The sequence below is a fragment of the Gasterosteus aculeatus genome, chromosome 18 (genome assembly GCF_964276395.1).
Source record: "Gasterosteus aculeatus chromosome 18, fGasAcu3.hap1.1, whole genome shotgun sequence".
NCBI classification, from domain to species: domain Eukaryota; kingdom Metazoa; phylum Chordata; class Actinopteri; order Perciformes; family Gasterosteidae; genus Gasterosteus; species Gasterosteus aculeatus.
Genome location: NC_135706.1, coordinates 5,129,369 through 5,255,116, shown reverse-complemented (window position 1 = coordinate 5,255,116; position 125,748 = coordinate 5,129,369). Strand labels below are relative to the sequence as shown.

Here is a 125,748-nt window from a genome sequence, read left to right as displayed (position 1 = left end):
TGGGTTGGAATAACCTGGGGAGGATGTGAATGAAAAACAAACATGGAGAAGATGGCAAGTTAGAAATGCAAGTCTTCATGTTGACCTTCATATTTGAGGAGCTTGACTGATTTGGGACCAGTTTGGGCAGAGAACGTTTTGACCGACTTTCAATGTTTTAATTCATTTCCAAATGCTCAGTTGTCTGATTTCAAATGTGAAATTGAAAAATGTGTCATCGCATGATCATACCAAGGCCTTTTTAGTACCAAGAATCAAGCTTAATTTTGTAGCAAAACAACTTCCAACATTAACAAATACATGATTGAACAGTCAAGCTGTATGAATGTACCGCATTATGTATAATTATATTATTATGAAGAAAAACACAATAAACATAGAAAATAATCAACAGGACGGATCCACAGATGCTGTAAAGGCCCTGTAGCACATCAGCATACTGTACACACAGCAGCTCTGTATCCGTGCATGTGGAAATAGCCTCAAAGGCTCAGTAAGGGTCTGTGCTTTATGAAGCATTCAATTATTTAAGCTACATAACACATTCATCCTGTAAAAGCCTCATATCCTTTTCCTTGCATACAGACAAATAATGGAACAATTTAAAATTCACATTTTTTGGTTGATATGCTGTTCTAATGTTGTCTTGAGCGTTCTTTTTTTTTTAAATTGTTACTTGTGTTTTTGTGTGGTGAACGTGTGATATTTGATCTGATTTAGCTTTGCCAATGGACAATGTTGTGGAATTGGATGTCAACAACATTGAACAGCTTCACGGTTAAAAATGAAATGTTAATTCTATATATAGTAAATGAGTTTCGGTCTGAGAGAATGTGAGTTTCTCAGTGAGACGTTGGTCAAAGGAGCAAAAAAAGCTGATGTTTTATAGCCGACGGTGCAGGATATGCTCATGGGAATGAGTGGGTGTGAGGAGAAGAAGAAGGGTCACAGTGTAAATGTATGTGTTTCGGTAGAATGCATGTCAGTCTGCATGCAGAAGTCAACCTGTCTGTTCACGTGTTTGTGTTGGGTTGGCAAAGTTCATCTATTGATTGGTTTAATAATGCAGAGGGAGCACCACGAGGACTGCTGAGTCAGACGAAAGACATAAGACTGATGTAAACACAGTTTACAATAATACAATGACTTAACGTTAATAATATTTGTTTCTCTAGTTTTCCTCATAGGAAATCTACTGTCCTGTAAAATCACGTTTTTAGTTGGTTGAACTTAACCAAAACCATATCATCTTTTTTTCCTGTAAAACCAAAATATGTGAGCCCACGTGAGCCAGTGCCGAACAAATTCAACCGAAAAGATTCATCAATCAATCTGCAACCTTTAGGTATTTCACTTAAATCCATCTTCCAACTGTACATTGCTCAAAAATCCCTCAAACTACAGCGGCTAAACATGATCTTACTTCTGTCCCACCGGGACCTTAAGAGAACTGGAAGTGTCTCACTGATGCTGAGATGAATATGAATCACGACCATGATCATGAGATACACTACACAGCAGGCCTGAGCCCATCACCTGTTGCAGAAATAAGCAGATAACAGTTCATAAATGTTTAGGGCCACTGTACTATAATGTGTTATTTCTGTTGTAAGAGTGTGAAACAATTTGTTCACACCTTTTAAATTCCTGCAATACTCTCTTCGCCTCTGTATGTATCCTGTATGGCTGCATTTCTCACTCCAGCAGATGTTTCCTGTTGCACTGTGTGGGAGAAATACGTGTTTTTCTTGGAATATGAGCAACAGATGGAGAGAGCAGAGAAAGCTAAAAGAAAGGTGTGTTGAGAAATAACACAATGAATCATGCCGCCATGTAGAGAGGAGGAGGCATTTTCTAGCTGCCTGTCTGATCCCATGTCCTTATTACTGAAGATACAAAAAGAGCCCATGGTCTCATCACAGAGCTGAGACTTTGAGTGGAAATGGAGTTTTGGTAAGGTTATTCTGAGATTTGGGATAAGAACTACTGTAATGTTAATACTTTTACTTTATTTAGGCTTCAGTATCTTACATTAGGATAAACATACAATAAGAGTAATTACATTATATCAATTAAGTACAAAAACAAAGAAAGTCTGTTACGGTGACGAATAGAATAGAAACTGTTTTTGTGTTTTGAACAGTTAGTGAGAGCAGGTTCTGGGCTTAAGCTGCAAGTCAACCATACAGTCATTCACAAAAAAGAGACTTCACATACGGTCTCTGATGAGCTTTTACATCTCAATTTCAGTTGTTCTCCATCTTGACCAAACATTGAACCCCCTTAAAACGACACTGCACTGCGGAAAATGTGTTTTTGCTCTTCTCCCAACAGTTGTATTGACAGATGGTTCATCCATTCACATGTCTTTTACTTTGAATGGACCATCTTCTCAAATGGTTCTTCGGTAACTGGTAACAAAACAGTTGGTATGGCAGGTAAGTACAGTGGTGCGTTGGGCACATCTGTTCATGTTGTTATGCTAACATGGTGATGTGTGGAGGCCATGATGTCTGCTGTTTGCCATTAGAAATGATCCTCCGGGGAACATGACTGTTTACAAAATTGAATGGCAATCCATTTGACAGTCATTCAGTTGTCAAAATGATGTCAGTCGGCTGCCTCTTAGCAGCATGGTTAGATAACTTATGCCTTTCTTAATTTTGCTTAATGACCCTAGTGCATTGAGACTCAATCCACCTGTTGTTAATTCTTAACCCAGTTTAGACAATATTGACCTCACTTTACCACAGGTCAGATATTATTGAGGAATTATCAAGTTTGCCTGAACAAATCCTTTCCCTCCCCGTATTTTCAGCCTAACAAAGTGCTTTAAGATCACCTTGCTGTCCCTCGTTTTCACCTGTTCGCTGCGCAGCCAGTTTCCCCTTTTCCAATCACATTGTTTGGTTCCGTTTCGGTTTGCTCGTACTAAAGCTGTGGCTCATGAGCATATTGTACACTATCACTGTGTTGAAATGCCAACTCGATTCCATTATCAAATGTTTTAGTGCGCTGAAAGTTCTTACTGTTTGGTCTTTAGACTTTGTTTATATCAACTACAATCTAAGTGTTGGGCTTTTCTCTACCAGAAATATTTGGTTGAAACTGTTAATGTAAGTAAGATTAGGAGTGGACTGCATTGCATTCCTAAATGTTGATATCATTTACTCGGAAAACTAACAGATAGGACAGGGTTGTTATGCTCAAAGTAGGAGATAAGATATTTGATAAGTAGCACATTCAGGCAGGCGAGGACATCAGACCAGCGTGGGATTCTCTGCTCCGAGTGTGGGAAATTCAAAGAAACCAAATGATGGTAACTGTGGCTGCGTGTCAGAACTCAACTCCATTCATCAAGGATGACCAGGTCATGAAATGTCTAAATCTAAAAAAATAATTTTCTCAGAAATCTGTGACTGAGTTCGTAAGCGGAACTTTCAGATTTTTGTGTGTGTGTGTGTGTGTGTGTGTGTGTGTGTGTGTGTGGTGAAGCAGTGACAACATCACAGATACAGGAAGTGGCAGGGCTATCTGGTGATGTTGGTTTCCTTTTGTGGTTTCTCACTTCAACTTCAACTTTTTCATCTTCTCTCTGGTAGAAGAAGATATTTCACCGTTAAAATAAAAAATACGCCAAGGTAATCATTCTTATGCACGGGTTCAGAAGTGTCAGCCACTAAATTAATTCAAGGGATCAAAAGTGTAGTATAATAACTACAACTTGCAGATTAATGAAGATGTGTCACACGCACAATATTTGCCTTTGAAATTTTGTGGGGTAAAGACATAAAGCAGCCAGTAAAGTACTTTCCACCACTACTTCTCTAAATGGAGTTTCCTTTTATGTTTTAAAGGAATCCAATATTGCAAGAAACATGTGTAACATATGTGGTTAATTTTGTGGTGAGTTAAAAGGTGTTTCAGTTTGGTTTTGCAATAAATAAATAAAAATGTTTTTAAAACACCAGTTATCAGCTGTTCTTTCATTACTCACACACTACAATTTCAGTCCTGGTGACTAATGTGTTTATAAGAAGCTACTGTTCTTCACCCTGTCTGCCTACATGACTAACCAAACCACAGCTATTTCTGCAGATGCCATCACCACAGTATTCCTGACATTTCACATTGCGGCCTGATATTTTGTGACCTTTCAGTGTCACTGACACATGTGTGTTAATAAAGAGTTAGTGTTTAAATAGATGGAGCCCTCATTTACACACACACACCATTAACCCTTAGCAACCCACAAAGGAAACCAGCATTGACTGGTTCCTCGTGTCCACAGAAAGGCAGGAACCCTGTAGTGACCCATGTTATCAGTTGGGTAGGATTGCAGACAATGGCTCTAACATCCCCCACATACATATAGGATGTGTGTGTCTTTGGTTACTGCCTTAAAAGGTCATCACTGTATTTTAGTATATTGCCTTATTTTTCTTGGGAAAAAGAAAAAAGAATCTGTCACTGGGCTGAGAAACTTCCTGTTGCTCATTGCAGTTTCCTGTGTTTTAAAATGCAGACTCTTGAATTTGTGTCTTGAAAACTGAACTCTTTGTCAAAGTTGATTTGTATTGGTAAAAAAGTTTTGTCTAATGCCGATGGCTCATTTATAGATCACTGATACGGCCATATTACAGACAAACTACCTCCTTATCTATGCTCTCTGCCGACTTCAAAAAGTAATTTGTGTATGGATGACTGTGTTTGCTTCATGAACCTATCAGGATACAGTGCCGATGTGTGTGTGTGTGTGTGTTGTTGGATAGTGGGACTCGGCAATAACGTGTGGCATTCAGCACTTGCAGGCTAGGACTGAATATGGAGATGGTTTGACAGCACAGAGAATCCTCCTCTCCCACAGTTTGAGGAAGACACATTTGTGATAAATGGATAACTGAAATAACCTGTATTATATTGGGGATTGTTTTATATAAAATAACATGTTTAATCTAAAACGTTTTTTTGTTCAATATTAATTGTAATGTACCACTATTTATACACTGATTGCAGATGCTAGAATGCAAGGTTCCACCTGACCGTATATCTGAACTAATTCAAAAACAGGTACATATTGCTATTTTTAAGGTATTTCTATGCATTATTATTTTACATATATAATTTCATATTGATTGTATCGTTAATATGCAAACAAATGCGTTTAGGTAATCATTTTCTTAAAATACAATAATTGGTTTGTTGAGCATTAATGTGGTAAAAATAAATAATTAATTGACACATATTGACGTAATCCTGCTTACTGCACTAAGTACTTTTCGTTAACCCGACATCCCATCCTCATTTAGTACAGCAGCGTCATGAATCACATTTACTGGGCCTCAAACAGTTAAGCGTTTTGCGCGTGCCCGGCCATGCATCCAGTGTATCGGGAGCGCGCAGAGGCGCACCGGGAACGCAGAATCAGATCAGCCGGTCGGTCGGTGAGCAGAGACACAGGCCGCCGAGAGCACCGGCATTGAACGGCACAACTGAGCCTTTTGCTTCCAGCGACGGTTGCTTCTCTCGCGGACTAACGTTACTGGAAGTTGTATGCAACAGTTCAGACGCACGGAGAGAGGGTCAGACAAGCTGTCCACCATGTCGGGGAGCAGGGAGGAGGAGAGGAGGAAACTGGCCGACATCATCAACCACTGGAACGCCAACCGGCTCGACCTGTTCGAGATCAGCCGGCCCACAGAGGTAGGGGACCACCCCGGAGTAGCAAGAGACACCGCGGACCAACAGGCCCTCTCGTGGGGGGAGGGGGGGGGGATGGGAGACCGTAAAGCTACCACTGGACAAGACTTGGCTTCAGCATGTTGAAAGCTGTTGTGGGCAGTGTGGTTTCCCCGTACGTGCATGGAGAGAATGAACGCCAAACTCCATTGAAATATCTGGTGATTTACTAAATCGACATGTGTAAAGCATACGGCCTTTGTCATTAAATACATATTTGAGCGTCCGTGGCGATTCGACTTGCACATTAAATATTTGTCTGTCGATCAGCACAATGTTAAGGTAAATTCAATAAACAAAAACAATCAATTAACACTAACTTAACGTTAGGTAATTAGCTACTAGCTTCCGCCCACAACTGTGTTTAGCTTGAAACTTAGCCACAGCAGGCTAACGTTTAGAGAAATAACTCCCAAAGTTGACAGTTTACACAACCAGTTGGGGCTTTGTGCATAGTGTATTTACCAAACGGGAAGGGAATTCCAACGATTTATAGAACATCTCCCAGTATATTCTCTGTTATGTGCCAGTGTGCCATCAGACTGCCAGGTTTTGAATGGAGTTTGGTATGTTGTTATCTCCAGCGTAAGAGGGAACGGCACGTATCGGGGCTAGCTAACGTTAGCTCGTTAGCGAGACCCCGCCACTGTGTCGAATTGAAGGAACGAGTCGGCGGTGTTATGTCCAACACGTACAATTTCTATTTGACTAAAACACAAACCAAACCTGTGTTGAATGCGTGTGTACTGTAAACTATGCCGGTGTCAAGGCTCGCGTGTAGCGGGCTCGCGTGTAGCGGGCTCGCGTGTAGCGGGCTCGCAGCAGTGCCCGCAATGGCTGACAAAACCCCACCAACACGGCGAGGCGGTTTGATACGCACGGTGAAACGATACAGGTTGACGTCGTAGCAACACACCGGGCGTCAATGCTTATAGCAGGCAGAGCACCCAAAGAGCGGATGCTAACCAGCCTTACAAACCACAACACAATGTCCGTGAGCGTGTCACGTTGCCCTGCATTGTCTGGACACCAGCTAGCACGCTGCGAGCTGCTCGGCTTGTCCGGCAATACCCCCCCCCCCATGCAACGTAGTGGGGAGCAGTGCTTAAATTGAAAGGCCGATCTAGGCTAGGTGGGAGTTGTTTACTAATAACGTGACAGGAAACTCCTCCCTAAAAGGATTCAAGTAGCGAACTGCGAGGGCTCGGTGATTTCCCCGGTCTGTAAGGAGTTCGTCAATACTAATCCTTACTCATCAACCGGTGCATCTCACGCCTAACTAGTTTTGATGTTGCGTCAGCTGCTGCTGCTTTTTTTTTTGAGGCGGACAGTCGACACACCCCCCCTCCCCCCTTCACCCCAGACCATCCTCTCCTTGAATAGGGGTGCAGTGGGGGTTGGGGGCACACGGTCCCCTCTCCTCGTCTTGAGCCGATTAATTTGATCAGGATTGAAGCTGGTCAGCCGTTGGCCAGGGTTGAGCATTGCCCGCGCGCGGCAATGCGCGCGCACACACACACACACACACACACACACACACACACACACACACACACACACAGACAGAGTTCCCCAGGCTGTAAATCTCTCACTGGACAAGCAGCGTTGCTGCTCCAGAGTAGAGTCCAGTGATTAAATGTAAGCAGATGCACCAGCCACACCCTGCCCCCTATGTCAGCTGCAGGAGCGCCCCCCCAGCTGCACAAGTGTCCTTCACCCTATCTCTACACCTCTGAAGAGAAGCTGGGCACCGGTCACGAAGCATTTGTAAAACATTCATACAGATCCGTGGTTGACATTGATTTTTTGATTTGATCTACCACACAATTTATTATTATTCATTTATTATCTGATAATTGACAACGTTTCACTTCTGTATTTCAGGCAAAACTGTCTTTCAGAGCGGTGAGATCATTCGTGTGATTAGATTAGTCATGGATGAGTGATTAGTCTGGAGCAAAGGTTCTCTAACTTTTTAATCTTGCTGCCCAAACTGAAGAAGTCCTGCTGTGGGGTTTGTGGTGGGACCGTGGGGCTCGTTATAACGTAACAGGTACTTGTGTCACGTGGGGGACTAACCACAAGCAGACACATGGGGCCTATTGTTGTAGAATTAAATAAACAAAAGGCTTGAAACATGCAGTACAATGGATGTGCTGGAATTCCAATGCAATCACACTAACCGTTTGTTTTGTTTGGATTAAAAGATTGTGGCAATATTTACTTCACGGCATTTTTGTGTTTTCATATATTTAATCACTATTGCAGTCTCTGGTTCAATGCTACTATTAGGGGTGGGAATCTCTTGGCACCTCACGATTCGATTCGATTCCGATTCAGAGGTCAACGATTCGATTCTAAACCGATTATCGATTCTAAACTGATCAAACAATTATCCATGCATCTCGATTTTCTAAATTTTCTCAAATCTGAGTCCGCTACTCAGAGGTTGCTAATCACTTCCTACTTTATTTGATAATCAAAGAAAATCAACATCTCTAATTTTTTATAAGAGAAAAAAAAATCTTTGTCACAAATATGATTTTCTATCAACAATGCAAGAACCAATGCAGCTTGCATTTCAACACAATATGGAAGTAGCCTATGTTAAAAAAAAATTAAACAGATTAATTTTTCCTTTAAATTAAGAAAAAGCTGCTCTTAGTCTCAGACCGGTCCGTATTTGTAAAATACCGGAAAAAAGTCAAAATCTGTGAATATCTTACCAACTTTCAATACGGATCGACTTTTTGGAAAATTGAAATAATGAAGAAAGATATGCGCAGGCTCCTTCATAGTTCGGTAAAGTTGGCAAGATATTCAGACTGACTGATCGGTCTGCGAGCTGGACGCATTGCTCTTAATGTGCCGGAAATGATGGTTGTAGCTGGTTGTCATCTACGGTCCACTACGATTACCGAAGAGGGGCGTTTGTTTTTTGACAACGTTTTATCTCATAATTTTGACTTTCTATCCCCTTTCTGTAGTGCGGAAATGGGCTTCTATAGTTGTGTGAATGCATCACTCCAGCCAATCCAAAGACGGGGTTTGTAACCAATCAGGTGTGAAACAAGTACTCTATTTCCAAACCCTACTTGTGCGCGTGTTCATTCTAACATACACACTGCCTCTGCACCAACCTGCTCCTCAGAAAGCCTTAATGTTTGTATATAAGTCCATAATAAATCAAATTGTACAGGACAAGCAGACCGTGTCCATAGAAAAGTACTACCTGCATTGACTCACCGTGCAGTCTGGCAGCATGTAATCAGGGAGAGCACGTTATGAAGTGTCTGGCACAGTGCTGTGATGAGCAGGCCCATTTTTGGTCCCATATTACATGCAACTTTCTACTTATCAGGCACGTCTATATTATAATATGTGGATATTATAAGACTATATTCAAGCTCCTGGACTTGTCCGGAGTGCTGACCTAAGAAATTCCAACCCCCTCTCCCCGCCTTTTTTTCTTGAGCAACTCAAGAGAGGCTTATGGTTTTAAAACGAGAACAGCAGCTTTTTCCCCGTCTAGAGCTGGATTGATTGTGCCTGAAAATAAAGCCTTTGTCACCATTAACTCAACTCCGCTGAACACTGAGCCCTCAAAATCTCTCCAGGCTGCTAAATATAATCTATATTGTATTCTTTTAGTTACTAACTTTGTCTACACCTACACTGTGGCTTGATTGTGTGTCAGCATGTAGTTTACAGATTAAGAAAAAGTATTGGTTTAAAATGTAAGACTTTTAAGCAACTAAAAGCCTGAAAGAGACTTTATATAACTTTTAGGTTTTTGCAAACCTGGAAATCTGTCTGCACGTTCTTTCTCTCGGTACGTGAATGCGACATGCGGGCAGACTCGGCGTGACATCAGTGGCCACTCCCTCCTTTCCCCTGTTGCATAGGAAGCAGGAAGCCGACAGGAAGTGTGTGCTGCATGGAGATTGTGGGTTTCCTGTGGTCGGATTAGAATGACTGGGTTGATTTCAAAGGGATGTGTGCATTTTATTTGATCAGCTATTTCCAGATTTCAGTGCTCCACAACAACTCTTCAGACGGCTATGTTTTGGTGCAGCAACCCATGTCAAGTTTCTAGCTATTCATTCACATTGTTGGTCTATATTTAGTTCTTGTTTAGGTTTATTGGCATTGTCCAGGACTATAATACCTCAGCTTAGGTTATTTCACCAAAGTCAAAGCAATGCATAATGTTTATAGAGCCAAAATTGATTTGCAACATTGCCCACACGTGCAATGGGATAGACACTTCTATATAAACACTGTCCAGTGTATTTTGCCACAATCATTACTGGCCTCACCATTCGTCTAGGGTTCCCTTGACTTCGATTGAACGCACAGCGATTTTTGATGTACTATCAGTATCTGTGACCCACTAAGTCCTTTCGCCAGTATCCTTAATACAAAAGGGTTATAATAAGGGTTTCACTCGGCAGCTGCAGACAGAGCACTTGTGGAATGCCTAAGGCATGTCACACTACATAAATGACTCTAGCGGCTAGTGGACTTTTCCTTTTAACGGATAGCTCTCCTACTCTTGGATTATATTATAATATTATATATTATATCTCCGGATAGGTACAACACCTTGACAATGGGTGTTTGACTTTGACTGAAAGGTCAGCGTCGGCCCGGCCTGTACCTGTTTGTGGAAGCAGCTGCTGGTGATAGTAGCTGCATGTTTGGCAGCAGCACAGTGGAGGCCTGGACAGATATGCTGGCCTCAGCCACAACCACAAGCACACGGGCACACACAAAAGCTGGCTGCTCTGTGCATTTATCTGTTTGCATTGTCCCTCTGTGTGTTCATCAGCAATGCCCTCCCTCCTTTTCTTCCCTCCCTTCTCCCCCTCTCATCATGTCATGCAGCCGTTAGCTGACTGTCGCTATGGTAACGCAGTGGCTGTGATGAACTCACCAAAAGAGGCCTTTCTCTCTGCCATGAACAGATATTCTGTAGTTGACAGCCTTATAAAAGGTGTGTGTGTGTGTGTCTTATTTTTAGTTGTATTTGAAGGTATTCGTGATGCAGGTCAAAGAGGCTCTCATCAGTCAGTGGCCCAGTTAGATGTACCAGGCCTGAGGTGGACGCGCAGTAATCTGCTCAGTTTGCTGCTGTTTGAGTTGCAGGTGGGTGTAGAATGTGAGTTTCAGTCTACCGTTGTCCACCCATTTCAGCCACCATCGTCCTCCCCGTTGTGCTATCTGCACCATCTACTTTGCAAGTGCACCGTCGCTGTATCCTGTGGTCCGGCGCTTGGACCTTTCTTTAACGCTGACACAGCTCTATGGAGATATGTCTGGCTATCTGAGAAAATCTATAAACAAACACATGGGTGACTAACATGTTTGCACAAAGGCCGAGGCAATCGTCTTCACAGGCTCTTTTCCCGTCACTCCCTCGGCCATCCAGATCACTCTTCTTGAACTGATATGTAATCAGATAAACGCTGCAACAGCGCTGTGCAGGAAAGATGGCTAATTTCAGTGAGTGGCTATTAACACGGGGGGACTCTCTGATGTAGTTCCACTTGGGAGCAGTAAAGATTGTTTGCTTCTTGGTGACATTTTGCCAGAATACTTTACGACTGAGATGAAGCGCAAATGCGGACGATTCTCCTAAAAGGGGCTTTTATGGAGACTACAAACATTGTTTTTTCTCTTGTCATGTTGCCTGGTTTGCTGGTAGTTTGTTCACGGGTAGAACGACGGGGGAACAGAATCTCTGAACCTATAAATGTATTGGGCAAAGGGGACGGAATAATAAACCTGCTGTGTGAAGTGAAAGTGGGACGCTAATGGTAAGGAGCATCGGCCCTTATCAGCTCTAAATAAAAGTAAAGGCACACAGTGGAAGGTGGGAAAGCTAACTATTTCCCTTCTTCAGTGAACCTTTCCCTCTTTATAATAATATTGTTCTTAACTTGTTTGGCCAGACCTTCACTATTGTACTGTGGTGCTTTGATTTTCTAATCAGGAATCGGCTCAGTGCTCTTGAGAAGAAAGGACTGGGGGGTATTCGCTGGATTTTTAGTTTAGTTTATCAGGTGTTTAATTCCTTATTATTCCATACCGATTGACCAGGACCTCCCCGTTCTTTTTGGGATTCACGTTACAACCTCTATTAAATTCATAGGACCTGTGTTAGAAGTGATCTTTTGACATAAAATGATTGCACGTTAAAATGTAATAGAGAGGGATCGAGTGCACATACAAATACACTCGCAGGCGTCAATGATTGGATGAGTAACAGCGCACTTTGATTTCGGTTGTGTTTGTTTCTCACTGGTCACACCGGTTTACGGTTTAATCATTTAATCGTTAATTCAATCAAGTTCTTAAATCTACACAATCTGCACAAGTTTGCGAGTTTTCATATTCACTTATTCTAGATTGCTACTGTGTTTTGCACTTCTGTTAGAATGTTGCCTTTCTTTATATATAAATTCACTTTTTTCAAAGATGGAAATCCCTGCTGTTGGGTGGAAATTCTCAGGCACATCGCTCACGGGCTATTGGCTGCTGCCTGTTTAAAAGAAAGATGGGTGTCATGCTGGACAGACAGGATATTTATCACCGCTGTTTATTTTCAGCCAGTTACAGTCTACCTCATCCTAAGTGATTAAGGCTATGTGAGGGTTATGGGCCATATCAAGACTTGTTCATCCAAGTGTAATGCAATCGATGAGTAGAGTGTTGTAGAGAAATTGATCGCACTGGAACATTTTGGCAACTAATTGCTGCTACTACTACTGCCATTTTCCATTTTCTGCGTGTTGGATCAAGCTCAACTGTGGCTGCTTTGTTACTTTGTATTCAGGCAGAGATAAAGGAGAATCACGACCCAAGATTTTTAAAGTCAACTGAACTATATGTATTTGCATAAATGTACGATGTACAAATGTATTTGCTTCTTCAAAACCCTCAAATCGCCCAATGGAAGAATCTGAGTTAAAGGCTCAAAAAGATGAAACATTTTTATTGTCTTGCAGAGTTTCCAATTAAAAGTTGTCCCAGTTATGTTTCTTTTACTACTTACTACTTTAATTTGCAGGTTCTTTATGCCTTAATTTACACCTGGTCAGTCATGCAGAAACCAGTCTCTGCTTTGGAGGCACTTAATTTTCCCAGATGGGCCTCTGAACTCGGATCAATAAAAGAGAAGCGCCCCTTGAAGAGGCCTCCCTAGGCAGCCCAGAATAACTCATCAGCCTGGCCTCTCCGTCTTTAAGGAGTTCTGTGGGGATCCAAGCGGTTAATATGTCATAGTTTTCAGGTGTCCTACTGCTGCTGGAATTCCTGGAATGCAAATAGTGTTTTTTTTTTTAGTGTTGAATTCCAGAAGAGGAAGGTCAGGTAAGAAGAAGATAAACTCTCTGTGAAAGTCCCCTTGGATTCTCCAATTTCAACAAAGTGAAATCATTTCTCAGCTAGTTTCAAACATGCACAGCTCCTGGTGAAACTTGGGTCCAGTCCAGACATTTCCCTCCTTATCAAATCGGAGGGGAAGGATCACTGGGAAAGTCATGGAAGAGTCAGGGAATGTGAGGGAGTTCCTCTCTGAGGAATCACCTGTGGTTCAGATGCTTCGCCCTAGCTCCCTCTGTCAAACACACATTCCTTCTCTCTGATTTGGCCTCTCTTATCTGTCTTTTCTCTCTTGTTCTAAAACAAGCAGTGTATTGTGTGTGCTCAGCAGAGCAGCCCGCCCTAAAAGCCGTGTGTGTGTGTTTGTCCCAGCCAGCCTGTCAGACCGTGTTAATCCCCACTGAGGCCTGGCTCACCTCCTCCCGCCTTGCCCCCACCCCTTTTTCCCCCTCTCCTCTTCCACGGGCCTCCGTTTGGTCGGGTTGCCCTCTCCGCCAGCTGATTGGCTCACTTAACGCCAGTCAGATTCTGCTTGCCCCCCCCCCTCCCGATGACCTCACAGGATCAGACAGCAATCAGGGACCAACGGCTGTGAGTGTTTTTGCCACACCGCTTGCTAACAACTCCCATGGTGCTTTGCTGCAGATCAATGTCTAAAGTCGTGGCCCAGAAGGAGGGTAAACGAGGAGGAACTCCCCGTGTCATGACTGGGTGTATAACCCATTGTTCGCCACATGTTGGCACTTTAGTGAGTGGTCAGAGGGAAGGGGGCAGAGGCCTGCAGCCAACATATTGGATCGGCTTGGTACGTTTAACTCAAAAGGGAATAAAAATAGCTTGAATGTGATCTTGAATTTTTGGGTTGATTTGAATATTTTGTAACGTAGGTTTTTGTTGATGCTTTAAAAAGTGGCCAGTGATCTTCAATGTGAGCAATAGATTTATCTTGTTTCAATGGGTATCCGCCTTAGTGTGGGAACTCGTACCAGCATAGCAACCCACATGCACACAAAGCGATTGAAAAACAACATCCCAGAACTTTTAAGAAGGGGACCACAACATTTTTGGTGCTTGGTCTGTGCTGAAATGTTTTCAGTATTACCACAACAAACTCGTGACGGCGGATGGTGAACACAGACTCGACTGCATTTTTTCTTTGCTCCACTGCAGCGTTTTAGTGTCCTTCAGCTCATTTCTTTGGTTTAATGACCTGTGACTTCACTGTTCCGGACCGGTCTTATTGCATCGTCATCAGCAGCTGCCTGTGGAGCACAGAGTCAACCAGATAACATTACATGTAGTGACATTGTGAAGCATTTTGTAGCTCAAGAAGCAGAAAATAAACATGTGTAAATTGTCTTCACAACTTTAGAAGATAATCATACAGTGGAAACGGCACCTGTGAAATCAATCTACATAAGTGAAGGATGTTAAAAGAATTATCACGTTATCTTACAGATAACCATCTAATTATCAGACAACAGTGTATTCTCTATCTTTCGGAGATGCATGGCATCCATTATCTACCCCTTCACAAATCCTTCTGGTACATGAAGCACAGCTCATATAAGGTTTGCGGGTCAGCACTAATACTTGGTGACTGTGCCACACAAGGTCAAACTCACTCCGAGCAGACGTATATAATTGATTTAACTTTCGTAGGCCACGAGGGCAGCTCGAACTCCACACTTCATCCACTGCAGCCTCTCCCCCACCCTGCTTCACACTCCCACAGTGGTGCTGCGCCCCGTCCTCTTCCCGTCTCAGTACAGTCCCACCCAGCCGGTGGAATTTGAACTGTAAAATACAATAATACTGTGTGGGTGACCTTGGTGTGCCGCGGACTCCCTCCCTAGTGCTGCTTCGCCCGCTCTTACCTGTTTTTAACTGTCCACCCATATTCATAAGAATGGCTCCCACGAACGCGCTACAGTGCAGGAAAGTGGTGGTGTGAGACCACGGCTGAAGCAAGCCCAGAAGATGGGTGGTGTTTGTGTGTTCATGTATCGGTATGCTGCTGTGAGTTAAGGGTTTGGTTGTAAATCCCTCAGGGCAGACAAAGGGAACAAAATTATTTCTCTCTGACTTGATTCTTAATATGCCTGTGTAACAGATGTGTTAAGGGCATGGAAGTAGTCGACTGATCTTTTCAGCATTTATTTGCTCCTGCAGAAGACAATAAAACACCGACATTGCCTTCTGGTCGCCGCACATCAGCTCCCTACACACAGGGTCTTCAACAGAGCAACACTTCTGTGAAGGAAAAACGGGACCTACGCAAAATCTAAACTTTAGCATGTCAAACATCCAAATCATGACAAAAAGGGGAGAACAACAACCCCAAGTGAACAAAATAAATAACAGTGACAACTGCAAAAATTCCAGCATTAAAACAAAAGAAAACACATACCTGCAGAAGACAATAAAACACAGACATTGCCTTCTGGTCTACCTTCAACAGAGCAACCCTTCTGTGAAGGAAAAACAGCACTACGGAAGCCTAGGAGGCGCAGAATAGATGAATCGCAAATTTAACTCATCAAAATAAAATTCACACACACACTCAACAAGATTGTTGAATAATAACCAAAATACATACACATACAATGCATTGAAAATGGCCGTGTATTTCTCACTCAGTTACACCTGTCTGGATGTTTGTTGTCACTGTGTGTGTCTGCGTGTGTGTTTATGTGCAAGGGGAGAGGCTGCAGTCCGTGCTACTGTTCTCGCTCAGGTGTTTGTCTAAGGAGGCAGAGACCTTTTATAAATGCGCTACATCGCCCATCAGCGCAGTGACTGGCAGTTTCCCACACACACCCTCGTAGAGCGAGGTCATTTCTTGTGAGAAAATGTGAGAAATGTAGCCTTTAGTAGGGGGGCGGGGGGGTCTGCTAGAATGTCCTGGCGCACTAAAGTGAATTATTCTGCAGATCTTCTCTGTTTAATATCTTTCTGTTTGATTTTGGTGCTTTTGGTATCAGTTATTTCCACTTAGTTTTTGAAGTAATTGTAAAATTGGGAAAAGTGGTATTAGGGAACTTATTCCCTAATACAACTTTTGAAAATATAATGTCAGGTGTTCTCTGGGGTTGGGGAGGTCCATTGTTTGTTAACTCTTGTAGCTCTTCGCGGTGTCATGACTGATGCTTCATATTTTCCCCTGACCGGTGCCCTGCAGTCATGATCTCCAAATGAGGGACATAGGGAGGTCTCGACGTACCAGTGGATATGGTTTGAAGGGGGGGGGGGGGAGGAGGAGGAGGAGGAGGAGGACTACTCGCTCTGCTTCTACCTCACTGAGTTTGAAGTGCTTATTCCAGCATTAGTGGGGACTTCCTTTCCTTTTTCTTGTCCAAATGTCACCTGAGACCTGTGCATGGCCCGCCTACCAGCGCCATGTCAGTGACATGCAGCTGCACGGTGGTTACCATAGCGGTGATCAGTGGCTTCTCAGGGTTGTGTTGCATCGGTGGCCACAGGAGTGCCAGCTGTTTTTGGACAAGCACCCATAGGTTTGATAGGACTACCCTAGAATATATGGATTTGAAGAGATTAGTATTTCAGTCTTAAAACAATGCATCATTCACTAATATTTGTGTAGAAAGGACTTTACTTGCCACTCAACATTACATCTAATTTTTTAAGTAAATCGGTTTGTGGATAACCTTGAAGTTTTCCCCTTTCACTTTAACCATCAGCTGGTCTGCAGGCAAGACCAAAGAAAATAGTTAATTGCACACTGCAATGTCTGCAGCTGTAACGCTACCAATGACTTCACGGCCATCGTCTCACACGCTCTCTCACTCTTGACCGGTTGCCCGTTGACGTTGCAGCGTACTTACAAACGCAGGCAGACACAGCAGACAACTTTGAAGTTAAACTAATTAATGTGGCGGAAACCTACTGGGAATGTGGCCAAAAACAGCCTCAGCTGGCTTCAGATGAAGGGTTTAGCCCGTTGGTCTGCAGTGCCATCATGGTATCGGGTGAGGTAAAAATAACAAATCTTTTAACATAAAAAAGCATTTTTCACGGGACTACTGTTATCAGATGACTCCCGGATTTAAGATCATTTGCGGCAGAATTTTTACTTAGCAGATTACTGACATGGCAGATTCTCCCAGGATTAAGCGCGCAGATGACCTCTGTGGTTGTTCAGAATCTTAAGAGGACCCCAGATAATACTGCTGCTGTGTGACTGCAGTTTAATGACTCTGGGTCCTTGATATACTGAAGGTTAAAGTGACAGGGCCAGACATCGGGTTTACTCTACCACTGTTTTGGTCTTACGGTCGCTCTCATAGTTTGCCACTTCCCTTTGACACAAAGTTACTCCCAAGGCTGTGAGAGCGATGTGGGCCGAGCTGCATAATTCAACGTCTCACCCGAGCATGTGCGTGTGTGTCCGTGCATGTGTGTGTCCATGCATGTGTGTATCCGTGCATGTGTGCACGCACCTCCTTGAAAGCGCACTTCTCTAGTCTTCGCACGTTAGCTGGGACCTTGAAAACCGCCTGGTATGGTCACAGTTTAGCTCACGTGTGTTTATGTGTGTATGCATATGCATACTCGACTAGGGTTGTCACGATACCAAAATTATGACTTCGATACTATACCTGCCAAAATATTACGGTACCCGATACTTACGATACGATACCACAAATAGGATAATGGAATATATTTATCTATGATAGTAATAAATAAAACATCTGTAAGGTTCCTTTTTTTACCTGATATCTGTTTCACTGTCTGTGGGATAAACAATGCTTTATTTACTTGCATAGTTTGATATTCTCACATTAATATTTCCTTAACTAAAATAAAATAAAAGGGATCCACCCTCAGGCTCCACAAGCATGTAGCCTATTGTATCAAGTGTATATTATTTGGTTCAATTTTGTGTGCATTCTGACCTCATGATCATATAGGCCCACATGAGTGAAATTGTAGGTTATTTTGCATGTATATATTTCTGCTGGACTGCTGGATTCAGGAACTTATTTGGGGTCTTGCTTTGTCTTGTGTTGCTTGATGTTTGACTGTGTTAGGAAAGTTGTTCTCAAGCAAGCCAACAAAGCTACAGGGCTGCCAACTCTCACGGTTTCCCCGTGTGACACGCGTGTTTCCATGTTTTCACACGCACTCACGCCACACATCAAATTTATTACGCTAGTTCATCTAAACGGCGCATCTATAACCCGATTCGCTGCACGTAGCGTTACTTACACCCCCCATCAGCCGTAACTTCACCCCCAACGTCTCACTCCAAGGTTTGGTGAAAAGTATCCCTATAACATTACAAAGAAACCGACTCGTGAGCACTTAATACTAGCATCAATATGCTAGCGTTTTATAACAAGCTTGCTAACATTGCTAACGAGATGTCTGCTAGCGGCTAAACTTACTTTGTTTCTGACAAACTAGCAAGTCAACAATTTTCCAAACACAGTCAAACATCAAGCAAGTGCAAGACAAAGCGGACGTCCTCTTATACCCGGACATTTCCTCTTTTCGAGACCTAAAAAATGCGTCCGGGTAAAAGAGGACGTCTGGTCACCCGAGCTAAGCTAGGCTAAGGCTAATCGTGTTAGGCTGTATATGGGTGAGCAGTCTGCTACATGAGGGCGCGTCTCCCCCGATAACTCGCTGTGAGTGATGGCTGACTTGCATGTGTGAGAGCTGTTCAGTCAATGTGTGCAGGCAGCCTGACACGGAGCGGAACAGTGAGTGCGCTCCAATTGCATGCTTTTTTTAAAGTACCGGTACTAAAAATATTCAAAACCGTATTGTTTTCCACGTATGGGTACCGCGGTACCTTTCTAGTACCGGGACACCGTGCAACACTATACTCGACATGACTTTGTCACAGCTTGTACTGTACAAATAGTTATGTGTGTATTTTTGGATTACTGTGGCACCACATCTTATTTTTAAAATGTGGTGATGATGATTTCCGTTATTTGATTATGATTACTCATTACTTCCACCAATTCCTTTTATACAGTAACCTACTTGCAGCTGTTATTTATAAATATTGATCAACTGACATTGCGGACATTAAGACAATGGACAGACTAATAATCAAGCAAAGTGAAAAAAGTGAAGCCATTTATTTGCCTTAAGCTTGTATTCTCTCCGATGGCCTGAAGGAGCAGTGGGTGGAAAACGGATCTTATTGTATGAAAAATTATGCTACTTACCCAATTAATTTATTACCTCAGTGAACCTTAACTTGAGGGCTCACAGATTTTGTAGGACTTTGATAATCTCTCCCATTTGGACACAGAACTGAGCCACAACCAGCTTCTAACAGGAATAGGGGTTGGGGTTAGGGTTAGGGTTAGGGGTGAAGCATTAATATATTAGTCTTGGCTACGATCTCCACTTATCCATTTGAAAAGGCTCCAAACACAACTCCCAAGTTATGCAAATTAGTCCAGATTATTTTCACACTTTTTTCATCAAAGCAAGAAGCAAGCGAGAAAAACAAGGCACCAAATCGGTAGGCCAGAAGACACTTTGCCCAAAACCAGAGTAAAATAACCACCAAGCATATGAATCATAAACCTTTGACGCTTTGAACAAAATTCTGAATTTAATCTAGTTTAAAAAAAATTTGAGCGCTCTACGATAGTCTGCTTCTGAGTGGCTACGGGGAGCGATCGCCTTTTCGCTTGGTGTTAGTCGGATCCAATAGGATCAGACGTTAAATCGTGGTTGAACTGTGCAGATCAGCGAACCAGAGGCGGAGTTGGGGAAAACTCCCAGATTTACACTCCTGTCGTTTCTTTGCACAAAAGCCTCTCCCAGAGTAGTTTATGTTTAGTCCCTCAAACTTGCCATGTCCACACACTGGGCACGTAGATTTAGTGATTTTTTTTTCTGGCGATTCTCAAAATTTGAGTTTTTTTTGTGTTATATTGATTTATTTCTCCATCAGTAACATAACACTGATTTTTACACATCAAAACACTCGCTGGGGTTCCTCTTCATCCTGACAGAAAAAAATGTCCAGATAACAGTGAGTTATTAATAGTAATAACTCACTCAGCCTGTTTTTTTGACCTAAATAATAGTATTTAGGTCAAAAAACAGGCTCAACCAAGAGTCTTAGGTGCTTTTAAAATTGTTTATAAAGCTCCTCCACAAAGACAGAACCCATTTCATTATTGTGTTTACTAGACATATGGTCATGAGTTTCCTGAAAATTAGTCCGTATGACAGAAGGTTGATTGTGGCTCTTTTTACGGTAAAATGGATGATACAGCAGGGTGTGATTTGGGACATGCCTACATTATCCATTCCGTGTTTCATCTTAATCCTTTTCATAAATTTGCTTACCTTCATAAACTGATGGCCGCGATGTCACTGACTTTTTAGATTCTTCTAACTGCTCTTAAAAGCTGCGCTCATTTTTGGAAACCTCTTGAAAGCACCAGCACGTTCTGTAGTTCTACACAATCCAACTCGTGCTAGCAGATTCACACCTTTTTTCTTTTTTAAATTTTGTTGGTTAACTTCGAGCCGAACCGGTGATGTTCATTGGAGACCAATGGCCGCTGTGTGAGGGTCAACAGCCCGGGCCTTTACTTAACGGGTTGTTTGTGTGCCATGTCAACATGGTGGATGGGAACCAGTTTCAGTGCATCTCTTGAATTCGGACAACAAACCCACACATAAGTCAAGAGAAAGCATCCACTACGTGTATGTAAACCCTTTTTATGTAGCCTGGAGATGGCATTTTGGAGCTGCTGTTTTCATGGTTGCTAACGCATTGGTCAGCGTAATGCTTGTTAAATGTAGTAGTAGGATTAAATGTGCGCATGTCTCAATCATGTCATCGGGAGCGGAACAATCAATCGAAATGAAATGACACGTTTTGGATGATCAATTAGATGTTGAAGTCAGCAGTCAAGTAAAGAAGTAGTCGGGCAAACGGACCGGCCGACTGTCCTTGTTTAATAGAAGGGGAAACACTGTTATGGGTTGACACAGTGCATCCTCTGAATATTGTTGAGATTCTACAACCTTAGAATGGCCATGTTTACCGAAGAAGCCTAGCAGCTATTAACATGTTCCTAGTAGTCCTAAAGTGGTCTGTGTGTATCTGCGTCTTAAACATCCCTGCGGCTGAGGCTGGCCATACGTCATGTCTCATATAAGCTGTGGGGTTTACGCTGTGTCTGTGTACACACACAGCGATTTCCTTCCATGCACTTAGTTGCCAGCCTTGATCCCTGCGGGTTGCTTATGGAGGCGTTGAAGTGGCAAGCAGGTCTGATTTGTGGCCCGTCGGCACCACTGGGTCCACACGATATATATACCATGCCCTCCCACAATGCCCTGCTCTGTCAGGGGGACGGGGTGAGCTGCATGGGAGGGGGAGAGAGAGGGTGGCTGCACGGCTCGATACCGAAGCCGAAAGTCACCTGAAACAAAGAGGCTGCTGTTTGCAGCCACAGAGGAAATGTGTGCATTTGGTCATTTCATTGACTCGGGACAGCAGGCCTCTGCTGCCTCCCTTTGTTCTTCATGGGGGCTCAGGTGGTTTTTGTTCTGCGGGATATTCAGTGAGACAACATTCCTTCCAGAGCGATTCTCGATTCATATTTCAATTGAAACACAAGCTCCTTAATAAGTAAATAATAGAGACTCTTCTTCAAACAAATCCCCTCATTACGAGCAATGAGCTTGGTCCAGCTGACCTTGGACACGGGCTTAGCCCCATGCTAGTACAGGCGGGGCCGCAACAATATTGACTCAGGAACTCAGTTCATTTTATTAGGCTCGTGTGTGTGTGTGAGAGACTAAGATGACGCACAGCAGCTGGAATCTATTCTTATTTTCAAACAGCCATCATCCAGAAAGCCTCTCTCCTCCCTTCCCGTTTAAACTTATCTTTTTAAAGCAGAAAAAGTTCATTTTTTGCATTCACTTCAAGTATTTAGTGTCTCCATGGGGACTAGGGTTTAATCTCTTTTTCTGTTTGCCAGTGTTTTAACCATAATAAAACGCAGGGCTTCGGTATAATATTCTTGCTTACTTATTTACAACTTGTCCTAATTACTAAATGCTATCTTTGTACCAGGAAGCACTCAGACATGCAGACTGTTGGGGTTGTCTATGAAACTTCTGTGTATAGACACAGAAGTGTCATAGACAACCCCAACAGTGGTTTACGTGCTTGGAAATGGAGCTCTGGTTAGTTTCCTGAACACCTGATAATCCTCCTTCCAACACTCCTTGACTTTGGGACAAGTCGTGTGTGTGTGTGTGTGTGTGTGTGTGTGTGTGTGTGTGTGTGTGTGTGTGTGTGTGTGTGTGTGTGTGTGTGTGTGTGGGTGTGGGTGTGTGTGGGTGTGGGGCCCCCCGCAGAGTGACAAAGTAGAGGTGACTGATGGTGGTTGATAACTCTGACGTGATAATCATTTCTGATGACGTCCTCTGGTTTATCGAGCAAACGCTCTCCTTCCAATTATATCATCACGTCATGGTTAATTAAATGAAGTATCCGGAATGCAGTTGTTTGTGGTGGCCGAGTTCTAAAAGGAGCCAATGCGCTGCCGTTGGATCCAAAACGTTTGTCTCTTTGCATGGTTTTCAGTCGCAAACCACCAGATTGTTTAATAGTCATAAATACCCAACTGGGACAAACAACAACAATAGACACTTTTGTTGAGGATGCATCAACAAATAGACAAAAAAAACATGAGAAAGGATCTTACACAAGCGGCTGATGGGCGGACAGTTTGTTTGGAACCTGTGCACCTCAGGTAGAGTTTATACATCTGAAGCTTCAATACATATTTTTCCCTTTTCCTTCCCAATGTTGTTTCTCTTTCTGGTCCTTTTCCATGCTATATTTGACAAAGAGAATTGGACTAACTTTCATAAATAGTCTCTTTATATATATATATATATATATATATATATATATATATTTGTTTCTCTTTTCTTTGTTGGCGAGCGTGCTGGCGAGCGTGCTGCATGGCGCAGCGGCGATGTTGTTTACATTTGAGGACACTTCCGACCACAAGAGACCGTTACTGAATTGGGGTGTAGTCGGTGGACTGCATCATGGATATACTCTTCCAATGCATATTGTTGACCCCTCTATTCAGTTTTCCCAAAGATTAGACGGCATAGGGACGACTGTTGGTGAGTGGGGAGCACGGTCGTCCTCCAATCAGGGGGTTGTGGGTTCGATCCCAGGCCCGGCTAACCCGCATGTCGTTGTGTCCTTGGGCAAGACACTTAACCCAACATTGCTATTGTAGCTGCGACTACAGTGTGTGAATGGTAGTTACTGATGGCAGGTGTCACTGTGTATGGTTCTCCTGTCATCAGTGTATGAATGGGTGTGAATGGGTGAATGATGTCATGTAGTGTTAAAGCGCTTTGAGTGGTCAGAAGACTAGAAAAGCGCTATACAAGTACAGGCCATTTACCATTTCTTCAAGGAGTTCAGAAAGTGATACTATTCATGGATAAACTAACCTGACAGGAATGTCCGTGTTTATTTGTCCTGTCCAGTTATTGAGTTGCCAACAGATTAAATTACTTGCAGTGTCCCCTACTATTGGTGCACGGATTGAGGCGCATACAAGGTAGGGGTGGGAATCTCTTGGCACCTCACGATTATCGATTCTAAACTGATAAAACGATTATCGATGCATCTCGATTTTCAAAATGTTCTCAAATCTGAGTTTGCTACTCAGAGGTTGCTAATCACTTCCTACTTTATTTGATAATCAAAGAAAATCAACAGATGAATTACCTTCTCTAAGAGAAAAAAAAATCTTTGTCACAAATATGATTTTCTATCAACAATGCAAGAACCAATGCAGCTTGCATTTCAACACAATATGGAAGTAGCCTATGTAAAAATAATATTAAACAGATTAATTTTTCCTTTAAAATAAGAAAAAGCTGCTCTTAGTCTCAGACCGGTCCGTATTTGTAAAATACCGGAAAAAAGTCCAAATCTGTGAATATCTTGCCAACTTTCAATACGGATCGACTTTTTGGAAAATCAAAATAATGAGGTAAGATATGCGCAGGCTCCTTCATAGTTCGGTAAAGTTGGCAAGATATTCATATTCAGACTGACGGACCGGTCTGAGAGCTGGACGCATTGCTCCAAATGTGCCGGTAATGATGGTAAATGATGGTTGTAGCTGGTTGACATCTACGGTCCACTACGATTACCGAAGGGGGGCGTTTGTTTTTTGACATACGTCAATAATGTATTGATGGTTTGTAACCAATCAGGTGTAGAGACCATGGTGACTGGCTCCGCCCCCTTACTGTCAAAAAGAAAAGCAGCAAGAGCGAAGAGAACACCTTCGAGCGTCAGCAGAGACTAACCTCGCGAGCGAGGAAGTTCACGTTTCGCGAGCGAGGAAGTTCACGTTTCGCGAGCGAGGAAGTTCACGTTTCGCGAGCGAGGAAGTTCACGTTTCGCGAGACAGACTTTTCTTTTTTTTATATTCCGATTATTAACTTTTCTGAATCGAGACCAAATCGTTCTAGAGAGAATTGAGAGAAATCAAAAAATCAAGGACATGTGTAGGCATACACAGACAGCGCACAGATTTGCTTACACCTCCGTGCCAACGCACACACGCACACACACAAAAGAGACAGGCACCAGGTGGGATCGTTTCTTCAGCCAGGGAGTGAAGTTACTCACTTTCTCATGCGATCACAGACGTGACCTTTGACCTCTCCCTTGGGAGACCTTTGACTCTGAGGTGTTACTGAAGTCGGCGTTATCCAGTCCCTCATTCACATGCACTTTTTATGCATGAGCGGTTTGTGTGTGATAGAAAATGGCATGTGCTGGATTAAAGGGTTTTCTTTTGATACCATAAAAGGGAACGTGTCTGCTGAGGATGAGCCAATACAGCATAGGTCACCAACTGGCGGACCGCGGTCCGGGTCCGGACCCAGAGGCCGTCCCATCCGGACCCGGACCGCCAGCCAAAACAGAAGGTTGTGATTTAAAACCTGACGGCGTTTTTATTTTTTTTACCCGGCGGCGCGGCTTTTGCAGTATTCACGGTAGTGGTTTAGCGGATGAGGAAACGCACAGACCAATTGCATGCGAGTTAAGCCATCCCACGTGATACCACTCAGCCAATCAAATCTATGCATTCTCGGCGGTAAACATTACGTCTCAAGACAGTGTGCGCCCGCGCTGAGAGATGAGAAAGTTAGAGAAGGAAAAAGAAAGATAACGACACATTTAGAAAACAAAGGGAGAGAAACGGACGACTGTGCCGGAGAAAGTTGAGGACAAGTCGATTGAGGCAGCAAAGGGAGAGAAACGGACAACTGCGCCGGAGAAAGTTGAGGAAAAGGCGAGTGAGACAGAGAAAGGGAGAGAAACATAAGGAACAAATGTCGCTCTCCAAAAAAAGAAAAGTTGACAGCGAAAATAGAGCATTTAATCCGGAATGGACAGACTTATTTCTGTTCATACTTCCCACAGGGAGCACAAAACCAGTGTGTCTTATATGTTCAGAAACCGTGGCACTTATTAAAAGTGGCAATGTGAAACGCCATTATGAGACAAAACAAAGGTTTTGAACAAACATACCCACTCAAATCCGAAGTGAGATCACAGAAAATAAGTGGCCTCACAGCCCAATATGAACAGTCAACCAGGATCCTGAGCCACACGTTCACTGCCCAACAACGTGCTAATGAGTGTTCCCTCAGAGTTGCTTGGATTTTGGGGCAACACAAAAAGCCATTTACTGATGCATGCATGCTTGTCAAAGAATGCATGAGTGTCGTCGCTGAAACATTACTTGACGGAAAACCAAAACAAGAGCTTTGTGATAAGATAAAGCAAATACCCATGTCAGCATCATCTGACACAAAGAAAGGTGAAATATTAACTCAGGATGTGCTAACCCAGCTAAATGAAGCCAAACATAAGGCACCATGTGTAGGCTTAGCTGTGGATGAGTCCACTGACATCTGTAACAATGCTCAGCTGTTGGTGTATGTCAGGTTTTTCAACACAGACCAGAAAGCATTCTGTGAAGACCTGTTAGGTGTCACTCCCCTTCAAACCAGTACAAGAGGAGAAGATATCTACCTGGCCATTAAGGAGATGTTAACGAAGAGAGGAATAGAGCCAACACAAGTGGTTTCAATAGCCACAGATGGAGCCCCTGCTATGATAGGGAGAGAGAAAGGAGCTGTAGCAAGACTGAAAGAGGACAATCCAGAGCTCATAGCTTACCATTGCATCATTCATCAATCTGTCCTCTGTGCCTCCCTGTCAGATGAGCATGCTGAAATGATGAATACAATGATGAAAATGATCCATTTTCTCAGGGCATCCTCTTCCACCCAGCATCGCATGCTGAGGGAATTCCTCAGAGAAGTTGATGCCAATGCTGATGATCTTTTGCTGCACAATAATGTGAGATGGCTCAGCAAAGGGAAGGTCTTAGCGCGCTTTTGGTCCATCAGGAGGGAAGTAGCATCTTTTTTGGCAGAGCTAAGACATCAGAAGGCAACGCAGTTTTCTCTCTTTTTAGGAAATGAGAAACAGATTGATAATGTGGCCTTTTTGGTTGATATCACTGCACATCTGAATGAACTGAATTTGAGGCTACAGGGCGAGGACAATTCAATTTGTGAACTGATGACCGCTGTCCGCTCCTTTCAAAAGAAACTTGAGTTGTTCAAGGAAGACCTGCAGGGAGACTGTGCACACTTCCCAGCAGTGCAGGAACAGGTACAGGGACAGAGAGATGTGTCTTCTTTTGTTGACTTCATTGATAAGTTGATCGTAAACTTCAGCAACCGTTTTGACAGCTTCAGCTTTGGACAGCAGCTCACCATGTTCATTCAGAACCCATTTATCATCACGGATGTCAGGGGGTTCTCAGAGGAAGTCACACAGCACTTTAAATGGGTAAATCCTGGGCCTCTCCAGATGCAACTGGTTGATCTCCAAGCAGATGTGTCCCTGAGAGCGCAGTTTCTAAGAACTGACCCTTCCACTTTCTGGCTCCAAACGGTCCCTGAGACAGCTTTTCCAGGTCTGAGGAAAGTTGCCATATACATCTTGACCATGTTTGGCTCCACCTACAACTGCAAGGCAGCTTTCTCCACGATGAATATCATCAAAAATAAATATCGTTCGAGGCTCACCAATGAGCACCTCCACATGTGCATGCGGATGGCCCTGACTCCATTCAAGCCCAGGTTTAAAGTCCTGGCAGGACAAGCTAGAGCTCAATTCTCCCACTGACCAACAAAGTGGGGGAGTGGGATGCAAGACTAATGCTCTAAAACTGTTAAATTGTTAAGATGTGTTAAGATTTATTATCTGTAAAATCGTTTGGGACTGAAACCGAAACGGGGACATTTAAGCTTTTCCTCCCTTTATTTTTTTTTTCTGAAGTTAAGCACTTTATTTGATTATTATTATTTATTATTACATGCACCATTTTCATTTTGTATTAATTTTATTTTAAAAATGCAGCCCTACTTTTATTTAGTTCATGAGAGAGCATTATACATATCTGCAGTCACACATAAGTCCAGTTCTATGTTACATGATAATAAATATTGTTAAAAAGTGTTTTAATCGTACCGAATTCCTTTGATTTGAAAGGTATTGATTATATGCAGATGTTGATACAACTACCAGGCTACTTAAATATATATCACACTAAATAGTTAGACATTGTGATCTTCTGGACCTTTGCTTCAAGAAAATTTCTCTAACTGGACCTCTTAACATTTTAGTTGAATACCCCTGCAATACAGGATTTACAATACCAGTCACTAAGCTTTCAAATTCACACATGCTCTAATAACATCTTTTTAGCTAAGAAACTGTTTTTTGATTTACTTTAGTGAGTGAGTTTTCTGCAATGAGTTATTCAAACGAACAGCACAAAAAACAATACAAACGCACTCTGCCCTGCTTTGTTTCTATGTCATTTAAAGAAAATCGCTGCCGTCTCTCATTAAAACTGTTCTTCTTGAAGTACTACTAGTAATAGAATAGGGTGTTGTACCAGGGGTTATAATATAACAGAAGGAGCAGCGGTTTCCAAATACATTATTGAACACTTGTATCTGCTTACATCCATGTAGCAATGTGTTACAAAGACTTAATAAATGGTTGTATTCAAAGACTTAATAAATGTTTGTATTGTGGTTCTAAATGAAAAATAGCGGGGTCTTGGTGAAAAGTGAAACCCAAGCCCTACTATATATTGAGTTTAAAACATTGATAAAGGTACATTTTCTCATTACTCTTATTTAAAGAACCCTTAAACTTTAAAGAGCTTTATCTGAGGACTGAATGAACCCTATGTCTTGGTGCTTACCATGTACATTATTATACCATTGATGCAGCTGCAATATTATGTTATTTAGCAAATAATGGCTTATGATGCGCTGACTGTCCAGGATGAAATACTTTTGTCCCCTCTTAGAATGACAGACTGCTTCTCCCTCATCAGTCTCAACCAAGTTCTCTCTGAGCTGATAACTCTAAGTGTGCCATACATAGTTCTGTGTAATATGTTTATCGCTCGTGTGTGTGTGTGTGAGCGAGAGAATGTTCTGATGCCTTGCATAGTGACAAAGAGGATTGGGACACGCACACACTACAATACCATATAGATATGATACACACAGTAGATGCACATTAATTAATTAGCATTGGTACTCAAGGTGTGTGTGTGTGTGTGCGCTGCCCGTTAACCCACAACATAAACACACACAGTGACAGAAGCAGTCCAAAATCATATGCTTCCCTAAACCCTGAGTTTGTTTGTGTGTATGTGTCAGCGTGCGACAGACAGCGTGCTGCCTTATCCGGGCTGGTATTGTGTTGCATTAGCATTTCCTCTCAGCCTGTGTGCTGTTTGCGAAATAATAAAAGCTGGGATTATTGGAATGAAAGCTGCAGAAAGGAATAACTGAACGGTTTGTTCTTGTTTGTGCCACATGACATTTAGAGCATTTAGCTGAGACACTCAAAAAAATGCTTGGAATTGAGATGCCAAACACTGGCCCCAAGGTCAGATTTGTGACCTGTTTAAAAATGTTTTAATGGTAAATCATTTGTGAAATGAAGCCAGTATCAATTTAAGAACATAATGTCTGTTTATTTTATAGTGAATTATTGTCCTTTATAAGTCACACCCCTCACAATTAGATTTGTTATTAAGTTTTGTGCATGTGACATTCATCCAAATATCTTGTGTATTAGCCTCACAATCTCTCTGCTGCACACTACCATTACGTCAACACTACACCTCCCATGATTCACCCTGGCAGCCTTCTCAGAGGACATTATAATGGTGGCATAGACCGAGAGGTTTGACCTGTTTAGTGTAGTCACTTTGCAGCTGAATGATTGCGTAATTGATAGCATAAAGAAACACAAGTTTGAAAGTGACATTTCCTGGAAGTACAACAGAACATTGCTGCTGTTCTGGACTTGAGCTCCAGTCAGTTTTTTTGTATTTCTTTTAGCCAGATGATTGCATTTACATCTAAGAGTGTAGGATTGGACCATTGCCTTGACTCTGATATCCAGGAAAGTAAGACCAGACCTTTTTCTGGAGGGTTCGGTGTGTCGCTTGTACCGCGGTGTCGAGGTGTGTGATTTCAAGACTGTGCCTGAACTGCTCCGTAATTATGTGCATGCAGGACTGGACCATGTACATAAACATGGGGCTGTTGGCACAGGCCACACCTGGAGACATGTGTCCGTCAAACTGTTGCACCATGTCCATTCCCAGTAGCCAAAAGGCCGTACTGGTTGTACTAGACACCATGTTAAATTTGCGCTACTGGCTCTCAGCTGGGCTTTGTTTGAAGCCCAGTGGACCAGTGTCTCCACAGTAACAGTAACCAACGGTTACGCAAGCTCGACAACAGCTAACCGTCAATGACCCAAATTCCAGCAGTAAATCACAACATACATACACACATTCCCAACTCCACCCTTTCCTATCGAAACTACGCTTAGCTTCCACTCTGCGCGACTGTCTCGATCAAACGGGGAACGTGTGAGCGAACGGAGGGAGGTAACGAGGGAGAAAGCTGACGTAAAGACAGAGAGGGAAACTATTTCTCTCTTGTTCAATGAAAAAAACATACGGAAAGGGTTTCGTCAGCAATCTCTTCTTTTTGTCCGGTCGCATTTAAGAATGGATCAGTCCTCACGTCTGCTGGCTGTGTTATTACACTCAAGCAGGAGGCCACATACAGACTTTACCACTGTATAGTTATTGTGTAACTTGCTGCCTCAAATCTGCCTACCCAAGAAAACTAAAGGTTAAAGTGCATTGTTTTGCTAATGAAAACACTTATTTAAATTCATAATTTAACTTCACAATCCTAATAGGTTGTTTTGTGCACGTTTAAAGGCTGTATTTTGTTAAATGTTGGGTTTTGTCTCATATCTTTATTGTGTTTACGTTATGTTCCACATGGTCGCCCACATGATACCGTGATAGTGAAGCGTCCAGTTTTTTTCTTCTTATCGCTGAGAGGAAGATGATATCACCCTTTAGTTTTCAGTACATGTTCGCTTTGCAATGTCTACAAGCTCCCTTGGAGTTGTCATGCTTCTAATGGTAATTGCCATGACATATGTGGCCAGTTTTATGGCTAAACCTTAACGAATGCAGACACATGCTGTGTCAGCACCGTTTTACATATTATTATATATCAGGCCCGGTGCGTGCGTGTGTCTTTAAGTAGTGGAGTCTGCAAAGGGAAATGTCAACACGCAGGCAATAAATTTGCACCTATTTCAGCACGCTCCTATCCCATCCAGCACTGGCTCTGCTCCACCCTGTGTGGGTTTGTGTAAGACAGAGTGGTGAGAGAGGTCTATAACACAATAAATGGTAGCGCTTTCATTTTCTGAGCCGGGAGGTGAGGACGTTTCTATATGTTTGGTCATTATTACAAGAAAAAGGGTTTTCTCAAAAGTGAATAGATCTCCTTCAACGAACGTACCATTAGCCGTGCACAAAAGGAAGTCATTTAGGTTTCAAAGTCGGTTTACGTAACGAAACCTTTTCTCTGGTCGTCACACAAACTTGCTGACACACTTTGCTTCCTGGCTCTGAGCCACTGTGGCTTCTCTTCTCCCGCGACACTCAAGGCTGCTGAACAGTCACCTTACTGCACAGAGCTGATGACTGCTTTACAATAATCATCAAGGAGCATTTAAATCGGTTGGCTTGAACAGAATGATCTTTTGTCAACAGGTGTTGTATGCATGTAAACCGGAACATACTCGCTGTAGAATGCTTTTCTGCTCTCCAGTTAACCGTTTGTAAAAAATCTCTTGCACAGGACTTGGAGTTCCACGGCGTGATGCGGTTCTACTTCCAGGATCGCGTTGCCGGTAACTTTGCCACCAAGTGCATCCGGGTGTCCAGCACAGCGACAACGCAGGACGTCATTGAGACGCTGGCGGAGAAGTTCCGACCTGACATGAGGATGCTGTCCTCGCCAAAGTACTCGCTGTATGAGGTCCACGTCAGCGGCGGTGAGTGCCACAAGCCGGGGGAGACAGGGTTCCCGGTTTCAATGTTAGTAATATTAATACCACGACATGGTGGACTCTGGGACGAACCGCTGTGTCTGTGTTTTTAGAAGAGCGTCAGCTGGACCTGGACGAGAAGCCGCTGGTCGTGCAGCTGAACTGGAACAAAGACGACCGAGAGGGACGCTTCGTCCTGAAGAACGAGAACGACATCCTCCCTAAGGTCGGCTGCTTGTCCGTTAACCTGCTGGAGTCTGTTCTCCACTGAGCGGACTCATCCATCCATCCATCCATTCATTCATGCGTCCGAAAGGAATTATCCTTAAGCACCTTACGCTAACAGCTAAAAAACACATCTAGAATATCCGGATACATGTTGTTATCCAGAGTTTTTAAAGCTAAATCAAAGCGCCTCATTACATCTGACCTAATCAGATACGAGTACGTCATTGGAAGCATCATCCTGGTGTACTCTCCTGGAGCACCTCAATCACTCTTTATTCCCCTTTCTACCAGAAGAGTCAGAGTAATGGTCCGGAGAAGGAGAAGGACGGCGTGATCCAGAACTTCAAGAGGACTTTATCCAAGAAGGAGAAGAAGAAGGAAAAGAAGAGGGAGAAGGAGTTTGCCCGGATCCCCGATGGAGACGAGCATACGCTCACCCGGGAGGACGGGTAAGACACCCAGGCTCATCCATCTTTTATAATGCCTAGAAAAGCACAGAAACTCCCAAAGAGGAAAGACTCGTTGACCTCTCTGCTCCTCCATCCATCTTATCCCCCCCCATCACCCCTCCTCACTCATTTTGAATTATCCCCTCCGTCATTCGTCTCCCTCGTTCCTGGGTTTAGGGAAAACAGTCGTCTGGCGGCAGAGGTTTACAAGGACATGCCGGAGACCAGCTTCACCAGGACAATCTCCAACCCGGAGGTGGTGATGAAGAGGAGACGCCAGCAGAAGCTCGAGAAACGCATGCAGGAGTTCATGAGCAGCGACGGGAGGCCCGACTCAGGTACTACCTTCTGTGGAGCTTCTAATAACCTCTTCTACAAAAACGTAGCGCATCACACACACAAGTATGTACACAAACACACACTGTTTCCTCTGACCAGCCCATCGTGCTTGGTTCCCAGTGGCTGTCAACCCCCCCCCCCCCCTCCCCCCCCCAAAAAAACAATGAAATCCACATGCCTTTAAGACTGAACGCTGTCTGCATAGATCCAAATAAAGGTGTGGAATCATACTAACCCATTGCACTAGCATTTCATTCCACTTTATTTTATTACTTGTGCACTGTTGTCTTGTCTGTCTACTGTCGCGCACTAACCGCCAAGACAAACTCCTTGTATGTTTGACATATTTTGGCTAATAAATGTTTCCTGATTCCTGATTCCTGATTCCCTGGAGCTGAATTTCATTCTTTCTCGTAAAATGCAGGACGTTTTAAAAAAAATACCATGACTTTTCCGTAGTCAAAGGAGTAATCAAGGGCTCGATGATTTCTTTGAAAGAGCTCCAGAGATTCTCTGCCGGGGTCGGTGGACTTGCTATACGGACAAGCTTTTATTAGATTTGGTAGTGGGCTCACTACCAACTCACACAGGGTTTAAAGAGCAGCAGTTATTTAAAAGTAGCAACAGAAATATGCAGATTGGGGCATGCGTACAAGCTGTTTTAATAAGGCTTTATCTATACGGAATGAGTCTCCGGGCAGGCCGTGGAAAAAAACGAGTAGAACCCAGCTAATGACACCCCTACTACAGAGCGTCGGTGGAAAGTATAGGGATGCCTCACAGCAGAAGGAGCAAAAAGACTGATCCAGAATTAGGGAACGATGAGTGGAGCCAAATCTAAAAACCTTCCCCCAGAGCGAATGTGACATCATGTTAAGATCCAGAGTGTGTTTAGAAAAAAGTCCTAATGTCTCTGTGTGGCTGTCCTGACGCGTACCCCAGGGAAAGTCTGCAGAGCGACTCGGAACACTACAGTTCAAGGCCCCTCTTCGTCGAACTTGACTGAGCTCGCCAGAATCTGCCAGGAAGCAGCTGGTGAAGGTGTTCTGCAGCTGTAAATGCCACCCAGCAGTACTCATCGTGAATGGGAAATTCTGTTGCCATAGATTACCGATCAGTCAGCTTACATCAGGTGCTCCGCTGCAGGCCATATGTCCTAGAGGGACGTCTCCAGCCGACATAAAAATGCCAAAAAAAATGATGCACACGTCGCCTGAACGAAACAAACACGACGGCTGCTTCGGTGACTCAAAACATTATTGAATCATTCTGACAGACAGACAGATGGACCAGTGAACCCGACAGTAGAATCTGCTTTAACCACGGTCCACACACACGCGGTGGGACAGCGTGGCTTGTGGTCAGACAGTGACGTTCTCCCAGCAGTAACTGCTATTTTAAACAAGCTTGTTTTTATATAATGCCTGAAAACCCTGTTTGCTTAGCTGAAGACTCCCTTGTGGCTTTTTACCAAGGTGATCATTTCCCGTTTGTTTCCCTGAAACGTGTGCTAAATTAAATATATTTTGCAAGCACTACAGTAACTTTGGGTTACTTAACGTAACCTCGGTTCTTTGATAACAGAGTGAGGTGTTTCACTATGGGAATCGCCTCGGCGTGACCAACTAAGGAAGCTCCAATGACACCATGTCTGCCAGTGACAGACAGGTCGAACTGTGCTCTCGAACTGTCCCCTCATGTTACCACAGTCGACCGCCCCTCGCAAATCATTCTACACCGATTTCTTTCTGTGTCAATGCAAGGAGGGATGTGTGGTGAAACACCTCACTCTGTTATCAAAGAACCAAGGTTACGTTAAGTAACCCAAAGTTCTTTTTCTAACTTCGTTCGGTGTTTCACTATGGGAGATATAGACCGCTCCCGTATTGCATGTCGTTCCCGAAGCCAAAAATTGTTTAGCCCGGTAATGACCATCACAGGGACTTTGGCGCGTTGGCCTCTAGCACAGCATGTGCTAAGGAAGGCCCTGAGACATCTAGCCTATAAAACCTTACAAAAGTGTGAGGTGTAGACCCACTTGCTGCCGCACAAATATCCTGCACTGGAACCCCCTTGAACAGGGCCCATGAAGTGGCCATACTCCTCGTGGAATGAGCCTTCAAACCCTGCGGGGGCTGCAAACCCCTACAACTATAGACTAGAGATATGGTCTCCACAATCCAGTGGGACAGCCTCTGGTGTGACAATGGTTTTCCTTTGTGAGAATTGGCCCAGGACACGAACAGCTGATCTGCTTTTCTGAACCCTGCCGATCTACTCACATACAAATGCACTGCTCGCACCGGACACAACGTGTTAAGCCTTCGTTCCTCTGAGGAGGAAAACGGAGGAGGGTGAAAAGCTGAAAGCTCCACCGTGGGACACTTGTATGCTGCCTCCACCATCTTAGGCACAAAAGCCGGGTTGGGCCGCATACAGACCCTAGTGAGCCCTGGAGCAAACTGTAAGCAGGAAGGGCGAACGGATAAAGTCTGTAAGTCACTCACATGCTTTGCTGTGGTTAAAGCCAAGAGCAAGGCTGTCTTAAGTGAAATAAATTTCATCTCCGCTGGCTCAAACGGGTGTTGAGAGAGGGCCTCCAACACCATCAATAGATCCCACAGAGGAACCAGGGGCCTGGAGACGGGGAGCTTACGGCGAGCACCTTTCATGAAACGACATACTAAAAGTCTACTAAATCCTGCAGAAAACATAGCAGGTTAACCACTGGACACCGGAAAGGAATGATGTGCCTAAAACGGCACCATTCCTTAAAAACCCGTCATTTACCACTGTAAAGAGAGCGCGTGGAGGCGGCTCTTGCACTCTGAATGGTGTCAATGACCCGTTCAGGCAGGCCTGTTGCGTTCAGGTTCCACCTCTCACCGGCCAAGCCCAGAGCGCTATTCGATCTGGGTGAGGGTGGTAGATCTCCCCGCCAGCCTGGGACAGAAGGTCCCTGCGTATGGGCACGGCCACGGCTCGTCCGTCAAGAGCTGTATTATTTCCGCCACCCAATGTTTGGACGGCCACCGCGGCGCTATCAGGATTAGCGTCAAGCCCTGTTCTCGTACCTTGTCTAGAGTCTGGGAGATCAGGCTGAGCGGGGGGAATGCATAGAGCAGGACGTTTGGCCACGAGTGGGCCGGCGCATCCATCCCCAGTGGTGCGTTTGCGTCTGCCAGGGAGAAAAACAGTGGACATTGAGTGTTTTCCCGCGAGGCGAAAAGATCTACGTCTGCTTGGCCGTATTTCTGCCAGACTTGCTTCACCACTTGAGGGTGAAGAGCCCACTCTCCGTACAGAGGGTTCCCTCGGGACAGAAGATCTGCACCCCTGTTCCGCACCCCTGGAACGTATGTGGCTCGAAGAGACAGGAGCTTGGTGCTGCTCCACAGGATTAGCTTTCGAGCCAACCTGTGTAACTGCAGTGAGCGAGTGCCGCCTTGGCGGTTGATGTACACCACGACGGTGGTGTTGTCTGTATTTACCAGGACGTGGCGTCCCTGGAGAAATGTCAGAAAATGTTTTAGTGCATAAAACACTTCCCAGAGTTCCAAGATGTTTATGTGACTCTGAGCCAGCCTCGGCTCCCAGGTTCTGTTCATCGTCCTGCCCGACATGGTTGCTCCCCACCCTGATAGGGAGGCATCAGTTGTCAAGGTTATCCTGGATGACACCGCCCCCAGCGCGAGAGCCGTCACGTCCTCCCACGGGCGGCGCGCAGCCACGCACGACTGTAACACTTTCACTCTGCGGTTGAGGTGACGACGCGGGCACAGGCGCAATGCCGCGACCCAGGGCTGAAAATCCCTCATCCGTAGAAGCCACAAATGTACCACAGATATCACTGACACCATCAGGCCGAGCAAGCGAAGGCATAGTCTGAACGACACGCCTTCCCCAGCCGGAAGAGGGAGAGGCACTGTGTGAGGGACGTTACTCTCGCCTCAGTCAGCTTGACGCGATAGGAAACAGAGTTTATGTTGAGACCCAAGTAATCTGTACACTGTGCCGGTTCGACTCGACTCTTTGTCCAGTTTATATTGAACCCCAGATCCGTGAGATGATTTATCACCGTAGCGGAATCTTTGACCGCCTGCTCTTGTGACTGGGAGCATATCAGATAATCGTCTATGTACGCGAAAATCCTGATGCCGCTGTTCCGTAACGGCGCCAAAGCGGCTTCCACACACCTACTGAACACCCGCGGGGCTAATGAGAGCCCGAATGGGATGGCTTGGTACTCGTAGGCTAAGCAAACCTGAGAAACCTCCGGTGTGCTGGATAAATGGCGATATGAAAATAAGCGTCCGAAAGATCGATCGTTACGAACCAATCCCCCGGACGGATTGAATGGCAGAGCCGTGTACTTGCGTGCCTGTTTAACACACAGAGATCTAAAATGGGGCGGAGGGAAGTACTCCCCTTTTTTGGGATGAGGAAGTAGCGGGAGTAAAAACCCCGCTGAGCTTCCTCGCTCGGGACAGCTCTGATTGCCTGTTTGTTCAACAGCGATGTTATTTCGCCCTCTAGGACTCAAGCTGAATCGCCCTTGGCTACTGAAACTAACACCCCGTTGAATCTGGGTGGCTTCATAGCGAATTGTAGTCTGTACCCCTGAGAAATAGTTGATAAGACCCACGGATGCACTGCGCATGCGCGCCACCGTTCTGCCCGACCAGTGAGTGGGCTGAACACACCGTACGGTGACGTCACTTCCCTCACCTGGAGGACGCAGCCTCGGTGGAGCGTGATTTCCCCCTGTGGGGATTATGGGGCCATGACATGGATTTGTTTTTATAATGTATTTCGCCCTCGGCCTTCGGCCTGGCTGCGAGAATACAAACTTTATATCTTTTGTTTGAGGTGGGAAGAAGTGCTTGGTGACACTGTGTTACCCGCTGCCCCCGATCCCTTGAACGAGAGGGGGGAGAAACATCAAAAGCTCCTCTGGAGAAAACACCAGGGAATTTGGAATACAAACTCGTGGGGTATGTCTCACCTCCACCGCCCTTCTTTTCTTTGAAGGTGGAGGGGAGGGAAAAGCAAGGCCGGTTAGGATGTGCGCTTCTTCTTCCCTTCCCCGGGGTGGGATGGGCGGTTCTTTGCTGCAGTGGCTGCAAAGGAGTGTTTGCCCCATGGTTTGGGGTTTTCCACTCGAGGCTGCTGGTCTGCTGACTCGCTGCCTGTCTGTGCGGTCTGGCGCCTCCCCGTGCCCCCCTCACAGCTGCGACTGCAGCTGCAAAACCAGCCCTGGGCACCTGCGGGATGCGAGGGATGTGCTTTCGTGGCAAACAGGTTGAAGGGTTCGCCCTCTTGTTTCCTGAGGGTGCTGGCCTCCCTCATCTTTTCAAGAGCAGGGCCAAACAAACCCTTAGCTGGGTCATAAGCAGCATCCATCACCTCTGCCTTCTGCACATCGCTGAGGCCCGAAAGATTCAGCCATAGGGCCCTCTCGCCTGAGACCGCGACCATTACACGGCCACAGCCCTGCACCGCACCACGTGATGAGTGGAGGATGAGATCATTTAGCACGCAAATCTCATCCCACAGGGCCGGTTTCGTGACCCAGAGTCCAGTTGCCTGCCCATCTCCTCTAAGATTTCTCCCTGGTACCCAGACAAGTCACCGCGTTTAGCGAACACACTGACTGTGCCGCATAGTACATTCTCTGCAAAACAGAGGCGGTGAGGCGCTCTGTTTTATTAGGCAGGATGATGTTCGAGGAAGCTGAGAGAGAGCGGCGGTTTGGGTGGAGGTGGTAAGCCACTGAAGGTTCTACCTCTTGTGGGCCTGCTAGGCCCAGCTCCCCCATCCCATCAACCTCCAGTTTAGAGTAGCCCTTGGTGGGGAGCTTACTCTTGAACGGGCTGGACCAGTATCTGCCCATTTCCTTCATGCAGATGGGCACGGCTGGCAGAAGTTGTTTAGATGGCGGTAGGGTTGGCGGCGGCCTTTTACCGTCGTATAGGTCTCTTCCCCCCCCCTGTAGCATCTTGGGCTGCCGGCCATTGTACGCCCAATTTTGACGCGGCCCGTTTGCAGACCTCATACAGGTTGTTGTCCACTGGGGGGACAACATCAGATGCACTGGGGGGTCTGGGTGGTTCGACAGGAAAAGTGGAGTCATCCTCCTCCTCTTCAATGTCGTCCACGTCAAGGAGGTCAGAGTTGGCATCGCCCTCTGCGTCCTCACCACCCAGCTCCAGTTCGAGCAGTTCCTCGAAAAGTGGAGGCATTTCCGTGGACTCAGCATCCATCATGTCCGCCCAGCTCGAAGAAGCTCGCAGCAGGTGGGTGCTAGTTGAGGCTTTTGGGGCAGTTCCAGACAGGCACGGGTCCTGCTTTGAGGATGCCGCCACTCTAAGCCGTCTCTCCCGAATCTTCTCCGGCATTGGCTCACAGTGTAGACAGGTCTGTGGATCCGCCAGAGCCGCCTGGGCGTGTTTAGCGCCCATGGAGGCTATGCACATCGGATGAGGGTCCCTGCCCGAGATGGATGCCCGGCATGACGCAGGGCACGGGCGGGATGCAGCCTCTTTGGCTTTCAGCTCTGACCCTTTGGCGGGGGTAGCAGCCGACATAGCAACTGAGAAGAGAGGGGAATACACAACAATTAACCGAGCCTAGCGTTAGCTTAGCTTGACGGTAAATTGCTTCGGTAACCGGGGGTTTATCCCGCTAACCGCGCACCGTAACAGTTTGCTCGTCGTGACACGTTAGCAAAACAACGGTTACTCGGCTCGACTAGCAAACTAATGCTAACCGAGACCCGGCAGGCTCGCCGTAACGCGTTAGCCCAAGATAATGGCACAGTCACCGAAGGCACAGGTAATCAAATACCGAGCCGTCGGGAGAACAGTTCGTCTTGACGCGGACACTGCCTTAATACTGTGTAGTAACCAAATACACTTCTATGAAGTAACTTACCCAGCAAATCCAGACTACAGCCAGGAGCTGCGTTCGGCGACGCGTCCTAATGGGTCGTCTGCGAACCGTTAAGCAGCAATCCAAGCTAGCCAAGATAAGCTGAGGGAGCTATAGTTCTTCACGGGAAGAAAACGAGAATGATTTGCGAGGGGCGGTCGACTGTGGTAACATGAGGGGGCGGGGCCCCAGCACAGTTCGACCTGTCTGTCCCTGACAGACGTGGTGTCATTGGAGCTTCCTTAGTTGGTCACGCCGAGGCGATTCCCATAGTGAAACACCGAATGAAGTTAGAAAAAGAACTCCCCTTCCAGCAACTCGACTAACATAGCTCTTTACATCTCCTGTTCTGTGTAGTCATTTCATATGTTCAAGTAAGACCGGTGATCCTTACTGTTATTGCATGGTGTTGGACAGAAGAGCAGAGGGAGACGTATTGTTAAGCAGTGGCAGTAGATGTAGACTACTGTAGATAGTAGATGCAGCCAGCTCGGAGGATCCGACGCGCTTTCGTGTGAAGGGTGAAATTAGTAACAAAATCTGTGTTTTCTTCTTCCGTTGCAGGAGGCACTTTGCGGATATACGCCGACAGCCTGAAGCCCAACATCCCATACAAGACCATCCTGCTCTCCACAAGAGACACGGCAGACTTTGCTGTGGGAGAGGCGCTGGAGAAGTACGGTCTGGAGAAGGAGAACCCCAGAGAGTACTGCATTTCCCGGGTAACGTTGCTTATCTCCCTGCAACTCCTTCGCCTTTTACCTTTTTTTCGGGAACTCATCATCTAAAACAAAATGGCAAAGGCCTCCTCCTCCACCACTGTACAAGCAAAAACCACCATTTGTTAAGTTCCCCTACAAGTCAAGCTACTTTTGGCCAGAAAACCTAACTTTAGGAATAGGTTTTTGATGACTTCCAAGCCAGCTGCAGCTGCAATCAATGCTGTTCGACAGAGTCACATTGAATGTACATATTAGATGGCAGCAGCACCTCATTTGTCATGATTTTACATGCAACGAATTCAAAAGGGAGTTAAAACCCTCTTAGTTCTCAAAATTGCTGTCTTCTTATCTCATCCATGAACACATCTCCATCATCCGGCTCCCTTCTTTGCAGAGGACGGCCAAGGTCATACACACGCATAAACCCCTGTATAATGGACACATTCTTCACCGGTATGGCAGATTGAAACAGAATGCTTCTTGGTACTAAAACCTTTTGGAGGAATGCAATTTTTTTCAGACTGAGTGCTCTAGCAGCAGTGGATGCTCATGTCTGCGTTTATATGTAACCGTCTTTTAGTGTGTGCGCGCAAACATGCATGCGTGGCCTTGCCGGTGAACTTGGCTGCCCTCTCCACAGCCTTCCCCATATCCATCCTCTCATATGGACTCTGACTGTGGTCAATCATATGAAATAACTGCTGCTCCCTCAACCAACACACTGAAAGATCCTCCCTCAAGTACACACACACACACACACACACACACACACACACACACACACACACACACACTGCTGATAGTCAGTAGCAATTTGCGGAGACTGAAGCACAGGGAAAGTCCATTATGTTAGTGAGCATGATTAATGAGCTAATACCATGTCTCATATGTGTGTGTTTTTTTGGAGGGGGGCGAATGTTAACTGAGATGATGCTAAGCTCGATTAAGGAGGGTGGTAGACTAGTCAGCGCTGTAAAGAAAGATAAAGCGTGAGGACAGCGTCCTTTCATTGGGGAGGGGAAACCTACATCCCTGGTCTTTGTTTTCTAAACCAGTTTATACTGTTTGTAATGACTCAGCACGACAACTTTACATTACAGGTCATTTAGCAGACATTTTTATCCAGAGCGACTTACATTTCATACACTTTAAACCCATGGCTTTTTCACATTTTTCCCAGGGAGCAATTAGGGGTTAGGTGTCTTGCTTAGGAACATTTCGACTTGAGACATGGGGCAGTCGGGACTCGAACCACCAACCTTGCGGTTCCCAGCACACCCGCTCTACCTTCTGCACCACGTTACAGTGTGTAGGCTTGGCCACATAGGAGTCCTCTCCATTTGAATCCAGTTAATATTGTATATTTCTGACACAATCAAATGTGGTTACTTGACTTCCGTCATCTTATTTTTTCTCATCAAATCGGGATACATGGAAAACGTCTTATAATATCTTTCCACATTGTTGAACTTAGATATGTTCACACTAAATGCTCCTTTTTGTGTCTTATGCCCCTTGGTTCTGGGCAAAATGTTTGCCTGTTTTTGCAACCACTGGTGACTTTGAAAGAAGCTCACATTTACATCGCTGGTTGAATCGTCTGTATTTGTGTGCTAAAATTTCTGATTTGCTTTCTGTGCTCTTTTCTTTGCAGCAAGACGATAAGTCAAGCAAAGAAGTGATTCTGGACGATGCCGAGTGTCCACTGCAGATCTTCAGGGACTGGCCTGCTGACAGAGGTCACTTACATGCACATGCTTTGCAACCTCAAATTCTTATGAGTGTGCCTTTCCCAGACTCTTCTCTTGCTCTCCTCCCGCATGCTATTGCCCCCTTGTGCTGCCTCACGGCCATTACACCTGTTAGTGGCTCCTCACCCCATGCTGACATGCTGAAGCTTTTATTATGTGGTTTATCAGGAGCGCTGGTGTTCCAGCTGAAGAAGAGGCCTCCAGACTACCAGGGGAGGAAGGGAAGGAAAGTGGACGACCACGGCCTGCAAGGCAGCACCAGCTCACTGCCGCCAGAGAAACTGCCTTACCTGGTGGAGCTGAGCCCAGGTAGAAGTGCAACACACACCACCCTAATGTCCGAGACGGTCTAGGTCGCTACTCGCATGAGCACTGCAGCAGATAACATTCAGGGTTACTCAAAGGTTAAATCGCATGTGTGCTGTGGTTTCTGTTCTTGCCACCACAGGATTTCCTCACTGTATAAAAGCCACAGCAGGGGGCCACAGTATATATTGGAAGCAGCTCTTGGAATTGGGTCAAATTATCTTTAGATGATGGAGTATGCTGCCGCTGCTTCACTTTACCATCAACACCCCAAATCAGCTGCGGCTGTATAGAATGAAAATAAAGAGTTCAGCGGAGTTTAAATGTCTGTGCTTTACAAATCCTCCACCAAAAGGGTAATTGTAGTGACCCAGTTTAACAATATGAATATGCCAAAGTATTAAAAAAAAGTTCCTCTGAAGGCTGAGGTGCTTTGTTTTTTTTATTTGTATCCTGTGACCTTGTTTCTTTCTGAGATATATACCTCCTGTCCCTACATGGAAAACTGCACAATCACGTTTTGTGCAGTTCAACACGCATACGGCCACAAATCATATGAAAATGTATTTATCCAAATTATTTTAGATAAACGACTCTGTACTTCTTATACTTTCCTATCTTTTCCTTCCTTTATGGATTCATCTATTTTTCCACTGTAATAGTCGTGTAGAATAAAGGGATTTTGATAAGAAATCCCCATTCAAGTTTAGATGTTACAGTGATATTAACACAAACATCAGGTCATGTCCTAATTATACTCTCTCACATCCTGTAAGAAATGGAGGTATATCAATGCCTGGATCAGACTGGGTAGGTTGAGAGGCTTTGGAGTACAACAAAAGGTGACTTGCAACAATAAAACTGCTGGAATGCAGTGAGGAAATGACTAGTGCTTACACAAACACCCACGCCTACCAGGGCACCTTGGGAAACTACCCCCTGACCTTGCTAAGTATGACCAGCCCTAACGGCTTGTTTCCCGCTACTGATCCCTCTCTCTTGAGCTCCCTCCTCATGTGTCTCATGCGTTATGTCATTAACTTATCCGGGGCTTCTTCTCAGCAGTAAACTGTAGTGCTGAGACCGTACTCTGGTCCACGATGTCCCAACACATCTACTACATTCCCTTTGATAGGGGTCCCAGTCTGTGGAAAAGATGGGAAATTGCTTTGGTGGTTCTTCTAATATGATTGGTTCTGAGACTGTGTGTGTGTGTGTGTGTGTGTGTGTGTGTGTGTGTGTGTGTGTGTGTGTGTGTGTGTGTGTGTGTGGGGTCCCTCCATCCTTGATGACCAATTTTGATGATAGGTGTGGCTTTGATAAGTGTGTGAATGCCTCCATCCAATTAACTGGTTAACAAGGTAATGCTGCATTTTTCCTCCTTGCTGCATTTTCACCCTCTGCTATGTGTCTGTTTTCTTCCCCACCTTTTTATGGCATGGTGTTTGTGTGTGTGTGTGCGTGCGTGCGCGCGCGTGTGTGTGTGTGTGTGTGTGTGGTGTCTTGCGCATGTGTCCTTCTACCTGCGTGCCTGTTTGCCTAGGCCGAGGGAATCACTATGCCTACTACGCCTATCGGCACCACGAAGGTAAAATAATTCCACCACACCTCCTCTGTGTCTGTTGCAATGGCTGATCGGATTGTTAGGAGGGGGTGCAATAATCCCTTTTTCCCTGCTTAAGCATCCTCTTGGTTCCCCAGACAAAAGGCCACGATTTTTTGGGAGGGATTTTTTATTATTTTGAAACGAGCTCCGTCGCGAAGCAGAAGACTCTTCACAAATGTACTTTAATGATTATGTTTTAAGTATGAAGACAAACGCCAGTTGGCAAGTGCCAAGCTAACGGTAGGCTGTAAGAGAGCTGCACCAATTCACAGGATATAGCTGCTCGGCAACCACCTTATGAGGATGTGGATATGACATCAAATTAAAAATATTAACTACATATTTTCATTATCAAAATCTTTTTACAATTTGACGCTTCATATGCACACATGTTATTGTCATTTTTACTGAGACATATAACATAGCATTTTCTCAGAGTAACATCAAATGCTTTTAAGACACGATGTAGAAAACCAAAAATGACGCAGCAATTTTGGAGTAGTAAAGTAGTAGTAGAACTTGGAGCCCATTGTTATTGAACCTGATTTCACGGCGGTCTGTCGTAGATACATTGTAACCATAACGGATGTGATCATGCAGCCCGCTTCCTAATGAACCTCATTCGATGGAAGTAGAAGCTAGGCTGTCCTGGTAGCCTTGTTACATTTTCTTTTGGATTATTTTTATAGTTTGTTCTGAGGTTTTCATGGTCTTTTATCAGCGCAGCCAATCTTTCCCCTTTTTTTCTGGTGAACTAATATGCCGCTTTGCTTTTAACTAAACTCCTGTTTACTAATAATCAATAACCTAACCAGCCACCCACCGTTTTATTTTTGTCACGTTGTACCCGCTGTACTCCTGTCAACTGTGTGGGGACAGTTGATAAGCAATATGAGTGAGCAGACGCCCGGTGCTAAATGTGAGTGTTTGGATGTGTTTGTGTGCGCGTCTAGACGGGTCCGACTCCCGCGACAAACCAAAGCTCTACCGGCTTCAGCAAAGCGTCACCGAGGTCGGCTCGGACTGCACGGAGGACGGAGCCATCCAGGTAACTACGTCACAAAAACGCTGATGTTGAGTCAATGTCAGTGAATGTATGTGTTCAAATTCAGATTTTATGTATAACAGCAAATCATCGAGATTTGCGGACTGCTGGAGATCTACTGGACATGAATCATACGGGTTTAGCTGAGATTATCTATGTATTTTATGACTTTCATCTGCTTGACAAAAGGGCTCTTATTTGCCCCTCCAGTCTTTGAAAAATCCCCTCCTTCTTTCCCCCACCCCAGAAGGCACATGGGTAAGACAACCAAACAACAAACGCCCCACTTTTGACCCATAAAAGGAAACTTTAGATCCCTGTGCAACTCTCACATGGCTCCAACATCATAACATGGAGTCATGTGTAGATTAACATAGAGGAGCCAAACTGATTTCAGTGCCCACACTAATCAAATTACAGTACTAAAAAAGTCATGCTTTCTCAGGAGAAATCAAACTTAGCTGAATTCTGTTTGAATATCTTTTTGGGAAGCACAGAACTACATTTCATAGGATTTCTTGGGTAAACTCATTTAGAATCTTAACTTACATTTAAAAAAAAAAAAGCAATTAGGATGCACTGCAACAGCTCACAGAACACCTGTTGTAATGCGCAAGCTGCTTTGTGGTGACCCGCTTGCCCTTGTTTGCCTCCAGCTGCTCGGCCCGGGGATCCTGCCCCACCACTGCAACCTCATGCACAGCGAGGGCATGGTGACCGTGACGCCTCACGGCCCAGACGCCGACACCTTCGTGGACGGGCAGCGACTCAACGAGACCACGGTGCTGCGTTCGGGCTCCACCCTCCAGTTCGGCTCAGTGCACGTCTTTAAGTTCGTGGACCCGATGTTCGACCAGGGCGGGAAGAGAGAGACGGCCGCCATGATGAGGAGCCGACACAAGTCCGGGTGAGGAGGCGTTCGGCGCTTAACGCACCGTTCATTCCCCCACTATTCCAGAGGAGAGGGTGTTGTTGTAGATGAAGGGAGGAGTAGATGCGGTTTGGGAGTTGGCGGGCCGAGCGAGGTAGATGAAGGGGAAGGAAAAGGGGGAGGAGGGAAGCCTCTGGGTTGCACCGGTGGGGATAATGAGGAAATGAGAGGAAGAGCGGAGGTCTGGGGTTATGGCAAGCGGGCTGCCATCTAATCCGAACTACATGGCGCAGGGTGTGGCCTCCCTCCCGCTCGCTGTCGGTACACACACTTGACAGGAGAAAGGAAGGGGGAGCACACCCGATAAGAGGAGAAGGAAGTATGTGAGCCGGCTGACGATGAGGAAAAGACCAGAATAAAAGGTTTTGAACTGGAATTGAATGGCTTCTAATGACTCAATGGATGACTGAGAGCAGGCGAAAGAGAGGTGTGAGCGCTGTAAGTAACTGACGCCTTAACTCACCGCTCTGTGCGGCTCTGCATGAATGGCTTCTTTCAAAGGAGTAGAAGTATTTTGGTTTCTCTTGTATAGCGTGTGTCCTGGTTTCTTTTAAGGATTTTGAGATCTACGGTGGAACTTTTCTCAAGTGTTGTTTGTTTAAATTCAATGGCAGATTGTAGAGCGGCTTTTCTGTACCGGGGAGCGATACCTATTTTAAACTCTGAAGTGGACCAAAAAGGTACAAAACTGTCAAATTGATTTGGTTAATATACCAGTAATGAGTGTGAGTGTGAGTGTGAGTGTGAGTGTGTGTGTGTGTGTGTGATAAATGTCCCCTTGGTGGCGATAAACCGACAGATAACAATGACTCTCTGTACGCTCACGGTCAGGTCAGAGTAGCAGCGTCGTATCGTCTCTCGGGTCTTTCCATCTTTGCTGGTGGCCCACATCTTTTCTGCTTGTGGCCTTTCAGCAGCCACTGGCATCTGTTTCCATTCCCGCCGGCACAGAGCGAATGTAAGATGATGTGGGTTACTCGTGGCTAAGATCTGGCTGCTAAAGGGCAAGATATTGCCTCCGGGAGTTAATCATTAGATTAATGTGTAAATACAGTGATGACACAGCGACCGCCGCATCTTGATAAACTGGCAATGCCCGTGTTTACAGCTGGTTTGATCTGATTCTTCAATAATGCCCAATTGTACATTAATCAGACCACCTAACCAGCCTTCTCAGGGTCAAATGGTATACTCAACAACTGTGTAGCTTTTCTTACTCTCATCTTCATTTTTGAAGTTAAAGAAACTTTAGTGTACTCTGTGGAGTAACACTGTCTGTCGCTTTGAGCAGTGTCACCTCAGTCTGGAGTAAAAGCCTGAATTGCTGGAAGTGGATCCTTGTGGTTGTCTGGGCTACTTTGCAATGTTCTGCTGTACAAACTTACACCGATACCTCGTTCATTTGAGCAGGACACTCATCACAATGTTTGGAGCGATTAGAGATGCAATTTGTCTGAAAAGGCCCAATTTATTTTTGTGAGCACACAGCTATTTGGCATCGGAAGTCTGGCAAGAAACATAATCTGTAGAGATGCTCCGATCAGGTTTTTTGGTGCCGATCACCGATCACTGAAATCAGTATCTGCCGATCCGATAATACCGATCACGGTGTCAATTTTAGCATTCTATTTATTGTGTAGCATTATTTATGAAATGAATTATTCTTAAGAACATTGGTTTTGTATTTTAAGTATTTAAATTACGAGACGAGAGAGTATCATGAATTGACAACCATCCGTTTTATTGCAGGGAACGTGCAACATTCCAATGTAGAAAAGCTCTCTCGCTTACTATAAAATGTGTAAATAATAATCAATATTAAAACAATAATAAAAATATAAATCTTTAAATGAAAATCACAACAATAGAATAACATGTGCAACATTCCACTCTCTAGAGGCTCTCAATAGAACTTGGAGCTTATAGGAGCTAACAGACAGAATAAAGATTAAAGGTGCACAGGAAGTCAGCAATTAAACAAAACATGTATATCTATCTGTATAGTGTCTCACTCACTCACATACTTCACTCACTCAACTCACTCGGAGAGGGGGCATACTAGAGTATTCAAACCTTACTTCTGATTAAGCAGCATCACTGGCAGATTTGCCTTGATAAATATAAGCATCTCAGCATTTTTAGGAGTCAACCTGTTCCTCTTCTCATCTAAAATATGTCCTGCTGTGCTGAAAAGTCGCTCGCTATCTACACTTGTACAAGGTGCGGAGAGGACGACTCGTGCTGCTAAACTGCGCAGTTAGGCTCAGCATAGACACAGGACAGACACTCGAACTCCAAATGTCACTCGTGAAGCTAACTGCCCTGATGTTGTCCTTCATAAGGCTCTCGATGTGCGTGTAGACATTTCGGTATAATTCCGGCAGACAAACGTCAGTTAGGTATTTTCGGCCCGGCAGCGTATAGCGTGGATCCAAGCAGGATACAAGGCGTTTGAACCCGGCGTCTTCCACAACAGACAGTGGCTGCTGATCAAGGCATATGAATTCCATTACCTTTGCATTTAATTCCTTTCGTCTCTTGTTGTCATTGCTGTATGGTTGCTGTCGTTTCAATGTCTCTGTTACGGTCAGCTGAGTGAGTGGCGTTTGGGAAGAGGTTGCACGCTCTTTGTCTTTATCTGCCTTAACGCTCGCCAACTTCGTAAACTCCTCAAATTCCTTGATGTGACAAGCTTTCAAATGCCGTATGAGGTTCGTGGTGTTGAAACCCCTTTGACGCGTTCCTCAACGGGGAACTACTTTTGAGCAGACGTTGCAAACTGCAAATTTATTATCTTTTTCCGACACCTTGTAATATTGCCAGACCGGCGAAGCCATTTAATCGGCCAAATTTGATCGGCCGTTTTGAGAACGCCGATCAAAACCGATAATGGCAATATCGGCCGATATGGATCGGCGCCGATCAGATCGGAGCATCTCTAATAATCTGCCACCACGTTGCCAACGCCGCCTTATCTAAGAATCAAAAATATTTTAGAGTAAACCCAAAATAAATGTATTCTGCATACGTGGTTTGATATGGACACATTTTTCCATCCAGCAATGAGCATGGGCAAGCTTTTAATGGTTTAACGTGCTGCGGCTGCATGTGGTCATTGTGCATAGCATGAAGGCGCCCCACACACACGGCTTGTGTGTTTGTGCGTGTTGGTATTTATTTGACATTGATGCCCTCCTGACATGTGGGGCATGAAAAGCCCTAGCCTGTCTTTTGAACCCGCCTGCTGTCACACTTAATTACTGTCACTTAAACGCACACCGATACGCGCACACACTCATTGTACTGGCTAGTTAGCATTGCTGATCAGGCCTCTCTATATCTAATTAGACACTTATTATGCGTAAGTATTTAAAAAGCAAAATGTATCCATCCGCACGTATCAGTGAGTCATTTTCTGCATCTCTGGTCCCACTCTCTCCTCCCAGACGAAGATATGATTTTGTGTGTGGATCAAGTCTGAGCTTTTGTCGTCGTTAATGAAAGGCTGATGTGGAGCATAGCTCCTCCTCTAAACCGCTGCATGTCTGTTTTCTTTGCTGCAGCAGTGTACCCGAAACAACCTTCGACCTTCAGGGAGACGTCCACAGTGGAGCTCCGCTGCCCACCAGCAAGGTAACACACAGATGTTAATCTATAATTTACTAATTTACTCCTGTGTCATACAAAATAGTAATTCAAGAATGACAAATCTGGTAATGTATAATGATTTACTATATTGACTAATATTTACTATATTGACTAATATAGTAAATCATATAATACAATACAACGCTGATTACTACCTTGATTAATTACTTTGTTTGTCGAGCAAATGCCTGCTTTATCCAACGGTCAAAGCCCCCAAAAGAGAAGTAGATAATCATCTTTACATTTCTGATGCAATGTTTGACCGATTTGACTACCAAAAATGTTGAAGTGAAATGATGATTTATTGGCTGACTGTAGTTCCTAGCATGTATATCTAAAATGAAATCATTGATGACGTATTCAATACCTGTCAATTGGCAGCAACACTTGAATATATATAAAATAGCTTTTAACATATTGCAATCATACCATTTTGGAAAACCAAGAAACTGAAAATAGCCTTCTTTGCATGTTGTGTAAGCTTCTTGTTAGTAGTTTTCATAACACACAAGTCTTCTCCATTTGTACATTGGTGTGTGTGTGTGCGCGCGTGTGCGTGTAGAGCTCAGGGGAGATGGAGCGCGGCATGGTCAAACCCATGATCAGAGGAGAGCAGCAGGACAACAGGTAAGACCCTCATCTTTATTCTTTCTCCAGTCCTCTGCTCCTCAATCCTGCTAACTGATGGTTCCCTTTCTCATGGCGCTGTTCTGTCTCATCAGGTCTCAGGACGCGTCAGTCGACAGAACCGAGCTGATTCTGCCAGCCGGCATCGAGTTCAGAGACAACTGTAAGTACTTGTGTGCCCTTTTCTGCTCTGAAAAAGTCAATGGCTGGAAACTATTGAACTCTATTTACAATGCATTGGACTTATTCTGCTAAACCTGTCAATGTCTCATGCAAGTATATTGATAGGGTGAATTTAAGAATATATGTTGGGCATTGTGATCTTCTGGACCTTTGCTTGTTGAAAGTTTCTCTAACTGGACCTCTTTACATTTTAGTTGGGTACCCCTGGCCTAAAGGCTATGTTTCCTGCAATTACACCTAGAAAAACACAGTCAATATTTGTATGTTTAAATGTGATAAATTGAGCACTTTGAGTAAGAATAAACTAAATACTTAGTTTGACAGTTGCTTGTTTTCAGGAGAGCTGATTTGGAGTTAAAACACTAGAGTCAACGTTTCTTGTTTGGGCTGCAGTCCCACCGAATCAGTCCCTGTGACAGCGTCACTTGAATAAGCCACTTGTATGACCTCACCGCTGGTTGTGCACCGCTTGCCAGGAGTGATGGACTGTTTGCTGTGTCTGATTAAAAACACATTTACTTTTACTAACTAAACAGGATGCGAGGCCTATTCAAAACTATGGAGATTGAGGGACAAAGAGAAGGACCTATTATAATTATTATATTTGTTGGCAATATTATTGTACCATACTGAGAAACTATATGGCTAAACATTTGGAGAAGGCAGATTTATAATACAATGCCAATACAATCCTTTCATACTAAGCAGCTGATACTTTGTGGCAACATGAAATATGTTTTACTTTGCTAAAATGAATGGTATCTAGAATAAAAACATGGAAGATGTATTGAAAAACAAAATAGTTAAAAGATTAAGTACCTTGCCTTGCAGAGGAAGCACGCTATTTGAAAGATTGTAAAGGCCTAAACGGTCGTGCAGGAAGCACACTCTTTGTAGGAGAATGCAAGTGGTCTCACGGCCTGGTCCTCTCTGTGTCCATCCAGCTGAAGACACCTTCCTGTCAGCCATTATCAACTACACCAACAGCTCCACGGTCCACTTCAAGCTCTCCCCCACCTACGTCCTGTACATGGCCTGCCGCTACGTCCTTTCGCCTTCTTACCGGCCCGATATGTCGCCGTCCGAGAGGACGCACAAAGTCATTGCCATCGTCAACAAGATGGTGAGCATGATGGAGGGAGTCATTCAGGTCAGTACCACCACTTTTCACGTCCTTTTTCTGTGTATGTGTGTTTGTGTGTGCTGTGATATTTGAAGATAATGGAATGTATTATGAATTTTGCATTAACTCAGCGTGTTCTGCTCCTTAATAACACTACATGTATTTCACGCTCTTTTGTTGACATTTAGTGGGTTTCATTCCCCCAATTCACTGTTACTACTACAACTGCTTGAGTAGTTGTGTAAGGCGTTTGTGTTTGCATGTTTCCTTTACTTTCTCTGCACCGATATCTCTGTTGCACCAGTCTGTGCAGTTTTAAATGCTCTGGATGCGAATCCTGCCACGGAGCAACATGGTGTATGCTGAACTTCAGTTAGCACGGCGCTATCCCTGACCATTATTGCTGGGAACAAAAACATCTAAAAGCTTTGATACTTGTGCCAAGTTATTAGCCAGCACATGTTTATACCCTTTAGAAGAAGATAAAATGTTACAAATACGCACTTCTGTAAAGAGATGCTATAAATCTAACAGCATGTAATGTAACAGTACAATGTTGACTTCAAAAATGTAGGGGAGCCAAAGTATTCATAGCATTAAATGGAAAAGTCTAAAGGGAATTCCCAAACACAAGTCTTGAGTATTCGTAAATGTCAATCGTTCTTGTATTAGTGCCATGCACTTTGATTTGTTTAGCTGCAGCCAGTTACTCATTAGCGCTGGTATGCAGTGAAGTCATGAAAGCAAACTGAGTAGATGAATCTATTTATGTCTGTATGTAGCAGGATTTCACCTTGGAAGTATTCTTAGCGTGTGAGGAATACGGGAATGTTAAAACCTTCTTTTAAAACGGGGTGATTTTTGAGCTTTCCCTGGGATGCCGAGAACTAAATCTTGAATTTTTGAATGATTGTGACCAGCTTGAGTGTGTGTGATGTGCTGGAGACTCATGATCGTGCTTTACATCCACCTAAAATGTCCCCCTTAAAGGCTTGCACGCAGTGTTTTGCTGTGTTTAATGTCCACAGCTTGAATTTATTTTTGTATTGGTCACACTTTCTTGTAATTACGTGTTCTGTTGAAATGTTAGTTTTTTTCGATTGCTAAACGACAGCGGGCCCAACTGGAGTCACATGTGCAAAACTCTAACTACAGTCTGCAGAACCAACAGTCACCTGAACTAATCAGTTCACATCACCTGCAAAACTCACTCCAAGCAACACAACTCTTAACACATGACTCAAAACAGGCTCAGTGCAGCCAACACTGCACAAGCCTCGCTGAGAGAACACACACTGTCACTCAGAACACACTGAGAGTAAAAACACCAGCATCAAACACCAATACAGAAAATACTAACTGTTCATCTTTACACTTTGAACCATTTCAGTGACTTCATACAAAGTAAGATTTTCTTCAAAGAAAAGTGACATTCTTTCACATGATTTATTAATTTTTTTTAGAACATAACAATTCTTTAAGGTAAATGAAAATTAGCCGTTTGCTTCAAGTCTGTAGTAATTTATGGAATTACAGTAATGAGAAAAAAAGGTAGAAACTAAAAGTACACACTGTAATTCAAACAAATAATTGAAGGACTGATCCTACCTCTCTAGCATCAGGCCACAGGTTTCCATCACCATCGCATCTAATGTTGTCTCTTGCCATGCACCTGGGAAAGAACCTTCTGGAGGTCCTCATCCATCCCTGGCAGTCCTCTGGACTCGTGTCCTCACATCCGGCTTCCAAAAGAGACATTTGGTCACGCTGTTGTTTAGCAATCGAAAAAAACTGTAATAACTTTACATAAGGATTTATTTTTCCCTTCACACTTTTTTTAGGTTGCTCATTTATGCACCTTCACACTGGTTGGATTCCTGTTTACATTTGGCTTGTTTGTGTTTTTACTTGCACCTTCAAATCTGAGGCTCCAGTTCTTAAAAGCAATTATGATTCAGTTTCATAATAATTCATGATATTGTTTAGCAATCTTTGTAAAAGAATGTCAGGGTTGTTGTTTCTGACCCATTTTTACCCATGATTACTTTCACTCTAGGAAAGGGATAGTAAAAATTTCACCACCTATTCTTAATGTCAGAGGCCTTTTCCAACAGCGCGCCGATCTACCATCTCTATGCACTCTTCATTGGACTCCATTGACAAAAACAATCATTTCTCACTTCAGAAGACAAAATATTCCTACGCTGCATTGTTCGGTTAGTTAGTTAATGTTGCTGGAAGTTTTTTTGCCTTTTTCGAGGATTAGTTTGGATTAAATAAAGGAGTCCAATGACTGAGAACCAGGTAAAAGCGGTGAAAATATTGTAAACAACTGAACTGATATAAGTACCTCATACAACCCCACCTCAAAAAGATCTTAACTATCTCTTTAAATGGACATCAAAGAGATCTTTTAAAAGCTTTAAACAAAATTTGGTAGATTTAACTAATACCCCGTGTGATGTTTTCTTGACCAGATGTGGTTTTCATCTGACCTCCCCCAGTTATTTTCTATAACTGATTCCAGATGTCTTCACATTGTAAAACATAACCATGTCACAGAGTGTGTGTGTGGGTGTGTGTATATATATATATATATATGTATATATATATATATATGTATGTGTGTGTGTGTGTGTGTGTGTGTGTGTGTGTGTTACATGGCTGTGTCCATACTGTAGCTGTTGACGTGTTTTCTCTTTGTCTTGTGAACGTGTCCTCCTCCTCTTCCTCCTCTTCCTTCCATCCAGGAGATTCCTGAAGGGGATCAGGTAGGACAGCACACCATGATACGGCTGCTACAGACTCGTCTACCTCCCTCTCCCTCTTTCTCTTCCTCTCTGTGTGGGCGACATGGATAAAACATCTCAAGCTCGATGTGTCTCGATGTTTCATGTAGCTTTAAATCTGAAACCCAGCTGGTAAATGTTGGAACTCAATTCTCTGCCTTTAAAGAAACTCTATGGATATCCTGTTCAACTCAGCAGTTTACAAAGACAATTACATAGTGAGACAGTTATGGAATAGTGACTTGAGCTTTTCCTGTCCTCTAGGCCAGTGGAATGGGCCACCATAATAAAAAATGAAGTGAAAAAGGATTTTACTTTTGGCTTAGAAAAGGAACTATTGTAGACAGCTAGCGGTTAATTTTGGACATTTTCTAAACTGTTCATTGATATATCCCAAATTATATTAGGAATGTTCATTTATTGTAAGAAACGTATAAATTACTGCTTTATATGTAGATTTAAAATGCAAATGTGACTTGTAATGTTACCCAAAGGCAATACATCTTTAAAGCAGGCATCATTCATGGCATAATGAGAATTCCATTCTTTTTGTGTATTATATCCTTGAACGCTTGAATGCTGGACAATTACCATTTTGTTACGTTTGCTTTCATGCAATTTACACCTCACACTTTGACTCCCACGAAGATCGCTGGTGACATGGGTCGAGTTTCATCAGCGCAAATTACTGACGTTTCTTTGAAGGCAAACCAGGTACCATGTTGAGGATTTCAAATGTCAAATCATGTCGCCCAACTACATCAACCTCTTGGCTCTTCTTTGAATCTCTGCCTCCCTACTCCATTTCAACTTTTTTACCCGTTTCTGCTTTTTTGACCAGCCCTTCATTGTTGCTGCTGCTTCTTTTTCTCCATTTAACAGAAATGAAAAATAAAGCCATAATAGTGCGTCCTCCCAAAGCTGGAAAACTAAGCAACAACAGCAACATCCACCCAACTAATTCTATTCAGCCTCCCGGACCTGCCTGGTACTAAAAAACAAAAAACAAACAAACCAAAAAAACAGCAAAACCAAAGCAACCACCCCTTTCCACCGTTGCTCCACCTTTAATTCTGTCATCCATCTTGTGTGACATCACGTCTTGCTTCTACTACTCAGCAGTGTGGATGAGAGACGAGTCGCGTCCCTCTGACCTCCTCCACCCCCTCTGCTTCATTTGTTTAACATATATTCAACCACCTTTCCATGTTTGAAGTGTTTCCCAAATGTTTTGTTGTCACGTCTTGTTTTTGATGCATTTCGCTCCATCTCTCTTTCTTTGGCTGTTTTGAATGTAGTGTTTTAAATTTGTTTTGTCTTTTATCTGTTTTGTTTGAGCTTCCCACAATCCTCCCTCTCTGAGTGGAGTGGGTATTAACATCAACCAATCGGCCCCTCTCACTCAGAGCTCTGTTCTCCCTGAGGATCTCAGGACCAGGAAACAAACTCCTGCAGAGTCTCTTTTGTTATTTACAAATAGACCAAAGTCTGTCTAAATTTGCTTAATTTATTTCAATTAAGAAGTTGCTTCTGCCAGCTACGTAATAGTCCGTAGAGATACAATGTCTTAATTAGACTACTTTAAATCAAAATATATTAATATCAATTGCAACAATAGAAAGATGTTGTAAATGTAGTTTAAAGTCTGACTTGTTGACCACAAAAACGTCATTGTCATTCTGATATACTGGCAACTTATGCACTTCTAATCATTTTGATTCTGTTGCTCGCATTTCTTCCTTTGTGTAAGTCTACGGTCCAAACACGCAGTTTTATCTAAAAGAAACAACCGGTTAGTTGAGGAGGCTCGTGTCTGGTGATCTGCTAAACGGAGTGTGTGTCTGCGGGGAAAAAACGAGTGGTCGCTAATGTCTCAAAGTCATAAAGGAAAAATAATTTTTGTGCTCACATTCAAACATTAAAGTCTTCAAGAATCAAAGAGTGTTTAATTGAGCACCGTCTTTTGAGTGACAGTGATGACCACTCTTCCTCTCAGCACCTGGTTGGCTTACAGGGAGGTGTGTGCGTGGCATGAGTCTATCCGTGAGGTAACGACTGTGCCTTCTGGCTGCCACTCTTCATCCTTGTGTTTTCTTTGTGTGTGTGTGTGTGTGTGTGTGTGTGTGTGTGTGTGTGTGTGTGTGTGTGTGTGTGTGTGTGTGTGTGTGTGTGTGTGTGTTTGTGTTTGTGTGTGTGTGACGTTACAGAAGCAGAAGAACATCGCCGGAGCGCTGGCTTTCTGGATGGCCAACGCTTCGGAGCTGCTTAACTTTGTCAAGCAGGACCGAGACCTGAGTCGCGTCACGCTGGACGCTCAGGACGTCCTCGCCCATCTGGTCCAGATGGCATTCAAGTCAGTTTGTGTGTGCGCGTGCGAATCCTGAATGTCGTGGAATGTGTCAGATGTGTATTATAGACGGGGACAGGGAGGGAGTTTGGTCAGTTCTCTGTTGAGTTCAAGAATTATGAGTCTGTGTTGGAGTACTTCAACAGGAATATGTTGAAAATGAGAAAACACCTGCACATCTGGTTCGCAGCTCTTTTTTTATTTCTGCCTGGACAGCTAGATGTGAGGTTGTGAACACAACGTGCATATTTACAGTACATCTACACAGGAATCTGAGAATGCATTAGTCTCATTATAACCATGTCTGTTTGAAATTTTAATTTCTTTAAAGTTCCCGATTAGTAGCGTAGAAACACAGAACAAAATGTAAATATACATTTGTATATATTGGCTCATTTTATTCTTCCAAAAAAATAATAAAGAAATCCCAAACTCCTTCAAAACCAGAAAACCTTAGGTTGAAATTGCTGTATTCATGTTTAATAAAAGAACTGGAATCAAAGATCAGTGTACAGGTAGTTATTCTGATTTTCCTTACAACAAAAGTTCTTAAACAATTTGAAAGGTTATGTTTAACCGCCCTTAAAGACATACAACTAAAGAAGATCTTCTATATTGTTTATTGGTGGAGTCTTGTCTCTCACACGCTGTACTGTGCATGCAGATACCTGGTCCACTGTCTCCAGGCTGATCTGAACAACTACATGCCGGCCTTCGTAGACGATCCCGAGGAACACAATCCACAGAGACCCAAGATTGGTAAGACACAAACACACGGAGTGGTCCCCTACAGTTGTGATCCTTGCCCCCATCGATTGAAGCAGTGGTTGTTTATGTTTGAGCTCTAAGCAGAATCATTTTTTGAAGGCCTGAAGAAGTCAACCTATCAAGTATTTCACAGCAAAAACAAAATTTGAGATAAGTCTGATGAAGAACTGTTGTTGTTTTTGTGTTGCGTCCTTATAGAAAGTTTACCTCCATTCGCAGGATTCCTCCTTGGCCTTCTTTCAGTCAACTTAACATGTATCAGTCAATTTAACATGTTTTTTTAATTTGTAGTCTGACCAGCGGTCTGAGTTTTGGTCAGGATGTCAGTGACTTTTAGACTACGGAGACAGCAAACACACACACACACACACACACACACACACACACACTGATATAGTCCGCCTTTTTCTAAGATTACAAAAATACGCCGATTCTTAGTTTCAGGTAACGAGACACTGATTAAAACAGTTATTTTTTGCCATTTAATCCTCGGTGTTCCACGTTATTCCCTTTAATCCTCCTAATCACAGTTAAACACAGCTATCCGTAGCCTCCCAATGTGAATGTAACTGCTATTAGTCACTGAGCCGTATCTGATGCCTCCTCCCAGAGGACGTCCTGCACACGCTGACGGGAGCGATGTCGCTGCTGCGCCGCTGTCGAGTCAACGCCGCGCTGACCATCCAGCTCTTCTCGCAACTCTTCCACTTCATCAACATGTGGCTCTTCAACAAGCTGGTGACGGACACCGACTCGGGTCTGTGCTGTCACTACTGGGGGGCCATCCTCCGGCAGCAGCTCAGCCACATCGAGGCCTGGGCAGAGAAACAGGGCCTGGAGCTCGCCGCCGACTGCCACCTCAGTCGAATTGTTCAGGTACGTGGCGACACAAGCAGGCGGTCAGACTGAAAGCACTTTGTATTATTCACAAGTTTCTTCATCTGGTTTGTATGCTATTTAGTGAATTAGTTCCCCTTTTATTTGCTCTCCAGGACATCAGATCCTTAATTCTTTACTGTTTTTTCAGTGGCAGTTAAGCTCATGCTCGGCTGGCCACTTCAAAAGCAAAAGAAAATAAAGACATATGAAGTTAATTTAGTTGTAAGGAGTAAGATGGTAGTAGAGATGGTAAAGTGTCCATCTATTACACATCTTAAGAAGCTTTGAAATATACAGACAACATGAATATACAATTGAAGGAATGTAGCCCGTTGACATTCTCTTCTGTGTGTCCCCCAGGCCACCACCCTGCTGACCATGGACAAATACTCCATGCAGGATGTGAAGAACATCCACAACACCTGCTTCAAGCTCAACTCCCTGCAGCTCCACGCTCTCATGACCAACTACCACTGTGCTCCGGACGAGCCTTACATCCCGCCTGTAAGCCAAAAAAAGCACACAAGCACAATACAGAGCATTTGTGATTCATGACCAGCTCTATGTAGGTCAAGTCAGCTGTTTCACATGTCAAAAATAGCCAATAGAGTTGACGAAAGATCCTGTTGACCTGGCTTTGTGCGTTTGTGCTCAGGAGCTGATAGACCACGTGGTGGCGGTGGCAGAGAACACGGCAGATGAGCTGGCGAGGAGTGACGGGAGAGAGGTGCAGCTGCAGGAGGATCCGGACCTCCAGCTGCCCTTCCTTCTTCCGGAGGACGGCTATTCCTGCGATGTGGTGCGCAGCCTCCCCAACGGCCTGCAGGACTTCCTGGAGCCACTGCTGCAGAGAGGTGACTTATCATTAAAAATAAATCTAATCTGTCCTACATTTCATGTGACACAATTAATTTTAGGTTTTATGCAAGAATGTGCAGTATTTTATAGTTCATACGTCTATACAAATGTAGGGCTCACTTGAATTTCTTCTTCTTCTTCTTCTACTCAAAAATATTATTTTGCTGATGTTAATGTGACGTGGATGTTTGACCTTCACTGAGTTTAACACTACAGAGAAGCAGAATTTTCATACTTTTTATATTGGACCCTAGTTTCACATGTTTTTCTGTCTAAGTGGGAAAACCACATTACATTACTATACTTTTGGATAAATATGCAGTATATTTTTACATGTTTTAAAACATATCTGTAGGGGATCTGGTGTAAATATTTTTTTATATGTTTTAATATACACCAAATTTCCACTTATATTTAGACAGCAAAAACAACTTGAGAAGGAAAGAGTTGATCTGATACACATACTTTTGTTTTTCTCCCACAGTCATTTATGTTCTGTAGTTATTGTTTTATTACACATCCTTTAGATGTGTATCTCGGTGAAAATGTACCGTAAAATGTTTGTGTGTGTGTGTGTTCCAACAGGTTTCTGTAGGTTAGTGCCCCACCCCCGTTCGCCTGGCACTTGGACTGTCCACTTTGAAGGAGCTGACTGCGATAGCCACTTCTCTGCTGCTGACAGTTCTGAGATGGTAGGACGTGAACACACTTTCTGATCCGCTCTGTCTCTGTCTGTAGAGTTTGTCTGACATCGAAGACGGAGACTAAATGTGTCTGCGTGCAAACCCGAGAATGGCCAACTTAAGTCAGCTTTTCTGTCGACACAATCATCTCCCATGCAATTATTTGCACAAATAAATAATGATAAAGAAACATAACAAAGATAAATAACATCACAGTGTAGGAAGAGGCAGAAGTCTCACTGGGCTTATTTGAAGCCTCCACCTAAATTATATTAAAATTGTACAATAATAAAGAGAACATAAGATGAATATGCTCAAGATATAACAATATAAATTAATTACAGAAAAGAGAAAGGAAATGTAATAGTGTTCATGTGTTTGAGTTTAATCTAATTTGCTTCTAAAGTTTAATGATAAATTGTAATGGCATTAAGAAGGTGACATAGATGACTGTAGTTCTTAACCGAAAAGTATCCAGCTAACATGGAAATCCAAATCTGTTGGTATGTTTGACATTATATAAAGTGGGATTTTGTTGACCTTTTTGGGGCATAGTTCCACAGTACTGGATTATTCTGGTAAATTAAACTGGATTTACTGGGTTTAAGGGAAATTGAACAGGATTTTCAGAAGGCAAAATGTGACTAAATGAAAACACGGATCAGTTCCACCTCAATTTAAGACTAAAAAAGGTAAAACCCCCGAACAGAAAGTGAGCTGAACACAATATCACATAGTTTGACTATTTTTAGAAAATGTAAAACCTGGAAGCTTTGATTAGAGTCCAGAGTGTGCGCATTTTGTGTGCACGTTCGTACGTGTGTGTGGTCTCCAACTTGGAAGACATTGATTACAGTCACATCAGAAGGGGCAATTAACTTTTCATCACAGACAGTCATCACAGACGCACAACAAACACACACACTTTAATCAACACAAATCACACTGCAGCAGTCAGTTAGTAAATGATAGACCACACACACACACAGCCACTTCCTCTGTAATTGGTCTGTTTATCCCTGCTCTACTATATGTAATGCAGATGTCACACTAAAAATGTCCACATCTTTATGGAAACAACCTACTTTTACGCCACACAGGGTCACTGACATGCCTGCAGGCATAAATCTGGAGCTGCTTCCCAATAAAAGCCTCACATAGGAGGGCCTGTAGGAAGCTCTAAGATTCAGTGTTCGGTCCACAGTGATTATCTAACCAGGAGCGCAATGATTCAGTCTAAATAACATTGAACGGTATAGCAATGGTCGAGCGATGGTGTAAACCTGAACTAGTATACGCATTTAGTACTCTGTGTTTCATCGTTGTGGCCCCCGGGGGGTCTTTGTAGTGTAGTTGAAAACTACCGCTGTGCTCTCGCTCTTGCTTGGTGTAGATTTAATGTTCTTATAGCAGAATTTTTTTTAAATTTTTGTTACCATATAATAAACTCACTAGCTTTGTGTCCCGGCGGCACACACATACACACGCTCAAAAAAACATAACTATTCTGATGTTATTTTTTTGGATTCCTTTGTTTTTGTCTGTCCCCCCCACACAGCCACCCAGCCCTGCTTCTCCAATGAGCCCGTGTGTGTGTGTGTGTGTGTGTGTGTGTGTGTGTGTGTGTGTGTGTGTGTGTGTGTGTGGCCATGATGTGGTTTTTCATTCTTGACTTGAATCCAGCGACCACAGGTCCATGTGGTCTTTCCCTCTCCCCCCTTCTATCCCTCATATTCCTTTCCTCATCCCTCCCTCTTCTTACTCAGTCTGGCTTTAGTGGCAGACACAGGGACATTCGTTGACATTCGCCCTCCAGGCTTTTACAGACAATACTTAAGAGGTTTCACCCTCACTCAACCTTTTTCCTTCCTGTCAATCTATTTTCAGCCAATGAGGAAAGACCCGGAGGTTGTCACGGTAACCCTAAAGAAGCACAACGGAATGGGCCTCAGCATCGTTGCTGCCAAGGTAGGAAGTACCACCTGGTGTGTGTTGTCTCTGCGCTGAGTGGAAGATCTGAAGATCTGAGAAGCGTCTGAACTTTTCCAGAAAGTTTTTTTTAGTTGGAGAAACTTCTCTTTCAAGAAGTCAGATATTTTTTTTTCAAATATCTACAAAAGTAGTGAAGTGTGAAGGATTTTCACAAATTTGACAGGAAACCCCAAAATAGCTGTCTTTATCTTGGCTGTGGAGACTGGATGTATTGGACGTGTGCGTGAGGCTTAGCGACACCGAGCTGGCAGCGAAGGCTGCAGTTTTAAATAGACTGCTTTCATTGTTGAGTCTGACAGCAGCACAGAGACTAAACAGTGTCATTGCAAAGAAGGTTCTGGATGTATCCCAGACCCTTTAGTTGCCTGTTATATGGGAGTGGGCGGTGAGGGGAGGGACGGGGGGCGATGCACCACTGTATTGGCGAAAAAGAAAGTGCAACTATGGTGTGAGGAGAGATGAAATGGGATTTACTCGGCCCTCCCCAGAGTAATTTCAATTCCTGCAACTCAAGAAGTTTTAGGAGTTGCAACATGTTGATGGAAGTTGCCCTCAAATCAAAACAAATTATTAGCTTTTGAAAAGATTTCATCCGGCAGATCTGCTGGATGAAATCCATATGGCTGGAGCAAAAAAGTGAACTGCACTGTTAAAAAAAAAAATATGAAGGAACACTTTGAAAACGCATCAGATATCAATACAAAAAAATGACTCTTTAAAATGAATTAATCCTCACTGATATGGATGGTTTAATGTTTCAGAAATGGAAGGAGGACACATATTTTGATGGACATGAAAGTGTACAGAGGGCTTCATTTTCTAGACACTCTAAAAACCAAAGTGAAAATATGATGTGGCAGGCTAGACCATTGTGCCAAAGTTTAATTTCTACATCTCAAAATGCTTCTCAATATCTTCCTTGTATGGATACTAACTAATGAGGCAGTGGGTTGTGTCTTAAATGTCCTCTCAGATCTGTCTAAGGGCATCAGTGAACTCCTGTAAAGTCTGAGGAGCGACCTGACTGCGTCTGATAGCAAACAGAAACATAATGTCCTAGAGGTGTTCTATTGGATTTGGATCAGGTGATCGTGAGGGCCATCTAATTGTATCAATACCTTTATTCTACATGTACTGCCTGCATCTTCTTGCCACAGGAGGCCGGACATCAGGAGGAACCCAGCACTTACTGCACCAGCGTAGGGTCTGACCAGGAGGACTTGCAGCTAATGTCCCACGTCAGAAAGGACGTAGTGAACACAATATATTAAGAGCTGTAGACCGATGCCGCCCGGGTTCCAAAAATCAAACCAATGTATGTTATAAAATGAGTTTTCAGCTTTTATCAAGAGCAGCAACTAACATATATTAGTATTCATTTTACTATCGTGTAAGATAAAGAAAAAGAGAAAATCCTGCACCCACCCAGCCGCCAACATCCAACTCTATTATCAGCGGTTAAAACAGACATCACCATAATCACCCGAGCATCTGCCAACTCATTCGGAGCACTCGGCTTTGTCGCTCTTCTCCTTGTATACTATTCCTGTGATAGATAGATCACGACTCTTCGCTGTCCTTGCTCCGAAATAGTGGAATGAGCTCTCTGAAGACAACAGGACCGCAGAGAGCCTTCACATCTTCCGCCGCAAACTAAAGACACACCTCTTCAGACTCTACCTCGACTAAAAGACTAACAAATTGTAGCACTTAAATTATACTTATGACGTCACTCATCTATAGTACATTGGCTTATTTGAAGAAATTGTACTCTCTTGTTTCTTGTTCTTCTGAGTTTGTACCCTATGGTTGAATGCACTTATTGTAAGTCTCTTTGGATAAAAGCGTCAGCTAAATGACATGTAATGTAATAACGGCGCTCGCCACCTGGCGTGTGAGCCACGTTTGACTTTCCAAACAAAAGTGCATGGAAATGGCACAGGAACATGCGGCCCAGTTGGATGTCCATTTTGGCTTACAAATTTCCTCGGGTTGGGAGGGGCCCACATGCACTTACAGTTGCAATGAAAACTATTCAACCCCCCATTGCACATTAGGTTTATTGGCAAAATATACAATTTCTCAGTTGTTTGCAATAAACAAATTACACAAGAATTGTTTAAGTAGTTTAATGAAACTAATATTACAAAGGTTTTGTCCAAATTCAACACAAAATGCTACTTTTAATGACTTTAATGAATTTACTGCAGTCTCAAAATTATTCAACCCCTTCATGACAATCATCTTCAGTACTTCAGTAGAGCACCGTTTTGCAGCTTCTGACAGCGTTCCTGAGGAATCTTAGCCCATTCCTTATGGGCAATGGCCTCCAGTTCAGTAATATTCTTTGGTGTGCGTTTTGCAACCACCTTCTTCAAATCCCACCAGAGATTTTCGATGGGGTTAAAGTCAGGTGACTGTGACGGCCACTCTAGAATCTTCCATTTCTTCTTCTGAAACCAAGCCTTGGTGGACTTTGAGGTATGCTTGGGATCATTGTCCTGTTGGAAGGTCCAATGACACCCAAGTTTCAGCTTCATCACAGACGGTATGCCGTTTTTTCCTAAGATTTCCTGATATTGACTGAATTCATCGTGCCCTCCACCCGCTGCAGGTTTCCAGTGCCAGAGGCAGGAAAGCAGCCCCAGAGCATCACTGAGCCACCGCCATGCTTCACTGTAGGCAGGGTGTTCTTTTCAGCATATGCTTCATTCTTCTTCCTCCAGACATACCGCTGATCCATAGGCCTGAATAGTTCTAGTTTTGTCTCATCGCTCCACAGAACAGAATTCCAAAACTTCGGTGGCTTATTTATATGGTTTTCAGCATATTGGAGCCGACTTTTATTGTGCTTTTGGGTCAGTAGTGGTGTGCGTCTTGGAGTCCGGGCATGGAACCCTTCAGTGTTTAGTATGCGGCTTACTGTGCAAACTGATAGCTCAGTGCCTGTTGCTACCAAGTCTTGCTGCAGGTGTTTTGCAGTCACTCGAGGGTTTTTGACCAGTTGCCTCCTCAGGAATCTGGTGGCAGCCGCTGATAGCTTCCTCTTTCTGCCACATCCAGGTAGTGTAGCCACTGTTCCTTCGTCTTTGAACTTGCGAACTATGCTTCCAACTGTATTTCTAGGGACATTCAGTGCTTTTGCTATATTTTTGTATCCTTTTCCTTGTTTGTGCAAGGCAATCTCTTCTCTGAACTTTTTGGACAATTCTTTTGACTTAGGCATATTTCTAACAAGCAATCAAACGTCACTCTGAACAACCCCCTAGCCAGACCAGGTATTTGTGTTCTATCTCAAGCACACCTGAACTAATGAAGCCCTTGATTAGGGAGTTGAATCATTTCAAAGGGTGCTCTACTAAGTACTGAAGATGCTTGTCACGAAGGGGTTGAATAATTTTGAGACTGCAGTAAATTCATTAAAGTCATTAAAAGTAGCATTTTGTGTTGAATTTGGATAAAACCTTTGTAATATTAGTTTCATTAAACTACTTAAACAATTATTGTGTAATTTGTTTATTGCAAACAGCTGAGAAATTGTATATTTTGCCAATAAACCTAATGTGCAATGGGGGGTTGAATTATTTTGATTGTAACTGTACATGTGGGACAGTAATTCTGTGGTAAGGCCGTTTGTATTATTCTCCCTTCATGGGTTCAATGCGGTTAGTTATCAGCTTGTGCGTGTTAGTCATTGAATTGTTTAAATTTGCATTATATGTTCTTTTAAGGAGCTGATTTACTGTCTACTCTTACATACTGTAGGTTTCTTATTTTTAGGGATCTTCAGACACCAATACTCATTTGGGATGTTGGGCTAATACTGATTTCAAAAAACTGGATTGGGTATTATTGACAATGGGGCTGATTTATTCAATTAAATTTACAGTGAATTGAATTTCCCCCCCTCTGTAGAATTCTTTTATAAAAAACCTAATTTTGGTCGTGGTGAAGATGTAAAATAATCTATGTTCTGTAAACAAGCATGAAGATTGCCATAAGGTGCTTCTTCAGAATATTTGAATATAAGCTCAAGAATATATGCTTGAATATTAATTTTGGTGAAGAAGGATGTTGGAATCCTGATGTCATGATGTAGAGATCCTTTGATGTAGAACCTGTCTAAGCCACAGAGCGTCCGTGTATGCGCGCACCTGTCTGGGCAGAACTGCTGTGCGCAATTGTCAAACAAAACAGTAATTCCAAACTTGGTAGGGACAGGGGTCCCCCCTTGTTCAATGGCAGGGAAAACACTGGTAACACTGATGTGGAAAAAGTGCATGAGGAGGCAGATGGTAATCTCCATGCAAAACACAAGGTTTCTGTCTCTGTCGGAGAGTGACATTCGTGCTCAAGGCGAGAGCTTTCCTGTGTGTGTGTGTGTGTGTGTGTGTGAGAAGGAGGCAGGCAGGCAGTGAGGAAACCTCCCTGCTCTGTTTATTGTCAAAGCAGAGAAGTGCCTGGTGTGTGTGTGTTGGGAAAGTCAGGTAGAGAGGATTTTGTCAAACAGCTGCTTGAATTCTGGGTAAACTGGGCTGAGCTCCGTCCAGTTATATAACTGTATGGGGGTGTGTGTGTATGTTCCTCTGAACGGGTGGAGCTGCAGCAGCGCTCCACCTCACTCTGACCAGCCGGCGTCCCAGCTGACACTTCACCTCCGGATTGCCACCTGGTTTCTCTACAAACGCGCTTGTATTCGCAAAATCGTGGAGAAGTTTTTCAGATTTTTTTTTTTAGCCACATATACGGGAATTGCTACAGCTTCTCACAACTTCTTTTAAAGTTTTTTTTTTTTTCCTACTGAATTAAAAACAATGACCTTCACTACAGTTCTACGACTACTTTATTGCCACACACGTGGGACTTCACCTCCCTCCTTGTTATCCAACCCTCCCAGCCGTCGTTAGTCACTTTACGCGTAGACCTTGAGCTGAATGGATCACTCCCAGCCGGTGGAATTGAGAGTTTGTGGACCTGTCGGTGCACGCGCAGCACGCTGAGGCGCTCGCCGCGGTAGTAGTTGGTGTGTGTGTGCGCAAACTGGTCAGGACGAGGCCGACAAGCAGCTGCAGACATGTGGTTTTCCGTGGTGGGCAAGAGAGACCAGGTAACGGCTCTTTCATGACTGTGTGTGCGTAAACGCCTGTGAGGGCGTGTTGTACTTTTTTGTGTCACTCGTAAGAAATGTGGCTGTATACTTGTGCACACGCACTTCTGTTCCCTGGTATCTGGGAAGACGGGATCCCTCTGTATGTCACTCACATTGTGACGTTATGTCATCTTTGTGGATGTGGCGCCTCCATGCAGTGGATGCATATGGGTTTCTGGTGCACTCGGCAGTGTCATGGCCTCTCGCTTCGACACTAGTCAATGTTTGCTTTCAGGGCCGTTCTGATAATGTTCAAACTAGGTACACAAAGGAGACACAGATGGTAAAAACTCACACATTTAGTATCGTGAAGATATTTCATTACTTGTTATTGTTATCTTTTAAAAAAGAAAATCTGATTAGTCATTGTTTTTCACTTCATTTGAGCTTTTAAATGCTTTTAAATTCCACTTGAGACTAGTCAAATGCTTCAGACATATGCACAATATAATATATTGTATAGTTATTAGTCTTCTTATGAACTTGGAGAGTGATTTATCTATCGTAGAAAAGAACACAACTTTCTCTCTGTACAGAGTTAAAACAACTAGCGCCAACTGGGATATTAATGATTTCGGGAAGCTCTTGATTGAGTGCAATAGTTGTTTTAACTATTCCTTTCACTAATAGCCTTTTGTGATTTCATTTTTCGTTTGAGAAAGTTAGAAAAGGATTTGAAAATGTAAGCGTGGCATTTATATATTAACATTAAAGTTAGATATTTTACAAGAAACCTTTCTTCTCCAGATAAGTTGTGTTGAATGTGATGAAGGACTTTGGAAGGTCTGTTTGTTCTCTGTTTGAAGTATTGTCTCTGTTAGTGTGTATGTGTTTGTTTGTTAGCTAAATGCATTGTACGAGAGGTGGAACAACAGTATGGGAGGGTTACCCCCTGTGCGGGCTGACACAATGGGAGGATATATCGTGCACACACACACACGCGCTTTCCTGTAAAGCTGCAGGCAGGAGATGTTTATAAGGTGTGTGGAAGGGAACATTTGTACATCTTGGCGCTCATTATAACGGCCCTCTTTTGTCTTTTTTTTTTAGTCCCAATTTAGCAGGATTGTGGAGAAAACTGGGGAGGTTCTGGTAGGGACATGGTAGTGCATGTCCTCTTCACACAGCAACTTCAGGCTCGTCTCTGGGGTCTGAGCGGTTTGTATTGGTAGTCTTGGTACAAATCCTTTATTCCACTTTGGTTCTAAAAATCGCTGAAGTCGTCACATTGTATTTACTAATCATAAAGGTTTTTAAAGCGCTTCTGTTCTAAAAGATGCATCACAGGGGAAATTAAGGAGATGTTGATGTGATGTTTTGAATCCGCCCCGCCCCCCCTGGTCTTTTAAGCTGCCTCTTTATGGATACGTGGTTTGTAACTACAGAGAGCCGGTTGACGTGTTGGAACTTTGTCATCTGTGAGTCGCCAGCTTGCATTAGTGGTGGTTTGTTGGTTTGCTTCAGAGGAGAGTTGTCTCTGCAGCAGAAAGGGATCACAAAGAAAGTGTCACATCACTCTGACTCTGCTGCCCAGACAGGAACTTTCCTTGTGTATAATTAATATTTTCCAGAATTCCGGTTGATTTATTCTTGTTTGTGTGGCATGCGGATGTGTCTCAGGGACTGCAAAGAGTTGCAAATATTCGGTTAAAAAAAAAAACATTATGATTTTGCAACATGATATCATTGGCTTTTGGTTCATTGACCAGATGGAAACATGTTAAACAACTATGAAACTTTATCCATTTTCCCACATTCTTTTAACCAAACCGGAATAAGCAAGGAATAATTGTTATGATAACTGTCAATGTGAATAATCTTTCGTTGCAGCCCTGCACTTCAAGGAAGGTCACAAATGTGATGATGGTTAGAGGAATACATTTACATCTCCTCAAAAACGTGTATTTCTTTGTTTTTATCTCATCCATTGTAGCCCATTTTTCATATTTGAACTGGCGTAAAGAATGTCTTAACAGGGTCACTGGAATAATTTGTCCTGTTAAACTATTTTGAGTTCCTGAGCAGGAAAACATAGGAGGAACAACATAATTCAAAGCTATTCTCATACTTTCTTTCTTTTTGCACAACCTTCTCTAGTCGGACAAGAGAGCACTTTTTTCGGGGGGATATACTTTTTTTCTTCCTCTTGCAGAGTTGGCCGGTGAACTTGAGGAACACTTCATGCAGCCATTGCACTCTTTAGCTCTCTTGTTCAGGGATATGAGAGTGCAGCCAACAGGTCTTACCTCAGAAAATTGGTAGGATTGTGTCCACACCAAAGTTCTATCCAAATATAATTTGAGTCCAACCACTTCAGGATGTGTGCGAGATTTGATCAGAGAGCACCGAGGTCCGACAGAACGTGTGTCCGGACACCAGAGGTTGAATTTGTTAATAAAAGTCAGGGACCAAAGCTTCGGTGGGGAGCTCGCTTAAGGCCGCCAACTCCTTCAGGCCATCCTCCCTCCTGACACAGACCTGGCAGCTTTAAGGCGCACTTGATTTGTTGTGTCAGGGCACTTTTTAAAGTACCACAGTCCATTAAAACACAATCAATCAGAGAGCTCTTGGGTACCCAAGGGTATTCTTATGGACTTAACGTATTTCTTGCAACCCTCGTGTTTGACTGCACTTATTGTAAGTCACTTTGGATAAATGTGTCAGCTAAATGTTATGTAATCATTTCTATAATAGGAGGATAGGAGGCATGTGCACAATCACAGGAAGTATTTTGTCTCATAGATATTTTGTGAAATTAAGGACGTTTTTTATGTCTGCTCGGTTGATGTTCATGTCACACATCATGTCTTACTCGGAGTGACGCTTCAACAACAGCAACTAAGTTTAAAGCTTCATTATAAGTGTCAACACGTGCACATGTCCATACATCCTCGAGGTTTGCCTTCTAGTGCCGGAGGCCCATGTTCTGTCCGTCTGTGGCACTGAGCCTCAGAAGCACTTGGAGGGAATCTCATTGTATGTGCCGCTAATGTCCACCTGGACTCAAAGATGGACCGATTTTGGTGGTCAAAGGTCACGGTGACCTAACAAAAGCATTTTTGACCATAGCTTAGGAATTCATGTATGACAACTTCACACAGAAGGCTGACTCGACTTGACTGGTTGGTGGAGGCATGTGACCTCTTTTCTTAAAAAAGTTCTTTAAAACATATATTTCGGTCTCGTGCAGGCATTTTATTTCAAGGCAGACAACAGCTTTGAATTGGTCTTTTTTCTTTCTTTATATATAGGTAATACATCTAGACTTAGCCATGTGAACGTTCAAGCTACAACACATTAGTCCCTTCCTCTTTTGATATATGAACATGTCCACTGAGTGTTACATGAGTCTTCAGCTCGACAAACTCACGCGAAATCAAACTGATGCAGCAGATTCTGAACCCCCCCCGGGAGCCATTCAAATCACTAAAAGCCCCTCTGCACAGCCTCCGCTGGGGTTCAGCAAATTTCCCCAAGTGTCTGGGGCCTGATTTGGCGCCCCAGCCCCCACCCCCCCATTCTGGATAAGGAAATGGTGGCTCCATCTGAAACAAGGGTCTCTTTAATGTCTTCTGTAATGTACAACAGACGTTAAACAATCAGAATGATTCACTGTCCTTCTCTCATCTCAATGTCACTTGCAGGGAATTCTCGCCTGAATGAATCCAGCCTCATTATTACGTGCACACGCACACACCATGCACACACAGAGCGGAAACACTGCGGGTCAAATACTTTGAAGGCCAGCTGTCTTTTTGTACTAGTGAAAGAGGGACACAGTTATGTGGATGATGGAGGGAAGAGACAAATCCAGAATGTCTTGATTCACTCAGTTCACATAGTTAAAGATGAACAAGTGAGTAGAATAACGCAGATAAAAGCAGAACTTGTATCTGACTTGTAAAGCCTGACTTGTAAAAACTGACCCAAAATTAATAATACGTTCTCACTCTCAAAATAACATTTGGCAGAAGTATATCCTGCAATGCAAACGCTCCAGAATACGTTCGTCTCATTTAGATAGAACACAGAGCTCATTGTTATTTCTTAACAAACTGATCGTTTTGAACCTTTTTGAGCTCACATGTTCAACAGTTGTTTCCTGCTGGAAGAAAGCAAACATTTTCGTTAGAGAGTAATTGTAATACTTGTGAACAAAAGATCTGAGCTAGAAGGTGTATTTTTAATGGTTGTTTTTGATCATATCGCACGATTCTTCATGTTACATTATACATTTTAAAGAAATTGAATAAAGGCCTCCATCTGATAACACCACGTAATTGAAGTGATAATGACTAAATCAACCTCCTGCTGTGGTTGTTTTCAATTACAAGATAACTTTTAAACATTTGTGATCATGATATTTCACACCATATTTTAATAGAATAAAAAAATGAAACCAAGGACTATTTTGCAATAATGTGACGTATCGTTCGGGCTATTTACAGCTCTTAAAAAATCTTAAATCTTACTGCTATCCTCAGTAGCTCAACTCGTACTGAGCAAACCACAAACTGTAAACTCTACCTTTTACTCATTAGATTATTTTGGAATTAATTTATTGAAATGACAAGTGTCAGCACTTATGTGGACTCGTGTGGCATTACCTGATGACTTATTACTTGATCTTTTGTTATTATGAGCTGAGAAAAACTGAAATATAGTTGTATACACGTTCATGTACTTCATAAGTAATCGTATTCTTTGACCAGTGTAAGAGTGAGGATGAGGTGTGATCAAAAAAAGTCTAGAATTGAACTGAGGGAAAACTGTCATCCTTATCCTCTGCACCACAGCTGATAAAACAGTTAGTACATGTCACCCGCACAAATTAAAAGCTATTAACCTGAGTTTAACCCGGCTTTTACTTTACAAGTTGTGGTTTTGCATGCACACACACACACGCACCCCTTCTCTCTCTATCTGAGCCATGGTGCCAGGTCTGATGAATATCAGCAATTAGAAGTGTTTTAACCCAGTCCTTGTTTTATGAGCAAGTTCATAGACCTGCTGTGGCTGTTAATGTCTCGGATGTTTTGCCGTCTGAAGCTCATTGTGTGAGGCGTTCTTCACGCCCACTGCTTCAAAAGTAGAAGCGAGTCTCACAGTCGATGTACAAGATGAGATGTTTCATTTTTCTCTTCGGTTCAGGCTTTAGACAAACCAACTAATTGATTTTTAATCATGGAAGTGTTTAAGTGTAAAGGTAGTTTCACATTTAGAACGGCTGTTTCTTGATGAAGCAAATATTTCTGGGGTTTCATGTCAAGTCAGAAAGCGTGGGATTTGTCCGATAACATGCCTGCACTTTTCTGCACTGTAAACCACCTCCCCGCTTCACAAGAATACCACACACACACACACTCTCCCTTTTCATTCTTTTCATCTGAATCTCTTTTCTCTGATGCTCGGGTGCTTCTTGGTGTAGAAAGGATTTGGTTTAGAGAAAATAAACAGATTCCGGTAGATTTGATTGTTTGAGTTCAGCAGCAAACCCCAGAATACAAGAGAAGGGAGATAAGAACACTGGTGACTGTTCGAGCTCTAAAAATGTCTCAATGTTCCAGTTTGACACGTTTGTGAACTTTTGGATAAAAGCGTCTGTGTTCAGAATACAATAGTTTTCTAATCCGTCCCTTCTGTGTTCAGTGTCTGCAATCTAGAATTACTGGGTAATAAAATGTGTTTTCAAATTCCTAGCGGTGCTGGACTCCCTTCAAGCCAATGAGTTGTTAATATGAGCCCCCAATGTTCTATTAGCAACGCTTACGGGAAGTTACATTTCCTGTTGTAGAATTACCAAACTCCTGCCCCAATAATCCTCAGAAATGCTCCCTTTCCCCTTCTTCATTGTTTTTAATATAACGGCTTATGTTTTCTGCATATACATGTTTGTGCCATGTTTTCTTGTTGCCTTATTAATTAATCTTTCTCTATCTTTCTCGCTTTCTCTCTCTCTCTCTCTCTAGGGTGCTGGTCAGGAGAAGCTGGGCATCTACGTTAAGTCGGTTGTCAAAGGAGGAGCAGCTGATGTGGTTGGTGTACACGCACACAAAGGCTTGAACCATAACCGAAACGTTTGAGTGAAAAGACGCCCAAGGACTCATGCTGTGGCGTGTGTGTTATTGCAGGACGGCCGTTTGGCTGCAGGTGACCAGCTGCTGAGCGTGGACGGGCGCAGCTTGGTTGGTTTATCACAAGAGAGGTAAATACAGCATCCAATCTGTAGTCAACCCTCCCGAGTACTGACGATGTGTGTGTGTGTGTGTCTGTGTGTTGTGTGTGGTTGGTTGGCTGCAGTGTTCAGAAATCCTGTAATGTGCTGCCACCTAATTGTCGTCTTATGCGGATTTCCTTTAGCAGAATTGGAAATCCCAGCTGAAATGCTTGAAAGCTAATCATAATGTCCATATAAAAAAATTCCACCACGAGGGAGACTGGGATTTTTTTTTTTTAATCATCAACCACTTACCACACCGTGTTGACGTATTCTTGATCATGCCCATAACAAACTCCAATTGGATTCTATATATAATGGATTCTCTTAAAAACATTTAAAAGTTAAATATACTTGACCTGACGTCAGATGATAACCACATTGTGCGACATCTTGTGGTTCAACACCCTAAAAGCATTTTGGCGTGAAAATTTCCTTGTAAAAAATAACATTTTTCCAAAGACCATGCAGAAAAAGGGTGTGTTTGTTTTGCAAACAGCTGTGAAGTGCTCGGTGGCTACCAGCCCACCCAGATGAAGAGTTTTTCCTCTCTCCCTCAGCATGTGCAGGCCTGGTGTTCTGTGTGGTCTCTTACCGTTATAACTCCCACGTATGCTGACGCATACATGGAATTAGACTCCGGTGACATGCTCTTTATTGAAAGATCAGTCTTCCTGTGGTCATCACCTGTCCTGCAGGTTAAGACTGGCGTGTTTCCAAACGTGGGTTTAGAGCCGGTTCTCTGCTCAGCATCAAGCAGTGGATGTTGCATTCCCCGACTTCTATCCAATCAAACGCATGTAGCGCATTACTTGATGTGTGATCTGCTGGTCCTCTGCTTATAGAATGTATTTAGGATTTTGTATTTTCCAGCGCTAATTTAGCTTAAGTACCAGATAGGAGTACTTTGACCAACACCGGACAATATGATTAAACGCTACAGTGCACACTGTTATTTAGATGACTTAATGCAATTTTATGATCACCTTTATAGACCTTATAAAATATCATTGCAGCTAAATGGAATATTATCAATATTGATTCTATATTGTAGAAATAGTATGCCTACACCAACAGACGGAAACATACTATCAGCTCTGTTGACGTTGAGTTCCATATTCATGCTCTTGCTTTCTCCCTCCCTCAAACCCCCCCTCCCCTCTCCCTCCTCAGGGCAGCGGAGCTGATGACGAGGACGGGCTCAGTTGTGACTCTGGAGGTCGCCAAGCAGGGAGCCATTTACCACGGACTGGCCACTCTCCTTAACCAGCCCAGCCCCATGATGCAAAGAGGTGAGCGCACACATACGCACTCACACACTCACAGATATACACCTGCAAAATGTTTACAGAGGCCTCTAAACTAGTTTAGTTTCTTCTCATTTTACAGTTACATGATGTTTTGTATTTTAAGGCTTCCCTTGAAAACATAAAATTGCCTCAATTGAGGAAACAACTAAACTAAGGCATTGAATTTGTTGTTATAATATTAATTTCTTTTTTTATATTGTGATTTTGAGGAAATGTCTTAACTTTTGATTTCATTATGAATTTTTGATTAGTCCAAAAAAGCTGTGTATATAATAATAATAATAAACACATATGGCTTTACTTCCAATTTGAATATAAAACTGTCCTTTAACAATCAAGCACATCACAAAAGTCCTAAACTTGATATATTTAAGAAGATCATAAGTCCTAGGTTTGACTTTCTAAAACTCTCCCATTGATGCTGTTTAACTTGGACTTAGTTGTCATGAATGGACTACTGTCAGCACACGCTCCGTTATCGGCAGTGATGTGAATGAAAGGGGGGAAGCCGACTTGTCCAGACAGTGTGTCCTTGTTGTCTTCTCTGCAGCGCTGTAAAAACAGCTTGCAGACTAAAGGACATAATGAGTGTTTAAGGCCGGAGTCAATTATGTGTGAGCGTCTGAGACAATCTGCATGTGTGTCCACACACACACACACAAGCACACGGCATAGAGTTTACTGGCTTGTCTGGCTGTGTGCTGGTCTCGTGTTTGATGGAATGTGACCTGAGATTCATTAAGGAAGTCCTGCGGCCGGCCTGGCCAGCAGTCCAGAATGATGCTAAATGAGTGTTTCTCCCAAATTCCCTCACCACGCTGCGTTTGCCAGAGCAGTGAAATTGAACCACAGGGCTGTGAAGGACGCTGATCATTCTTCAGTAAACTTAATGAGAGGAAACTGGACACGGAGAAGTGTAGATTCTCACAGACTCTGGGAAACAAAACTAGGTACACAGAAGGGAAAGACGTTGGTGCACTTGCAGGGACGGGCCAGATGTTTTGAAACAGCGGTTGTACGAGATACTTCTCCAGTCTTACCGACAGAACAATAGGTCACAGTGGACCCAGCACGGGGCATGCGAAAGCAAAGAAATGTACTGCTGTGTAAGAGGGGAGGAGAGAAATGGATAGAAACTAAAAGAAAAGCTATAGCATGTTTTCAAAATAAACAAAATAAGTACCTCTGGGTTAGTATGTGATAGAAAAGCCTGAAAATACACAGAAAAGGTGTAGACGTGTCGCACATCCATTCTCTCCCCTTTCTCTCTCCAGCATCAGACCGAGGCCGTGACAAGAACGGGAAACTGCGACCAAAGAGTGAAGGCTTTGAGCTGTACAACAACTCTGTGCAGAACGGCTCACCTGAGAGTCCGCAGGGCGGCTGGGACTCTTACCCCGAACCAAAGAAGATGAGTGGAGAGGATAGACTTTTCAAGAACCGAGCCGACCACCGCTCCAGCCCTAACGTAGCCAGTAAGCTCCGTTACCTGCCACAGCCTTTATTCCGGTCGGACAGTTACTACGGAATGTGTCTTCTCTGTCTTGTGCATGTGTCTCTATGTTGTTGGACTGTGTTACGACCCCCAGGGGTGAGGGGACCATAAACATATGGGCAGAACCTGGTCGGTTGTAAAAGGTACAGTTTATTGGGAACCAGAGGTAGACAAGCATGTAACAACAAACAAAAGGAGGGTGGATGAGGGTGCTGTGAAAAAGACAAACCAAGTTTTGGAATTTGACAGTCTAGACTCAAACACATTGCTGCTGTATTAGGTTTGCAGTCTGGATAAGGCATCTGCAATAATGTTCTCTGGACCTTTCTTGTGCCGTATCCCCAGGATGTATTCCTGTGCCATTAAGGCCCACCTCATAAGTCTCTGGTTATGGTGGTACATACGGGCCAGAAACATGAGTGGGTTGTGGTCCGTGTAAACCACCACCGGCAGAGAGCTGGAACCCACATAGACCTCAAAATGCTGTAAGGCCAACAACAAAGCAAGGGTCTCTTTTTCGATGGTCGAATAGTTAAGCTGATGGCTGTTGTACTTCTTCGAAAAGTAACATACAGGATGGTCTATACCCTCTACATCTTCCTGCAGAAGCACGGCACCAGGTCCCAGAGCGCTGGCTTCCACCTCTAGCTTAAAAGACTTTGAAAAGTCTGGGGCAGCCAGGACGGGAGCGTGGCAGAGGGACTTAGCACTATCGAACGCTACTTGACACTCTGGGGTCCACACAAAGTCGACTTTAGGGCTAAGCAACCTGGTCAACGGTTCGACCACAGACGAGAAGTTCCTACAAAAAGCTCTGTAGTAACCAGCCAGACCGAGAAACGAGCGCAACGCTTTACGAGTGGCTGGAACTGGACTTGAAGCAATAGCTTCCACTTTTGCCTACACTGGACGAACCTTGGCCAACTTGACGGCCTAGATGGGTCAAAGTGGCCTTCCCAAACTCACATTTAGCGAGGTTAATGGTACGGTTGCCGTGGGCAAGGCGGGAAAACACTTCCAAGAGGGTGAGCATGTGACTCTCCCAGGTATTTGAGTAGATAATGAGATCATCCATATAGGCATTACGGTTTCTAACACCGGCTAGCACTGTGTTTATTAATCTCTGGAAGGTAGCGGGAGCGTTGCACATCCCAAAGGCCATCACAGTGTACTGTAAAAAGTCATCTGGAGTCACAAAGGCTGAGATCTCAGATGCACGCTCAGTAAGAGGGACTTGCCAGTATCCTTTTAAGAGATCTAGTTTGCTCACAAACACGGCTGTACCGAGGGCATCAACGCAATCTTCCATCCGCGGCAAGGGATACGAATCACGCACAGTGACGGCATTAACTTTTCTAAAATCTGTGATAAATCTCGGTGAACCATCAGACTTCTTTCCCACAAGACATGGAGAACTCCATGGACTGGAACTAGGCTTGGCAAGGCCATGCTGAAGGAGGTACTCTACCTCACCTTTCATTACATCACGCCTCATTAGATTTGCACGGTACGGATGCTGCACGGTACGGATGCACAGGCAAAACGTAGCTGTATCTGTCTTCAACCCAGGCCAGAAGAAATGTCGCAACACTGAAGCAGGCCCGTAAGGTTGGATCCTCTCTCTGAGCCACGGCCAAGCGTTCTCTTGTAGCTGGCAGTGGTGGGGAGGAAGGGGACGTTTCGGTCTCGCACTCACCAACGCTGGCTCCGTCACTGGAGTTGAATCAGCGGTCTGAAAAGGCTCACAAAACACTGTACCAGCTAGCGAAATATCCGACTCACACGCCAACTGGCGTGCCTGCGCACGAGTGACGACACAGGCCGGAAATACTTTGGGTAACTCGGTGCCGCAGCTAGGAACCCTTGGTACATCGCACACTTCCAAAGTTGGAGTAACTTTACCCCCGGCTATGTCATTTCCCAGGAGCAGCACAATACCCTGTATGGGAAGTTCATCACACACTGCTGCTGGGAAAAACCCACTGACGAGATCAGACTGGATGTGTACCTTATGCACAGGCCGAGGCACATATCCCATTTCAATGCCCCTTAAGATGGACGCGAATCCACAAGCGGATTCAGCTGAAAAGGGTAACGCAGAAGCCAACACAACTGATAGGGAACTGGCGGTGTCTCGTAGCACTTTACCAGACTGCTGGTCTGCTGGCAATCCTGTCAGTGAAATAAGGGCTTCGAGTACAAATGGGCGAAAACAGGCATCAACCTCACTTTGGTTGTCGCAGTTTAGTTTAGGGCTTTGCGAATCGTTAATTAACCCGACACCTTTGGGCTGATGCACACGCGATGACAGCTGATCTTTGCGTTTCAAAGTCATACAATCAGCAATAACATGTCCACTCTTATGACAATAAAAACAACGGCGCTCTTCTTCCTTCAGACTGGGGTGCCTAGGAGGATTAGACTGGTTTAGATCTCCGCGGCGGGCACTGTCTACAACCTGAGGAAAGGCTGGTTTGTGAATTAGCATGTACTCATCCGCTAACGTAGCTGCAGCAGATAACGTTAACACTTTTTGTTCATTTAAGTACATCACTATGCGTTCTGGTAGACAGCGTTTAAGCTCCTCTACTAAGCAAAGTTCCCAGAGTGCACTGAACCCAGCTACACTAGATGACGCAAGCCACCGGTCAAAGAGTATGGTTTTCTCTCGGGCAAACTCTGTGTAACTTGCGTTGCTGGTTTCTTATGTGACCAGAATTTTTGTCGGTAAGCTTCGGGCACAAGCTCATAAATTCGCAAGATTGCTGATTTAACTATCTCATCTGTACTATCCTCTACCGATAGGGAATCGATAGCCTCCTGTGCTTTGCCTTGTAGCTTGCACTGCAACAATAAAGACCAGACCTCAGGCGGCCATTTTAATGCCAAGGCTATTTGCTCAAAAACTTGAAAGTACAAGTCCACTTCAGCTTCTCGGAAGCAAGGTACTAAAGCAATATTTTTGCCAACATCAAATCCTGGACTTACCGAGTCCAATTTGGATGAGTGCGGGAGAGAAGCTGTACCACCAGAACCCGTGGCCCCACCAGCCATGGCTGCGTTGGCGCTCTCGAGCTCTAGCGTCCGCAGTCGCACCGCCTGGTCAGCCTCAATCTCCATTCGCCGTACCTCAAGTTGGAAATGCATCTGGCGTTCCCTGTCTTGTGCGTCATACTGGAGGCGGGCAAGGCGAACCTTTAGCCGCGCTCCTCCTAGCGAGTGAGCACTGCTGACAGAGGAAGGATCAAACCTGGGCAGGGTGAAAGGAGTCGCAGGCCTCTCACCTGCTCTGTCGGTATCCGATACGTCTGTAGCACGGTCAGGGGTAGGCGTGACCTCCCCTTTGGCAGCTGAACCAGCAACCGGGAACATGAGCTCCTTCTCTGGCAGGTCTGGCACTACAATTATCCCCCTCTCGACTAATGCTAACGATAGCAAAGGTTTCAACACCCTTTTAAGAATAGTTTTGGGAACAGAGATGCCAAAGTGGGCTGCTAACTGGAGCAAATCATCTTTCCGACACACATTAAACTGCTCCACTGAGGGCTGGCTTAGGAAAGCTTCAAGGTCAAACTGGGAAGTGGCCATGAGTCCCTCACTCAGGCAAGCGGCACCTCGTTACCGTACTCCGCTCCGGCTAGTCACACAAATTTACTACACGACCAATCTTGGGCCAATTGGGATTCCTCTAGAAAGGGATCCCGGACGAGCCCCCATATATGTTACGACCCCCAGGTGGTCTAGGGGTGAGGGGACCATAAACATATGGACAGAACCTGGTCGGTCGTAAAAGGTATGGTTTATTGGGAACCAGAGGAAGACAAGCATGTAACAACAAACAAAAGGAGGGTGGATGAGGGTGCTGTGAAAAAGACAAACCAAGTTAAATAAAAGAGTACCCCAAAAGGAGGACTATGCCCGAATATACATTTAAACAAACGGTGGGCTCTTACCAAAAAGCACACAGAGCACAGCACCCACTACACCTATGAAACTAACAGGCACAAAAACTACGTGTGGTGAATCAGTATCGACTCTTGCCCTAACTCCCCCCTTTTGCCAGCCCCGTGCTGGTAAAAACACACGAGAACCAAAAACGCAGTACTTCACTCAGTTGCACACAAATACGCACACAGGAGGCACACAAGTCAACTGGCCGTGACGAGCTGCCGCGAGCCACTGGTGGGCTCTCTTTAAGAGCTGGAGGTAAGGCTGAGGTGGTGACGTGCCATTGGGTGCGCTGGGACAGGGCGGACCAATGGGTGGAGCTGGAGTGATCCTGCCAGAGCTCCACCGAAACTAGGAAGTAGGCGGGGCTTCAGTCCACGGGGCCGCACAGCCTACTTGGTACAGGCAAGACAAGACGGAGAAATACAGACCACGGTGACAGCCGTGACAACTGTATAAAGTACACTGAGCATGAAATGGTTTTAAATCTAACACTCAATTTGGCAGTGAGTTTTTCCCAAAATCTTATTAAGGACTCCAGTACACTTTGATTGGAATGTTTTCATAACAAACTGCTCGTCCACTGTTTTTTGTTCAGAAATAGCAACATGTTGATTAGATTAGACTCGCTGTGCATAATACACACACACTGATAGCACCGAGGAGCTCTTCACCTGTATTTTTTTTTTACATAAATAAATTGAAACAAATATTCATATTTGTTTAAAATGAAGGTAGTAACAGTTGAAAGTTCAAAGATTAGTTTTGAACATTCCTACTTCTGACTGTACTAACAACACTTGTCTCTCTTGCTCCACCATCAGATCAGGGCCAGAGCCCTGCAGGAAAAGCAGTTTACCCCGGAGGACCCGGCACCAAGATCACCTCCGTCTCTACCGGGAACCTGTGTGCAGACGTAAGTACCTGCAGCAAGGAAGGCCGGGGCATCTTGATGAGAAGCCTGTTTGGTGTTGGGAGGGTGTCCCACATGCTTTCTCTCCACACACTAATCTGTCTCTTCCTCTTTTCTTTATTGCTTGACCAGGATGAGCCTTCCCCTCCCCGTCCTGAGGCCTACCCCATCCCCACCCAGACCTACCCCAGGGAGTACTTCACCATCCCGGCCTCCAAGAGCCAGGATCGGGTTGTTGTTGTTCCGGGACAGGGGCCCTCGCAGCACTGGCAGGGCGTGGAGGACAGGGAACGTCTCCCCGTGGTCGACAACATTCACAACAACAGCAGCATGCAGGTGGAGCAGCATCGGACATAATCCCATAAAATACCATCATGAATATTTGAATGAATCAATAACTCACTTCTGAGTATTTTAGAAATGAAAGTAGGCATATATACAGATATATCTTTCTTCTTGTTATTGTTGTCAATAGACAATGGGGATGTCTGAATTTGTTTGAATTGTTCAACTAAATATGTTGATTTGTTGCCCCTTTTTCGCTTACTCAATATCTTCATCTTTTCCCAGCGTATAAACCACTCCCAGGAGGAGTTGTACCCTCCACCAGGAGGTCTGAGGCCAGACGAGCGCATGCAGCCGCACTACCAGCAGGACTACCAGCACAGGGACCTGGACTATCAGAGAGGTCCACCAGGAGGTGAGAGTCCAGTGGTTCTTAACATTGTTTTAGTGATTTACCCCCTAAAACAGCGGTTCCCAAAATCAAAAATGCCGCGGCCCAATTTGAAATCTGAAAATCTTTTGTGGCCCACCCAAACCTTTAATCACAACTCTGATCAAAACATAAACTAGGGATGATTAAATGACCTTAAGAATTTAACTGATTAAAAATGTATTAACCAACAATGTATGTTTTATATACAATTTTCTCCAGAGCTCATATATATTTACTTTAATACTACAAGAGGGCGCCCCATTTGACATTGTTTTGTTTGGCGGCGCCTTTTGTTGAATAACGACAGGCGGACAAGAGCAGCCGTTTCGAGCGAGAGCCTTATTGTTTTATTAATCTGTTTGTTTAAATTGTTTGCGATTCATCAATTAATGTTTCACATAACTAATGTGCCGCTAGAATTGTACCAATACTTATACTACTGAGAAAAAGATGTGCGTTTTGTATCTTATCAACCGTTTTAAGTAAAATACAGAAATTTGCAACCCAAATGTTACGACCAGGACGCAACAGAAAAGAGCGAGCCCACTATCCAACTTTGCGTTTGTTTTTTTTGTATTTATTTGGGGCTGGGAGAACAGCTTGAGGAGCCAACAGGGCCAAAATAAAATACAAAAGACCTCTTACTTTTTTTTTTTTTTTGAACTTTTTATTTATATTTAAGACCTCTTACTTTTAAAAGGAAACTAACTAACCTAAGCAAACAAAAAATAAATACATATACACCGTTCTTCCCTAACTCCCTATCTAACAAAAACAGATGACAAAAAGAAAGAAAATGTCCAAACTCCCTACTTCCCTGCACAATATAGTGTTACAAATAGGTTTAATGTACAACTATATACACAGCAAACTGATCCAAAAGGGCAAGGCAAGAATCAAGGCCGCAATAACACGTAATTTAAATCATAAATAATTTTATATTGATTTCAAACTTTTCAATATTGAAAATTAAAAACATTTTTTTCATTTATTGTAAATGACCTCTCTCGGCCCGCATGCAGTACATTCGCGGCCCACCAGTGGGCCCACCAGTGGCCCACACTTTGGGAATCGCTGCCCTAAAAAATTAATTATATATATTAATTTAAAAAAAAATCTTACGTCCCCACCTGCAGTGCCCCCACGTAGCCACGGGGGTACACGTACCCCCATTTGAGAACCTCTCTAGTCTCCTATCTGCAGACGACCACTGACTGCTGGTGTGTCCCCAGGTGTCGGTGGTCCTGACCACTGGGCCTCTCAGCCGCAGGTGTCCTCCTCAGTGGAGTCATCCACGTCGAGCCAGGAGCACCTGAACTTTTCGGCATCCTCGTCCTCCTCAAACAAGACCCCGAACCAGAAGACTGGACCGGGCCGATGGAAGACGCCCAACGCTCCCCACGCTGTGCCGCAGCATCCGGCCCAGACGCCGTCTCGGTCGGACCTGCCCCCTCCTCCACCCCCCCCACCGGCCGCTTACCCCGACGCCTACGACGCTTACGAGCCCCAACCGGAGTTGCCGCTCCCGCCGCCTCCCACCGCCATTAATTTCGTAGCGGCCCAGCAAGCTGCTGACCGCAAGAAACGTGAGGAGCAACAACGCTGGTATGAGAAGGAGAAAGCGCGGCTAGAAGAAGAGAGGTGGGGGTTCGTTTGTCATTTTTATTCATGCTTTATTAGATTTAGCAAGCCAAATAATGCCACACACACATGAACATTTTATGTAGGCGGTTTTAGAAAAAGTGAAAGACGCGTTAACTCGTAAAACAAAGATATTAATTCAGAACCAGAAATCAGCCGCTCACAATAGACTTTATGTAACATACAAAGGAAGAGGAAAGGTTGATCAAATTCATGACTTTCACACTAATAAATAAATAAATGCTGATGATTTGCCAGGGAGAGGAAGAGGAGAGAGCAAGAGAGGAAGCTGGGTCAGATCCGCGCCAACCCCGTCATGCCCGTCCAACCTCACAACAACGGCGGGTCCATGCCTCCTCCACACCACCAGCCCCCTCTGCCTTCCGTGGCCCCGCCCCAGCCCTATATCCCCCCACAGCCTCAGCCCCCACCTCCTCCATCCAGACCGGACAAGCTGTCCAGCCTGCCTCGGTCAGCTGTTCCTCCCCCCGCCAGTACCTCTAACCCGGGTAACACTTTCAAGTCCAAACGTCTCCTGATAAGGACCTCAAGAATCCTGTTGAAATGCTGAAACTAAATGTAATTTACTGTTAGGCATGGACACGGTGATCAGGGACCTGTTGCCGCAGCAGCAGCCACGGACCATCGAGAGGCGAGACCTGCAGTACATCACCATCAGTAAGGACCCGACGTCCAGTGACAGTCTGTCTCCAGACCCATGGAAACGAGATGCCCGCGAGAAGGCCGAGAAGCAGCAGCAACTTCACATCGTCGACCTGCTGGACAAAGAGATCCAGGAGCTGCAGGTAGACTCAATTTAAGCTCCATTCATAGGATGGGAGAACGTATCCCCCCCGACCCCCCCACACACACACACACTATGGATTTACAAATAACAGTTGTAACACGTTGTTTTTCAGTCAAAGCCGGAGCGGACAGCAGAGGAAAGCGACCGTTTGAGGAAGCTGATGCTGGAGTGGCAGTTCCAGAAACGACTGCAGGAGTCCAAGCATAGCGACGAGGACGAGGAGGAGGAGGACGACGAGGAAGTGGACACCATGATGATCATGCAGAGGCTGGAGGCTGAGAAGAGAGCCAGGGTGAGATGGGGTTGGTGGTCAGTGGATGGTGGTGCGTGCGGGTGGGAAAAGGATATAGAAAGTAGGCGGGTCATGCTGAGGGTGAGTGAAAAGAGAGAGTGAAAACGAAAATTTGCTGAATTCAGAGAAAGACAGGAAATCTGTTTTTGCTGAAATTATCTGACTTAAAATATTATTCAGCTCTATGTTAAGAGATAAATCTGTAGCTCATCACGCAAAGAGGGGGGAGACACAGGAAGTCAGGCTGATGTGGGGAGAAGCCATCTTTCAAATGCTAAAGAGGAGAAATAGATTCCTGTGTGGCTCTACTATGAAGGGTCTGCAGTGTGCATCTGCAACATGCTTCTCTCATCGCTTTGCCATGCTAAGCTGCTTCAATCTGATTTGCTGGAGGGGTGGATGGGTGCTTTGGGTGGGCTGGTGAGGGGGTTGTTAATGCGGTATTCCCTTCATGTGGATATAACTGTGAATTTTGGTACGACAGGTAGTGTGTCATGATTTGTGTTCCCTGTAGATTCTGGTTCCTACACTCAGCACTAAGCGAGCAATAGCAGTTCATGATTTATAGCAAACCGTTGCGTCATTTTGTAAAAACAACTTGTGAAATTAGTTTAAAGCGGTTACTACTTTAATCACTTGTATCCAGCATCTCTTTCATATTATGCAAATGAATAATATGAACCATCAACCCCAAGTCTTAATTACACATATTAAAGAAATTAAACAAAGTTGGAGAGGATTTGGATTACCTGATTATTGAATTAGATAATTCTGGATAATGTCAAGGGAAGGACGGTATGATCATTTCTTCTCGTCTTGTTTCATTCTGTATTCTAGAGAAATGGCGTGTAGCTAAAATGACTTTCAAGATTCCATAAATGTTTCTGGAAATTCCTGTTGCTTCCAAAAATTGTTATTTTTTTTTTTAATTCTGGCGCAGCCTTCTCTCCTTAACGTTTCTGTGTGAGTGGCTGTGATGGATGTGGAAGGGTGTAGCTCGAAACGGTTGATTCTGTGAGGGTGGGGCTTGAGTGTGGGATTGATGGTTGCTTCATGTGGTCAGTTTACTTTCTTCTTTCTGTAATAACATACTTTTAAACTGATCTTCTGGATTCCATAGGATGCCGTTCCAAAAAGCTCTTTTTATGGCTGTAGCTGTGCGTTTACACGGAAGCCTTTAGGCTGAGTTGAGGGTCTGAGTCTGAATGAGTTGGGGAAAAACAAAAACAGAAGATGATTTCATTTTTGTGACAGTCATTTGTGCAGCAACAGGCTCATAATCATAATCTCAACTCTGTTGAGTGCTTCAAATTTACAGTATGCATCATACAGGGGGTCGCAGGGGTAGAGAGGGTGTGCTTGACCACAAGGTTGGCGGTTTGAGCCCCGGCTGCCCCATGTTCCATGTCAAAGTGTCCCCTGAGCAAGACACCTAACCCCTAATTGCTCCCTGGGCAAAAATGTAAAAAGCCATGCCAAAATACATTTTAAAAAATGCAATGTAAGTTGCTTTGGATAAAAGCGTCAGCGAAATGACCTGTAATGTAATAATACTGTCCCTGCCGGTCCGTTTTTTGCATGATTAGATTGATACAAGCTGGGATCTTAATAGTTCATATATATATTCAGTGGTGAGACCCATCCTTCTGATAAGATGGGACAAAAAAGTTTCTTGCACGCAAAGTTGTTGCTTTTCAAATCCATCCATCCATCCATTCACCGCTTATCCTGCACACAGGGTCGCGGGGGGGCTGGAGTCTGTCCCAGCCAACTTCGGGCGAGAGACTGAGTACATCCTGGACTGGTCGCCAGCCAATCACAGGGCTAACACAGAGACACACAACCATTCACATTCACACACCTACGGGCAATTTAGAGTCCCCAATCAACCTGATCCCCAGAGCATGTCTTTGGACTGTGGGAGGAAGCCCGAGAACCCGGAGAGAACCCACGCAGACACAGGGCCACTGGGCGGAGTCGAACACAGGACCTTCTTGCTGTGAGGCGACAGTGCTAACCACCACGCCACCGTGTTGCCCGCTATTCAAATCAAGTTCAAATAAAACAAAAGACGAACAGTAAAATGTATCAAGAGGCTACAAAAGCCCAATGCAGTTCCGCAGTGGTACTTCATTTGGAAAACAAAAAGTAGGAAAAAAAATAGTACTTAGCATGTACGTAGCTTTATTGAGTTGTATTTTAATTAGCGCTTCGGTCGAGCCGTGCTTATTTGGATTGGGGCAAAACAATGTTTTCACTTTCGGGTCCTTTCCTTTTTCTTTTTTTTTTCCTCCTCAATCTCTCCTTCCTCCTCCCACCACCCCCACCAACCTGTTCCCCGTTTCACACTACTGTCTTTTTCTTCAGCAGCAGCAGAATGCTGTCCCAGCTATCTCTGTTCTAGACTTGGTATGTTCTTCCTGTTAATGATGAGTATCCTCTCCCTGCCCTTACATCACTTACTGTTTCCTTTCTGAGTCGCTCACCTCTCTGTGTTTCCTATCCGTCTCTCCCTAACCATCTGGAGCACTGTGGTCGTGTGGTTGGGGGCTGAGGGTTGGAGACAGGGCGTGTCCCATAATTACCTTGAGCGCTCTCGGCCATGTTAAGGCCGTGCTGGGACGTTGATGTTATTTGGCTGGGGGAAGCTGTCCATCTCTTTGTCCACTCAAAACAACTGCTTGGGGGAGGGGGGCTAGTGAAACAACATGTGAACAACAACTTGAACATTATGAAATTCTGGTGTATCCAAATGAGGTTAAATTAACCTTTCCATTATATCTTCTAGTAGAGCAGCAGAGCTGAGGCTCTTGATGGTGTTTTGAGTGCACATGGGAGTGGTGCCTGCATGGCTGAATGCATCACGGCGGCCGTCCAGTTGGAGATCCATGCATGAGAGTACTGTGAGGCCCCGGCACTGGCTGCCAGGGCCACATCCTGATGTCGTGTTGTCCATGTTCATTCACCCATCTGTGCTTGACCAGCTGAGCCTCTTCTGTTCTCTTTTTAAAGGGTCTGATCAACCAAACCATAAACACATATTTTCGTTTGGTTCCTTGTCGGTCAGATGGATTTGGTTCAGTTTCTATCGCTCACATTTCAGCCTGTACGGCTGGGCCAAAAAATATCTTGAGAAAAGCAAAGCAAGATATATTGAGAGATTTATACTGAATCCCTTATTGTCCTTCAAGATGTTACATATGCAGAAGCAAAAGTTCACTGACGTCGCAGAGTTATAACTCCTCTTTAGAAAAAAAATAAGTAGTTATTTTTATATATTTGTGTATGATATTACGAATAGAGGTGATGATGATTATGATAAATACAATTTAATATAAAATAATATTTTATATCCATCCTATCCTCAAGGGATTGGTGGCAAAATATGTTGTTTTGTAATTTTGTTGAACTGACCTTTTAGCCATCATCCAGCCCCAGAGTGAGGGTCTGTTTGTTTTGTGTGTCAGCGTATCCCACTGGGTGTGTGTTTGGATTGTCATCAGAATATTTCTGCAGAAGCCTACTTATCTTGCAGCTACTTCGGGTACGCCTGATTTATTTCTCCTCTTCTCAGAAGGACCTTTTAATGTTTTAGTATGAAACAAAATCAACACACACCTCAAGTAGCTGAAATATGGGCTGTCTTTCTTTTTTGTTGCATGTTGTTGGTGTCTGCATGTTCTGCAGGGCGCGTGTGTGTCTGCGTGCGTGTCGGCCTGCCTGCGCTGTGTTTGCAGTGCACACTGCTCCTACCCTTCGGAGCAGTCCTGTGAGCCACGTTACACACAACATGTACATGGACGCTAGTGTCCAAGCTGTTAAACAGAGCTGTCAGTCAAGTTTTTGTATGAATGTCAGCGATTCATGTTGTACTAATTCCTTCCTTGTTTCCATGCCTTTTGGTGTGTGTGTGCGTGTGTGCCCGTTTGTGTGTGTGTGCGTGCGCCCGTGTGTGTGCCCGTTTGTGGTTGTGTGATCAGTTGCAGGACGAAGAACGAAGGCGTAAGCAACAGCTGGAGGAGATTCGTAAGCGGGAGGCGGAGGAGCGAGCAAAGCAGGAGGAGGAGAGGAGGTGGAGGGACGAGTCCGGAGAGAAGGTCTGTTTGTTTATCTGTGAAACTAAAGGATTTAATGAGTGGATGTTTTGTCATGATACAATATGACAGGACAGGGAAGATATGCTGCCCACCTGGGCTTTATTTTAACAGATCCAACTTACTGGCATATATGGAAATATAAATGAAAAAAGGACACAATATCAGTCCAATGTTCTACAATGTCTGGAGGGTATGCAAACCCTTTCACCTAATTAACCTACTCAACAGAGCTTGATTTGCTTAAGCCTATAATAATTTAATCACTTGTTGAGGATCTCAGATATTTGTTTGTTAATGCATCTAAAAGTTCTGTTTTGAATATGATCTGTTGATTTTAAAGTGTCATAACTGTTAATATGATGCTACATTTCTTTGTAAAGATTTACTGTAAGGAGTCCAATTGCATGTCCTCATCTTAAGCACCCCCACCCTATGTGACGTGTTGCTGTATCGTGTTATGTGCTCCCACCCACCTTGAGCATGGGACTCTCATCTTGTTGTGGTTGTCGTTGTCGTCGGTGTGTCAGGGAGTTTAGTCATTTCAGTTGTTTTGGTGGAAGCAGTTATGATTTTGTGAGTTTTTAATTTATCTTTTTTTGTTTTTCCATTTCGATTCATCATTGCTTCAGAAACGATGTACAGGGAATGCCGCCCGCCCCCCCCCCCCCCCCCCCCCCCCAAGAAAGGATTTAGTTCATGCACACACACAAACGCAAAGATAAATCTTTACCCCACCCTTGTGCCTCATTCCCACCCTCAGCCATCCATACTGTAACAGTCAGTCATTCCAACCCACACACCCACTAATACCTCCCAGTTTCTTCAGATTCCAACTGGGCTGATTCAACCATCAAAAGCAGCTCAGGATACATCCTCAGCACTTGAGGTTATACATGAGTTGAACAACATGAAACTGACCAGGGGGGGGAGATGATGATCTGACATCAGAAGCATCGAGATTGTGCACATGTGACCCGGAGTGGCTGGTGAAGCTCCAAACCCAGAAACCTAAACACATTCCTCCAGCGAAGATTTATCTGTAACATCATCACAGGCCAGTGGAGACAGGGTGGGCCCAAATCAAAAAACCTACCCACAATCCAGCAGTGTACATTTAGGATACACAGGCATATGCGGACAGATGCGGACTCTGGAGCAGTGTTGATGTAAACGGGAGATGGCGGTAGACAGGGTGGTCCCCAAACAGCCAAATGGGAGATCCAGCTTTGAGCTATTATGGACCAGTTGAGACGGGTTCTTCTTCAAGTTCCATGTCACATCGGTTGAGTTGTCAGAGTAGATTCATAGTCTGATGAAAATATCTGCTATGTATATTTTAGACTTTTCCTGGGATGTAATGATAGATACCTGGACTTATTCACAGTACCGTCCCCACTGTTGAGTCCAGATCTAATCGGCAAACCAGTTCGGTCAAATGCAGTTCAGGGGCAACATTTATAAATTCTCTTAAACAAGCTGATAACATTTTTTAAATGACACCTGTAAGCAATTTGTGTTTTTTTTGTCAGAGGCTCAAACCTCTGTAGTGATTTTTATACAGCTCAAATTGATTAAAACCTATTCACGTTTTCTTTCAAATAAGCGGTCATCCGATTAGACTGTTATTAGAGAAACCCAGCCCTGAATAACTCTAAAATATTGCCAATACAGCAAATGCAGTTGATTCCTGACTAGCCTGAATCTCCTGTAACTAATAATGTAACCTTGTATATTGATTGAAATTCATATTTAAAGCTCTGCCATACCAATGACAGGAAAAGGTTCCTCCAAAGTTTGACAAAACCAGCTGGAAATTCCTTTGAGATCAGTTATTCCTTTATTACTCCCACAATGGGGAAATTCACAGGATCGCGGCAGCAAAGTGGACAGTGCACACAAGATGCATGGTAAAAAAGCTTTGTGATTGAAAGTGTTACCATTTGATAAATGAGGCCCCTGATCTAGGACCGCTATGGGTCAGTTGTGTGGCCCTGGAGGACTTGGTGTTCTGGATGGCAGCCCAGTAGAGCGGCTGCGGTTTGGCCCACGTGAACCCGGGTGGGAGACGGACGTGGTTTTACTGGAGGTCAAAGCAGGGTAGCGGTGCTTTCTGACTAGTTGGAATATTCCCCCAGCTGTAGCTGATCAGTCAGTGATTGTCCTACACTGCGGTGAGAGCCAATGAGAGTGGAGCTTACTAACAGGTTGTCCCTCCCCCAGAGGAGACAGGAGGAGGTGTACTACACTCGCCTGGAGGCCGAGCGGCGCCGGCAGCATGAGGAGGCCGAGAGAAAGCTGCTGACGCCTGACGAGCCGGCCGGTCTGTATCGGCCACCGCTGCCCCGGGACTACCAACCCCCCACCCCCAACAACCCTACTAACACCCCCCCGCCCCCACCACAGAGAAACACCTCCTACCTCAAAACCCAGGTTGCCTCCCCCGACACGCTCTACACCGCCAAGTTTGTCTCCTACGCGGGCGACGAGGAAGACGAGGAGGAAGCCACAATGGCAGGCAGTGGCGGCGGCCACCAATCAGGTCAGGTGAAGCTGTCGGCGACCCGGAAGTCGTACGGCGACCTCCCGGCCTCCGCCTCCCCCAATCCCTGCAGGCCTCAGCCGCCGCCCACTGCGCGCAAGCCCCGCCCTCTTTCTGACGGCATCTTCCTGTCTGGCTCGTTCCAGCCGCCATACAACTCCAACAGTACAGGCCCCCCCCTTCCTGCCAAACCCAGCTCCGTTCCCCCGGGAGGCTTTAAAGGTAGACCCAGAGAGCAGAGAGAGGAGTCCGGCTCGCCACGGCGCCCTGCGCGGCTCCCGCACCTCCCTCTCATTCACTCATCTCTTCGTTTACTACCCACTCCTTCATAGTTTAGTTCTACTTTGTCTTAATTTGTTTTCCCCTTCCTGTAGAGGGCAGTTCTGCCTTTTTTCATTTCCACCGTCTACTTTTTCCTCCTTTTACGTGTTTGTTCAATTTTTTTTCGTCGTCAATCAGTCCCCTCCGTTTATTACTTTGTTCGTTCATTTTTATATATAATATATATACATATGTGTTGAAATTTTCCATCACTCACTCCGAACAAATCAGATTGTATTTTTTTTCTTCTGTTGAACACCTTCTGTCCCCCAGTAATTTATTTTCCCCTCCATATGTTCCTCCCCACCAGCCACCCCCAATCAGCACTAGCGAACAAAAAAAGCAATCGATAATCACGCCACCACTCTTTGATGCAGATTGGGACCCGTCAAAGCCAATCATATAGTACTGTTGTTGTTGTCGCTCGCCGTCTCCTGTGTGTCTGGTTTGTCGCTGCTTGGGACGAGGGGCGGAGCCAACCGGCAGTCCACTGGCCCGCCCCCTTCCTGCCCCGGGGCTCTGCTTCGCGGTGTTGGCTTTAAAGGGAAGGAGACCCGCCATTGGCTTCACACAACCCATTAATCACTTTAAAAAAAAGAGCCCGCTCTTTTTTTATTAACATGACTAAATGCACACACACACACAACAGTGTGTTGAGACATCTTCTTTGTCTGTGGCTGTTTTTATAAAAAATCTAAATCCATTAAACTGAGTTTTTGTGTAACTCACTCTGTTCAAACTGCAGCGCCTCCTAGTGGCAGTTATCAGAACTATATTCAAGATTTTTGAGGTCATGCACGGTGCCCTCTAAAAGAATTTGTCTTCAGCAGTCTTCAGATCAAATACCAAATATCCTATTTACTTGGTTCCTCTTTGTCGAATGATATTCCCAGATAGCTTTCATTGCAGGCCTCATTGTTGACAGTGAGGGTGGAGGGGTCGACCCGCAGTCCGTTGGCAGCCGTCTGAATTATTTTATCTGAAAGAATGTCAGTGTGTACTGGCATTGTTGTATTATTTTTAAGTTTACGCCAACGAGGTAATGAATCACAGAAGGGACCATCAGTAAAATCAAAAAAACAATAGAGAACATTAAGCTTTTATTCATCATATATGCATCATATATCAAATCAGCTCCTTCTTCTGTTTACACATTGCTTAACAATTGAGACCTATTAGTTTCTTTCAAGAAAACAAAACGTTCCTGAATGTCAGTAAGGTGCTGACATTACAAGTTGATACGACTCAGTGAAGGTATTTGAGCATCCACAGACAAATGGAGCTCCACAGCCTGAATGTTATCACCAGCTGAGGTCCAGGGAACAACAACACCCCCCCATGCCCCCCCCACATTTTACTAATTCCCCGTACCTGCCTACCCCCCCCCCCCTCAGAAGTACAATAACATGCATGTCCCCCCCACCCCCCCCCCCTACAAACACACACACACACGCAACATAAACACACAACACTGCACTCTGGCTGCCAGCAGCTCACCCCAGAAACCGGCTTCATGTCTATTGCTTTTCCTGCCTGTGCGTAGCTTCCACCAGGCTGTTTAAATTCTCTACTTGTGTGTTTGCTTCCTTTCACCAACTGTGTCTGTTAATCTGCTGTTCCGATATCCTGAGTCCTTGTACGTGCTTTGTCGTCTGCCTGTTTCAGCTGTCTTAGCTGGCCCAGCTTGTCCTTCGTTTCGCCTGTCAGTCCAAGTCTCTGCTTTCTAACGCTGCAGCTTTACTCAACCGTATCACGTCCACCGAGGGGCATTGCGGCAGGTTCAGGTGACCCAACGGCACTTGAGTCTCCGGCTTCCCTGACGTGCAGATCTCCAAAATGTATTGAAATGATTGTGATTTGAGCTGGCAGCTCTCGAAGCTCTGACTTCAACAGAATTAAAACTGCTCCTCCAGAAGGGCCTTTGTTTCCATGCAGGAAATCATACAGCTGCCAGTATTGCTCACAAGGGCCACAAACTGGAGACAAAAGGAGTAGTACTTTCAAACTTTGTCTTCAAATTTCGTGCTGGAAGAGAGAAAAAAAAGCGGTACGTTTTGTTAGACAACCTCCAAAGTAACTGAACCAGAATCAAAGACATTCTGAAGTGGGACCGGACATGATCCCGTCTCAAACTGCACTGCAGACCTCCCCCTGCTTAAGTAAAGTGCTTGGGAGCTGCCAGTTGGGTGAATGGGTCTGGGCTCGCACCCTGTCACTGTCTGCATCTGAGCTCAGCCTTTCATCTGAAACACCATAGCCAACATGCATCTGAACTCGTGATAAGAGTTGAAATGTTTATTGTCTGAGGTTGTGGGTCGTTCCTGGGTCAATACCAGCAGTCACCTGGTCGGATTCAACCCCTGCTTAGTTTGAACAACAGACTTCAGACAAGTTATGAGCTTTTTCTTCATAACTTCAATCCAAATATTCCTTGAATCCTACCGTAACTGATAGATGTAATGGCTTTGATTCATTCAATATGCTCTAAAGGTTGAATAAAACACTAGGAAATAAACACTGATAGAATGAACCCAGTTGTCTTTAGATGATTCAGGACATCAGCAGTCAGACATGTGTGACGGTGACCTTGGCCTCCGATCCCATCGACTCGTCCACAGACCATTTTTGCTGCTTTGGAATGGCCCTTTAACGCTCTTTTCTCTTCTTTAATGAGAATAGTTTTCTTCCTTTAATGCTCCTGCAGAACCAGTTCCTTCTTTCTTCCTTCTGCTTAGGCTGGTCTGTGGGAAATGAAGTGATGACGACTGAAGAAGCTGTTGGTTTCTGGAGACTCTCAGACGTGCAACACTAACGGGGAAATAAAAAGTATTTTTTTTTGTATGATGATTGAAAGGCACAAACGCCTGTAACTAAAACCATAGGAGTAAGTGGGAGACACCTAGCAGAGATCTCCACATCCAGCAGCTTCCGTCTCTGATGTGTTCAGGCAACAGGCGCAAAATTAACGATCTGTCTGTCTGCTGAACCTCGGACAGGGTTTAACTCGTACACTGGAAACTCGGCAGGAGTTGTAGGATCGGGAGAAGTCTACAACGACCCACGCGACAAATGGCCGAAAAGGTGAGATCCTCGATCGTTTCGCTGGTTCCTGATTTGAAGAGCTAGTGTATTGCAGCAGCAAAAACAAAATTCCAAGAGCGTGTGGAAATGACCATGTGTCGCCACAACCTCTGTTCATCCACATAAAGGGCGCTCTGTCTTGTATCAAACGTTAAGTTGCCTGTTTGTTGTGCTGTGACTGTTGAATTAACTATTCAACTATTAATTAATAGTGGTGGATGGGACGCGTTCTACTGCAATACTAAAAGTATGCGTATAATCAGGGACTTAAAGTCAGGGTTACTTTAAAAATGTTGTCCGATACAATTACCAACTTCCTGTACTACGCAAACTTACCGCCAACATTAGAGCACAGCGCGAGTTCTGAGAAGAAGTTTGCATACACATTTAAGCAAACTAAACCTAAATGCCAGCTCTAGGTTTGTGCTATCTTTCTTTGGTGGACCAGAAATCTGATCATTTTCACAATGGGATCCCTCTCAGCAAAAAGAAAAAAACATAATCTCAATGAACTGGACTTTTCTGCTTTCCATACAAAATCCTGTTTGTTCTGTTTTAGTGCGTAGCTCATTAAATGTGAGCGCCCCGACGTGCGACTTTTCATTCGCTTTCATGGTGGATGAATCTGCATAACGTGGCATAACAAGAGAATGCGATGCTTATATTTGCTTTCCCGTGGGAAACTTCCGTGCAGTCAGGAGCAGGAGAACTCGATCCCCGGCGGCAATCCCGAGAGTATGACCTTCAAGGAGCGCCAGCGCCTCTTCTCGCAGGGGAAGGAGGTTTCCAACAAGGTCAAGGCTTCACGCAAACTCATGGAGCTGGAGAACGAGCTCAACACCAAGCAGTAGACACCCCGCCCCCTTTCTTTCACCTCCCAGCGCCCCGACCCCCCCTGCCGGCGGCCTCTCCTCGGTTCGTTTCCTCCCGTTTGTGTTGTCTGACACCCCCCTTCCCCTTTTTTATTTTTGTTGTAATCGTTTAATAACTGGACCGTTCACCTTTTTCTGATGTAGCTATATCGTTGCGATAGGAGAGACATTTTTTACTTAAAATTGTTCTTCCTCTTGTTGAGGTCTTTCAAAGATATATAATGATAAAGCACTGTAAAAAAAGTTTTAATTTTATCTAGTGAGAAGTTGAGAATCACACAATGGGGTGATATATTTTTGTTTATAAGATGCTTCTTGGGGCGAGGGGACAGGCCTATTCTCATTTTTGTTCTTTCTTTTTTTAAATAGCTAACTAAAACGTGAACAATTTTATGTTTTTATCTTAATGCGCTTTTTCTTGATAATGTTGTTTTCACACTTTTAATTGCCAGCAGAAATGCCGGGTTGACATCCAGACCAACCTTTGTATGCTTTTTCTTTTTTTAAATTAAACACTGTTAATTCATTCCTTAGCAAGAAAGCATTGGGATTTTTTTCTTTCTTTTGTGATGTTTTAGAAAAACTAAAAGATTATCCAGAGGACAGTCTGGAGAAAGATCTTTTAAGTGCACAACATTACTGTAAATATTTGGATTCACAACTGTTTCACTCTTTTACTACTGTAGAAACCTGCCAGCCTACTAAAAACTGCAAAACTAATGTGATTGAACAGCATTTCGGTCACAGAATAATAGATCAGGACTTACTTTTAAAACTGGACTGTGTCTCTGTTGCATCTTACTGTCAGTGGAGTTAATGTTTTAAATGTCCTGCCCCAATTTGAGGTAACTCTAATTGTATTTTATTTGAAATCAAATAGTCATTTCTTTGCAGTTGTGTGTGATTCATTTGATTGATTGTACCTGAAATTCAAGCCAGAGAAAGGATTTCTTCTACTCACTATGTGATTGTTGGTTTTCACAATAAAAAAGGAAACACTCTTTAAGTCCTTCTGCTTTAGAGATTTTTATTTCAAACATACTTACACAAAAACCTGTTTTTAATATTAACTTTATCTCCAACCTGTTTTGAGAAGTGATTTGCAGTTGGCACCTCTCATTCTCTGGTGATAATCTGCCTCCATGAAGGTATCTTTTTTTTTTACCCCAGCAATAGGGAGATGCAGATGTTTTTTTTTTATTTGTTTTTTTAGGACTGGACACAACACTGCCGATGTGGAAAAGTACCACCGTTCAGACTCGGGTATGTCGCCCACTACTAAAATAAAACCATAGAAAATAGTTGTTTTAAATGTTTTTCCCGTCTGCGGTTTGACTCCATCCTGTGTGTGGATTTATTTAATTTCTCTCTCTTTCCAGGAGCCTCCACTAAAACTGATTCTGCGTGATGAGATGCTGTTAATATAACTGACCTGTAAAACACTACAGACTACACTATTTCCTCTCCCCCCAAAACAAGTCCTTTTTAAGTTTACAAACTGAATCATCTAAATGGTTTCATGTTTAGCCTTTTTGTAAACCATTAACAAATAGTTTTCAACAGTGCAGGCTGAAAGTATGGTATTTTCTCTATGCTGATGTTGATTGTGTTAATCTGTTATTTGTTTTGTTAATATGGTTGTTACTTGTACTCCATTCTTTAGGTATGACCTTTTGGATGAAAGGGATGCATACACATTTAAGCCTGCAGTAGCACTAATATAGTGAAAAGTAATAAACCAAACCACAGAGTGAAATGAGGATGGTATCTGAATAGTTTCTGATTTGTTCAAATAAAGTTTTTTGCCTTTTCCTCACTTTTAAAGCTTTTGCAGAATGAGAGAATGCCCGAAACGTACAGCATGGAAGAATGCACTTGTTCACAGTGTACGCATCAATCTATTACCTCAGGAATGTAAAATGAATAGTTTCATGATGGTGTCATTATATCAGAAGAGTTTTCAACCTAATTTCTACAAACAAAGCGTCTTACCTTTTCCTCACTTCTTAAAGCTTTTGCAGATTGAGAGAATGCCCAAAACGTAGAGCATGGAAGAATGCACTTGTTCACAGTGTACCTTTCCTTCTCTTTTAAGGTTTTTGCAGAATGAGAATGTTAATACGGTTGTTACTTGTACTCCATTCTTTAGGTATGACCTTTTGGATGAAAGGGATGCATACCCATTTAAGCCTGCAGTAGCACTAATATAGTGAAAAGTAATAAACCAAACCACAGAGTGAAATGAGGACGGTATCTGAATAGTTTCTGATTTATTCAAACAAAGTGTTTTACCTTTCCCTCAATTTTAATGCTTTTGCAGAAAGAGAATGCCCAAAACGTATAGCATTGAAGAATTCACTTGTTCACAGTGTACCTTTCCTTCTCTTTAAAGTTAAGTTTTTTGCAGAATGAGAGAATGCCCAAAACATACAGCATGGAGGAATGCACTAGTTCACAGTAAATGCATCAAACTATTACCTCAGGAATATATGAGTCAGTTTCATGATGGTGTCATTATATCAGACTAGTTTTCACCCTGATTTATTCAAACAAAATGTGTTAACTTCTCCTCACATTTAAAGCTTTTGCAGAATGAGAGAATGCCCGAAACGTACAGCATGGAAGAATGCACTTGTTCACAGTGTATGCATCAAACTATTACCTCAGGAATGTAAAATGAATAGTTTCATGATGGTGTCATTATATCAGAAGAGTTTTCAACCTAATTTCTACAAACAAAGCGTCTTACTTTTTCCTCACTTCTTAAAGCTTTTGCAGATTGAGAGAATGCCCAAAACGTAGAGCATGGAAGAATGCACTTGTTCTCAGTGTCTTCTTTTCAATCTTTTCATCTCCCGCCTGGACTACTGCAACTACTGACTGGCAACTAATGACATGTAATGTAATGTATGCATCAAACTATTACCTCAGGAATGTAAAATTCATAGTTTGATAATGGTATGATATCTGAATAGTTTCAAAGTGATTTATTCAAACAAAGTGTTTTACCTTTCCCTCAATTTTAATGCTTTTGCAGAAAGAGAATTCCCAAATTGTATAGCATTGAAGAATTCACTTGTTCACAGTGTACCTTTCCTTCTCTTTTAAAGTTTTTGCAGAATGAGAGAATGCCCAAATGGCCTTGGTTCATATCTTATTCGGTACGAAAGTTCCGGATCCAAGTTTTACTTTTATGTCAATTAATTATGATTTCCACCGGCCACTGAGGAGGATCTTGTGTGTGTGTGCTACCCTCAGCTTCACCTGGGTTCTTATCTCAACCTGCTTTGCAGCTTCTCGTAACTGGCACGGAGAATGTCCTCCACATGTGTATAAAAACTCAGCGTCTTTAATGCTCGGAGACGCCATTTCCAGAGAGCACCGTGATACGTGCCTGTGTATTTGACCTACTGCTTGCAAGCAATAAATGGACTTTTTGCAACTTTGATCATTCATCAAGACTGTTTTATCAGACAAATCATTCTCTTCTACCGAGCTTTTATTGAAATATTCCACAACAATTTGGCGTCACGAACAGGATTCACTCACCGTCCGTCAGGCTCCAGGGGACCGTCCAGAGATAACGGCCTTTTCCAGGATCACCAGCTGATGATCCTGCCTCATACCTCCTTAGACAAGAGAGAAAGGACCGGCGGAAACCAGAGGAGTCCTGATTGAAAGAATTAATTTCTACAAACTCGGGTAAGAAGTTGAAATTCCAATTATAAAGTAACAGTAAGAGTTGAACATAACGAAAACGGATGACTGATCAAGTGGTTGTTATAGTCTGGGGAATACAATTATTTTTTAACATTTTGGGTGTTTTTTTCTTATAATAATTTTTTTATATTTTTTTGAGTACATGATTCCGGGATATTTCTAATGCATCATTTTATGCGAAGGTAGATTGTGTACGATAGAGATTTCACTCGGAACAAATTCTCTGAGATCGTAACATCGCTAGACTACAAGTAGAAGACAGGATTGCTTACGGTAAAGATTTCACTCGGAACAAATTCTCCGAGATCGTAACGCAGATCGCTTGACTACCCGGGTAAAATAAGACCGTTGCTATTGACCAAACGTGAATTCCACCTGTGGAATAAGATCTTGGAAATAGCCTATACGTGAATTTTATGCTGAAGCAGGTAAAACGATATCACTGTTATTGTTAACCAAACGTGAGTTCTACTGAATTACCTTTAGAATAAGATCGTGGCAAAATCGAAGCGTGAGTTTTGAGTGGGGTTTTTGCAAGTTTTTCCTTGAGTAAAGAAACTAAGCCTTACGGTGACGACTGTATTGTAATAAGTAAACCGGTAGGGTCCACACCAGTAAAAGATAGGTGGCCAGTCCGCAAAACACACGGAACGTCGGGTCCGATTGTGGCAATGATGCAGCAGAAATACGGGAAAACATGTAGGCTACAGAGTGTCTCCCATACTAGACAAAAGAGTTTGGGTTTCCAGAAAACGGCTCGTTGAGTGCCGCTAAACTTAAAATGTTAAGAGGGGATTTGGAAGCAAGGTTAACAAAATTGAAAAGTGGTAAAAAGATCAAAGTTAAAGACTTGGAAATAATAGAGAAAAACCAGACATGTCTGGCACATTGGGAAATGGAATGTGAATGCAGGGAGAGAAAACAAATGATGGAGATTGCATGTGTGAAGGGATGACTACTGCTGCCTCTCCAAAACAGGGAAGTGAAACACCCCACACACACACACACACACACACACACACACACACACACACACACACACACAATGCTGCAACGACGACCTGCTTCCTCGCACACACACCCACATGCACATGCACACACAATGAGACGTATTTTGAGACGGGACGTAGGAGCTTCAGGTTTTCCAGCCGGAACACTCATTGCGGGCGGAAGCTGCGAAGGATTCAGCGCGGAGTCGAGCAAGAAGAAAGATTGAAAATCTCACTTTTCATGCAGTGAATGCTGCAATGAAGACCTGCTTCCTCGCACGCACACTGCAGAACAACATGCTGTTTTGCTCAGCATCATTTCTCACTTAGAGCAACAGCAACAGAATACATCCACACCACCACCACTCACGTATGCTATGTTTTCATCAGATGCATACAAAGATATGCCAACTACAAGAGTAATTGTGGAAGGGAAAGAATTGACGTTTTTAGTAGACTACTCATTCAGTAATTCAAGAAAAACATTTTCCAAATCAAAAAATGAGTGGGCGGTATGTATATTCTCAAAGGGCTTCAGGTTTGACTGTGACAGAAAAATGTACTGCACCTCACTGCATGAAAAGTGAGATTTTCGTCCCCGTAAACGCCCGGAAATCTCCCTAATTTCCGACAATTTCCGACAATTTGCAAACCGCGCACATCGCGTTTGTCTGTGCCACAAATTGTCGGAAACGAACCATGACGTAGGCGGAGAGCTGGCGGAGGTGCGAATGGCCCGAATTAGCATATGAACGCAGCGAAGCCGCGGGTGGCCGAGCCGGCTTGAATATCCTTACTCCTTATTGGATGAAACCACAACGTACTAACAAATACAATCACTCGTGATTGGCAGCAAAACCACACGTGGGCAGACCAGGCTTGAGTTTCCTTGTTCATGATTGGATGAAACCACAACTTTCAATCACTCGTGATTGGTTGGCAGATCTGTCGCTATTGGTCACCCGCCTCATTTTATTTATATATTCATATTGTGCTGTATATTCATTTCATGGTTATCCTATGTAGGCTACTACACTATTATTAGGATACCAACCAGGACATCAATTAATTTATAGAGAAAATGAACATTTGCCACATGTTTATGCAAAGAAAGCTTTATTAACAACACACAAACAACAACTACATACAAAGTGAGGATCTGCCCACACTTGGGTAACGGCGGTTTAAAAACTACAGCTCAGTAAACTGTCCGTTTGCCTCCTCGGGGTTGTAGACCGTCACTGGCGCAGTGTTTTCCGAGGCAGGTCTATTGTGCAGGCGGCTCGTGTGTGCGTGTGGCGACCGTACAATCCACCCCGAGACCCCGCCAACAACGCCGTCCCCTCCGTCCGACGTGAGCTCTACGGTGGCGGAGTTCCACCTCGTCATCAGCCAGCACTCTTTGTCTCGTTTCCAGCAGCTGTAAAAACAACAATGAATCAGTACGATGCGATGGGTACGGACACAACACATCGATCAATGCACCTGAAAAAAAGTCAGCAAATAAACTCTGACCCGCTTTCTTCTCGCTCGACTCCGCGCTGAATCCTTCGCAGCTTCCGCCCGCAGTGAGTGTTCCGCCTGAACCTGAAGCTCCTGCGTCCCGTCTCAAAATATGTCTCACAGGGAGCTGGAACAATTAAATGAGTGTGGTATGAATACAAAAAAAATCAAACGCAAGTCACAGTAACATTTAACAAGGAAGGAGAAACAGTAAACAGTGTCACTTACACACAATGACGTCGTCTAAATCTGGACTTTTCCCGGAGCAAATACGAGGTCACCGCCTCATTATGAGGAGAGATTAGTCTGTGAAAACAAAATGTACAGTTAAGATCGGTATCTATACGTGTATATTTCCTTATACCGCAGAATGAAAGCATATTCTTTAAATCTGACCCTTGCTCCGGTTCGTAGCGCCTGTAGTTCGTCTCGGAGTTGTGAAGACGGCGCACCGCTTCCTGTAAACGACACGGCAAAGAAAACACACTTTAATAAAGCTGTTTCTGCTCACTTGTAAGGCTACTAGGCTACTCTTAGCTTAGCTTGAGGCTACGCTACTTTTAGCTTAGCTTGCAGTCATCGAACGTATTCTTACCGCTATCTTGGGATTGTGCGCCCGTCTCCTCTTCTTTGAGTCGGTTCCTCTCCTCCATGGACAGAAACCCGCAGAGTCCCGAACGCTCCAGTGGAGCGAACCGCTCGTTAATATCGGCAGTTTGTTGTTGGAGTTGACGAGACGATCCACGGAGAGCATTCAGCAGCTTCTTCCCGTCTGTCTGCGGACTGGCCGAAAGTTGGTGACCGCGGAGAGGAGTTGGAGGCGAGTTGAACGCGAGACGTCGTCCCGCCATTATTCACGAAGCAGCAAAAACCAAACAAAGGAACTGGAGATACAGTTCTTCTGAATATAGTAACACACGTGTCTGTTTGTATGCTCGTCTTGCATGTACTGCTTTATCAGTCATGCCTATGACCTCACACGTGATTGGACGAGGAGTCTAAGGGTCCTCCAATCACATGCGAGGTTATTGTTATACGGAAGGACCAGTATTTTAGGAAGACAATTGGTTGGGACTTTGTCGTGCAATGAAACAGCTGATATACTTTATGTAAAGCAGTGTTTTGGTGTCAGCAGAACGACTTTCCCTAGAAAACTGTACAGTGGTGCCTCTTTCTCCATTCCACCAGACACTCTTGAGTCTGACAGACATGCAATGTTGACAATGTATCATCACATGTACCCTTGTGTCACTGAGGTTGAATGTTTTGCCGTGACATGTAAACGGGTAACATATATGAATGTAACTTACTCAATCGATAGATGCAGAGCAGAAAGGTCAGCATATGTTTATGCTAAGTGGTGTGGAAACACTTAACAGTTTTGAGGAACCCGTCCTTGACCCTCTAGCAGAACTACGACCAGCCATTATAAAGCAGTTTATAGTTGTCAATGTTGTGTCAAAGGGTACGGCATTTAAACATGTTCTTGCACACGTTTCCTGGCTTCATCCCCACCGGACAGACATTTTTATGGAAAGCCAATAGAAGTTTGGGGCTTGCAGGGAACAGATACGTCATACAGCATCATTTCTGCCAGTTGAGCGCATTGCTAGAAGATGTGTGGTTAATACATCCTCTGTGCATTTAAGTAAGACCAAAGAAAAGGTCACTGTAGTCCTGCCACTATGCACTGTAGTTGAGCTCTAGGAGACTGATCTCTGCAGACCCCTCATGCTGATTCAAATGTTGTTTGCATGGAATGTTCATTTTACCTTGATTAAAACTACTTTTTTAAAGAAGTTATTTTGTGTATCTTTTTTACATAACATTTGCCATTGCTAATGGCGTACACCGTAATCTAGCATATTTGAATTAAATTAATCAATTCAAGCTAAAATGTAAGAGTCTATAATTAGGCTGCTGAGCCTGATCTATTTGTACCAGAGATTTTCTTACCTTTTAAAAAAATGTCACCTGGGCTAAAACTCCCTCTGCAACCCTGATTTGCATTTGTTTAGCTCACAGCATTTTCATTTACATGTCAAAGCCTCCCCTAGAATTAGGAGGAGGGGGGTTATGGGGGGACAACTGCCAAGGGAGGCCCACATCAATTTCTGACAATTTCCGGCAGTTTTCGGCGTTGCCCGCAAATTGCCGCAAACCTGAAATTCCACGACAATTTACAGTGCCGCATACTGCCGAAAATCCCACTTTTCATGCAGTACACTCGTCATAGGCCTATGACGTGCACTCGTCATAGGCCTATGACGAGTCATAGGCCTATGACGAGTGTACACTCTGACGAGACTGACCTAAACCCTGACATAAAAGTAAAACATTTTTTTTTACTCTCTTCACTCTGTCCCATAAATCTGATGGGCAGAGACTTGATGTGTACATGTGGTATTTGTTTGACGTCATCTCCAGACGGCCTTAAAGTAGTTAGGCGTAGTGCCACACTCCAAATGGTGCAAAAGGCTCCCTCTAATCCTCTTTTTGTGTATCAGTGGTGGAACCCGATTGATGATGCTCGGAGGCTAAGCCAGGCTGGTGAAGCTCGGGTTTCTCCTCATGCAGACCGTATGAACCCTGAACACCTGCATTGCACAACATATGTCTCAGAGGGTCCAGACGACTCTTTTGAAGAGACATTTTTTGAGGCCCTCAATGATGCAATTGCCTGTTCTACTTTGTACTGGTCAACTTGTAAATCTGCTGTGTCTATTTCTCTGTCTCCCATACAGAAAGAGCTGTTTCAAGTTCCCAGCTCACACCCCCATGTCTCACTGTCTAAAGGAGGCCTTGACCAATGGAGGGATTTGGGACCATTTGTGGCTCAGTGTGAATCTCTCACTGACTGGGAGGAGACAATCGATCCGCTTGTTCTGCGCTCCGCCTCTACAGGGTTTCACAGAACTCACTGTGTACTCCTCACACCAGCTTGTCGATCTGTCTATGTGTTTTATGAGCACAACGACAAAGTTGAAACATTTTCAACAACTCCCACGTCAATTTCTCCCGCTCTTGCTTCTGTTCCACAGACACTCTGGGCGGCACACAAATATGACGTAGGCTTGATCAACAACTGCCAACCGGTCGTCATCACTCCACGTTCTGACTTCCGCCCCCACAAACACCAGTATCCCCTGCGACACCAGGCCATTGACGCTATCACACCTGTATTCAATTTGCTTGCTTAAGAGCTTAACGCTCTCTCCCGGCTCTGCACTTCTGCAGTATGTTGACGACTGTTTGATTGCAGCTCCAAATCAGACACAGTGTCAGACAGACACGCTTAAACTACTCAAACATTTAGCGAAAAAGGCCACAAGGCCAGCCTTTCTAAATTACAATTTGTGTCTCAAAATGTGCCTTTCCAAGGTCATGACATATCTGGAGAAGGAAAAACCCTCTCCCCAAAAAGAATCTTCGTGATCGTATCAATACCGATCCCCAACACCAAAAAACAGATGATGTCCTTTTTGGGCATGTGCTCATACTGTCGATCATTTATTCCAAACTACTCACAAATGGAACAACCGTTATCAAACTTAATCCATGGGAAAAATCTTACAGCACACAACAAAATAATCTGGACTGAAGAGGGTCTGCCGAATCCGAATAAGCCTGCCGAATCCGAATAAGCCATTTACTCAAACAGTAGATGAAAGACAGGGCTGCATGACTTCTGTGCTGCTACAACCCCATGGTGATAAACTCCGCCCGGTGGCGTATTTCTCTGCAAAAGTCGACCCTGTCGCCGCAGGACTGCCACAATTTTTCGCGCGCTTTTGCCGCGGCTGAAAAGGCGCTCACAGCCTCACGTGACATAGTGGGTTACGCACCACTCACTCTGCTCGTTCCGCACGCGGTTTCTTTGATTCTCCTCGAACAGAAATCATCTCACCTCTCTGCGGCTTGCTATTTGCGTTACCACACATGTCTCCTGGACATGCCGAATGTCACTATAAACGTTGTACTAACCTTAACCCTGCATCATTACTTCCTATTCCTGGGGATGGGGAGGGCCACAACTGTTTGGCTGAGCTCCAAGCTCAGTGCACTCCTCGCCCTGACCTAGTGGACACTCCACTAACTAACAGTGACATGGTAATGTATGTGGATGGATCCGCCTCTCGTGATCCTCAGTCTAGTGAAAATCGTGTTGGTTTTGCTGTTGTTTCTGACTCTGGTGTGCTGTGTTCAGGTCCTCTGCCATGTCACCTCTCAGCCCAGGCAGCCGAGCTCATCGCTCTGACCGAGGCCTGTAAACTGGCTAAGGGTAAAACATTCACAGTTCACACTGACTCTCGCTATGCGTTTGGTGTAGTACATGATTTTGGGGTGCTGTGGAAACACAGGAACCTCCTTAAATCGGACGGTAAGCCCATCCTACATCACACTCTCATTGCTGAACTGTTGGAATCCATCTTGCTACCCACAGCTATTGCTGTCTGTAAATGTGCTGCCCACACGTCCAATATGGATGATGTATCACAGGGAAATGCTCGAGCAGACTTGGCTGCAAAAGCTGCTGCTCTGCTTCCGCTTCCCACTACCTATGCTCTCATGTGCTCTGAGGAGTCAGTTACAGCGATGCAGTCACTCTCTACCCCTGATGAAAGACGGCTTTGGTCTACGTCTGGCTGTGTTTACACCAACGGTATCTGGACTGGACCCGAGGGCAAGCCGTGTTTACCTAAACACTATTTTGCTCATTATGCTAAGTTGACTCATGGGTTAGACCATGTGTCAAAAGTTGGAATGTTACGTGCCGCAGATGTGGTTTACAAAAGGATTCACAGAATATGCACAAAAATTTTGTTCTGCATGTGTCACCTGTTCTACTCACAATGTAGGCAGGCCCGTGGGCGTGTCCAGCCAGGCTGCACACCCACCACCAACCCGCCCGTTTGAGCACATTATGATGGATTTTGTGGAGTTATCTTCATCTGAAGGTAAGAAACACTGTCTAGTGATGGTAGACATGTTTTCCAAGTGGGTTGAGGTTTTTCCATCAAGCAAACAAACCGCTACAACAGTAGCCAAGGCCCTAATTTCTGAAATCATTCCTCGATGGGGCATTCCTTCTAAAATATCAAGTGACAATGGTACTCATTTTGTCAACCAGGCCATTACAGAATTAAGCGCATACCTGGGTATTGATTTAAAAACACACTGCGCATACCATCCAGCCAGTGGAGGGGCTGTGGAACGAGAAAATGGCACACTCAAAACCAAATTGGCAAAATGCTGTGCAGACACAGGTCTGCCCTGGACAAAAGCCCTGCCTCTAGTGTTGATGTACATGCGCATGAGAAAACAAACACGAAGCAACCTGAGTCCTTTTGAGATATTGTTTGGTTTTCCTCCGCTCGTAGGAACCGAGGCACCGAAGGCACCACTCAACCGCATTATGCGAACATGAAATGTTAACATATTGTGCACAACTCTCTTCTGCTCTGTCTAACATACGACAATAGGTTGCAGCCGCCCTCCCAAAACCAGCTGAAGGACCACTCCACAAACTGAAACCTGGTGACTTTGTGGTGGTGAAAGACTTCAGAAAAAAAAACTGCAAAGCACGACGCTGGCACGGACCATTCCAGATCCTCCTTGTCACCCAAACAGCTGTCAAAGTAGCTGAGAGGGCATCTTGGGTCCACGCATCCCATTGCAAGAAGGTTCTAGATCCAGTACCAGCAGTGGGCTCAGGCGATCCTACCCCCACAACAAGTGTCAATCAACCGACACCACCGTTGCAGTGACCACGGACGGGTTCACAACGGGCAGTTGACCGACAGACACACAGTGCATTGTGATCTGTGTTGACTGTCTACAACGCGGATGCCTCACAAGAAAGAAGGTTGGCAGACTCCACATCCCAACGTGTACCTGCGGACCAACACAAGAAGAAGAACACGGCCAGGACCCCTCCACATAGACACAGTAGTCGTTTGTGTCTCCACGGTTTTATTCATAATATTGCTTGCTTCAGTTTCATTATCTAAGTATATTTCTGTGATTCTGTAGTCAGCTACCTGAGTGGTTTTCTCTTATCATGGAGCGACAACGCCCATGGAACCCTCTCACGAGGCCAGGAGGAACTCGTTTCGACATTTTTATTTTCTTATGTTTCTGTGTTCATTACTGGTGTTCTATATTTTACATTTGCTTGCTAAACAACACGAGACTTGGTCTCACAAAAACATTTTTTTGCAATATTATGTGTGATTAAAGAATAATCAAAAGAGTGGAATGTAATGGTAAAATATGTTATAACATTGTTTTGTGCTAAAGCCGTGTCTCAAGTGTCCTGTATTTGACCCTGATGTGCAAAGCGCAGCATGATACAGAATGTTAGTTTGCAGCTGTGCCCTGAGAAGGGAGGACGGTCGACTTTTTGCAACTTTGCTCATTCATCAAGGCTCTGTTTTATCAGACAAATCATTCTCTTCTACCAAGCTTTTATTGAAATATTCCACAACAAGGCTTAGAAACGCACAACATGGTGTTTTCATCAAGCTAGAAACTCAGCAAAGTACAATTATCTGTTTAATGATGGTATCATGATTTCTCAATATTTTTCCAACCTGGATTGTTGAAACTAAGTTTTTAAGCTTTCTTCACTATTAAAGCTTTTGCAGGCTAAAACTAGCACCTCAGGAAAGTACATTTATCTGTTTTATGATGGTATCATGGTTAGTGAATAGTTTACCAACCATTTTTGTTCAAACTAAGTTTTGGTGCTTTCTTGACTATTAAGGCGTTTTCAGGCCGAGAGAGGGCTTAAAACGCATAGAACACAAGAATGCATTGGTTAACTGTCAGGGTGGGGGTGGAAGGCAGGACTCAGATGCAGACTTCTCCGAAACAAAAGACTTTAATAGTCACCAGATACAAAATCCAAAAGGCCAAGGGGCAAAAACACACAGGCATGAACCTACGGAGATCCACAACAGGAGACAAGAACATGCGTGGCAAAAGACAATGACGCGACAAGTGACACAAGAGACACAAGAGACACACGGCTTAAATACACAAGGGAGGTGCAGGTGATTGGACACAGGTGGAAACTATTAAGACGATCACAGGGGATGACGGGACAAGGCAGGAAGTGAAGTTACCCGGGGACACAAGTGGCAGAAAACTACAAAATATAACATGAAGTGAACCACACCGTGACAGTACCCCCCCCCCCTTAAGGGCCGACTTCCAGGCGGCTCACACTAGAGCGAAACAAGGGGTGGGGGGGGAGGAAAACCAGAGACAATGGTCGGACCACCCAGGAAACTCTGGCGGGCGGCCCGGCGGGCGGCCAGGCGACCGGGGAGCCTCTGGGGGTCGGCCTGGCGGATAGGCACACTGCCGGGGAGCCTCCGGTGGTCGGCCCGGCGGACGGTCATTTGGCCGGCTCCGGAAAGTCTCTGGAATTGCAGGCTCTGGGGCACGGGAAACCTCCGGGGTAGTCGTCGGCGGCTCGGGAAACCTCCGGGGTAGTCGTCGGCGGCTCCAGCAAGGGGACACGGAACACGTCAGCAGTAGTCGGCGGTAGCTCAGGGACACGGAACACCTCCGCAGTAGTCAGCGGCGGCTCCAGCTCGGGGACACGGAACACGTCAGCAGTAGCCGGCGGCGGCTCCAGCTCGGGGACACGGAACAGGGCAGCAGTAGTCGGCGGCGGCTCCAGCTCGGGGACACGGAACAGGGCAGCAGTAGTCGGCGGCGGCTCCAGCTCGGGGACACGGAACAGGGCAGCAGTAGATCGCTGCGGCGGCCCAGCGGGAACGGGAGAGCGCTTCTTCCGCTTGCTCCTCCTTTTAGGGTTCAGGAGGTCCCGGAGCTCGAGGCAGGCGAGCTGATAGCTCCTGGGACCAAAAACAAAATTCGTTTTCCGCTGCCAGAAGGGACTTCTTACGTCCAAGTAGTCCGGACCGTAGTCTGGCAGCGGGTCTGCTGAGTCCCATGGTCGCGTCATTCTGTCAGGGTGGGGGTGGAAGGCAGGACTCAGATGCAGACTTCTCCGAAACAAAAGACTTTAATAGTCACCAGATACAAAATCCAAAAGGCCAAGGGGCAAAAACACACAGGCATGAACCTACGGAGATCCACAACAGGAGACAAGAACATGCGTGGCAAAAGACAATGACGCGACAAGTGACACAAGAGACACACGGCTTAAATACACAAGGGAGGTGCAGGTGATTGGACACAGGTGGAAACTATTAAGACGATCACAGGGGATGACGGGACAAGGCAGGAAGTGAAGTTAGCCGGGGACACAAGTGGCAGAAAACTACAAAATATAACATGAAATGAACCACACCGTGACAGTTAACAGTGTTTTTCTAAATCTAGCACCTCAGGAAGGTACATTCATCCTTTTCATGATGGTATCATGGTTTGTGAATAGTTTTCCAACCTTTTTTGTTCAAACTAAGTTTTAGTGCTTTCTTGACTATTAAGGCGTTTTCAGGCCGAGAGAAAGCTGAAATCGCACAGAACACAAGAATGCATTGGTTAACAGTGTTTTCCTAAAACTAGCACCTCAGGAAAGTACATTTATCCTTTTCATGATAGTGTCATGGTTTGTGAATAGTTTTCCAACCTTTTTTGTTCAAACTAAGTTCCTAAAACTAGCACCTCAGGAAAGTCCAATCTTGACTATTAAGGCGGTTGCAGGCCGAGAGAAAACTCGGAGCGGGGACTGGGCGAGTCGGGGCCATGAGTCTCGGAGCGGGGACTGGGCGAGTCGGGGCCATGAGTCTCGGAGCGGAGCGGGCGTTTATTAAGGCGTTTGCAGGCCGAGAGAAAGCTGAAAACGCACAGAACACAAGAATGCATTGGTTAACAGTGTTTTTCTAAATCTAGCACCTCAGGAAGGTACATTCATCCTTTTCATGATGGTATCATGGTTTGTGAATAGTTTTCCAACCTTTTTTGTTCAAATTAAGTTTTGGTGCAATCTTGACTATTAAGGCGTTTGCAGGCCGAGAGAAAGCTGAAAACGCACAGAACACAAGAATGCATTGGTTAACAGTGTTTTCCTAAAACTAGCACCTCAGGAAAGTACATTTATCTGTTTTATGATGGTATCATGGTTTGTGAATAGTTTTTCAACCTTTTTTGTGCAAACTAAGTTTTGGTGCCTTCTTGACTATTAAGGCGTTTTCAGGCCGAGAGAACGCTGAAAACGCACAGAACACAAGAATGCATTGGTTAACAGTGTTTTCCTAAAACTAGCACCTCAGGAAAGTACATTTATCTGTTTTATGATGGTATCATGGTTTGTGAATAGTTTTCCAACCTTTTTTGTTCAAACTAAGTTTTGGTGCCTTCTTGACTATTAAGGCGTTTTCCGGCCGAGAGAAGGCTTAAAACGCACAGAACACAAGAATGCATTGGTTAACAGTGTTTTTCTAAATCTAGCACCTCAGGAAAGTACATTCATCCTTTTCATGATGGTATCATGGTTTGTGAATAGTTTTCCAACCTTTTTTGTTCAAACTAAGTTTTGGTGCAATCTTGACTATTAAGGCGTTTGCAGGCTGAGAGAAAGCTGAAAACGCACAGAACACAAGAATGCATTGGTTAACAGTGTTTTCCTAAAACTAGCACCTCAGGAAAGTACATTTTTCTGTTTTATGATGGTATCATGGTTTGTGAATAGTTTTCCAACCTTTTTTGTTCAAACTAAGTTTTGGTGCAATCTTGACTATTAAGGCGTTTGCAGGCCGAGAGAAAGCTGAAAACGCACAGATCACAAGAATGCATTGGTTAACAGTGTTTTCCTAAAACTAGCACCTCAGGAAAGTACATTCATCCTTTTCATGATGGTATCATGGTTTGTGAATAGTTTTCCAACCTTTTTTGTTCAAACTAAGTTTTGGTGCAATCTTGACTATTAAGGCATTTGCAGGCTGAGAGAAAGCTGAAAACGCACAGAACACAAGAATGCATTGGTTAACAGTGTTTTCCTAAAACTAGCACCTCAGGAAGGTACATTCATCCTTTTCATGATGGTATCATGGTTTGTGAATAGTTTTCCAACCTTTTTTGTTCAAACTAAGTTTTGGTGCCTTCTTGACTATTAAGGCGTTTTCAGGCCGAGAGAACGCTGAAAACGCACAGAACACAAGAATGCATTGGTTAACAGTGTTTTCCTAAAACTAGCACTTCAGGAAAGTACATTTATCTGTTTTATGATGGTATCATGGTTTGTGAATAGTTTTCCAACCTTTTTTGTTCAAACTAAGTTTTGGTGCTTCCTTGACTATCAAGGCGTTTTCAGGCCGAGAGAAGGCTTAAAACGCACAGAACACAAGAATGCATTGGTTAACAGTGTTTTCCTAAAACTAGCACCTCAGGAAAGTACATTTATCTGTTTCATGATGGTATTATGGTTTGTGAATAGTTTTCCAACCTTTTCTGTGCAAACTAAGTTTTGGTGCAATCTTGACTATTAAGGCGTTTTCAGGCCGAGAGAAAGCTGAAAACGCACAGAACACAAGAATGCATTGGTTAACAGTGTTTTTCTAAATCTAGCACCTCAGGAAGGTACATTCATTCTTTTCATGATGGTATCATGGTTTGTGAATAGTTTTCCAACCTTTTTTGTTCAAATTAAGTTTTGGTGCAATCTTGACTATTAAGGCGTTTGCAGGCCGAGAGAAAGCTGAAAACGCAAAGATCACAAGAATGCATTGGTTAACAGTGTTTTCCTAAAACTAGCACCTCAGGAAAGTACATTTATCCTTTTTATGATGGTATCATGGTTTGTGAATAGTTTTCCAACCTTTTTTGTTCAAACTAAGTTTTGGTGCAATCTTGACTATTAAGGCGTTTGCAGGCCGAGAGAAAGCTGAAAACGCACAGATCACAAGAATGCATTGGTTAACAGTGTTTTTCTAAAACTAGCACCTCAGGAAAGTACATTTATCTGTTTTATGATGGTATCAAGGTTTGTGAATAGTTTTCCAACCTTTTTTGTTCAAACTAAGTTTTGGTGCCTTCTTGACTATTAAGGCGTTTGCAGGCCGAGAGAACGCTGAAAACGCACAGAACACAAGAATGCATTGGTTAACAGTGTTTTCCTAAAACTAGCACCTCAGGAAAGTACATTTATCTGTTTTATGATGGTATCATGGTTTGTGAATAGTTTTCCAACCTGTTTTGTTCAAACTAAGTTTTGGTGCAATCTTGACTATTAAGGCGTTTTCAGGCCGAGAGAAAGCTGAAAACGCACAGAACACAAGAATGCATTGGTTAACAGTGTTTTTCTAAATCTAGCACCTCAGGAAGGTACATTCATCCTTTTCATGATGGTATCATGGTTTGTGAATAGTTTTCCAACCTTTTTTGTTCAAACTAAGTTTTGGTGCCTTCTTGACTATTAAGGCGTTTGCAGGCCGAGAGAACGCTGAAAACGCACAGAACACAAGAATGCATTGGTTAACAGTGTTTTCCTAAAACTAGCACCTCAGGAAAGTACATTTTTCTGTTTTATGATGGTATCATGGTTTGTGAATAGTTTTCCAACCTTTTTTGTTCAAACTAAGTTTTGGTGCAATCTTGACTATTAAGGCGTTTGCAGGCCGAGAGAAAGCTGAAAACGCACAGATCACAAGAATGCATTGGTTAACAGTGTTTTCCTAAAACTAGCACCTCAGGAAAGTACATTCATCCTTTTCATGATGGTATCATGGTTTGTGAATAGTTTTCCAACCTTTTTTGTTCAAACTAAGTTTTGGTGCAATCTTGACTATTAAGGCGTTTGCAGGCTGAGAGAAAGCTGAAAACGCACAGAACACAAGAATGCATTGGTTAACAGTGTTTTCCTAAAACTAGCACCTCAGGAAGGTACATTCATCCTTTTCATGATGGTATCATGGTTTGTGAATAGTTTTCCAACCTTTTTTGTTCAAACTAAGTTTTGGTGCCTTCTTGACTATTAAGGCGTTTTCAGGCCGAGAGAACGCTGAAATCGCACAGAACACAAGAATGCATTGGTTAACAGTGTTTTCCTAAAACTAGCACTTCAGGAAAGTACATTTATCTGTTTTATGATGGTATCATGGTTTGTGAATAGTTTTCCAACCTTTTTTGTTCAAACTAAGTTTTGGTGCTTCCTTGACTATTAAGGCGTTTTCCGGCCGAGAGAAGGCTTAAAACGCACAGAACACAAGAATGCATTGGTTAACAGTGTTTTTCTAAATCTAGCACCTCAGGAAGGTACATTCATCCTTTTCATGATGGTATCATGGTTTGTGAATAGTTTTCCAACCTTTTTTGTTCAAACTAAGTTTTGGTGCAATCTTGACTATTAAGGCGTTTGCAGGCCGAGAGAAAGCTGAAAACGCACAGATCACAAGAATGCATTGGTTAACAGTGTTTTCCTAAAACTAGCACCTCAGGAAGGTACATTCATCCTTTTCATGATGGTATCATGGTTTGTGAATAGTTTTCCAACCTTTGTTGTTCAAACTAAGTTTTGGTGCCTTCTTGACTATTAAGGCGTTTTCAGGCCGAGAGAAAGCTGAAAACGCACAGATCACAAGAATGCATTGGTTAACAGTGTTTTCCTAAAACTAGCACCTCAGGAAGGTACATTCATCCTTTTCATGATGGTATCATGGTTTGTAAATAGTTTTCCAACCTTTTTTGTTCAAACTAAGTTTTGGTGCCTTCTTGACTATTAAGGCGTTTGCAGGCCGAGAGAAAGCTGAAAACGCACAGAACACAAGAATGCATTGGTTAACAGTGTTTCCCTAAAACTAGCACCTCAGGAAAGTACATTTTTCTGTTTTATGATGGTATCATGGTTTGTGAATAGTTTTCCAACCTTTTTTGTTCGAACTAAGTTTTGGTGCCTTCTTGACTATTAAGGCGTTTTCAGGCCGAGAGAACGCTGAAAACGCACAGAACACAAGAATGCATTGGTTAACAGTGTTTTCCTAAAACTAGCACCTCAGGAAAGTACATTTTTCTGTTTTATGATGGTATCATGGTTTGTGAATAGTTTTCCAACCTTTTTTGTTCAAACTAAATTTTGGTGCAATCTTGACTATTAAGGCGTTTGCAGGCCGAGAGAAAGCTGAAAACGCACAGATTACAAGAATGCATTGGTTAACAGTGTTTTCCTAAAACTAGCACCTCAGGAAAGTACATTCATCCTTTTCATGATGGTATCATGGTTTGTGAATAGTTTTCCAACCTTTTTTGTTCAAACTAAGTTTTGGTGCAATCTTGACTATTAAGGCGTTTGCAGGCTGAGAGAAAGCTGAAAACGCACAGAACACAAGAATGCATTGGTTAACAGTGTTTTCCTAAAACTAGCACCTCAGGAAAGTACATTTTTCTGTTTTATGATGGTATCATGGTTTGTGAATAGTTTTCCAACCTTTTTTGTTCAAACTAAGTTTTGGTGCAATCTTGACTATTAAGGCTTTTTCCGGCCGAGAAAGCTGAAAACGCACAGAACACAAGAATGCATTGGTTAACAGTGTTTTCCTAAAACTAGCACCTCAGGAAAGTACATTTATCTGTTTTATGATAGTATCATGGTTTGTGAATAGTTTTCCAACCTTTTTTGTTCAAACTAAGTTTTGGTGCAATCTTGACTATTAAGGCGTTTTCAGGCCGAGAGAAAGCTGAAAACGCACAGAACACAAGAATGCATTGGTTAACAGTGTTTTTCTAAATCTAGCACCTCAGGAAAGTACATTTATCCTTTTTATGATGGTATCATGGTTTGTGAATAGTTTTCCAACCTTTTTTGTTCAAACTAAGTTTTGGTGCAATCTTGACTATTAAGGCGTTTGCAGGCCGAGAGAAAGCTGAAAACGCACAGATCACAAGAATGCATTGGTTAACAGTGTTTTCCTAAAACTAGCACCTCAGGAAAGTACATTTATCTGTTTTATGATGGTATCAAGGTTTGTGAATAGTTTTCCAACCTTTTTTGTTCAAACTAAGTTTTGGTGCCTTCTTGACTATTAAGGCGTTTTCAGGCCGAGAGAACACTGAAAACGCACAGAACACAAGAATGCATTGGTTAACAGTGTTTTCCTAAAACTAGCACCTCAGGAAAGTACATTTATCTGTTTCATGATGGTATCATGGTTTGTGAATAGTTTTCCAACCTTTTCTGTGCAAACTAAGTTTTGGTGCAATCTTGACTATTAAGGCGTTTTCAGGCCGAGAGAAAGCTGAAAACGCACAGAACACAAGAATGCATTGGTTAACAGTGTTTTTCTAAATCTAGCACCTCAGGAAGGTACATTCATCCTTTTCATGATGGTATCATGGTTTGTGAATAGTTTTCCAACCTTTTTTGTTCAAATTAAGTTTTGGTGCAATCTTGACTATTAAGGCGTTTGCAGGCCGAGAGAAAGCTGAAAACGCAAAGATCACAAGAATGCATTGGTTAACAGTGTTTTCCTAAAACTAGCACCTCAGGAAAGTACATTTATCCTTTTTATGATGGTATCATGGTTTGTGAATAGTTTTCCAACCTTTTTTGTTCAAACTAAGTTTTGGTGCAATCTTGACTATTAAGGCGTTTGCAGGCCGAGAGAAAGCTGAAAACGCACAGATCACAAGAATGCATTGGTTAACAGTGTTTTCCTAAAACTAGCACCTCAGGAAAGTACATTTATCTGTTTTATGATGGTATCAAGGTTTGTGAATAGTTTTCCAACCTTTTTTGTTCAAACTAAGTTTTGGTGCCTTCTTGACTATTAAGGCGTTTTCAGGCCGAGAGAACGCTGAAAACGCACAGAACACAAGAATGCATTGGTTAACAGTGTTTTCCTAAAACTAGCACCTCAGGAAAGTACATTTATCTGTTTTATGATGGTATCATGGTTTGTGAATAGTTTTCCAACCTTTTCTGTGCAAACTAAGTTTTGGTGCAATCTTGACTATTAAGGCGTTTTCAGGCCGAGAGAAAGCTGAAAACGCACAGAACACAAGAATGCATTGGTTAACAGTGTTTTTCTAAATCTAGCACCTCAGGAAGGTACATTCATCCTTTTCATGATGGTATCATGGTTTGTGAATAGTTTTCCAACCTTTTTTGTTCAAACAAAGTTTTGGTGCCTTCTTGACTATTAAGGCGTTTGCAGGCCGAGAGAACGCTGAAAACGCACAGAACACAAGAATGCATTGGTTAACAGTGTTTTTCTAAATCTAGCACCTCAGGAAGGTACATTCATCCTTTTCATGATGGTATCATGGTTTGTGAATAGTTTTCCAACCTTTTTTGTTCAAACTAAGTTTTGGTGCCTTCTTGACTATTAAGGCGTTTGCAGGCCGAGAGAACGCTGAAAACGCACAGAACACAAGAATGCATTGGTTAACAGTGTTTTCCTAAAACTAGCACCTCAGGAAAGTACATTTATCTGTTTTATGATGGTATCATGGTTTGTGAATAGTTTTCCAACCTGTTTTGTTCAAACTAAGTTTTGGTGCAATCTTGACTATTAAGGCGTTTTCAGGCCGAGAGAAAGCTGAAAACGCACAGAACACAAGAATGCATTGGTTAACAGTGTTTTTCTAAATCTAGCACCTCAGGAAGGTACATTCATCCTTTTCATGATGGTATCATGGTTTGTGAATAGTTTTCCCACCTTTTTTGTTCAAACTAAGTTTTGGTGCTTTCTTGACTATTAAGGCGTTTGCAGGCCGAGAGAACGCTGAAAACGCACAGAACACAAGAATGCATTGGTTAACAGTGTTTTCCTAAAACTAGCACCTCAGGAAAGTACATTTATCCTTTTTATGATGGTATCATGGTTTGTGAATAGTTTTCCAAACTTTTGTGTTCAAACTAAGTTTTGGTGCAATCTTGACTATTAAGGCGTTTGCAGGCCGAGAGAAAGCTGAAAACGCACAGATCACAAGAATGCATTGGTTAACAGTGTTTTCCTAAAACTAGCACTTCAGGAAAGTACATTTATCTGTTTTATGATGGTATCATGGTTTGTGAATAGTTTTCCAACCTTTTTTGTTCAAACTAAGTTTTGGTGCAATCTTGACTATTAAGGCGTTTGCAGGCCGAGAGAAAGCTGAAAACGCACAGATCACAAGAATGCATTGGTTAACAGTGTTTTCCTAAAACTAGCACCTCAGGAAAGTACATTTATCTGTTTTATGATGGTATCATGGTTTGTGAATAGTTTTCCAACCTTTTTTGTTCAAACTAAGTTTTGGTGCAATCTTGACTATTTTTTTGTTCAAACTAAGTTTTGGTGCAATCTTGACTATTAAGGCGTTTTCCGGCCGAGAAAGCTGAAAACGCACAGAACACAAGAATGCATTGGTTAACAGTGTTTTTCTAAATCTAGCACCTCAGGAAGGTACATTCATCCTTTTCATGATGGTATCATGGTTTGTGAATAGTTTTCCAACCTTTTTTGTTCAAACTAAGTTTTGGTGCAATCTTGACTATTAAGGCGTTTGCAGGCTGAGAGAAAGCTGAAAACGCACAGAACACAAGAATGCATTGGTTAACAGTGTTTTCCTAAAACTAGCACCTCAGGAAAGTACATTTTTCTGTTTTATGATGGTATCATGGTTTGTGAATAGTTTTCCAACCTTTTTTGTTCAAACTAAGTTTTGGTGCCTTCTTGACTATTAAGGCGTTTTCAGGCCGAGAGAACGCTGAAAACGCACAGAACACAAGAATGCATTGGTTAACAGTGTTTTCCTAAAACTAGCACCTCAGGAAAGTACATTTATCTGTTTAATGATGGTATCATGGTTTGTGAATAGTTTTCCAACCTTTTTTGTTCAAACTAAGTTTTGGTGCAATCTTGACTATTAAGGCGTTTGCAGGCCGAGAGAAAGCTGAAAACGCACAGATCACAAGAATGCATTGGTTAACAGTGTTTTCCTAAAACTAGCACCTCAGGAAAGTACATTTATCTGTTTTATGATGGTATCATGGTTTGTGAATAGTTTTCCAACCTTTTTTGTTCAAACTAAGTTTTGGTGCAATCTTGACTATTAAGGCGTTTTCAGGCCGAGAGAAAGCTGAAAACGCACAGATCACAAGAATGCATTGGTTAACAGTGTTTTCCTAAAACTAGCACCTCGGGAAAGTACATTTATCTGTTTTATGATGATATCATGGTTTGTGAATAGTTTTCCAACCTTTTTTGTTCAAACTAAGTTTTGGTGCAATCTTGACTATTAAGGCGTTTGCAAGCCGAGAGAAAGCTGAAAACGCACAGATCACAAGAATGCATTGGTTAACAGTGTTTTCCTAAAACTAGCACCTCAGGAAAGTACATTTATCTGTTTTATGATGGTATCATGGTTTGTGAATAGTTTTCCAACCTTTTCTGTGCAAACTAAGTTTTGGTGCAATCTTGACTATTAAGGCGTTTTCAGGCCGAGAGAAAGCTGAAAACGCACAGAACACAAGAATGCATTGGTTAACAGTGTTTTTCTAAATCTAGCACCTCAGGAAGGTACATTCATCCTTTTCATGATGGTATCATGGTTTGTGAATAGTTTTCCAACCTTTTTTGTTCAAACAAAGTTTTGGTGCCTTCTTGACTATTAAGGCGTTTGCAGGCCGAGAGAACGCTGAAAACGCACAGAACACAAGAATGCATTGGTTAACAGTGTTTTTCTAAATCTAGCACCTCAGGAAGGTACATTCATCCTTTTCATGATGGTATCATGGTTTGTGAATAGTTTTCCAACCTTTTTTGTTCAAACTAAGTTTTGGTGCCTTCTTGACTATTAAGGCGTTTGCAGGCCGAGAGAACGCTGAAAACGCACAGAACACAAGAATGCATTGGTTAACAGTGTTTTCCTAAAACTAGCACCTCAGGAAAGTACATTTATCTGTTTTATGATGGTATCATGGTTTGTGAATAGTTTTCCAACCTGTTTTGTTCAAACTAAGTTTTGGTGCAATCTTGACTATTAAGGCGTTTTCAGGCCGAGAGAAAGCTGAAAACGCACAGAACACAAGAATGCATTGGTTAACAGTGTTTTTCTAAATCTAGCACCTCAGGAAGGTACATTCATCCTTTTCATGATGGTATCATGGTTTGTGAATAGTTTTCCCACCTTTTTTGTTCAAACTAAGTTTTGGTGCTTTCTTGACTATTAAGGCGTTTGCAGGCCGAGAGAACGCTGAAAACGCACAGAACACAAGAATGCATTGGTTAACAGTGTTTTCCTAAAACTAGCACCTCAGGAAAGTACATTTATCCTTTTTATGATGGTATCATGGTTTGTGAATAGTTTTCCAAACTTTTGTGTTCAAACTAAGTTTTGGTGCAATCTTGACTATTAAGGCGTTTGCAGGCCGAGAGAAAGCTGAAAACGCACAGATCACAAGAATGCATTGGTTAACAGTGTTTTCCTAAAACTAGCACTTCAGGAAAGTACATTTATCTGTTTTATGATGGTATCATGGTTTGTGAATAGTTTTCCAACCTTTTTTGTTCAAACTAAGTTTTGGTGCAATCTTGACTATTAAGGCGTTTGCAGGCCGAGAGAAAGCTGAAAACGCACAGATCACAAGAATGCATTGGTTAACAGTGTTTTCCTAAAACTAGCACCTCAGGAAAGTACATTTATCTGTTTTATGATGGTATCATGGTTTGTGAATAGTTTTCCAACCTTTTTTGTTCAAACTAAGTTTTGGTGCAATCTTGACTATTTTTTTGTTCAAACTAAGTTTTGGTGCAATCTTGACTATTAAGGCGTTTTCCGGCCGAGAAAGCTGAAAACGCACAGAACACAAGAATGCATTGGTTAACAGTGTTTTTCTAAATCTAGCACCTTAGGAAGGTACATTCATCCTTTTCATGATGGTATCATGGTTTGTGAATAGTTTTCCAACCTTTTTTGTTCAAACTAAGTTTTGGTGCAATCTTGACTATTAAGGCGTTTGCAGGCTGAGAGAAAGCTGAAAACGCACAGAACACAAGAATGCATTGGTTAACAGTGTTTTCCTAAAACTAGCACCTCAGGAAAGTACATTTTTCTGTTTTATGATGGTATCATGGTTTGTGAATAGTTTTCCAACCTTTTTTGTTCAAACTAAGTTTTGGTGCCTTCTTGACTATTAAGGCGTTTTCAGGCCGAGAGAACGCTGAAAACGCACAGAACACAAGAATGCATTGGTTAACAGTGTTTTCCTAAAACTAGCACCTCAGGAAAGTACATTTATCTGTTTAATGATGGTATCATGGTTTGTGAATAGTTTTCCAACCTTTTTTGTTCAAACTAAGTTTTGGTGCAATCTTGACTATTAAGGCGTTTGCAGGCCGAGAGAAAGCTGAAAACGCACAGATCACAAGAATGCATTGGTTAACAGTGTTTTCCTAAAACTAGCACCTCAGGAAAGTACATTTATCTGTTTTATGATGGTATCATGGTTTGTGAATAGTTTTCCAACCTTTTTTGTTCAAACTAAGTTTTGGTGCAATCTTGACTATTAAGGCGTTTTCAGGCCGAGAGAAAGCTGAAAACGCACAGATCACAAGAATGCATTGGTTAACAGTGTTTTCCTAAAACTAGCACCTCGGGAAAGTACATTTATCTGTTTTATGATGATATCATGGTTTGTGAATAGTTTTCCAACCTTTTTTGTTCAAACTAAGTTTTGGTGCAATCTTGACTATTAAGGCGTTTGCAAGCCGAGAGAAAGCTGAAAACGCACAGATCACAAGAATGCATTGGTTAACAGTGTTTTCCTAAAACTAGCACCTCAGGAAAGTACATTTATCTGTTTTATGATGGTATCATGGTTTGTGAATAGTTTTCCAACCTGTTTTGTTCAAACTAAGTTTTGGTGCAATCTTGACTATTAAGGCGTTTTCAGGCCGAGAGAAAGCTGAAAACGCACAGAACACAAGAATGCATTGGTTAACAGTGTTTTTCTAAATCTAGCACCTCAAGAAGGTACATTCATCCTTTTCATGATGGTATCATGGTTTGTGAATAGTTTTCCAACCTTTTTTGTTCAAACTAAGTTTTGGTGCTTTCTTGACTATTAAGGCGTTTGCAGGCCGAGAGAACGCTGAAAACGCACAGAACACAAGAATGCATTGGTTAACAGTGTTTTCCTAAAACTAGCACCTCAGGAAAGTACATTTATCCTTTTTATGATGGTATCATGGTTTGTGAATAGTTTTCCAACCTTTTGTGTTCAAACTAAGTTTTGGTGCAATCTTGACTATTAAGGCGTTTGCAGGCCGAGAGAAAGCTGAAAACGCACAGATCACAAGAATGCATTGGTTAACAGTGTTTTCCTAAAACTAGCACCTCAGGAAAGTACATTTATCTGTTTTATGATGGTATCATGGTTTGTGAATAGTTTTCCAACCTTTTTTGTTCAAACTAAGTTTTGGTGCAATCTTGACTATTAAGGCGTTTGCAGGCCGAGAGAAAGCTGAAAACGCACAGATCACAAGAATGCATTGGTTAACAGTGTTTTCCTAAAACTAGCACCTCAGGAAAGTACATTTATCTGTTTTATGATGGTATCATGGTTTGTGAATAGTTTTCCAACCTTTTTTGTTCAAACTAAGTTTTGGTGCAATCTTGACTATTTTTTTGTTCAAACTAAGTTTTGGTGCAATCTTGACTATTAAGGCGTTTGCAGGCTGAGAGAAAGCTGAAAACGCACAGAACACAAGAATGCATTGGTTAACAGTGTTTTCCTAAAACTAGCACCTCAGGAAAGTACATTTTTCTGTTTTATGATGGTATCATGGTTTGTGAATAGTTTTCCAACCTTTTTTGTTCAAACTAAGTTTTGGTGCCTTCTTGACTATTAAGGCGTTTTCAGGCCGAGAGAACGCTGAAAACGCACAGAACACAAGAATGCATTGGTTAACAGTGTTTTCCTAAAACTAGCACCTCAGGAAAGTACATTTATCTGTTTAATGATGGTATCATGGTTTGTGAAAAGTTTTCCAACCTTTTTTGTTCAAACTAAGTTTTGGTGCAATCTTGACTATTAAGGCGTTTTCAGGCCGAGAGAAAGCTGAAAACGCACAGAACACAAGAATGCATTGGTTAACAGTGTTTTTCTAAATCTAGCACCTCAGGAAGGTACATTCATCCTTTTCATGATGGTATCATGGTTTGTGAATAGTTTTCCAACCTTTTTTGTTCAAATTAAGTTTTGGTGCAATCTTGACTATTAAGGCGTTTGCAGGCCGAGAGAAAGCTGAAAACGCAAAGATCACAAGAATGCATTGGTTAACAGTGTTTTCCTAAAACTAGCACCTCAGGAAAGTACATTTATCCTTTTTATGATGGTATCATGGTTTGTGAATAGTTTTCCGACCTTTTTTGTTCAAACTAAGTTTTGGTGCAATCTTGACTATTAAGGCGTTTGCAGGCCGAGAGAAAGCTGAAAACGCACAGATCACAAGAATGCATTGGTTAACAGTGTTTTCCTAAAACTAGCACCTCAGGAAAGTACATTTATCTGTTTTATGATGATATCATGGTTTGTGAATAGTTTTCCGACCTTTTTTGTTCAAACTAAGTTTTGGTGCAATCTTGACTATTAAGGCGTTTGCAGGCCGAGAGAAAGCTGAAAACGCACAGATCACAAGAATGCATTGGTTAACAGTGTTTTCCTAAAACTAGCACCTCAGGAAAGTACATTTATCTGTTTTATGATGGTATCATGGTTTGTGAATAGTTTTCCAACCTTTTTTGTTCAAACTAAGTTTTGGTGCAATCTTGACTATTAAGGCGTTTGCAGGCCGAGAGAAAGCTGAAAACGGCACAGATCACAAGAATGCATTGGTTAACAGTGTTTTCCTAAAACTAGCACCTCGGGAAAGTACATTTATCTGTTTTATGATGATATCATGGTTTGTGAATAGTTTTCCAACCTTTTTTGTTCAAACTAAGTTTTGGTGCAATCTTGACTATTAAGGCGTTTTCAGGCCGAGAGAAAGCTGAAAACGCACAGAACACAAGAATGCATTGGTTAACAGTGTTTTTCTAAATCTAGCACCTCAGGAAGGTACATTCATCCTTTTCATGATGGTATCATGGTTTGTGAATAGTTTTCCAACCTTTTTTGTTCAAACTAAGTTTTGGTGCTTTCTTGACTATTAAGGCGTTTGCAGGCCGAGAGAACGCTGAAAACGCACAGAACACAAGAATGCATTGGTTAACAGTGTTTTCCTAAAACTAGCACCTCAGGAAAGTACATTTATCCTTTGTATGATGGTATCATGGTTTGTGAATAGTTTTCCAACCTTTTGTGTTCAAACTAAGTTTTGGTGCAATCTTGACTATTAAGGCGTTTGCAGGCCGAGAGAAAGCTGAAAACGCACAGATCACAAGAATGCATTGGTTAACAGTGTTTTCCTAAAACTAGCACCTCAGGAAGGTACATTCATCCTTTTCATGATGGTATCATGGTTTGTGAATAGTTTTCCAACCTTTTTTGTTCAAACTAAGTTTTGGTGCCTTCTTGACTATTAAGGCGTTTTCAGGCCGAGAGAAAGCTGAAAACGCACAGAACACAAGAATGCATTGGTTAACAGTGTTTCCCTAAAACTAGCACCTCAGGAAAGTACATTTTTCTGTTTTATGATGGTATCATGGTTTGTGAATAGTTTTCCAACCTTTTTTGTTCGAACTAAGTTTTGGTGCCTTCTTGACTATTAAGGCGTTTTCAGGCCGAGAGAAAGCTGAAAACGCACAGAACACAAGAATGCATTGGTTAACAGTGTTTCCCTAAAACTAGCACCTCAGGAAAGTACATTTTTCTGTTTTATGATGGTATCATGGTTTGTGAATAGTTTTCCAACCTTTTTTGTTCGAACTAAGTTTTGGTGCCTTCTTGACTATTAAGGCGTTTTCCGGCCGAGAGAAGGCTTAAAACGCACAGAACACAAGAATGCATTGGTTAACAGTGTTTTTCTAAATCTAGCACCTCAGGAAGGTACATTCATCCTTTTCATGATGGTATCATGGTTTGTGAATAGTTTTCCAACCTTTTTTGTTCAAACTAAGTTTTGGTGCAATCTTGACTATTAAGGCGTTTGCAGGCTGAGAGAAAGCTGAAAACGCACAGAACACAAGAATGCATTGGTTAACAGTGTTTTCCTAAAACTAGCACCTCAGGAAAGTACATTTTTCTGTTTTATGATGGTATCATGGTTTGTGAATAGTTTTCCAACCTTTTTTGTTCAAACTAAGTTTTGGTGCCTTCTTGACTATTAAGGCGTTTTCAGGCCGAGAGAACGCTGAAAACGCACACAACACAAGAATGCATTGGTTAACAGTGTTTCCCTAAAACTAGCACCTCAGGAAAGTACATTTTTCTGTTTTATGATGGTATCATGGTTTGTGAATAGTTTTCCAACCTTTTTTGTTCGAACTAAGTTTTGGTGCCTTCTTGACTATTAAGGCGTTTTCAGGCCGAGAGAAAGCTGAAAACGCACAGAACACAAGAATGCATTGGTTAACAGTGTTTCCCTAAAACTAGCACCTCAGGAAAGTACATTTTTCTGTTTTATGATGGTATCATGGTTTGTGAATAGTTTTCCAACCTTTTTTGTTCGAACTAAGTTTTGGTGCCTTCTTGACTATTAAGGCGTTTTCCGGCCGAGAGAAGGCTTAAAACGCACAGAACACAAGAATGCATTGGTTAACAGTGTTTTTCTAAATCTAGCACCTCAGGAAGGTACATTCATCCTTTTCATGATGGTATCATGGTTTGTGAATAGTTTTCCAACCTTTTTTGTTCAAACAAAGTTTTGGTGCCTTCTTGACTATTAAGGCGTTTGCAGGCCGAGAGAACGCTGAAAACGCACAGAACACAAGAATGCATTGGTTAACAGTGTTTTTCTAAATCTAGCACCTCAGGAAGGTACATTCATCCTTTTCATGATGGTATCATGGTTTGTGAATAGTTTTCCAACCTTTTTTGTTCAAACTAAGTTTTGGTGCCTTCTTGACTATTAAGGCGTTTGCAGGCCGAGAGAACGCTGAAAACGCACAGAACACAAGAATGCATTGGTTAACAGTGTTTTCCTAAAACTAGCACCTCAGGAAAGTACATTTATCTGTTTTATGATGGTATCATGGTTTGTGAATAGTTTTCCAACCTGTTTTGTTCAAACTAAGTTTTGGTGCAATCTTGACTATTAAGGCGTTTTCAGGCCGAGAGAAAGCTGAAAACGCACAGAACACAAGAATGCATTGGTTAACAGTGTTTTTCTAAATCTAGCACCTCAGGAAGGTACAT

The 125,748-nt window shown here is 43.4% G+C and overlaps 3 protein-coding genes and 1 long non-coding RNA gene across 48 annotated transcripts; 2 read left to right on the top strand and 2 right to left on the bottom strand.

Moving 5' to 3' along the window:
- The first annotated feature begins 5,262 nt into the window (after window positions 1–5,262).
- afdna (afadin, adherens junction formation factor a) lies at window positions 5,263–96,289 on the top strand. 45 transcript variants are annotated; one of them, XR_013453327.1, is made up of 40 exons: window positions 5,263–5,703; window positions 31,489–31,684; window positions 31,792–31,904; window positions 32,198–32,355; window positions 32,533–32,693; window positions 40,189–40,346; window positions 42,001–42,085; window positions 42,266–42,406; window positions 43,947–43,991; window positions 44,963–45,057; window positions 45,711–45,961; window positions 49,549–49,618; window positions 50,196–50,260; window positions 50,356–50,423; window positions 51,388–51,593; window positions 54,317–54,337; window positions 56,563–56,708; window positions 57,367–57,461; window positions 58,081–58,346; window positions 58,710–58,853; window positions 59,005–59,203; window positions 59,793–59,899; window positions 61,778–61,858; window positions 73,001–73,066; window positions 73,163–73,236; window positions 74,422–74,540; window positions 75,833–76,033; window positions 80,826–80,917; window positions 81,047–81,250; window positions 81,485–81,614; window positions 82,865–83,279; window positions 83,532–83,782; window positions 83,868–84,079; window positions 84,194–84,373; window positions 86,741–86,782; window positions 88,354–88,470; window positions 90,691–91,009; window positions 91,156–91,231; window positions 94,327–94,411; window positions 95,106–96,289. XR_013453327.1 is itself a non-coding variant. In XM_078092989.1 (39 exons), exons 1-39 carry the CDS (start codon window positions 5,554–5,556, stop codon window positions 95,260–95,262), a joined length of 5,676 nt encoding a protein of 1,891 aa, XP_077949115.1. In that variant the 5' UTR covers window positions 5,263–5,553; the 3' UTR covers window positions 95,263–96,289. The 45 variants fall into 45 exon arrangements, 44 of the variants coding, with proteins under 44 accessions (XP_077949115.1, XP_040015851.2, XP_077949114.1 ...); XM_078092989.1 differs by lacking the exon at window positions 91,156–91,231 and having other exon boundaries at window positions 82,865–83,273; window positions 86,744–86,782; XM_040159917.2 differs by having other exon boundaries at window positions 82,865–83,273; window positions 86,744–86,782; window positions 90,691–91,231.
- Window positions 37,669–39,873, bottom strand: LOC120812025 (uncharacterized). Its single transcript, XM_078093002.1, has one exon. It carries the CDS (start codon window positions 39,279–39,281, stop codon window positions 38,655–38,657), a length of 627 nt encoding a protein of 208 aa, XP_077949128.1. The 5' UTR covers window positions 39,282–39,873; the 3' UTR covers window positions 37,669–38,654.
- A 133-nt stretch (window positions 96,290–96,422) lies between the features above and the next one.
- LOC144389342 (uncharacterized) lies at window positions 96,423–97,043 on the top strand. The gene is made up of 2 exons (XR_013453328.1): window positions 96,423–96,546; window positions 96,663–97,043. It is a non-coding gene; the product is annotated as an uncharacterized LOC144389342 (long non-coding RNA).
- Window positions 97,044–101,091: 4,048 nt separating this feature from the next.
- Window positions 101,092–102,475, bottom strand: LOC144389341 (uncharacterized). The gene is made up of 5 exons (XM_078093003.1): window positions 102,091–102,475; window positions 101,892–101,953; window positions 101,724–101,801; window positions 101,508–101,622; window positions 101,092–101,412 (listed from the first exon to the last, which is right to left on the bottom strand). The coding sequence occupies exons 1-3, from the start codon at window positions 102,344–102,346 to the stop codon at window positions 101,784–101,786; spliced, it is 336 nt and encodes a 111-aa protein (XP_077949129.1). The 5' UTR covers window positions 102,347–102,475; the 3' UTR covers window positions 101,092–101,412; window positions 101,508–101,622; window positions 101,724–101,783.
- Window positions 102,476–125,748: the final 23,273 nt, after the last annotated feature.

Bases quoted from the DNA above. Each gene is read 5' to 3' on its own strand.
- afdna (XM_040159913.2), top strand. From the start codon at position 5,554: ATGCAACAGTTCAGACGCACGGAGAGAGGGTCAGACAAGCTGTCCACC. The intron at 54,338-56,562 runs GTAGGACAGCAC...GTGACGTTACAG, and splicing joins AGATTCCTGAAGGGGATCAG to AAGCAGAAGAACATCGCCGG. The intron at 84,374-86,740 runs GTGAGATGGGGT...CTTTTTCTTCAG, and splicing joins AGGCTGAGAAGAGAGCCAGG to CAGCAGCAGAATGCTGTCCC.
- LOC120812025 (XM_078093002.1), bottom strand. From the start codon at position 39,281: ATGTCGGCTGCTACCCCCGCCAAAGGGTCAGAGCTGAAAGCCAAAGAG.
- LOC144389341 (XM_078093003.1), bottom strand. From the start codon at position 102,346: ATGGCGGGACGACGTCTCGCGTTCAACTCGCCTCCAACTCCTCTCCGC. The intron at 101,954-102,090 runs GTAAGAATACGT...TGTCGTTTACAG, and splicing joins CGCACAATCCCAAGATAGCG to GAAGCGGTGCGCCGTCTTCA.